Consider the following 125,782-nt stretch of genomic DNA (forward strand, 5'->3'; position numbering starts at 1 on the left):
AGGTGATCATAATGCCACGTTTCTCTGGTTCCTATACTTTTAAAAGTCTCATCGGTATTCACTTTGTTTGCCACAGCACCTGTATAAGGAGTCCAGCACGTTGTGCTTTGTTCAGTCATGTTATTTTACACCACGCTGTAATGTAGGCGCCAGAGTGTCTTTGACTCGGGAACATTTTTGGCATTTTCTTGAACTTTTATGATGTAATACATCATAGATAGATCTGTTTTTGCTATTGTGCTTCTCCAGTTTTCCATGGTTTAGTCAAGTCAAGAATTTTATCGTTTTAAAAAGTATTTACTATTTGGATGGATTACTCCCTTAAAATTTCAACAAATCCATCAGTCAGTTCGTTACACAGTGCTGACCTTGTGGACTCATGTTGTGAACTCATGTGTATCTGAAATGTCATGTGTACATTGGAGCTCTAAGAGTCTGTACATGACTCTCAGAGCTCCAATGTACACATGACATTTCAGATATGTGTCATTATTAGTGCTTTTGTACAGCAGTTTGCTATTTGTTTTGTATTCAGGTTGTTTTCTATTGTTCAAGCCTCTTAAAATGTCTTGCACTGTGGTCTTCATCCCAGAATGAAAATCATGTGCTTAGTCTGCTGAACTATTTACAAATGTCCAGTAATTTTTATTTGTCTAGTGCTTTTCAAAATACACATTGTTTTAAAGCAGCTTTACAGAATGAATCCATGAATCTCATGAAAACATGCAGGTCACAATTCACCTGCATCAAAATATTTGTTTATATATTTAATTAAAAAATATATATATTTTGCATACATTTTGCCTATTTTTAGGATCATTAAATTTGTTTTACATTGTGAAATTATTTTCATGACAAGAACAATTCCTCCCAAATTTTCATTATTGTAAGGCATCTGGATGTTTTACTTTGAGTTTTTTTTTTTTTTTTCATTAGTTCCAATGGTTAGGTTCTCATTACTGTAATACAGTATTTTTTATTTTTATTTTTATTTATTTTTTTACTAAATTACAGTAAAGAAAATACTGTAATGCAATGATTACATTTTATTTAAATCATCAAAAATTAAAGGCTGTCCAACAGATACAACCATTATGTTTGCATACTTTACCATTTAAATAATATTGCCTATCAATAAGATTTTTTGAGATTGTTTGCATTAAATTATGACAATGCAAAACATTTTAATTGTCCTAAAATTTTCTGTAAGAGAAATACTATGTCTAATTCCCTTAGATTGATTTTTGGTGAAATATGACCTGGACATGTTTATGGCAAATAATGGAAGATTCACCCAAATATTATGATAGCTTGAAAGATATCGATTTGTTGTTTGTCCTCATAACTCTTTTTTGCCTAATTTTTCTAGACTTCATTTTGTGTGACGTAGTTGGGCTTAAGCAGGAAATTGGTGATTCTTAATTTGTCCATGTCTTGCTGGGATGTCCTGATTTAGCCCCTTATTTTTAGTCAGTTTTAGTCACAGGCTATTTTAAACTCCTACTGAGTTCAGAGATAAAGGGTAGTCATACAAAGAAGCAAAGGTCACCACCATCAAGCCATAGCAAACTATGGGTTTTTATATAGCCTTTAACACTGATTTAGTATCACAGCAGGTACAACTGCATACCCGTTTAATGACATGGTCAGATAGTTTGAGAGTTAAACTGGTTTAATACTGGTCTAGCTATGCTGGTCACCAGCAAAGCTTAGCTGGTGATGCTGGTTGACCAAGGAAGTCTTGCTGGTTAAGTAAGTCAAGACGTCTTGTTGGAACACCAGAACACCGGTGCATCCCATACTGGTGACCAGCAACCGAAACACAACATATGCTGCTGACCAACTATGCTGTTTTTTTCAGCAGGGAAATGAACCGCATTGGAAAATATGTGTACTGGTCATGCTGATGGAATTGTTTCAGTGTCAGGTACAGCAGCATCCTGCAGCTGCTAGTGCCCACCATGAAACAGCTGTTTGTGTTCTTATCTTTTATATCATTTTTTCTTTCCTTGTTTGCACAGAGCCAATTATAAATGTGCTGTCAAGACTGGGGTTCAGAATAACAAACAAGGCGTGATGTTGTTTCAGTATTGTGTGGGGCTCATGAATGCGTTTCATCTGTCCCAGAGGAAAAGAATTGTGGAACGTTCCGGTCTCGCCCTGTACTGCATGCCAGCTCTTCAGTCCCTGGCTACTTCTGATTTTTTCACCACAAGAAGAACAGCCCCAGAGTGGGCTTGATTTACAGTAACAGTCCATCCGGTTTTGCATAAAAGTTTGCTCACAAAAGCCTCTAGTCCTCTAGTTGCCAGGGAGAAACAGCTTCTAGGGCTCAAAAATAAGGAGGACCTGTTGGCCTAAGGCCAGTGTGAGAGAGTTTTGGAATAGTTGACAGAGCTGTTGCTTGCCCTATTGGGCCTTTGCTACCTTGTCACTACACTTGTGTTCATTGATCAAATATATTTATAAATTTGATTATAGCTGTAAAATTTCCAGCTTTTATTGTAAATACCTGGTAAAAAAAAAACTTTACATGTTGTGAAAAGTGTTCATATTGGCAGAACAAGTAAAATGAACTACCAAGTATGGACCAGCAGAAGGAATCCTTCCTGTTGATCCCTGGCTTCAATGGAAACTGGAGAAGAATGGTAGTGTCAAATGTATCCACAATCATGCCCGAGCATTCTCCTTGTCTCAAAATTGTAGAGTGGATGCCTTCCCATCCAGGATCTGAGGCAAAAGTATTTTAGCTTCTCCAGTCCATGCTGGTTCATTTGTTTGACAGCACACATAGAGTAGCTAGAACATGATATTGTCAGAAGCTAGTAGCTCTTTTGTGGGTACAGAAAGCCGAAAAGGCTGATTGGCCACCTCACGATTGCTCCTCCTTTCAGATCTGCATCTTGACCACAAGCCTGGGGCTGGAGCCAAGCTTTTTTCTGAGCATTCACCCTGGTGGTGGTGTCATGGATGGGAAGCAAGGACAGCTGCATTGCCGTTTGACCTTTTTTCCAGGGCAAAGCGTCCTCATTAGTCTTTCCATCAGTGCTGTATATAATTAGACATTAGCTTTTAATTGTACATCTACAGGCAAGAAAGTAAAAACTTGTGCTAGTCTGAATAGATTGTGGTTTAATGTCAAGAATTCAAGTAATTTCCTGGGCTCTTCTTTTGTATCTCATATATATATCAGCCCCCTGTCTGGAGTTATGCAAGCTTTTCATAGGTCCTCTGACCCTATGTTCTTATTGGCAGTCCTGCAACACTATGCAAGCTTGAGAGCAGCACTTTTTTAAGTGTTCCAGACCTCTTGTCTTGTTTCCAAAAATCCAGTCGTTTGAGATCTTATTTTTTTCATTCTCCTTTTCTCTATCCCACCCTGTGAGCTGACTGAACACTTGCGTACAAGTGCATACTGTATCTATCCCAACAGGTCAACAGACATTGGAGCTCAAACCACAAAACATTTGCCCAACTCTACAGCCTAACCCAAACCCCAACCCTAACCTTCAGTGGAGTAAAAATGTAATTTTAGAGTAAAAACGGAACCTCTGAATCACACTCACCATTGTTTATGTGAATGCGATTACTTACTTGGTTTCGCCCAACGCGCTATCAAAAGTGCTAGTGGGATATGTGTTCGAGAGGGGATGGTGCTTGTCAGTAATTCTGCTGAACTGGGTCAATTTCAGTGTACATAAACTTTTAGAAGCAACATTGAAATGTATTCAAGTTGGTACAAGCTGTATTCTCAGTGATGGTGCAAGGGGCACTATAGTGGGTATTAGCATAAACTGTCTTCTTCTGTGGTCAGCTTTCTTTTGAAGGTGAACTACTGTCATCAAAAAGTAGCAATAGTTTGAAGACAATCTTACGGAATCAACGGCCATGCACACCACCTTCTATGATGTCGTCTTTCGCCTGCCTGAATAATAACATACCTGGAATAACAGCACATCACCCCCTTGAGTACTGAGGTTTGTATTCGCATTACTAGAACGGGGCTGCAAGTTTGCAATGCATTGCCCAAGCATTCATGTTTGCATTTGCATACTTTTGTAAAGTATGTTTCTTGCCTAACTATAGTAGAAGCCCTTGGTCCGATTAACATTCACGTCATCTCAGATACACACTTTTTCTCTCTTGTGATGCCCCTTTAAAGGGGTCTTGACATGAGGAATAAAATTTTGCTTGATATTTTGACTTTGTATTATAAATACATAGGCTACTGTATGTTTTAGAACTCAGAGTTTCCTCTCCAGTCCAAAAAGAGCATTTATTTTTTCCACTCTGCAAAAATGACTCATTTTGAAGTTGGCAACACTGTGATGTCACAGTAGTGTCATTTGCATAGTCCCTGCCTCCACAACATACGTAATTTTCACAGCCAGTGAGTTGACAGAGAGAGCGTCTGGGGTATTGCAGCACTGAAAGTGGTACTATTGTAACTGTAGTTTGCTTTAAACCAGCAAAAAGAGTAAAGTTAGGTCCCCAGACATTGTTGTGTTCCTAGTTGTGAAAAAACTGTATCACTGCATAGCATTCCTAACGACTCCAACGTTATGAATTAGTGGCTAATTCAAACGAAGTACCTGAACACAACGTGGGAATAAAGTTTGGATTCTTTGGATTCATGGATGTTCTTCTGAGAACCAAGGATTCAGGCTTTGCAAAGAAACTTGTATTGAAAGATGTAGCTGTGGCAACAATATTGGTGTGGCAGGGCGGAGGGCGGGGCCGGGCCGTGATTCTGCACACCCGGCCCCTAGGGCCAGGTGTGCAGAATCACGGCCCGGCCCCGCCCTCCGCCCTGCCACATTTGGATATGACAGCAATGCCGGCGAGTAACAAGTATAATTCTAATGTTTCAACTGCCTGTGTTTGTTGAATATGTAAGGAATTGTATAGTCAGCTGTTTTTATCGCAAAAAATAAACCATGATAATGACTCCGAAGGGGAGCGGATCATGCTTATTACATGGTTACTTCCTACCATAATATTGATTTGAGATTCAATTATTTAAATATGGCAGAACAACGCAGAGTGCAAAAAAAAAAAAAAAAAAAACAATGGTAAAATACAGTATATGGTAGTAAGACTGCCTGCTTTCTCATCTGTATTGTATTAGTCATGATGTCCAGCATCTTGGCCGAAATAGATGGGAGGTCCATTTTCCAGTATTTAAGCAGCAAATTTATCAAAGGAGACCCCTCCCAAGGTCGACCTCAAGGGAGATTCCCCAGCCAGTGAATTTTCTGACCCAGGAGACCAAACAGGGGAATTCCCAGGCCGACAGTCCCTTATAACACTCTTCCTACATCTTGTTACACATTTATTAACCCTTCACATTCGCAGCTTGTGTTCGACTATTTTTATTGTTTAAATAGCTTTATTTTATTACCATTATTTTCTATTGTTATTTCAGTCTAACAACTGTTGTAGTTTGATTGTGTGCTTGACGTAGATTGGGGCATACTGTATGTTCATATGTTAATATCAATGATGTTTGCATTTGGGTGCTTTTAGGGGATTTTGTAAATCGCTTGCAGTTTTCATTATTTCATTCTTGTAAAATACAGTTCCACACTTGTAATGGTGGGAGGGCATTTGCTTTTCAACGATGTTAACCAATCATGGCGTGTCTTAAAGGTGAAGTACACAGAAAACCGAGCGTTTCAGACAGAGGCACAAAGGCAGGGTAGAAAAAGGTTATGTAATACTACATTAAGACAAATAAATACAATTAAAAAATAAATATATATGCATGTCATGACCAGTGATTTTTCAATATTTATGTAAATGTATGTTATTTGCACAGTTCTCTCCTCTTTTTTTTTTTATTTTATGGTTTGCTCTTACAGTAACTGACACATAAGTTTTCTAGAAAGCCTAGAGGTCATCCTCAAATAATTACATGTCTGTCAGACTCACTTGTTCCACAAGAATAACTTTCCAAATCAGTTAATAACACTCCTGCCTTAGCAACAATGGCAGCGCTAGAAATGCGCCAAGATTCTAAGAAGTTGTGCCCTTCTACTCACTCACCGTACCTCTGCCTTCCTGTGATGAAGTCACATCATCCACGGTCTAACACACATACAGACTGACAATAAAGAACCAAAAGCATGCAGGAACAAGTCTCTATTAACATTAAATTCCTCATATAGCTCACAAAGAGCTTAATTTGTTTAGTAGAATTGCACTTGTTATTCAGAGCTGTTGGTGCAGGTGCTGTGGGCTTGTGGGTTTGTGAAACAGATACCCCGTGTTCTCCCCTCTCATTGTTTTGTTCAGAGCAAAGCAGATTTATTTAAATGGAGCAGTGAGAATGCCAGCAATGCAAACTGATCTTGACTCAGAGCTTCTCCTCTGCATGGGAACACATTGTGATAAAGGATCTAGTTTCACTCTCACCTCCTTTGTTCTATTTGGGGTCGCTCGGTTTTGGCTGAACTCAGAGTGTGTGATTTCTGATCATTTTTGTTCCGTCATGTATTGGATTTAGAAGTTTCTTCAGATTTTATCCCTTTATTGTGTCTTGTGTTGAAGACAAGAAATCAAAATTAGAGTTTTGTGGCTTTTAATCCATGTATTAGCTAACTTGAGGCCATATACTGTATAAGCAAGTGTAAAATAGCCAGCAGCCATATCACCCTGTAGCCTACTGAAGCTAAGCAGGGCTGAGCCTGGTCAGTACTTGGATGGGAGACCTCCTGGGAAAACTAAGGTTGCTGCTGGAAGAGGTATTAGGGAGTCCAGCAGTGCGGACTGTGTAGGTTCTAATGCCCCAGTATAGTGATGGGGACACTATACTGTAAAAAGGCACCGTCCTTCAGATGAGATGTTAAACCAAGGTCCTGACTCTCTGTGGTCATTAAAAATCCCAGGACACTTCTTGAAAAGAGTTGGGGTGTAACCCCTGGTGTCCTGGCCAAATTCCCCCATTGGCCCTTATCAATCATGGCTTCCTAATAATCTCCAACCATTAAATGGCTCTATCACTCAACTCTCTCCTCTCCACCAATAGCTGGTGTTGGTGAGCATACTGGTGCACTGTGGCTGCTGTCACATCATCCAGGTGGATGCTGTGCACTGGTGGTGGTTGAGGAGAGTCCCCTGATCACTGTGTAAAGTGCTTTGAGTGTAGTGTCAGAAAGGTGTTATATAAATGTAATGTTCATTAATAAAATAATTTTTAGCAGATACTCAAAAAAAGCGATTTCACAGGGCCTTTAAAATGGTGACCGCTGTAGTTGACAAGTCTCATTTTTAGATACGTTTTTCCAAAAAGAGCACTAACACAATGGCATGTTTAAGGGGTTATGGCCAGAGATAGCAGAGGGACATCAAAGCCCACATGTATGCCCTTTGCCCAGAACTGAATGCATGTGGGAGTTCCACAGAACTCGGTATCATTCCACAGTGGGTAGATTCCTCTTCCTGCACCTGCTGGTTGCTCCATCACTGTGATTGTGTCCTTTCAACAGTGTGGAGGATTCTGCTGCTGCGTTCCACTGTGGTTATGACTAAAGATGTGATAGATAGTGTTTTGGAAGAGCCATCTGTTTGCATTAGGGGTAAAAATATTTGCCCTGACAATGATACGATTATGATTCTTCACTAAATAATGCAATGCATAATAAAATCTGAAATATGTTCTCAATTTGATTCAATTAATTAGGTATTATTCATAATTGGGTTGTTGACATGATATTTCAAACAGTGAGAGCATTTTCATTTCAAGCAGTGACAAACTGTTTCTATTTCTTATATAATTATTATGCATGCACACATATTTTTTATATGTAGGGTACAATGGGCCTAAAGGCACCCCTAAGGAAATTTTGCATTTTTCTGGTCACAAAATGTATCAAGGTCAAAAAAATGTGTTTATTTTTATTGAATATTGATGGAGCAACATAATTTGTGTGAAAATAAATAATAACGGAAGGTTGTTTTGATTAAAATTAAGTTTTTTAAAAAAGGTGGTGAGGAAGCCTTTTACCCCACACTTGGGGTAAAAGGCCCCTAGGGGGTTTAGAGTGATATTGTGTAGATATAGGGGCAGTTGTTAGAGTGTAAAATTTGTCAACTAATGCAAATCATTTTGAGACAGCAAGATGCTTTTTTGAGTAACAAATTAAAAAAAAGTCAACCATTTCCTGTTAATTTCAAACACATTTGGTATTTTATTACATCTCAGGCATTCTATAAACAAACTAATCTTTATTATGATTGGATTAGTCAATGTGAGCCAACTTTGAACATTTTTCATTACAAAATCTATTCACCCCACTTTAAAAAAGCAATGAGTTTAATAGGGGCCTTTAACCCCTGCAACAGGGGGGCTTTTTACCCTAAATACCATCCTTTTTGGACAGTTATTGAATTTTTTTATTTAATTGCCTTAAACAAAACTGAAAATGATAAATAAGTATTTTGTCTCAAAGGATATGTGTTAATTTCAGGGATTTTCATTAGCTACATAAACCTCTCCATTCACTTTCATTGCATATTTTTTTCTTCAATACTATGAAAGTGAATGTGACTGAGGCTGTCATTATACCAACAACATGAGTACATAGTGACAATTATCTTTTTTGGGTGAACTATCCCTTTACTGTTCTCAAGAGGAAGGATTCAAAACACTTGTGCCTCTAAATCACCAATAACTTAGTTTTCACAATCTCAGAGCCATGGGTCAATATGGTCTTTCAAACTGCCACATCGACTCACAGCTGGTGAAATACAACAAAATAAAAACAAGAACGACATGTAAGACCCAAGTTAAACTCTTGGGCTATGTTTAGGCTCCATGAAACCAAACCAGTACAGAGTCATGTAAACACGGATAAACAAAGACCGTACACAGTCTTAAGCAATGCAGAGGTCATGTTGCATACATGCATGAGTGTATGTCTTGCTGTAAGGTGTGTTTTCATGGTGCATTTAGTGTCTCTTATGACATTTAGCAAGAGTACCTATAAATGAAGTATGTAGTGCTGAGTGTTGTTGTGGGAAGCTCTAGGATGATTTGTATCCTCTTTAAGTGTTTGTTGCATTGGATTCCTTCCATGTCTGTCCTTTCAGTACAGTGCATCAATCCACACCACTCTGTGGAGTTTCTCTGGTAAGGGAATTGGGCGGATATATTTCTGTTAGCTTTTAAATGTTGCGTAACTGAGTCTGTCCCTGAATAACTTTTTGTCAGGTGGACAAGTATATGCAGATATGATTTTTGTGACTCTAATGGCTCAACTATATCAAATTACACCACAGCATTGTTAAATTCTTGGTTCTGATTGGTTGACAGAAGTTCCAAGTTATTGATTTATGTTCTGTTGACCTGTTTCATGTGACATCACTGTATGACCGCGCTGCCATGTTTGTGACCAAAATTCCATATACCTTCAATGTGCTGCACTTTGTGGGATGCGACAAAAGCCTTCTTCATGAGTTAAAAGAAGCTCTTACATTCATACAGATGGGATCATCACAGACATTTTGTAATATTGTGATCAAATCAGACCAGAAAACAACACAAAAACATTTGTAACTTCTGAATGAGAGTTGTTTACGGTGATGTACCGGTGGGTGTGTACTCGCTGGTCATACATCAGACTCACCGCGTACGGAGATGAATCATGGTTAAAATACATTTAAATGTCAGCGAAAGTCCAATTTGGCAATATTTGTGCTGTCTTCAGACCTATATGAACTTTTCCAGGGACTTGCCATGGATCAAAAGCAATTTTTTATGTTTCTCTTGATATCGATTCATGTGTGTTTTTCCTTTCACCACCATTGTTTTCTCCTGCTGATGGTCACAAATATGGCAGCTGCGAGGAAAAAGTGACGTCACTGAGGTCAGTAACTTAACGGCTGTGAATTATTTCCAGTTTTGATGATAACATAAGAGGCCGTTCACACCGAATGTGTTTTTGTGTGTGTCTGCACTGTTTTTCAGTTGATTTTCTCTGTAAACACACGCTGGATGGACGTGGTTGACCGTTGTCTGCGGCTCACTGTTTTTTCAGCATCTTGTGAAGAAGTGCTTTTTTTGGGCTCTGTGTCAAGTAAAAATAACTTGAACTTTTAAAAATGTGCCTCGAGACACCTGCACTTTGTTTCAGTTGTGTCGCTGCGTTTAGCTTTTTTAGCTTCTTGCAAAGGAACGACACTTTTTTAGTGGCTATGTCAAGTTAAAAAGAACTTGAACTTTTTAAAAATTGGAGGCATTTCGAGACACCTACATTATGTTTAATTCATTGTGCTGTATCTAGCTTTTTTAGCACAAAGACACATTTGGTCTGAATGACCCTTTACAGTTCCCTAACTAGATTTCAGTTTTAGGTTTTAGGGATACAGCTTCAAGGGTTTTTAGCTACAAATAAGAGTGATAAGTTTAGTGCTGAGGTCACATGTTTTCAGGAGTGTAATCTGTCTTGGATTCTCTGAATGATTTAAAGTGCATTATTTGTCTGCCAAGGAACCCTGCATTTTATGATGAATGATCTTCAGAATCCATGCCATTTTCTTTACTGTTGCAAAAATGCAGTGATTTCACAATCTCTCTGACTGACAGGCACTGGAGACCATTGATCTTCTCTTTTCCAAATGGTAGTAATAAGAGAACGAAGCGAAAGCTCTCCGAGTATATACTCTAAAGGTGGGAATGGAGATTCCTCTGAGAAGAACACTCCATAGGAGGCCTTTGATTTGACCCTCACAGTCGCAGCGAGTCACTGTTGCCTGGACAGCACTGTGTAATATGCACCAACAACTTAATTGTGTGTGCTTAAGTTGCCATGGGCAGCGTGTTGCATTGTCCCTGCTCCTTTCTCACGCTCGGTGTCCTGGGAGGTTCTGTTGTAATGGGTTGGGTAGTCTGGGCACTGGGAACGATATCCCTTGCCACAGAAACGCACATTCTGAGCTCAAGAACAGTCAACCACTGATTTCTTCACCTTAGACGTCGTTTAATAAACTCTGAGCCTACACTCATTACACAGCTCTCTTAAATACTTGATTCTTATTTTTTTTATAATGATAATTTATCAGTTTTATAATGACCACTAAACTGCACAATTCACCATTGTCACAGGCAACCAATTTTCTTGCATACTTGTGATATTTTTATGTCTCTCAAATCAGCTTGTGGTCTCTTACAATAATAATAGTAAAAAAATAATAAAAAAAACACAATTCTAATCAATATTTCATGTACATGTATTTATTAGCAGTACAGAAAAGCTATTTTTGTAAGTCGCTCTGCATCAGACCATCTGAGAAATGCCTGAAATGTACCTAAGTGTAAATTATGCATTGTGTAAAGTTAGCCACGGCAAAGTGACCAACTGCTTCCTTGTATCATCGTTTTTCCTTGTTCTCTGCCCAAGCCTGTTTCTGGATTATTTGTGTCTTGCATTTATGACAGTTTTGTTTTCCATTAATGCTTCTTACAGTCAAGCACAAAATAGTGTGCTTTTGCAGTTGATGTCACACTGTCTGAGAGTGATTTTGCCACGTAGGTCAGTACAAGCAAACTACCTGCCTCATTTCCCAGTCCAATAAGACCGATTAGAAAGGCAATGATATTGAAAAACGTTGATCATAAAAGGAGGACTATGGTGAAATGAATGAACGTTAAATAAATTAATGTTGAGGTATGCTCTTCATGCTGATGAGGCCATCGTGAGTCGAATGAAAGATTGATTTATGGTGCGTTCATGTCATGTGGGAATTATGGTAATTACGAGATTCCTACTTGTAAAAAGCACTCACGTCTTCGTAGAACCAGTTGTAAACTTGGAATTTTATGAAAACTCTGACTTGAGAGTCGTGACGTCATTTAAAAAGAACCAATATGGCAGTGGCCTCAACAGTTGATACATCATTTTATAATGCCATTGATGCCTGGAGCATTTTTTTTGTTTTTAAACATTTTGCAAGAACATATAGAAGTGAATTACTGAAGTATTAAGCATTTTACTGTTATCAACAACAAAGCCATTTTGCCGTTATTAGTGTTGCAGTATAAAAAAATAACATAGCTCTGAGTAGAATCCGTAATTCTGACATGACGTAAACGCACCATAAAGCTTCTCTCAGTAAGAATTAACCATGTACTTTGACTTAATCAGTGGTGTACTGATTTTAATGAACTCAATCAACTGAAGTTAATCAGCTTTTAATTAAAGTCTAAACAAGCAATATACTGTAAAAGAAATTGCATTACATCAAAGACAAAGATTTCAGCTGATTGAGTGCCTGAATGCCCTTTCAGACCATAACTCCAAAACAGGTTGTTTTGAATTTGAAGAGGATCCGGCATTTTCAGAACAAATAAAAATACAAAAACAGCATGTTCTAATGGAGAACATTATCCGAGCAAACACGTTGTCACTCCATGTGATTGGCCCACGCAGTGTTTAAAGGTCATGTTAAACATGCTTGTGTGTCAGGGTTTCGTGACCCCTATATAGTACCTCAGGTTACTCATGTAAAGTTGTCTTTTGCCTTGTCTAACAGGTGATATGTTTCCTTCTCATGACTACTATGACATACTGACTGTGAACCTAACAAGAACATCTAAAATCAGAATTAATTAAGTTTACAGTAAACGTTTTATAGGTTCCAAATTAGGCTGCACAATTAATCAAAATAAAACAAAGATCACAATTAAATGTAATAAATAAGTAATATTCTAATTACAATAATATAATATTCAAGTTGACTGGTTTCCAAGAAATAATGATGAAAAGTGGGCTGAGACTTTATCACAAAACAAGTACACAGTGAGCAGATTCAATGTCAATGTGAAGAAGACAGTGTCTTTTTTCTCATTGTTTCACTGTTTTATTTATTTATTCATTTATTTATTTGTTTGTTTGTTTTCAGCTGAATTGAAAAAGGTCTGAGTTTGGTTCTCAAGAGTGAACACTTAAAGAGTAGCCTTTTTATTGGCAGTAGAGCATGGGCAAAAAAATTACCTAATTTTGGTCAATAGGAATCACTAGTTTTAATTATCATATCACAATTCTATTGTTCCAAATAATTGTAATATGACTTTTTGTCTAAATCGTACAGCCCTAGTTCTGAAAAATAAACGTCAAGAAAAACATCTTACAGTCTTATAGGCATTTGATTTTTATCAGTGTGCAACAGTACCACCCACATTTTCGCCAACGATTGATGGCTTCAACAGAAGCATACACCATCAATTAACAACCTCGCTGTTCATGGTACGTGTGTCTTTAAAGGTTTTTAATTTATCATTAAGCAACAATTTCCGCAGACTGATCTCACAGTTAAAACGGAAACAGCAGGTTGACTTTTCTTCAACTTAAATCAGCCTGTGCTTACCAAAATTCGAAACACTGCCCCAGTGGTCAAAGCGGTAAGTGTTGTTGGACGTATGGGCACATGTGCGCTCCATTTTCCTGGTGTAATGCCCAGTGTCAAAGTTGTGAAGCGAGTTGTTTTCAGATGTACAGGCTGCAATACAGTGAAGAGGAATGCTTATTTTATAAACCAAACCTCCAACCCAAACTAAACATCAGTGGGTAAAAATGCAACCGCCGAATTGCGCTCAACACTTATTATGCAAATGCGCTAACTTCCTGGTTTCAAGTTCAACGTGGTATCCAAACATGGTTCTCCCATGCTGCTGTGATGCACATATGGTCAAACCACAGGGAAATATGTCTGATGGGAGATGACGCTTGTCAGTGAGTCGGCATAATGTGGCCAATCCTAGGGTACCGGAAGTGTCGGAAACAACATGCCGACCTCCCGTTTGATCATGTTGAAAAATAAATGTTATTTTTTTTCCTTCCAGAACCCGACTGTTACACTCTGTATACAGTTATGAGTGGGATTTTGATCCAATGAGATTTCACAGTGGGTGGGGCTTAGTTGTTCTGTCGCTTGGTTAGGCCAAAAAAAAATCGATTTACAGAGAAGAGAGCTTTTATCACTTGTCACCTTATTGCATCATGCCTGGTTTAGACACAGTCTTATATTTATTCTGGTTATGCGGAACTTGTATTGCTTACATAAATGTTGACCTTTCACAAATAGCTTCCTTTTGAAAAACATGCGCATGGGTTGTTGTGTACATTTCAATGTGGGGTGTGTTTTCTTGAGGGTCTTTGTATCTATAGCCATGCTGACTTGGTGAGAGGCCACTATTGAGTGATCAGGTGGGGTAGCTGAGGGCTCTCCAACTGCTTTTATAATTATAATGCGTTTTGTGTTGGTTCCCGGCATACTGCCTTCCCACCCCTTTGTCTCAGTGAAAGCCTCCTGACAGAGTTCATATCCATTATCAGAATATCATAAGCCTCTCCTCAGCCCACACAAAGCAGAATGACATATCTCCACTATCTCAGTCATGCTGTGGAAGTCTTCATCTGTTGAAGTGCGAGAAATCGAGGAGTGGACGTGCTCATTCATGAACATTCAGTCGCTATGTTCACAATGGCCTAATTCAGCCAAGGACTCTGACTAAACAGTGTCAAACTAAATTAGTGACAGAAGTGTGAGGGAGAGAGAGAAGTACTGGTCACTAGAGCTGCTGATCCGTCACCAACTGCCTGGATCGTCTACCTCCCAGAGTTGACACTCTGAATAGCCCCAAGGGAGGTTGTAGTCACCCAGGGAACAGCAGAGTCTACGTGTGGAGAGGACGGGCTTGAGGAGGTGTTTGGGTGAATTGTTCGTTGTTGTGGGTAGCAGGCAGTGATTTGCGGTCACATCAGACCATGTGAAAGAAGCCTAAAAGGTTTAAACATAGAATAAAAGATGTTCTCTGTAAGTTTGCAAGAGCTGAAGGATTTTAGTGTGCAGCTAAGAATCAAATAATTTAACAAAAGAATAAAGATGTGATCAACTGTTGCTGTTTTGGATTGTAATAGTGTGGTTTTGGCTTTAATGGCTCAGTGTTTTTTTTTTTTTTTTTTGGTCTAGGTAGCCTAGATCTTGTAGCTCAAGTGGCAGGGCATAGCGACAGGAAGATCAGGGATTCGATTCCCAGGGAACGCATAGCTTAAATGCACTGGAAATTGCTTTATAATAAATTGTCTGCCAAATACATAATTGTAAATGTATCCTAAATTTCCTTCATGCCATTTTTAAGTTGATAGGTGTAAATAATCATAGTTGATGACAATGATAGTTATATCTGGTGAATATTCATCATGGTAGAAACTTGCTATTCAGTCCCTGACAGGTATTTCTAAATATTTGCTGGCCCTGAGTTGTATTTCCACATGCATACAGCAGAGGGCACCCTGCACTGTCAAAAAATTTGGCAAAAGTTGTACCTTTAGGGATACAACAACTTGTCACTGAGGCAGTACACCCACTGTACCATCTTTTCACCTTAAGGTATTAATATGTACCCTTTTGGGAAAGAAAAGGTAAAAATACATTCCAATTGACATATAAAGGGTACCGTAGGTGTACTTTTGAGGGTACTGCCTCATTGACAAGCTTCTGACAGTGTGTGATAAGAACTGTTTTTTTGTTTTTGTTTGTTTTTTTGCCAAACCTGATTAATGGTGCGTGAAATGGTAATCTTGACACTGAAACTGTATTAGCCCACCCGACATCATGATGCTGTTGTCTTTCCAACAAAGTTTGTCATAGACATTATTCAGCAGACCTTCTTGGATGTAAAGTCTTTTCATCATTTCTAGCAGTAATTTGGTATCTTTAAATAATTTGTCCTTTATGTACATTTTCCAAAATATGTTTCCCCTCATTCACTCATCCCAGTTTTGCTTTAAAGGGACATACTGTATCCTGAAAGACAGGATTTTACTTGCTTTTTTCAAGTGAGAGTTGGATCTGCAGTACTATGAACAGGGATGGGAGGGTTACTTTTGAAATATATTCCACTACAGATTACAGAATACATGCTGTAAAATGTCATTTGAAATGTATTCCGTTAGATTACTCAAGGTCAGTAATGTATTCCGTTAGATTACTCAAGGTCAGTAATGTATTCCGTTAGATTACTCAAGGTCAGTAACATATTCTAAATACTTTGGATTACTTCTTCAGCACTGGTAGATTTTTTTCACTTGTTTTGACTATAAAAATTCTGCCACTACAGTAAGACAAAATACACATGTTAAAAATACATTCGCTGAAAAACATAAATATCTTATGCAGTGTTGTTTCTAAAACAAGCTCAATCAAATTCATCTTGTTTTAAGGATTTTTTGATATTTTTACAGGAAAGCAATACAAAAAATATTATCAAGAATATGATTTTTGCTCTAATATCAAAGGTCTTACTAGAAAAAAAGAAATTATGATCCAACGTGAATTTTCTTGATAAAAAAATATGATCGTGCCTGGTAACATGTGCATGTAAAATGTCTAGAAATAGCATTTTAGCTTAGCATAAAGCTGACAATTTACACAAGGTTTATTTCTATTTCTTCTGCTCCAAACGTACTTCAAACTTACTTCTCTGTCTGCTCGTATGAATGTAACACATCATAAGAAAGTGTTTCACCGCTGTTCAAATGCATTTTGGATCGCATAATTTATATGTATAAATGTTTTCCATCTGAAAGGACTAAATATTAAATGAAACAAATGACAATAAAATGTAAAGTAATCTCTTCAGTAATCAAAATACTTTTTGAATGTAACTGTATTCTAATCACCAATTATTTAAATTGTAACTGTAGTGGAATACAGTTACTTATATTTTGTATTTTAAATACACATTCCCATTACTTGTATTTCGTTACTCCCCAACCCTGACTATGAAGAAATACTGTAACAGTCACAACTCAGAACTCTTAGTCCACCCAGATAGAATGTACATAGAATTATAGAATATAGTCTTACATAGTGACAATAGCTCAACCAATGGCATGAGTTTGGGGTGGTCGAATTGTTCCTCTGACCAGCTGCTGTTTGGTGATTCTAGTGGTGCAGGTGAATACACTTCACCTATAAGTCAACTTTTTATAATAGGATAAATAAGGGGAAATACTGCTTGACTTTTTTGTCATCTGACAGGTCTGTTATTGTTCCTCTGCTTTGATTTCTCTGCATTGTCCCTATATTACAGTTTCCACTCAGGGGTTCTGCCCTCAGGGGTTCAAACTCACCACGATATGTTTTCCCCCAGCTCTTATCTTCACTATCATAAACTCACATGATAACAGCAGGCCTTTGGAGAGCATGTGCACACTTGACCCCACTAAAGTAAGTAACAGCCAAGTGACATTCAGTTTCTCTTCACACTCAAAGTGTTTATACTATATGAAAGACATTACAGGTACTGTTGCTGGTCTAGGAGGTGTAAGATTAAAGCATTAGCAAAGACACTGGGTGTTTCCCAGATGTGCATTTCAACAAAATACTGACAAAAAAAGAAACAAATTACCTCATACTCTCCAACCCACAACACCCTTTTTAATCCGCCACAGCCTGGCTTGCACACCGATATTGTTACTGTCACACACTTCACTAACCTTAAACCAGGCCTCACCACATAATTAAATAATTTAAGATGTTTGTAGAGACAGGAGTAAAAGACCGCATGAAACTGCTTGATGAGTACAGTATTTTCAACATAGTCTCATGACAACTCGTAATAATTTGTACGAGATGAAATTCATGAGATATCATACGACTTGACTCGTATGAAAAGGTATGACTTTCATTCTCATAGAGACAAAACAATCAACAAACAGAATTACAAATTGATACAATTCAAACATCAAATTTGAGCTAACCTCCTATCCAAGACTTTATTTTAAGAAAGAAAATGTCAGTGGACAAATTTGGTTGCTCATTCCATTTGTATTTTTGCATTGTCTATAGCCTGTAATACGTTTCTCTTGTCTTGTTCCATGCCCCGATGTTTACTTTTTTCCATGGTACACAAACATTATTTTCCAATTAAAATCAGCTTTATGGTTAGGTTTCAATTTGAGTTGAACGATGTTGCATTGCAGCAGCTTGAGGCTGTCTACACTGGACACATCAAATTGAACATTCTGAACCCTTATTTGTCTTGTTCGCAGGAGTAGCGCCAGTGTGTGCAGCAAGGCACGACGCAACGGAGTGATTAAAATGGGAGTGATTTGCTTTTGTTACATTGCGCCGCGCTGCTCGCATCTGGTGTAGATAGGGTGTTAGGTGTTTAACTTAGGAAATATTATAATGACATCATTCTTTCATTTGTTTATTTTTATCCATGGGCGTAAAAGTCGAAAATTTTTGTATGAGCCATCTCGTACTTTTATTACGACTTGTCATGAGATTAGTTTGGTATTTCTGCTGTTTTTCAAGTTTGGATGGGACATATCGAATAGTTTGTTTGTTTCTTTTTTATATATATATATATATATATATATATATATATATATATATATATATATATATATAGCCAATACGCTATAGTTACATCACAGCCATGAAACAAGATTTGCTAATTGAGCATTTGATGAGAATCTTTGTAGTGCAACTTCAGTCATCATTTTAGTCTGTTTTCCCGAAAGAGAAAGACTGCAGATTTTAAATGCATAAATCTGTTAAAAGTTCATTTTGTCCACTTTTAGGCATACGTTAGCATGTAGATGGGTTCAAAGCTAAAAGATAAATTAAACAAAACGTCACAAAACTCCCAGTTTTGATTTAATGGGGTCTTTAAATGATTAAACATGTTGCCTGGCTTACCAGGTTGTTTTTACATAGTTTCACATAGTTAAATTGAGGACTCCTCATTGTAAGGAAATTTGAACCATTGGCATGGCTTGGCAGTCTGTCGCTCTGTCTCTATCTCTCTCTCTCTCTCTCTGTCTCCCTCCTTCCCCCCACCATCCTGTCTCTCTCTCTGGCCATGCCATGAGTCTTAGAGCTCTCCTAAATAGCAACAAGTAAGCCTGCGGCAGCAAAATGCTAGGGAAACTCTCCACAGGGCTCATGAATACAGAAGAAGAGAAAGAGAGGAAGAGAGGGAGTTATAGAGGGAGTGAAAGAAGATTGAAGCCATCACTTCCTCAGTACACTCACAATGTTGAGTGTTATATACTTCCTACGCAGCTTCTTTGAGGTAATGTTCCCTTAGCTTTTTTTCATACTTTTGATTTAGTTTGGACTTGTTAGCGGAGTTTGCACAGATTGTTGGAATAGATAAACATCAAACTGTCACCCTGTTTGTGGCATTCATTTCATTTTCTTGTAAGCTGCTCTTAATATGTTATCTTGTAACTTCACTTCTTGGAAAGAGGACAGTGTTTAGTTCAATGGAAAATATTTGAAACATTTGCTTCAAAGATGTATTGGTGTTGTAACACATGATATAGGTATGTTAGGCTCTGATGCATTTGCATCTATAAAATCATGTAGTCTATTTAGATTAAGGTGGCCCAATTTTGATTTTAGGTTCATAGGATAAAACACAGTAGTTTTTTATTTTCATGATAAATATCTTACAAGTTGCTATAATAGCATTTTTGTGTCTTCGGATTTCTTTCTTACAACCACATGTCTCTGATTAAATAAAGGACGCTTAGTTCACTGCCTGGACTGTCTCCCACCTTACACTCACTGAGTCAGTGAAGCCTCACCAGTGGAAATATTAGTGTTTGTGTGTGTGTACTCACAGTTGGTAAGCAGTAATGGCAGCTCCTATAGCGTCATCATGGATTTGGGGAGGTGCCTTTTAAAAAATGTTTTCAGTGGCACAACAAGGCAAGTAGTTTTTCAGCTTGTTCCAAGCCTAACTTTGAGAGAGTGAGAGAGACTTAAATAGCTCCCCATACGTTATATATTCCAGTGATTCGTGTTTCTGAATGCATCTATGGTATTAGAAAAATCATATGAAAATATACCATGACAGAGGGCTATATTGTGCCTTGATACTGCAATATAATATAATTCTGACTTTATATTTTGTAATTGAGACTTTATGTCTCAGATTCGCAACCTTATTTCTCGCTATTATGAGATATTAACTTAAAAATGCAAATTATGAGATTTAAAGACGCAAATGCAAGACGTAAAGTCACAATTGACTTGAGATATAAAGTGTTACTTCATCGTGGGATCAAGGCACCATAGAGATTACAATAACTGTAAAGTATTTTGACATGCAAGGTACACTTAAGGTCCCCTTTATACATTTCATTATATTAAATAACAAAAGTCAAGCAAAGTGGGATTTATTCTGACGAAAGATTGTGTAAGCACACCTTTTTTTTTTAAGTAATTTCATAAATGACTATAAGAACATCTAAGTTCCCTATACTCCGTAAACTATAAGTTACTTCTAAGAAAACATCAACTGTAGCATCATTTGTTTACAGATTGGTTTGATACTTTGTTATATAATACAAATCAAATCAAATTTATACATTTTGAGTGTGGCTTGCAGTGTGTCCAAATAATATTGGGGACCACTTTACACATTGTCCACTAAATACAAGTAATAGCATGAAAGCAAGCAAGGTCTACAAAATTCACTGTTATTATGGGATGTTGAAATGTGCCATGTAGATCTAACCACCTGACTCATGGATAGGACACTATATGTGAAGTTATGAAGAATGGGCATGTGCAGTTATTGCTCTGTTTAAGCACTCTGGAGTCTGGAGTGTGGCTTACTCAGCTTTTTCAACAGTGTCAACTGTGCAGTAAGGACCTCTTGTTGTGGGGCATTGTTCAGTAGCAATATGGCATGCACAGCATGAGCCAGATTATGATTGCAAATAAATGCATCCTCACAGCTCAGCTCTTTCCAGTGAGATTCTTTTGAATTCATATGCTGGCTTCTAACACTAGAGCTTAAGCAATTTATGCATGGAGTCATGTTGGATAACTGCTACTATCTGTACTTGCTGTGTTGGGTTGTTTGGAATTCTCTAACAAAAAGATAAATGTTTTGAAAATGCCATAGAGCCACAATATTCACACTTTTCAGGGGAGTAAACCTACAAGTGGTTCAGCTACTTATAATTCCATCAATTTTCTATAGCCGCTTACCATATGTAGGGTAACAGGGAGTGCTGGAGTCTATACCAGCTGGCTCAGGCCAAGCTACTTGTAGTTGTCTCTGCATATTAAGCTGTGAAAGGACAAAGTAACATCGAAAAAATTAAACACATCACGTTTAACTTGCCCATCGATTGGCTGTCTGTTAAACTTCATGCTATGAACACAAACAGCTGTGAACTTTTATATCCCTACAACCCCGGCTGAAACCAGAGCCGTGAAACAGCACTATTCAGCTACTCAATACATCAGATGTCTTACATTAATTAATTGAAGAAAACATTGAGGGAAGTGAGAGATTTATAAGTTTCATTAAACAAAACAAAACATTTAGTGAGTAATTTAGAGTCTTGTGGCAAGTGACAGGAAACTCAGATCAAGTTGGCTGCAGTTGAAAGCAGACGACATACTAAATTACAGTAAATTTGTTTTCCAGTAGCTTTCTGCTTTTAAATTCCATCGATTTTCTATAGCCGCTTATCATATGTAGGGTCACAGGGAGTGCTGGAGTCTATACCAGCTGCCTGCTACTTGTAGTTGTCTTTGCATATGAAGCTGTGAAAGGACAAAGTAACATCAAAAAAATTAAACACATCTCGTTGGAGCAAAGTTGGAAAACAGTTGGAAAAAAGTTTGCGAACCCTTGGATTTACCATGGATTTCTGCCTTAATTGGTAGTTAAATTTAATTACATTTAATTAAAAGTAGATAAACACTGTTTTCTTTAAAACAAACATAAACAATGATTCATTTTTATTTATTTATTTATTTATTTTTAACAAATCATTCAGTACAGTTTCCTGCAATCTGCTATAGATTGGCATAAGGACATGAAATTATGAAATCCATGACAGCATGAACTGATAGATAGTAGTCATGCAAGAGAGGGTCTGGAGCTAAAAACAAATTATTTATAGTATGTTATGTAAAGTTATAATGCTGTTAAAATGTCCTGCAATGAAACATTTCCAGTGTGTCCCTAAAGTCTCACTCAGAAAAAATTAGATAATAGATGTGGGTATATTTTGTAGTTCCCCAGAGCACAGACAGTGCCACAGCAGTTAGAAGTAGAGAACAAGAGAGATAACAGGACAGGAATGTAAATAAAGAAGACGCACAGTACAAGCTACCATGTGTTAAGTAGAGATACTATATAGCCCTTAAAGTCAAAACCCAGCCCTTTCTTCTAAAACTGCAAACCTACTGCTTAAACTACGTAAGTGTGTGTGAATGGGTCAGAAACAGGTAAATCTTCATAGATTATGGCTGTAGGACATATAATCTCTGGAAATGTAAACATTACCTCAATGGACCGCTCTCCTTTCAATGGGTTATACGGTCTTAAAGGAATTGTTCACCCAAAAATGAAAATTCTCTCGTCTTTTACTCCCCCTCATGCTATCTCAGATGTGTATGAATTTCTGTCTTCTGCTGAACACTAGTAAAGATTTTTAGAAGAATATCTCAGCTCTGTAGGTCAATACAATGCAAGTCAACAGAGTCTACAACTGTGAAACTTAAAAAGCACATAAAGGCAGCATAAAAGTAATCCATACGACTCCAGTGGTTTAATCCATGTCTTTAGAAGCGACATAAGTGTGGGTGAGAGAGAAACCAATATTTAAGTCCTTTTTTTTTACTATAAATTCTCCTCCTTTCCCAGTAGTCTGCGATATACACGAAGAATGTGAATGGCCAAAAACAAAAGAAGAAGGACTCTTAAAGGAATAGTTCACCCACAAATGAAAATTTGCTGATAGTTTACTCACACTCAGGCCATCCAAGATGTATCTGAGTTTCTTTCTTCATCAAAACAGAATTTAAAACTTTTAGGATTTCCTTTCAGGCCTCCTCCTCTAAACAATGCAAGTGAATGTCCTCCATTTTTTGATGGTCCAAAATGCATATTAAGGGTGCATCAAAATAATCCACACGACTCCAGTCGACAAATAAAGTTCTTCTGAATGCAAACGATTGATTATTTTGTGCAACAAAACAATACTTATCTACTTTTTAACTATAAATGTTCGCTTCAGTACATCTCTGTGATGCGCACTCATGAGAGGGATGACGTAAGCTCATTGGTAAGGTCACGCGTCACGTGGAGTCAGGAAGCGCATCATTGTTTACAAGAGAAACTTGTGCCGTTCACAAACCAAAACAGTCCAAAACAATTTAAAAACAATATAAAATAAAAATAGAAGTAATTTCCAAATAATAATAAAAAAAAAACAATGTAAACAATAACGCGCTTCCTGACTCCTCCTCCATGTGACGCGTGACCTTACCAGTGAGCTTACGTCATCCCTCTTGTGAGCGCACATCACAGAGATGTACGGCAGTGAACATTTGTAGTTAAAAAGTAGATAAGTATTGTTTTGTTTCTAAAAAGAATCAATCGTTTGCGTTCAGAAGAACTTTATTTGTCGACTGGAGTCGTGTGGATTATATTGATGCATCCTAAATATGCATTTTGGACCGTCAAAAAATAGAGGACATTCACTTGTATTGTTTAGAGGAGGAGGCCTGAAATGAAATCCTAAAAGTCTTAAATTCTGTTTTGATGAAGAAAGAAACTCAGATACATCTTGGATGGCCTGAGGGTGAGTAAATTATCAGCAAATTTTCATTTTTGGGTTTATTTTCATTTCCTTTAAGAGAGAAGCGTGATTAGGAGTGCTGTTTGAAAAAGTGGAGTTTTATAGTAAAAAAGCTTGGTCACACAGAGGTCATGATTTTTGGAGGGCTCTTAAAAGCAAATGGACATGTCTACTGCCTTTTGACATCATATAGTAGCTCAGGATTGTCACTAGTGAAGGGCTTGGGACTGTATGCGTTCTTGTAGTGCCATCAGCCAGTCTGCGCTTTATGATGACCTTCACCTGCGGCTTCAGAGTGATTAGTCACATGGCATTACCGGTTCAGGTAATTGGCTCATAAACTTCTGTGCTAGCACTGAATGCATAAGAGCAAAGATTACATACTTGCAGGGGGTCTTGTGCCAGTCAAGCAACTGCCATTGAGATAAATGGGGATGCTAACGGAATGTTTTTTTCCAGGTATTATAGACCTCCTTGCACTCAACCCTTTGCCCAAAGTCTGATGCATATGTCTCAAACATGAGGTACATCTGTAGACATTTGTGTCATCCAGTCATGGTAATATGGAAGTATTTTTGTGTTCATGGTTATCTGCCCCTGCCCTGCAAACCATATTTGGAGAAAATGGCTCCCTTGTGTCTTTGCCATTGTGTCTGTTTAGGTTATGTAACCATTTATAAAGAATAGAATATGGTTCTGTTTGGTAAACAGGCTGGTGTATCTGCAGATTAGAGCAGCCAAAAGGGCAAGAGGAGTATATAAGACCTTGCTCCTGTGCATTTTTGGATCTCACCGTTTCTGTCCTCAACACCCCCGAGTGAGCATTATCAGAGCACAGCCTTAAAGTCTTACTCTCTCAGCAGGGGAACATTGCGTAAGCTGCTCATCACCTCATCATTAGGGACAAGAAACCACTTGTTGTTTGGTCCACTGGTTCAACATGCCATGACCCTGTCTGGGATTCCTAATAGTTTGCAGAAATCACTAGGATGAGGGTGTATTTCGCGCTTCAGTGCGTCTTGAGGGATTTTAGATAATATGATAATACAGAAAGTAATAAACAGACTGGGTGATTATGCTCATTTGTCAGACTACAGTGAGAAAATTCAGATTTAAGGTAAATCAGATATTATGAAAGCACGGACTGAATCAGACAGGATACCACATGAACCAGCTTATGAATACTGAATTTCACTGATTGTCATAATACCATTATCAAAATGCTAGTGGTCAACCAGTTTGGGTTTTTCAATGGCTGCTGCAGATAACTAGAGAGTGGGATGGTCGATGACCAATATAAAGCAGATGTATGCTGTATGTGATATAGAGTAATACAATTAAAGCTGAAGTATGCAATTTCTGCAGTACTAGCACCACCGAACGAATTTGCAAAAATAAACAATGTTTTTAAAACAGCTTTCCGAATACACATCTCGTCTGCTGTCGTTTGAACCGTCAGATCAGAATCAGAATCAGCTTTATTGCCAAGTCTGCTTACACATACAAGGAATTTGTCTTGGTGACAGGAGCTTCCAGTGTACAACAATACAAAAACAATACAAAAACAGCAGCAAGACATAGATAATAATAAAAAATAAAAAATAGTTATACACATACGTACATACACACACAGACACACACATACATACATACACACATACACATACATAGTGCAATCTAATACAAATCTGTTATCTCAGATAGTCCTCAGATAGTTGGGGCGGGTCTAAGCAGGTCGCTCTAAACAAACACAGGAATTTTAAAGTGTCAGAGAGACAAAGCGATTACAGTTTTTGAGAAAAATAACCTCTGAATGACTAACTTCTAGTTGTCTCTGCATATAGAAGGAAATATTTTAACACTGAAAAAGTTATGTACTTCAGCTTTAAATTATATCACTGTCACAAGGTTCAATGAATGAGGAAGCGGTAGACGGTGATTCCAACTCAGGTATGTCACTCTTTATTCTCATAAATATAAACATGTTCGCAAAAGGCATAACGGTGAAGCTTCAAAGGCAAGTCAATTACGGCAATGGCCAACACACAGAATAGCTTCAGATGTCTCTCCCAGTTACACGTGCACACACACACAGCTTTGCGGCGTCTATGGCAAGCCAAATTCACTTTTTTTCATTCGCAGGATATGAACTGTTGATATCAACAATTCAGTTTTCATTAGTTAGAATTCTAATTCTTGATATCAAGAATGTAATTTTCATTAGTGGAAATGCAAATAGTTGATATCAATAATTACATTTCCACTAGTAAAAATGTGAATTCTTGATATCAAAAATGACATCATCACTCGCAGAAATCACATTCTTGATATCAAAAATGGGATTTCAACTAGTAAAAACCGTAATTCTTGATATCTATAATTGAATTTTCACTACTAAAGTTTCACACCGATATGTCATTCACTCTTATTCAAAATGCAATTATTGATATCAAAAATTTGTTTCTTACTAGTTGAAAGTCCAATTTCACATATCAACAATTCTTTTCTTACTAATAAAAAATATAATTTTTGATATCAAGAATGTAATGTCTACTAGTGGAAATAGTGATATCAACAACTGAATTCCAACTAATAAAAATGCTCATTTTTTATATTAGTAATTCAGTTTTCACTAGTGACAGTTTTAATTTCTGATATCTGTAATGTAATTGTTACTAGTAAGAAAGTCTTTTTAGATATCATTAATTACACTCCAAATTAATTATATCTGAAATCCATTTATAGATATCAAGAATTAACATTTTAACTAGTGAAAATTAATTTCTTGATATCAGGAATTTATATTTTTACTAGTAACAATGTAATTGTTGATATCAAAAATGATATTTTTACTAGTAAGAAGTATATTCTTGATATCAAGAATTATAATTTTAACTAGTGAAAATTTACCTTTGCATAGTTTTGGCGCCCTTTTAACTTTTAATCACATGTAGGATATGAATTATTGATATCAACAATTCAGTTTTCACTAGTTAAAATGCTAATTCTTAATATCAGGAATGTATTTTCTACTAGTGGAAATACCAATTGTTGATATCAATAATTACATTTCCACTAGTAAAAACGTGAATTATTGATATAAAAAATTACGTTATCACTCACGGAAATACATTCTTGATATCAAAAATGGAATTTCAACTAGTAAAAACTATAATTCTTGATATCTGTAACTGAATTCTTACATGTAAAAAGGAATTGTTACATGTTGAAATGTAATTTTTACTAGTTAAAATGGTCATTTCAGATATCATAAATTCCTTTTTGGATATGTGCATAATAATGAGGAGTGCTGAGTTCCTTACGTACCTTATGAATATTTAAAAAGAAAGGAATGGAACCTCGCAGGGGATACGCAAGTGTAAAAGAGAACTTTCTTCATCCCCACGATCCGTTTCCTCTGTCGTTTATAAACCACACTTTAATTTTTCATATCAACACCACAAGGTGTATATTATTTGTATATTTAATAACATTGTATGATTTTTTAATGTGTATCGAGATACGTCCATCTGCAGAGCCGCAGAGCCTCAGCAGTCTAAAGACCAATGCAGTGTTAGCGCCATCTATAGTTTGGAGCATAATTTCTTACATTTGTTTGCTTTTTAGATTTCAAATGTGCTGTTTTTACATCAATTTTGATTTGATTACTAAAACATTTAATGGTAGCCTTTTCAACACTTTTCAATAAGGTTCCATGTGTAAACATTAGTTAATACAGTAGGTTTCATGAATTAGCAAAGAAAATTTTTTTAACAGCATTTATTAATCTCTGTTAATGTTAATGGATAAAACATTGTTCTTTGTTAATTTATATTTTATGAACTAATGTTAACATTTACAACTTCTAATTTTAAAAGTATATTAGTAAGTGTTGAAATTAACATTAACCAAGATTAACAAATGCTGTTAATGTATTGCTCATTTTTTTTCAAGTTAACAAATGTTAACAACTGAAACTTTATTGTACGGTGTTACCCATTTGAATATATTAGGCCTATATGTGATCATTCGATTTCTTTCCTGTTCAAAGATTTCTTTAAAGTTACAAAGAGTACTTAAAAAAGACACAAAGAATGGGCATTTAATGTCATATGTATTTAATCAAATCAAATTCAAAATAAACACTCAATTACAAGCCTAACAAAACATGTACACTGCAAAATAAAATAAAAATCAATTACATAATTGATAAGAAATTTAAATAATAATAAATTAAACTAAAATAATTATTTAAACAACAAAAGCGTGAGTGATTCAAAACCGACAGTCGAACTGTTTCCAGAATAATATTCGTTATGAAATACATCTATACAGATCCAGTAGTTAGCAGATAAATACTTAGCTTAATAAAGTAATTGTTTACCAGAAATGCTAGATTTAATAAAACTTTACATAGACAACAACTTACCGTGCTCTCCGGCATGATTGTTCTGTCATTAGCTCCGCCTGTAACATCAGTCTGGAGATTGCGGGCCTGAAACTACTGTGACTTAAGGCCGATTTATACTTCTGCGTCAAGCAGAATGTGGCTCAGCAGATGTGTACTATTGTGTGTAATGTATCTGTGCTGTTGATAAATGTATGAAAATGTGTTCCATCACTTTGCATAAAATCATAGGCTAAATTAATGTTTGGGTATTAGGAGGAACAAGGACGAGTATCAAATCAAATCAAATCAAAAAATCAAATCACTTTATTGTCACACAGCCATATACACAAGTGCAATGGTGTGTGAAATTCTTGGGTGCAGTTCCGATCAACATAGCAGTCGTGACAGTGATGAGACATATACCAATTTACATATTAGTAGATATAAAGTAGATATTAGTAGATATAGAGTAGATATAAAAATCTAACAAACTTGTGTGCCTGTGTGTGTAAAGAAGCCGTAAAAATAATGGTTTTCACATTTTAATTTTTACTTAACCTTTGAGAAAATAAATTGGCTAAATCTTTTTTTTTATTATTATTATTATTTTATGCACTTTAGTTTAAAATGAAATGCTCTAATTTAACAGCCGGGGCCTCGTTTCCCAATACTGATTGATCTTAGTGGTTAAGAGAGTTTTCTACCAACAATTTTACAAATGTTCGTTATTTTTTACGTGCGTTTCACAAAACTGCGCTTAACATGAATGTGCGAGGACGCAGTTTAAGTGCTACTTAAGAGAGACGCTGTCCATGTGACAGTGCTGAAATGTGAACGTATAGTGCTGTTTGTCATTGCCACTTGTTTGTCAGTTGATATTTGTGCATTTCTTTAAGAACGTTTGTAATTTACCTCGCTGGGAATATTGAAAAATATTTTCTTAAATGTACAACTTAATTCACCACATAATAACTGCATTTTGTTTTGCAGAACGATATATTTCTTTTACACAATCACTGCTTCGTTCATCAGATGTGCATTTTAATATTTCGTTTTCAAATTTGAGACCCTGTGTACGGTCCTGCTACTGACAACAAGCATTAATTCAATATATCACGTTTATATGGATGATTTTCATGCACGGCAGCAACTTATTGACATTTTTCTATCTCTCTCTGACTGTAATTTTTACAGTTCTCTGCAACAATCATGCCACCACTCTGTTGTTACCAACTAGTCCACAAATAACTTTATTTGTTTACTTATTAATTTATCTGTTCGTCCAATATTGACTAACCATTTTCTGAATTTATTATTGTTATTATTGTTATTATTAGCCTTGTCAGTTGATAATAATAATAAAATAAAATGTATTTATACTGATATTAAATGAGCATATAGTGTAGCTATAGGTATTTAAATTGTATTAGGTGTAATTTCGAGATTGTCCTGCAGGTGTCTGCATAAGTCTGTGTCTTTACGATGCACTTAGCGCTGTACGATTACTCCAGAGCACTCCTTAATCTACGAGCATTTTCAAGTACTACTTAAATTACGATGCTTTTGGGAAAACGGGCCACAATATTGAGATGAATCTTAAGATGGATTCTACGATTTACTTAGGCTTACGATGCTTCTGGGAAACTAGACCCAGTAATGTTCTTTTCAATAATAACACAGTGCAGTCGAGTTTATCTGTCTAGTTGCGCCATCTTGTGGACTTAGGAAACAACATCAATTTAAATATTTGATGACTTGAAAATACTAATTTAATTCGAATTATTGGGGGGGGGTGTAGTGTGACCAGTAGTGTGTGTGTGTGTGTGTGTGTGTGTGTGTGTGTGTGTGTGTGTGTATATATAGCTTATATTTAAGATTTACACATTTCAATTTCATAACATAATAATTGTGTGATCTTTAGCTAATATTAATACAACTTAAATTTATTCAAGTTTTATTGATTTAATATTGTTTAAGATTGCTAACTATAATTTGATTAAATTTTGTTATGAAATTAAAATATGTAATTATAATACATATAATACTTTCCATAAAATAACTGAGAATTTCTATAATGTTTGTGCTTGGATTAAATGCAGTAATTTTGGTTGAAAGGGTGCGCCCGTTATTTTAAAAAAACATTTTTGCGCTGTCTTCTTGCACTTAATTACCATACAGTGACATACACAGACGTACAATATTAGCATTCAAGAAGATTCGTTTATGTTATTATGTGCTATTGTAACACCCATTCCTCCACGATTTTGGCTTAGCAGGTAAGAAGACTTTTTCCTTGGGCAGACAGCAGCAGATGTGGGAGGCGTTTTGCACAGAGAGTGATTTTTTTTGTTACTGGTTTCTCATGTCAGAAAAAGCATGAAGGAGCAATGTCAATTTTAAACGCTCATTTAAAACCATCCAACTATAGCTAAGACTAATTATTCGGAAAAAACGCATCACGACTGTAACTCCGTCGGCACACAGGACTGCACAACGACCCTTATTTATGAATAATGAGCATTATATTGCAGTTGGAATGAATAAAATTTACACCTGCTCCTTCTGTACTCCCTTAATCCCATTCGCCATTACATTTATTAAAACACCATGAAAACAAATGTATTACAAAATCAAACAATTTATTCAATATAAAAATAATATATTATAGAGACTAAACTCCCAGTCAGCATATGATGTGGCTTGCAATCTCTTACGCGTCATCCATTAGAGACAACACCTCGCATCAGCACCAGTTTTGTGCCTAGCAACAAGATTTTTCTGCGTATGGTATGTGTAGTTTACAGTGAGTGGTAGTTTGGGACAATATTTAATTAAAATTGAGCCAAATATGCAGAGTGGTGCAAACTGTTATTCTGGCTAAAAGGATTAAGGCAGTGGAAGACGGCGTGGGTTGGCCAATCAGATGAAAGGGGTGTTGCAGTGCCGCCCACATATGCAAATGTAATATTGTTTTTATTTTATTTTTTTTAACAATGGACAAAAAATTAAAATTTAATTGAATTCTCATTTTCCATTTCTGAAGCATAAAAAAAAAAAAATAAATAAAAAAAAAAAAAAAAAAAAAACTGTTTTTACCCACATGGAATATCTCCCTCAATTTTTTTACCTGCTACTGTTGGCTCCAAAAGTGGATACATGGAAAACCAGGTCTTATTAATATTCATAAAGTCATTACCATAGCTATTCTTACCTGTTAAAATTGTATTTCTAGATTTCGATAATAGTGTGTTTACTTGTTAAAATCACATTTAAGATATCAGTAATTCTATTTTCACTAGTTGCAAAGTCTATTTTAGATATCATGGCAATAAATATTACAAGTAGAACTCCCTTTACTGATATCAATAATTACATTGTTACTAGTAAAATGTTCATTCTTGATATCAACAGTTGAATTACAACAAGTGCAAATGGTAATTTTTGATATCAGTAATTTAATTTCAACATGTTACATTTGGTATTTCTGATATCTGGAAGTGGATTTCAGATATAATTAATTTGGAGTGTAATTAATGATATCTAAAAAGACTTTCTTACTAGTAACAATTACATTACAGATATCAGAAATTAAAATTGTCACTAGTGAAAACCGAATTACTAATATCAAAAATTAGCATTTTTATTAGTTGGAATTCAGTTGTTGATATCAAAAATGGGCATTTCCACTAGTAGACATTACATTCTTGATAATACAAATAGAATTTTTGATAGTAAGAAAAGAATTGTTGATATGTGAAATTGGAATTTCAACTAGTAAGAAACAAATTTTTGATATCAATAATTGCATTTTGAATAAGAGTGAATGACATATCGGTGTGAAACTTTACTAGTGAAAATTCAATTATAGATATCAAGAATTACGGTTTTTACTAGTTGAAATCCCATTTTTGATATCAAGAATGTGATTTCTACGAGTGATGACGTCATTTTCGATATCAAGAATTCACATTTTTACTAGTGGAAATGTAATTACTGATATCAACAATTGGCATTTGCACTAGTGAAAATTACATTCTTGATATCAAGAATTAGAACTAGTGAAAATTGAATTGTTGATGTCAATGATCCTGTTTCTCTCTCCCTCACTCTATGGACTGGGCACCTTTTATTTCCCCCATCTCTCACTGCGAACATAGAAACAGCAATTACCAGCAATTCATCTCAGGTGAAAACCCTTACTGCTTCCTCTCTCCCCAGATGAACACTCGACCACACCCTCGCCTCCACAATCACTTCATACAGTATGTACAAAATGCACTAAAATTAAACGTTTGGAACAAAATAAAAATAAAATATTACATAATATTTCTATCAGGTCTCAGAGAAACATGTTAAGTGCAACATGGTGTTAGGGAAACATTTTTTCAAAATGATTTTTTGTGTGGCTCGTTGTATGTATCAGAATCAGAATCAGAATCAGCTTTATTGCCAAGTATGCTTACATATACAAGGAATTTGTCTTGGTGACAGGAGCGTCCAGTGTACAACAATACAAAAACAATACAAAAACAGCAGCAAGACATAGATAATAGTAAAAAATAAAAAATAGTTATACACATACGTACATACACACACAGACACACACATACATACATACACACATACGTAGTGCAAATCTAATAAATCTGTTATGTACAGTGCAAATACAATCTGTTATATACATTGCAAAAAAAATGGTTTTCTCTCAGAGGAATGAAATGGCAGAAGAGGTTGGATGTGTTGGGGGAAACCAATAATCCTGTCAGCAGTCCGAACTGTCCTTTGTAGTCTTCTGATGTCTGATTTCGTAGCTGAACCAAACCAGACAGTTATTGAAGTGCAGAGGACAGACTCAGTGACTGCTGAGTAGAACTGTATCAGCAGCGCCTGTGGCAGGTTGAACTTCCTCAGCTGGTGAAGGAAGTACAACCTCTGCTGGGCCTTTTTCGCAATGGAGTCAATGTGTGTCTCCCACTTCAGGTCCTGTGAAATGGTAGTGCCCAGGAACCTGAATGACTCCACTGCTACCTCAGTGCTGTTTAGAATGGTGAAGGGGGTCAATGTTGGGGTGTTCCTCCTAAAGTCCACAATCATCTCCACTGTTTTGAGCATGTTCAGCTCCAGGTTGTTTTGACTGCACCAGACAGCCAGCTGTTCAACCTCTCTTCTATATGCAGACTCGTCGTCATCTCGGATGAGGCCGATGACGGTGGTATCGTCTGCAAACTTCAGGAGCTTGACAGAGGGGTCCTTGGAGATGCAGTCATTGGTGTAGAGGGAGAAGAGTAGTGGGGAGAGTACACATCCCTGGGGGGCACCAGTGCTGATTGTACAGGTGCTGGAAGTGAGTTTCCCCTGTCTCACAAGCTGCTGCCTGTCTGTCAGAAAGCTGGTAATCCACTGACAGATAGACATGGGAACAGAGAGTTGGTGTAATTTATTCTGGAGTATAGCTGGGATGATGGTGTTGAAAGCCAAACTGAAGTCCACAAAAATGATCCTTGCATATGTCCCTGGTCTGTCCAGATGTTGCAGGATATGATGCAATCCCATATTGACTGCATCATCCACAGACCTGTTTGCTCGATAAGCAAATTGAAGGGGATCTAGAAAGGGTCCAGTGATGTTCTTCAGGTGGGCCAACACCAGTCTCTCAAATGATTTCATGACCACAGACGTCAGGGCGACAGGTTTGTAGTCATTAAGTCCTGTGATTTTTGGTTTCTTTGGGACAGGAATGATGATTGAGCGTTTGAAGCAGCATAGAACGTCACACTGCTCCAGTGATCTATTGAAGATCTGTGTGAAGATTGGGGCCAGCTGGTTAGCACAGGATCGAAGACATGCTGTTGAGACGCCATCTGGGCCTGAAGATTTCCTCGTCTTTTTTTTCTGAAAGACCCGGCTCACATCTTCTTCACAGATCTTAAGAGCAGGTTGAGTAGCAGGAGGGGGGAGGAGGGGGGTTGCAGGAGGTGTTGGTGTTTGTGTGAAGTGAAGGTCAGAGTGGGTGTGGGTTGTGAGATTGGGCCTTTCAAATCTGCAGTAGAACACATTCAGGTCATCAGCCAGTTGTTGGTCCACCACAGGGTTGGGGGTAGGAGTCCTATAATTTGTGAGTTGTTTCATGCCACTCCACATTGATGCAGGGTCGTTTTCAGCTTCTCAGAGTATCTTATTTTAGCCACTCTGATTTCCTTGTTCAGTGTGTTCCTGGCCTGATTGTACAAGACTTTATCCCCACCCCTGTAAGCATCATCTTTGGCCTGACGAAGCTGCCTGAGCTCTGCTGTAAACCACGATTTGTCGTTGTTGAACTTTAAATAAGTCCTAGTAGGAATGCACATATCCTCACAGAAACTGATATATGATGTAATAGTATCTGTGAGCTCGTCCAGATTGGTGTCTGCAGCCTCAAAAACACTCCAATCCGTGCAATCGAAGCAGGCTTGTAGTTCCCGCTCTGCTTCATTGGTCAATCTCTTTACAGTCCTTACTACTGGCTTGGTTGATTTTAATTTCTGCCTGTAGGTTGGAAGAAGATGAACCAGACAGAGATCAGACAGTACCAAAGCTGCTCTAGAAACAGAGCGATATGCATCCTTTATTGTTGTGTAGCAATGATCCAGTATGTTCCTGTCTCTGGTGGGGCATGTAATGTGCTGTTTGTATTTGGGCAGTTCACGTGTGAGATTTGCTTTGTTAAAATTCCCAAGAATAATAATAACTGAGTCCAGATATTTTTGTTCTGTGTCTGTGATTTGATCAGCCAGCTGTTGCAGCGCTGTGTTCATACACGCGTTTGGCGCGATATACACACTCACCAGAATAAAGGAGGAAAACTCCCACGGTGAGTAGAATGGCTTAGAGTTAATAAAGAGGGCTTCCAAATTAGGACAGCACATCCTCTTTAACGTTGTTACATATGTACACCAACTTTCATTTATGTAAAAGCATGTTCCACCGCCTCTCATTTTCCCCGTTAACTCCACGATGCGATCCGCTCTGAACATCTGAAAGCCCGGCAGATGTAACGCACTGTCCGGAATGGCTTCACTCAGCCAGGTTTCTGTGAAGCACAAGGCAGCAGAGGTTGAAAAGTCCTTGTTTTTGCGGGTGAGGAGATGTAGTTTGTCCGTTTTGTTAAGAAGAGAGCGGAGATTTGCTAGATGAATACTCGACAGCGCTGTTCGAAAGCCGCGCCGATGGAGCCTGACCAACGTGCCTGCTCGTCTCCCTCGCCTGCTTCTCATAGCGCTTTTAAACAACACAGCCGCGCCTCCGACTAAAATGTCCAGCAAAACATCTGAATATTCCAAAACCTGGAAAAGGTTGTCTATTGTGTATCGTGGCAGTTTACTGGTGAAATCCAGTAAACTGAGTTGACACATGAGCTGAAAGTGTCAGAAGCACAGTAGAAGCACCACAAAATGATGTGGTTGCTTTAGCACTTGCATTTTCCATGCTTTTTGTGACACTAAAGGATTGTTTTAGGTTTAAGGTTTAGGGGTTAGGGAGGTAGGCATTCTTGATTTAAAACTTGAAAGAGCATTAACCTTAAAAATCTGTTTGGCAAATTCTTTAACCGAGTAACTGCCAGCATTAAAAGGATAGTTCACCTCATGATATCCCAGGTGTGTATGACCAGAGACTATTTAGTTTCAGGGAGATACACAGGGATTATTGGAGCAACAAGAAAGGTTCTGTTCAGGTGGATTTGAACCTTGCCCCCCTAAACTTGAGGCGAAACTTTTACCACTAAACCTATCAGTCATACTTCCTATTTACTTGCTCATACATGTTTTTATCCAATTTTATTCCCCCAGCCCCCCCAAACTGTCCCCACAGGTTTTTAAAACATAGCATGTGTCTATCACTATTAAATGCATTATTAGAATTCAAGTACATTTCACATATATGAGGATACATCCCTGTGTTTTATGAATGTCAGAATGAAAGCAGGGCTGAAAATGTTTGGGCCCGATTCCAGATCTTGGAATTGGAATGAGTGGGGAACATGCCTTATCTCTCTCTCCCTGTGTTTTCACTGGAATCTGTTGGACTTATCTCAACAGCTAGCGTTGACCTTCTCTGTCTTCTGAAAATTTACAATAGCACGGTACTCTGTATGCAAGTGCGATGCGTGAGACACTGGTCTGATTTATAGGGTTATTTTGTTGCATGTTTCTTGGCTGGAGGACTGCATACAATAGATAATTTAAGTCATGCTGAATTAGACAAGGTGCATGGCAATGAGAGTAGACTTTAAATCTACTTACTGGTATAACATCTCTGTTTTCAGTGCCGGCCCTAGCCTTTTGGGTGCCCTAAGCAAAAATGTGTGTGGGGACCCCCGTCAAATGTTCATATCACTTCTTAAGCAACTTGCTTAGTTTAGCACTTTCTGTTTTCTGTTGAATTTTCTTGAAGAGAACCTGGTATAAATGGTTGTGTGGTTGAAAAGATTAGAATGCTCTAGAGTGAAGATCTGAGCCATCGAGTGAAACCAAAGACTACAGTACAGATAACGGTTATAATACATTGCACATGGCACAAGCAGCCTCATACCTGCAGATATATGCACAGTATACATGATTGTATATTTGGACTGCACTTCAAAGCTAAATAGATATAATATCAGTACAATGCCCTGCTAGAAGTGCCTTTGATGCAGAGTCTACAATGGCTCAAAAGGGCCATTCTTGTCAAAATGTCCCCAAAGTAAGCTCAAAAATAATCTTCAGATTAAGCCAACAGTATTTATAAAGTGCTTGGGATGTGTGAAAATAGGTAGAAATAAAGGAGCACAGCTCAGCTGTGGGCCCAAGATTTTAATAAATGCAAATACAACCCTTGTTGTTTACAATAGTTTGCTTTTCTACATTAATACCAATTGTCTGATCTGAAGTCAGCTAATTTGGTCATAGTCAAGTTTTTTTTTTTTTTTTAAAGTGTCATTTTTAAACATACCATGTAGCTATAACAACACAGTAGCACAGTGTCACACACAATAGATAATGACTATATATACAAACAACAGACAATATACAAACAGTGGGCAAAGTATGCATAAAACAGCTAGTGCAACATCCTGTAACAGTGACAAAATTTTTCTAATTGGCACAGTGGGGAGTTGTGTGTGCACCTGCTCTAAATCACCACAACCGCTTACTATGCACAACAGTACAAATGAAGTCTCTGCCATACTTAGGATGCTAAAGCTCTTAAGTACATCCGCCAAGTTTTATTCACTGGCATTTTCTGTTCCATGATGGTGGAATGGATTTTTTTTCTCTCTGAATAACTGCAAAAATTCTTATCAAACGTGTACAGGAATAGTGTATAGGTTTGATACCCTCACATGTGTCTGATACATGAGAAGATGGAAGTGGATAGATGTGCCCTCACACATCAGACCTGAACTGTACATCTGCTTTATTCAGAAGAGTTCAGATTCTCTCTGATGAGAGCCAGTAAGGTGTGGTCTTAGATGACCTCATCATTTGTGGATAGGGTCACATTTGTGTCATAATAATAACCCTCATCTTGGATTTGATGGCCTTTATTTGACCTTAGCTATGTTAGGGCCCTCTGCATTCCTCCATCCTTGCGTTAAGGAATAAGAGAAGCCCTGCAGTGTAGTTTATACAAAATCCTCACATTTTCCTGTGGCTTAAATTTCATATGCAACGGATTTACACTACACTTTATTTTACATCATTCTGTGCTGCAATGTACAACAACAGCTTTATTGAAAATGTATGTGTAATTATCAAAACACTCTTTATCAGAGCCACGCTTAAAGTTTTCTTTAAGTATTTTGTCAACGGATTTGTGCTCCTTTCTCAACGTGATAGAAAATCTTGCTCAATAGCCCTCTGCATGTGGGTGTATCTCCTGACAGTGATTTCCTTGCTTGTGTGTGTTTAGCTATGCCTTTGGCTATGTTTGTGTGTGTGTGTGTTTTCCTCTTTGTGTTTGGCCTCCCTGATGGGATGAGCTCATACTCATGTTGAGAGAGCAGCACGATCTTCTGATTTCAGCACTTTGGTTGCTTGAGTAATCCTATCTACAGCCCCTCCCTCTGAATCTACACCTCCTATACTGAGTCTAACGCATCTTCCACTGCATCTAAGCCACCTCCCTCCGAATCTAAGCCACCTCCCTCTGAATCTACCCCACCTTCCTCTAAATCTAAACCACCTCCCGCTGAATCTAAGCCACCTCCTCCTGAATCTAAGCCACCTCCCTATGAATCTACCCCACCAACATCTACATCTAAACCACCTCCCACTGAATCTAAGCCACCTCCCTCTGAATCTACCCCAGCACCTTTTAAATCTAAACCATCTTCCATTGCATCTAAGCCATCTCCCCCAAATCTAAGCCACCTCCCTCTGAATCTACCCCAGCACCTTTTAAATCTAAACCATCTTCCATTGCATCTAAGCCATCTCCCCCCGAATCCAAGCCGCCTCCCTCTAAATCTAAACCATCTCCCGCTGAATATAAACCACCTCCCGCTGAATCTAAGCCACCTTCCTCTGAATCTACCCCACCTCCCTCTAAATCTAAGCCATCTCCCCCCGAATCCAAGCCGCCTCCCTCTAAATCTAAACCATCTCCCGCTGAATATAAACCACCTCCCGCTGAATCTAAGCCACCTTCCTCTGAATCTACCCCACCTCCCTCTAAATCTAAACCACCTCCCACTGAATCTAACCCACCTCACCCTGAATCTTAACCACCATCCACTGAATTTAAATGACATCCACCTGAACCTAAACCATCTCCTAATGAATCTAAAGGTGTGTCTCAGTCAGCTCTTTAGTTCTGTAGTCAGGGCACTGATCAGGGAGTCCTAAAAAATGCTCAATCGCAAAATTGTTCCAGTGCACTGAAACGTTCGCTCCCTAAAAAAATCCCACAATGCACTGTAAAAACCAGCTAGCATCGTTGATCGCTATGTTCCCTTACCGGATATGTCGTTATGTCTTCTGAAGTGTCTCAAGTCATTAGATGATGAGCACAAGTGTAAAACTATGAATATTTTCTTTTGAAAAGAGATGTTTGTAATGTCTTTCTTTCATAATTACCATGAAAGTTAAACAATCTTTTAAATATTTGAGTTGTTAAAAGGTTTAAAATACACTCCTATATATGTTTATTTCTTTATTTATGCCATTTATCTGTTATAATAACATTGTTCATTTTAATATCTTCAACGAAAATGAACGATAGTGACATTTTTACAGCAATGGTGCTAATTAATAACAGCTGCGCTTTAATGCAGGAGCTTGTTAAAGTGTCGCAGATAATTGAGTCATAAGTGTCCCAATGTTCAGTGGATGAACACCCTTGCCAGTGCCTGAATACTCAATCTAAGCCACCTCCCACTGAATCTAAAGCACCTTTCCTTGAATCTAAATCTCTTTCATCTGAATCTAACCTACCTCCGTCTGAATTTTAACGGCCTCCCCATGAATCTAAATGTGAGTTTAAATGTGGAATATGTTCATTAACATTATTATTCACTGCATGTGGTTATATGTTGCATGTGGTCATGTCCAACTTAGTTCATCACATGAAGGCTCAAAATGCAGAAGCAATACAGTGTTCGTACAATGAGTACTCAGTGTATCTCTCTCTCTCTCGCTCTCTCTCTCTTTTACAATGTTGTCCCAGTGAAAATGTTTTAAAGGAATAGTTCACTCAAAAATGAATATTCTGTCATCATTTATTCACCCTCATGTTGTTCTTCCTTTCATTACAAAAGAAGATGTTAGGCAGAATGTTGCACTTTCAATGCATCTTTATTTCCATACTCTGAAAGCGAATGGTGACTAAGGCTAACATTATGCCTAACATATACTTTTGTGCTCCATGATGACAGAATGTCCATTTTTGGGTGAACTGTTCCTTTAAGACAGCATTGTGTGTAGGTCTGTTAAGAGATGTAGAACAACAGGATCTGCCAAACATAAGCAGTGCCAGTGATATTAATAATACTTTTATAGTATATATCTAGAAGTATAGACCTAATAAACATTATGACAGGTTAACAGCAGGATACCATAATGGTGGTATTTTTTTAATAATTTGAAATTAAATATTTGTTGTAGTTTATGCATTATACAGTATGTAGCTATAATTCTTTAAAGCCTCTTCCACTATTGTTTACGGAAAAACCAGGTATGTACTGTGGTACTCATAACAGTAATGACACAGCCTTTTTGTCTTTTGAAAGGCTGTGTAAAAGAAGAGCCTACAGCAGATGGTGATGTAGTTTTGGATGCCATCTTTTTTTAGTCTCACAGGCACTGGAGGCATGAACAAACACCTGCCTTGCCCAGCAGTCCCTGTAATTCTCAACACTGTGCACTTACAAGAAGACTGTGTGCTTATATAGTGTTATATCCTTTGTAGCCTATGCTTTTTCATTGTGCACACTTACACGATATTACTATGTTTATTGATACTGTTGCCTGAGTACAACAGGTTAGTACATTCGTATGTACATTATACCACATTTTTATATATCAAACAATAAACATGTTTAAACGTAAGTGAAATATTTCTTCATTCCTTCTCTACTCTACACATCTGTTTAAAAAGTTTTTAAAGGTTAAAAAACTCCAATTACATTACTTTTTGCCACTCAAAAACATTGTTCTCATTACATCTGTGAGTTTCTTGGAGTGCATCATCATTACACATTTTAACACTCCACTTTAACACATTGTTTGCAATCTAGTTGGACTATACTATGGAATAATAATAAAGTTACAGGTACTCAATTGGATTGGAATTTGACTGGAGCACTTCAGGACATAAACTTTGTTGGTTTTAAGCCATTGTGGCTTTTGCTGTATGTTTCAGATATGTTTCTGTATAATTTACTGTAGGGATGATCTTCACAGACAACGTGATCTCATGAGAATTCAAATGTATTGCGTTGAAACTGCCCAAAAAGTGCTGTTTGTGGGGTTGAAACACCCCGTTTCCCACAGATTATTGGAGATTAGGGCTTCTTTAAATTTCCACCAGATCGTTGCCTCAGGACAAACACAGGATTTTACATAAATTGTGATATTTCACGGGTCACTGTCATTGTTATCGCGTATGCTCTATTAGACCCAATTGACTCGCAGCAGCTGTTGGTGGATATTAACTTTTTTTTAACTAAGAAATCATGCAAACTCTGATTGCAAATGGCTGTTTTTAATTTCCAAAGTGCTGTCACTGTGACAGATATGAGGTCAAATATGATCTAACGATGATTAAGACCACCAATATACGATATAACTGGAGGAACAGATCCCGTCTCCACCACCGCAGTGAATGGACTACTGTTTGTGAAAGGATAAGTGAATAAAAATAATGTCATGCTGCTAAAATGAAGTCTTTGAATTTATTTTGAATGCAGTACATAATATTGTTCAATCGAAAACAGCTGTTATTAAGTTTTCATATGGAATATGATCATATTGAAGTAAATATTATTTATTGTATGTGGGTAATTAATTAAAGCAGTATAGACACATATTGCATGTCTAGTGGTAGTTTTTGTTTTTATATATCACATTTCTTAGGCTTTAGAAGTGTGTTAAACATAAACCTGTTACATGTCCAACATTTTCACGCAGGCTCATTGAACCAAGTTTAAACTTGTTTTGCTGATATTTCAGAAAAGAACACATACTTTCTTCACTGTAAACCATAGATAACCCATTTATAATAACTTTTATTAACATTAAAAGACATTATTACATTCTATAAAGCTTAAAAAATTATTAAAACTGCAGCGCTGCCTATTTCCACCATTGAAATCTGCTGCTCGAAAGAACCCGGAAGCGCGGTTTCCTGCGGTGTGATGTCAGAGTAATTTCATCTATAGAAATGTACAAATGGTTACATGTACTGTTTGAATTTATTAATATTAAATTATTCATAGAATTAATCAGTTTATTACATTTAAATTATAATCAATGAGATTAGTTAAATGCCATCACATTTAACGCAGACATGCCATTTTAACTGTTTCATTCATTTCTGTGTTATTTCTGCTGCCTTATACAACGTTTTAAAGGATTACATCACTTAAACCAAGACTAAACTTTAAAATGTTAAAATGAATAAAAACCCTGTAATCGTTTAATCATTTATTAAGTATTTAATTTTATTTTTGTTTGCCATGGGACACAAAATGAGTTTTAAGAATATGAAAAAAATAAAATAAAAAGAATAAACAACAACAAAAAAAAAAACACCAAAAAAACAATATAAAAATTAATCCATACATTTGTTAGCTATAATCCAAATCTTCAGACTGCTTTCTGTGAAGAAAAGACCCAAATTCAAGCCTTTTATTCAACGATCTCTGTCTTTATCCGCCGCATCACTGTCCCGCCCGTCAAAACCATCAACCCGTTTCGTTTTCAAAATGAAAAAATAACCGCCTCAAAAAGCATTACGACCAGTGGTTTTACAGCAGTAATGTCGAATACTCATTGGATCTCAAGTGTCTTGTGACCGTTTGCGACATGCCGTATTCTGCGATGTATATGTTTGAGTGAGGTATCACAGCGCCGTTCTGGAGTGCGTCAGGAGAAAATTTACTGCGATTAATAATTAAAATTACACTCTTTACCTCACACAATAGTGATGGGAAGATCGGATCATTTTACTAACTTGAATCTTTGAGTCTCGTTCAGCAAAATGAACGAATCTTTATTCAAGTCATTTCGTTCATTTGAGCAGGATTAAATTAAAATGTTACATTTTCAATAGCCAAATCCCCCCAACACGTCTACTTACGCAAACTTTGATTATAGTCCCAAAAAGGAAAAAAATATAATGCAGCCAAGGACAAATTATGAGAAACAGAAAGATTAGTTCACCTCTGGATTCTGTATACGGCTGTCACGTGACAAAAGAACGAACGACTCGGACCAGAAGACTTGAGAGGTGAACTAATAATTTCTGTTTCCTGTGTGAGCAATGCATAGCGTATACGGCTGTCACGTGACAAAAGAACGAACGACTCAGACCAGAAGACTCGAGAGGTGAACTAATAATTTCTGTTTCCTGTGTGAGCAATGCATAGCGTATACGGCTGTCACGTGACAAAAGAACGAACGACTCAGACCAGAAGACTTGAGAGGTGAACTAATAATTTCTGTTTCCTGTGTGAGCAATGCATAGCGTATACGGCTGTCACGTGACAAAAGAACGAACGACTCGGACCAGAAGACTTGAGAGGTGAACTAATCATTTCTGTTTCCTGTACAACGCCTGTGCGGTTTTCACGTAACAAAGGAACAAATGCACATGCACCAACACAAAATGAATTACCCTCTGAGGCTACTTGTTCTTCTGAGTCACTTAAAAGATTCGTTCAAAATGAACGAATCGTTCATGAACGACCCATCACTATCACACAACGGTATTGTATGCCATCAGGGAGCACACTGGATGCAGCACATCACCCTTTGGACTACTTTTGTACTGAATTTTAACATTTTTCTGATTAAATTATTATGATTAAATTTATCTGTCTGTTACGTGTTTTATATGCTTAATAAATGTTTATGGTTAGGTTTAGGAGTAGCGGCTGTAAAATATATATAAATGAATATATTGTAACAAAAAATATTGCTACTGTACATTAATCGACTTTTTACATGTTTTTATATTGTTGAAATGTTGTTATGTTTAGAGGTTGGGTTAAGGGATGTAAAATATCTATAAAACAGTAAGTACAAATATATTTATAATCGATTCGTGTATTCAAATATATTGGTAATGTATTCGTCAATATTTTACGTTTCTAAAGCTGTAAATACCTAAAAATGTTTACGTTTTAGATGCTTTCAAACATCCATATTGTACGTTTTGTGTCTATTCAAATGTACAAACGTATGTTTAAATGTTACAAATATTTATGTACAGATAGCTACGTATATTAATGAGATCAGGCATTCACAGACCATTGAATATTCCTTCAAATCGTTCAGTTTCTGACATGCCTTCAGCTACCCCATCAGATCTTTTTTTTTTTATAGCAAAGGCTTTCTTTTTTGTGTGTATTACTGTTCTCTGAGTTGGACTGCATGTCCTTTAGCAGGGGCGCCTGCAGCTAGACGGCCGTACGCACTATGCATACCATGAGCGCTCCGACTGACCTGAGAAATATTTACTCTCAGACTATTTCATCAGTCATGAAATGTGTCCCGTATTTCTGTGGCTGTTTAAAAGAACTAGCAATGCCCAATTTGCGAATGAATAATTCTTTTGAGTCGGGTATTTTCAGTGAATTGGCCAAACAGGCTTGCAAAACGGTCTGAATCGATTCGTGATTCAGTACAATTTGTTCAGAGCTCTCTCACTGAATCATTTGGAGCGGGTTCTCACACAGTAAAACAGTATCGGGATATTTACGAATACAGAGAACAAACAGCGCTCTATACAGTGGAAATGTACCAACAATCAGCTGAAACAAAAGTCTGTCTTTTTGAGAGGTAACTTTGAGAAACTTCAGCTAGTGCTATGGCATGTGAACAAGGGGCTGTTCAAACTGAACGTGTTTTTGCATTCCCTCATGCTGTTTTTCAGTTGTTTTTCATATATACATTCGCTAGATAGATGTCTTTTGAAAAGTGTGTCTCGTTTCACTGTGTTTTTAGCATCTCTCATGGGAGCGCTTCATTTTTAGACCGTGTCAAGTTAAAAAGAATTTCTTCAACTGATAAAAACACGTCTTGAAATACCTTGGTTCTGCTCTATTCGTTGTGGTGTTTTGTTTTTTTTAGCACGAAAACAAATAAAACAAGTGCTTATCTCAAAGTCACCAGAATTGAACACTTTGGTGTTGTTTTTTGCACACACACACACACATACACACACACACACACACACACACACACACACACACACAAAAATCTCACGGGACAGCATGCCCCCGGACCCCCCAGATATAAGGTTTATTAGACAGATTTCTGTGTTAAGATTAAATCCTACAGGCGCCCTGTCCTTTAGAGCTGTCTTAGACATCTCCTTAGTTCCTATATAGGCCTACATGCATGCAGTGGTATTGTTTCACAAAACTTAACATGGATGTTCTTGAAATGTTGCTTGGTTTTTGTGTTAAATTGTTTCAAGGAAATGTAGTTGAGAAGCTATTTATTTATTCTTATTTCACAAGTTCACATGTTCACATGAATGAACAAATGAATAAAGGATGAACTTGCTCCTGAGTTTTTGTTTAGAGTACTATATTAATTGAAAACAAATACACTCCAGTCAGATTATTAGCCTATGTGACTTGAAGAAGAGAGTTGGTTTGTTCAGAGGTGATAAAGGTTTAATTATCAGTTTAGTCACTTTTTTCAGTGTAGTTGTGTGTGTATAGTCAGTATAGAAGAGTGACAAAAGTCCTTGTAGTTTCATGCAGTGAAAATAAAGTATGAGCCAAGTCCAACGGGTGTGAATGCTTTTTATAGGCATGACATCATGAGTCAAGTGTCAGTAGCAGCGCTGTCTGCACTGTCATATGTGCTTTTCTGGCTCTCTCTTCCAAATGTTTACCTCATGAATCTACTTAAACACACACACTTGAACACGCACCCAATCCCTCTTTCTCCTGCCCAGTCTGTGACGTAGCATTAAGACGTTAAGCCAGTTAGGGAACTCAACTGTAATCAATTAAAAAAACAAGCTCTGCTTTCTGAATGGGGGGTGAATGACATTGTGTTGTTGGCGGAGGTCACTCCACTTGCCAATGAGGGCAGGATTTACTTCTAACTTATCCTTTACCACTATGTGCTCAGTCACAGTTTTGACACTGATATTTTGCTAGCATGGCAAGTTTACAAAGAAACAAGTCAGGTGTGTCAGTGTTTCCCCTAGGATTATTTCAGCAGCGGTGCTGTTGTGCACGCCTCCACAAGCCCGCAACGCTGGACCGAAGAATAGATTAAAACAGCGGTGTCAAACTCAATTTCAGCCTGGGCCACATCACAGTTTATTTGTGCCCTCAAATGGCCCATTGAAAATGTGGCACCAGCACCTGCTTGGGTAGCACCCATGCAAATAATATTACATTATGTGCATTGAAATGCACATTTGACAGTAAAGCATTGATTTTGAGGTTGGGATGCAGATGAAAATTATGATATTAACATCAGTAACATCTGTGGATAAAAATGAACACCTAATTTTTATATGGCTAAATTGAAATATTCTTACAGTGGGACTAAGTTGGTTCTTCTTTACAGATTCCTTTCATCAGGCTCCTACTAATTAAACTTCAGCAATGTCTTGTAATTTCTGAAGGCAAACAAAACAAAACAACTACATTTTCCTACAATCAGAGAGCATTACAAGTGTACAGATTTTACACAGATGGAAAATTGATAGCTTGGTCCATAATTATGAAAATGCACTATAGTTCTTCCATAGTTCACCATAGTCTATGAATAACCGCACCTGCTCTGCCCTCGTGCTGCTATGATTAAACCGTGTTGATCATTGACCTGTGTAGCGCTGTTTCATTCTGCTTTTGAAGTGAGCAAAATGCTTTCCAAAACATACAGATGACAGGAAAAGGCTCATTTATATTCACGAGGAAAGCGCTAACTGATTGTTCAGTGAAACGTTGCGATCCCCTGCCATCCTACATTTCAGAAATGAGCTTGTGGGCCACTTAAAATTAAGCAAGTTTGACACGTGTTGTATGTGGTGACGTCACAGTGAGTAAGTGCATATATTTGTGTGTGTGTGTATGTGGTGGGGTCTCATTCGCAGTGTACAAAGTGCACAGCTGACTGGGGCTGGCAAGTGTTATGTTGCGTCAAGAATATTAAATGAACATGCGATGCACCTCATTGATCTCTTCCTGCATCACCTTTGTCTATTGATGGACTACACTCTTGAAATGGAATACATAGACTATCATTTAATTGCCAACAAAAGCCTTCATCAGCCAACTAACAAAGGACAATGCATCTATGTTCAAAGACATTAGTCATTAATCTTAACACTTAGTTTACTAATCTTAAACCATGACCTGCACTGCACATAAATAACAAATATTGGCATTCATGCTGGTTAGCCAGAGGGAAACTGGCCCCCACAGTGAGCCTGGTTTCTCCCAAGGTTATTTTTCTCCATTAACCAACATCTTATGGAGTTTTGTGTTCCTTGCCACAGTCGCCTTCAGCTTGCTCAAAGGGGTTCTAAATACAATTATTATTTAATTATTACATTTTTATACACAATTTACAATCATATTTAATCAAACTACACAATGATCACTCTAAGACTTTATAGATATTACAGTTTCATTTTTTGTAGAGCTGCTTTGAAACGATGTGTGTTGTGAAAAGTACATTACAAATAAAAATTACTTGACATGTGAAATCCCAACAGCGGTGCTTATAATTCAGCAGTGGCACAGCGCCGCTGCAAGATGCATATAGGGGAAATACTGTATATGTTTAGTAAGGTTATTTTAGTGAGGACATTGTACATTGGGAAGTTTCCATTTTTACATGAGAAAACAGCATTAAACGATGCTCCATTAAAATATATTGCTGGATATATTGTTCTAACACTAAGTGGTCTTACAAATTTATATCAGAATATAAAATATCTTGAAATAAACAGTTCATATTTATAGTTGTTTGGTTAATGTTAAGTTATACAGTGTATGGGTTTTCTACAGTATAATCCTGTGTATTGAGTTTTATTACCAAAAATACAATAATTATAGTCATTCACCTTGAAAATGCCTTTTTGCTTCTGTGGTACTTGCCTCTTTGATACCTGCCATTCTTTAAGCCATTCCTCTTAGTGTCTTCCCTCATTTAATGTGAAGGGATTGGAGTGGCTTGACCGGTCTGGATTAGCTAGAGATGTGCTGTGCCTTCTGACTCCACTATTCTTAAGTACAACCAAGTGGTTGACAAGGGGCATTTGTTTCTTCTTTCTCCCTCTAAGAACATTAAGTTGCTCCTATTAGAAGCCCAAAGATCTGGCCCAACTTTGGCATGTGTCTGCTTTCACAGTGTTCTCGCTAGATTGAAGAAATGGTTACTGGAGGACAGATAATTGAGTTATCCACCTTTTTCCTGACTTCTCCATGGGCGGCGCCATTGTGGCGAGAGACTTCCTCTCGGATGCTCCACACTTCTGCTTAGTTGTTGTTAACAGCTAGACTAACATTAATGGTGATTGCGAGCAGTGGAGGCTCTGGATGAATATGCACTGTTATAGGGTGTTATAGCAACTACAGGTGGCTTAAAAACTACTGTAAAATGAATGTCACAAAAATAAGCCCCCACAAAAGCTGCCAATGCTGAAACATTTCGAGTCAAACCAGATGTAATAAGCAGAGGTTGCATTAAACTAATTCTCTGTCACTTGCCTATTTTTTAAAACATTGACAGATAATTCCAAATGATGTCCGTCATTTTGGAAGATAACAAAGATGAAAAACATTTAAACCAAGCTCCTTGTTGTTTGTTTTATTAATCATCTTTACGAGAATCATATCTCATGTCGTGCTGTGAGTGTATGTGAATGAGGTAGAGACAGAGTTGCTGTCGGCAGAGTGCGTGAGAAGGCGGCAGAAATAATGCCATAAATAGGAAGATTTTTAAATGGAACCTATGATGACCATACACCCTCTTTTCACGGACTTGTCCTCTTTTTCGAACCTTGTTAAAGCATCCGGTCGGATTTCTAGATTCCCTAAATGTCCGGGATTTGGCTGTTTTCATATTGAAGTGCACAACAAGACACGCAGTGAAATCTAGCACATCATATTCGTGGATTCTCTCTCTCTCTCTTTCTGTGTGCTGTATGTCTGTGTCTCTCTTTCCCACACACACACACACATACAGGGTGCGTGCAGCAAGCGCTAGAGTCCAGTAACTTTACCATGCAAATGTGTTTGTGATTGTGTTCTCATCTATTCGGGATTGCCGTCGAAACCTATTGTCCATACGCAGACATTAGTGAGAAAGTAATTTACGTTAAGTAAACACAGACTGTTCCGTTTTTGACTGTTGTTAGTGATATTATAGTGCTTGATAATGGGAATAAGTTGTGAAGCGGAAGTCTGTAGCATCCGCATTGGAAGAACCCGCTAAGCATAATGGGTAATTTCGCTGCCTGTGAAAAAGGTGGATAAGGAGAAAGGATTGAATGGAAAATGTAGAATGTACTGGAAAAGATGATGGGTTGTGGAGGGCTGGTTGGCTGGTGCTCCTCTGAGGGGATTGATGGTATGGTTGCTCTGTGGATCCATGGAAACTACTTTAAGCTGGGTGACAGCACAAGTGTGTACCCTGCTGGAGGGCTCTGCATCTTTCCAAAGGCCCTTGACTGTTAGTAGAACTCTCTCAGTTTTCCATGACCTGATTTCTTATGTTATAGATACAGTATGTGATGCTTGTGATGTATTATATTAATTATAGAATGTGCTGAATGTTGTTTGCTGTCATTTAATTTTGATTAGCTGCTTTCATATTGTTGCCTGCTGTTTCTGCCAATATGATGTTAATGACTCACATTATTTTGTACTCTTATGTGTTTGTTTTGTCTGCATCTCTTCATCGGTTTTATTTGTACAGAGACTTAACAATTTTGTTTGTTGGAAACTAATAGATCAGATGCTCTATAAGCAGAGGCTCTCAAGGGCTTTCATTTAGATACATAATAGAGTTTATGACTGAGTGACACATTAGTTCCAGGTGCAGAGGGTATAGAATTTGAGATCTAACTGAATAATTATCATACCTCTGTGGTTAACCTCACAAATATATGTTCCTCTTTAGTATGTAATTGATTGCAGATCTGTAAATAAAAAATAACTCCAAAAATTGTTTGCCTCTTTTATTTAAAATTGCCCCACTGATGTAATTTATAAATCTACCTCTACCAGTAATGAAGGAAAATAGAGTGTCCTTTGTTAAGTGTTCACCCAAATAAAGAAAATTCTGTCATCATTTACTCACCCATATATTTTTCTAAACCTGTATGACTTTTTTTATGAGAAATAAAAGAGTTGTTAGGCAGAATTTTATCCTCAGTCCCTTCACTTTCATTACTACTTTTTTCCTATACACTGAAAGTGACTGGTGACCAAGGCTGGTTCTTTCTGCCTAACATCTCCTTTTGTGTTCCACCGAAGAAAGTCACAGAGGTTTAGAAAGACATGAAGGTGAGTAAATTATGATAACATTTTCAATTCATTCGAATTTTCATCAACTGTCCTTTTAAGAACAAGAAAATAATGCCTAATTCTCTTTCTCCTCATAGGCCCCTGCTATAGAGGACTCTGGGAAGGAGACAGGCTGTCTGGAAGATGGGGAATCCCAGCAGGAAGAGTGTGAAGAGCAACAGGACCATCAGGAATGGTGCGAGCCCATTCCTAAAGCAGCACAGGACACAGCAGAGGAATATTTTGACACGCACTCGTGGCACAGTGACACTTTCTTGGACCTCAGCAATGAAAATGAGGACTGCTGTAGGACACCGCTCAGCACTAAGACTGGATCTTGCTCTGGGGGTTGTCTGGACTTGCATTCTCCCTTTGTCAAAAAAAGAGGTCCCTCTGAATCAGAGAGGCATCACATTGTCTTTGACAGTCTCCATAGGACAGTGGATGGAGAGCAATCGCAAACACAGACTGGATGTAAGGAGAAAAGGAATGTGGGAATTGATGGTATTGGAATGTATGATGCTAAGGATGTACCTGAGTGTGAGGAGACTTTTAGTAATTTGCCAGCAGGACCTGTAGTTTGTCCTTCCTCACAGAATGATCTGTCCAATATAGAAACACCCTTGTTCGCATCAGGGGACTCTGTAGAATCACAAAAACTCTCTGAGCTAAATGCTGAAGACACATTATTGACATCAACAGACAGTGAATATAAGTTTCAGCTTGAAGACACCCCTGATGGAAAATCTCAATGCGATCAAATCATAAAAAATCGGAAAGAAACTCAACCAACAAATAAAGAGTCGCAAATTGTGAGCTCAAATGAGAAAGAATTACATTGTAATGATAAAGATACAAATGACTCTGAAATGCAGTTGATTTCCAATGCAACAGTTCTGGAAAATTCAGTCAGCAAACACAAGTTTAACACTCATAAGCATGAGCTGAGTTTAATTGTATCACGACTTTCTACTATAGACACGACTGTGTCTAAATCAATTGAGAAGCCTATTGAAGAGACAAAAGAGTCAATAGAGTGCAGCCAATCACAGGATTTATTAAAACCCAGCCAATCACAGGCCTCATTAGAGCACAGCCAATCCCAGGCCTCAGTCGAACACATTCACTCAAAGGCCTCAGTGGAACATAGTCAATCACAGGCCTTAATAGAACACAACCAATCACAGTGCTCAATAGAACAGAGACAATCACAGGCCTCAGAAGAACATAGTCAATCAGATGCCTCAATAGAACAAAGCCAAACACAGGCTTCAGTAGAACACAGTCATTTACTGTGCTCAAGAGAACACTGCCAATCACAGGCTTCAGCAGAACACAGCCAATCACAGGCTTCGGTAGAACACCGCCAATCACAGGCTTCAGTAGAACACTGTCAATTACTCTCCTCAAAAGAACACAATCAACCACAGGACTCAGTAGAACACAACCAATCACAGGCTTCAGCAGAACACAGTCAATCACTGTGCAAAATTGAGGACATTCCATCACAGGCTTCAGTTGAACACAGTCAATCACTGTGCTCAATAGAAACCAGTGAGTTACAGGCCTCAGAAGAACAAAGTCAATCACAGGTCTCTGTAGAATACAGCCAATCACAGGCTTCAGTAGAACACAGTCATTCACTGTGTTCAATAGAACACAGTCAATCACAGGCTTCAGCAGAGCACAGTCAATCACTGTGCTCAATAGAACTCAGTGAATCACAGGCCTCAGAACAACACAGTCAGTCACAGGCCTCAACAGAATACAGCCAAACACATGCTTCAGTAGGACACAGTCATTTACTGTGTTCAATAGTACAAATTCAGTCACAGGCTTCAGTAGAACACTGTCAATCACAGGCTTCAGTAGAACACAGCCAATCACAGGCCTCAGAAGAACACAGTCAATCACTGTGCTCAATAGAAAACAGCCAATCACAGGCTTCAGAAGGACACAGTCAATCACTGTGCTCAATAGAACACAGCCAATCACAGGCTTCAGAAGAACACAGTCAATCACTGTCCTCAATAGAACACAGCCAGTCTCAGGCTTCAATTGAACACAGTCAATCACTGTGCTTAAGAGAACACAGCCAATCACAGGCATCAGAGGAACACAGTCAATCACTGTGCTCAATAGAACACAGCCAATCACAGGCTTCAGAAGAACACAGTCAATCACTGTCCTCAATAGAACACAGCCAGTCTCAGGCTTCAATTGAACACAGTCAATCACTGTGCTTAAGAGAACACAGCCAATCACAGGCATCAGAGGAACACAGTCAGTCACTGTGCTCAACAGAACACAGCCAATCACAGGCCTCAGTAGAATACAGCCAATCACAGGCTTCGGTAGAACACAGCCAATCACAGTCTTCATTAGAACACAATCAATCACTGTGCTCAAAAGAACATAGTCAATTACTGTGTACATTTGAACACATTAAGTCACTCTGCTCAATAGAACACAGACAATTACTGTGCTCAATAGAACACAGCCAATCACAGGCCTCAAAAGAACACAGTCATTTACTGTGCTCAACAGAACACAGACAATTACAGGACTCAGAAGAACATAGTGAATTACTGTGCTCAATAGAACATAGGCAATCAAAGGCCTCAGAAGAACACATTCGATCACTCTGCTTAACAGAACACTGCCAATTACAAGCTTTAGAAGAACATAGTCGATCACTGTGCTCAATAGAACACAGCCAATCAGAGGCCTCAGAAGAAAACTGTCAATCAGTGTGCTCAAATCAACACTGTCAATCACAGGCCTCAGAAGAACACAGTCAATCACAGGCCTCAGAAGAACACAGCCAATCACTGTGCTCAATAGAACACAACCAAACAGAGACATCAGAAGAAAACAGTCAATCATTGTGCTCAAATCAACACTGTCAATCACAGGCCTCAGAGGAATACAGGCAATCACAGGCCTCAGAAGAACACAGTCAATCACTGTGCTCAATAGAATACAGCCAATCACAGACCTTAATAGAATACAGCCAGTCACCAGCCCCATTAGAACACAGGCAATCAGAGATTGTTTTTATGGAGGCAATTTCCGTAAACTCTCAGTGGAATGCTATGACTGAGTCAGACTCTGTTTTTATATCACACTCACTGGGTAGCAACATTTATGAAAATGAACAACTAAAACAGGACTGCAAGGACATTTCCACTGACTGTAAAGTCAACCAGTCCTTAAAAAGATCTGAAAATCTGTCATCAACACACAGTGACAAAGAACTTGATCTAGCCATAAAAAAGAACGACACTCTGTATTTCAAAAAGGACTTGAATGAAACCCCACCTGTTCTTACTGAGCATTATGCACCTGATAAAGGTTCCTCAAATGTGCCATATGTAACTTCTGCAGGAGTGTCAGATTCAGTGTATCAACATGTGATCAATGACCAAACCTCAGAACAGTCAGACTGCACTTATTTCAGCCTCCAAAATGGCTTAGTATTACAAATGGATACTGAAATAGATGAATACTCAATTAATAAATATCACATGGACAATCATGTTTTGCAAAACAGTGAGCAAACATATTTAGAAGACTATGAGTCTGAGGCAGATTTTCGCATAACCTATCAGTGCAGCCCTAATAGTAAAAATAATTACAACAAACAGGGTGAATTCATTGAAGCACAAGCTTGTGTTGCCACAAAAAATGCTGATAACAAAGAAGACATTGTTGATGTTTTAGAAGAAACAAATATCCTGCAACATGACATTTTTATAGAGTGTCCAAAAGAATGTATAATAGTTCCCTCAGTAGAGCAGTCAGTAATTTACTCTGATAGTTTGGGATGCATGGGAAATATAAAGCCTAAGACATTTTTGTGTCCTGACATAAAGACAGCAGCAGTTGATGGTTGTCCAAGAAGTCCTGTTGACAGTCCTGTTGAGTCTCTGGCCGATCTGTTTGAGATTTTTTCTGACAAATCTCCTGTCAGCCCAACAAACATTTGCTTGGAGCTCAGTGATGACCTGCATATTAACTGTAAACAAGTAGCACATTGCATTGTAGATGTTATGTCTGGCACATGTGAAGAGAATACACAAACCTCTAAACAGTTTCACCAACCCAGTGACCTGTTTAACAAACACACAAGGCAAAATGATTTGATTAAGTTTGAAACATTTGAGCCAGCCAGCATATCAAAGCTTAATGTTGATATTTTGCCTAATGGACAGTCTGATCCTTTCACAAACATACTATTTCCATTTGATCATTCCCAGCTGAACAGTAAAAATGAGGCTTTGGGGACAAAAGGAGAGAGAGAGTACAGCTCAGACACAAATAATAACATTAAGACCATTACTTTAGAAGAGTGTCCCTCAGGTGTAGGAAGCTCTTTACCTAGGTCTTTGATTAAACACAATATATTTACTAACATACCTAAATGTTTAGTTTCAGAAGGGGTTGATCACTTTAAAGAGAAGGACTGTTTTAGTGCACCTCCTGTTTTAAATGGCTCAGCTACCCCCTTTAAAGCACCTGAAATAAATATTGCAATGGACTGTAAAGATAATGTTGTAAAACCACCTGACCTGAGCGCATATATCAGCCACAGAGATGTTACACAAAAGCAGCTCAATGATTGCTGTGGTGGGAAGGAGTGCCAGTGCTTGTCTGCAGTGGAGGGAGAGCAGACAGCAGGAGGATTTCAGTTCAAGGACACAGACACCACCAGTCAGAGTAGCATTGCAGTGTTACAAACCTCAAGTCCGTCGCACACAGATGTCCATCATAACACCCATGGAATGGTTCATGCTGACTCTGCAAACTGTGAATTTTCACATGTTTTCTTTTTGCATGCGCACGTCCAAGAGGAAAGTATGTTACCACTGAGCAGTTCTAGGCTCAAGGTAGATGAAACTCATACATCAGAAAACACAGAGAGAAGGCTTGAAACCTCTTATAAAACAAGCTCTCCTGAAATCACTGACTCATTATGTGAACCATCTGATTGTAGAGATCCTCTTTATACACAGTCTTTGCAGCTGCACAACTCTGCAACAGAGAGCGCATTTGTTGCATGCTGTCGCATGTTGCCTATCACTAATTTAGAGGCCATTTTGGAGTCTGACCGTTCACTGGAGAGCTCATTCGTAATGGAGAATGGATTGGAGGAACAACAGACAGGAAGTCCATTACCAGATGGTGGATTCAATGAAGAGTGGAGCTCCTGTGATGACATTAAAAATGGCACTGTTCCTTGCGGTCCATGTGACAGTAACATTTCTGCCATATGCACAACTGCAAGGGAGATGAAAGCCAATGTAACCATAGTTCAAGCAAGTACTGTTATGAATCAACCAGATGTTGAGGAGACATTGACACCTCAATTAAATGGGGTTGATAACTGTGATGGCCACAGTGTGTCCAGTTTTGTGTCACAAGATCTCGATTCCAGTACCAACAGTGAGGAGACAGAGGACAGCACTCAATCACCCTCTAGCCTCCACTGTTCTGTGAGAAATAAGAGAAACCAGTCAGGGAAGGGCTCTATGTTTTCTGTGTTCTCTAGAATGCCCTCATTCCGCAAGACCAAACGAGAACATAAGGGCAATAACAAGGTAGATCCAGAAGTTAAGGACTCGACTGAGGTAGGAGACGAGCAGGAGGAGGTGAAGTATAATGAGTCACCCGCACATAACAAGGCCCACCCTTTTCTCTACAAGAGCTCGATGTCTCAGAGTACAGATCATCTTACAGACATTATAAAGTACGCTGACCACTCCAGTGATGATATTTTTGAACAGGCCTTCGCCCTGAATTTGCGTAATAGAGAGAAATACGCTCAATCCCAAAATTGTTATTACTCCAGTAACATCCAACAGAAGCACAAAGATGTTGACACACTGAATTTTACAGCTTCCCCAATGACAGAGGGATTACAGCAAAGGAAATGTAAGAGTTCTGACAACTTAAACTTACGCATGAAGCTCGCAATGGCTCATAGGTCCCTGTCCAACCTGTTTGAGTCCAGATCTCCTGAGAAGGAAAACCAGGAGCAGATCTTGCAGTCGGAGAAAGAGGTAGGGAAAACCAAGCAGTCCTGGAAGAAGATGAAACGTTCTAAGGAAGCAGAACTTTACAAAAGAACTCTATCTGTTCCTGAGACAATCTGTGACAAGTCCACACACCAGAGCCATTGCGACTGTGCCTACTGTGCACCTCAGAGCAGGTTCAGGCTTCACAGCTCACCTGGTTCCCAGCAGTTTTTGAGGAACATGTGCCATTCTGACCCACTGAGCTTGAAAACTGCTTACCAGTTAGAACATACACTTGAGAAAAAGTGTCTGGAAGGAGACGAGCTACCTAGTGCCATTTCCTCTGACTCTGACCAGGCCTCGGTAGACAGCTTTGAGGCTGTTCGCAATGTGTATGATAGGTCACAGTCTCCTGTACACCCCACTGTTCTTGCTCTGGCAAATCAGATGTCACCCACATGGGTGAAGTCTCTGAGCTTTTTTGAAGCCACTGATACTCCGTCAAGGCCCATGAGCCCCAAACCCAGTCCAGGGTTATGGACACACCGGAGAAGCTTCCGTTACCCCTCGCGATCTGTGACATCTTCTCTCTGCTCACTCGGCCAGGGAGTGAGTGTTGAGGGTCTCTCTGACCCACCTCAAAGACCGAAGTCTCTGAAACCAAGGACAGCACAACTTACCACAGCCCACTCCTTTGATTCTGAATACTTACTAGAGGACAGCAGTTCTGACAGCCAGTCTCAGACCAGCCTGACGTCAGGATCGCTAATCAACAAACCAGAGGTAAGTGGATAGTTGATATGAAATAGTTTGGGAAAATTGATGTGTTTTGACATGGTATACGCCATCTAAAGCTACTGTATTTTACATTTTGCTAATTCTGTTTTAATTACCATTAAATAAGCATACAACTTTAAATTGAGAGACTACTTGGAATATTTGTTCACTTAAAAATGTATTTGGACCATTTAAAATAAACTAGTTAAAGCAAAATGGTGATCAAAAATGGTACCAGTTACAAGACCAAAGATAGACATATATCCTTATACATTCATATACATTTTAACCTAAAATCGTGACGTTAATGAAGAAGTCCATAGACATGTTATGTGACAACTACCCATGTAAAATGACAGATATTATTTTATAGTATATTGTACTGTATAGATATAAGATATTTTATGGTATGTTTTCTGTCTGTGAATGTTACTCTTGTTTTCAAGAGCATTTATGCCATCCACATAACTGGGAAGATATTAAGACCATGGTGTTTTAAGTCATGAGATCTCAAGCGTGTCCTTTGAATATATTGGACAGGAGCCCTCTATGATTTTCTCACTTTCTATATTTACTGTAGCTTTATAGATTGTACCTAGTGGACATAGTGACATGGAGCTAGATTTAGCAAGAATGTCTTATTTTTTATTCTATGCATCTCAAAAATCCACTTTTTTCAACTATGACAAGCCTTGGAAAAACTCAAACTGTAGACGGATTCTTACTCCTTCTACAGTTTGAGTTTTCCCAAGGCTCGTCATAGTTGAAAAAAGTGGATTGTTGAGGTGCATAGAATAAAAAAATAAAAAAATACATTCTTGCTAAATCTAGCTCCATGTCACTATGTCCACTAGGCAATATAATGGTTGTTAAGTGTTCAAAAGTGCTAAAGATTTTTCAGGGAAATTTGTGCACTTTTCAGAAACAGTGACATCTGGTGGTGAATACCATGTTGACCATCTGTTTGGCTTAAACCTTTATCATGCTAATGTATACTTTTTAGAACAGAACATGACAAAAAAATCAACATTTGACAAACTTCATTCTTCAGTGCAACTTTCATTCAAAAGACATCTGTATAACCTCTCTAAGTCCATTTGCACTCTAAGCATGTACAGCACGGTGTTGAGCCAGCTGTTCAGTCATCAGAGAGAAGACAAGGACATGGATGTGTGCTTCGAGTGAAAAAAAGAGAGCAGTGTAAAAATGCACCCAGACCCACCTCAGACATCTACAGTTGGACAGGGCCTCTTCAGGGCATCAGAGAGGTGGCACTTGACCATGAGAGGAAGAGAAATTCCAGGAAAGAACATTGTCACTCATGCTCATATGAAACGTTGGCTGATGCAGAGAACCTCTTTAAAAAGAACCTTAGCGCACAGAGACGTTTGCGGCAGCTTAGAACCCCAACATCTGAGAAGCATGAAAAAGTAAGGAACTCATCGAAAAGGGACCAACCCCTGGCCATCAGCATCTCCTACTGCATCTTCTCTTGTCCTGCTCTGCATTCTTCCTGTTTTGCACTTCTGGACTCATTCATTTCAGACTCTGCTTGTAGTGTCTTTAGGATTTCCGACTTCTCTTCCATTTCTTGTGTTTTGCCTGATTTGTCGAAAGATTGGCTAAACACTTTCCCCTCAGATGTCTCTCAGAAATCTTAGAAGAGCACAGACTATTTAGAGTTTTTTAATCTGGTTAATAGAGGGACAAATAGTTAACACATGTGGGGCTTTTCACACAGGACACATTCTTGTGTACAGTCTGTGCTGTTTTTTTTTTTTTTTTTTTTTTATGTACACATGCAAAGAATCTTTGTTCTTGCTTGGTCTTGCTGCATTTTCAGAATCTCTGACCTTGAGTGCCACATTTATAAGACGCTGTGTCAACTTTTAGAACAATAGACCAATCAGATGAATCTGGTGATGGGATAAGCAACTTGAGTGTATTTAATGTGTACATTAGTAATTGGTGAATGGGAGTTAAAGGACTAAAATGAAAATGGTCATAATTTATTCACAGTCAGGTTATTCCAAACCTGTGTGACTTTCTTTCTTATGTGGAACACCAAAGGAGAAGTTAGGCAGAATGTTTAGGACTGACAGCTTTAAGTCACCATTCACTTTCATGTATTGAACAAAAAAATGCAATGAAAGCAAACTTTTTGTCTAACATCTTTTTTTGTGTTCCACGTAAAAAAGAAAGAAAGTCATTTGGGTTTGGAACAACATGAGGGTGAGTAAATTATTTTTCATTATTGGGTGAAATGTCCCTTCAATGCATCTATAAACACGTCTTCTGCTCAATTCCATTGCACTCTTTTTACCTGTTTTTATTCAAGAATGTGCCTTGTGTGAGGCCCCTTCAAAGTGTTTTTTATTTTAATTTTATTGTCAGTATGTTTAATTATGAACATATGTTGGGTCTGATTGCTGTTCTCATCCATAGGAGCGCACTAGACTCTCCCTTACATATCCTGAGCAGTTCCCCTCCATCCCTTTGAAAGACCACTTCTTCTCCCAGAGCACACCTGTAGGTCTGGACTGCTTGGGCTGGCCTCACCGTGTGTCGTTTTCAGGTCAGTAACAAAAGCTTTTTGAACCTGACATGCCCTGCACCACTGCATCACGAACTTTTGTTAATATGGGAACAAGTTTATTGTCTTCCTTAATCTTTGAGTTCCTTAAGTCCATGTGTACTTTAGTGTCCTGCAGGGGGCAATAGTTACTTTCATTCTTAAACCTTTGATAACCCCTGGTGAGTTATTTATAGGTTTGTTTGTGACATTTGGAGCCCGGAGACTTGAATTTATAGTCTTTCATTATCAAAGATTTTATTTATGTCTAGATGCCTGGACACAAATGTGAGGAGGCCTGTGCACAGCTGCAAACAAACAAGCAAACATCTGTGATGATATATTAAAAATGTCTTCAATAAATACTTCCACCTACAGGCATCTGAAATGTGTGATTTCCTAAGAAGAAGCTTTATTCATCCATGTGTGAACGTAACAGGAGCACAGAGTCTATCTTTGTGCATTAATGCATGGTGCTCAGGGACCCCTAGCACTGATCCTCTCTCTTTCTACCAACAATCCTGCTGAATATTTCTCACCCCACTCACTGGCGCCAGGCCTTCTCTCGCTCACTCGCGCTCTCTCTTAGGTAGACCTGGCATGGGTTTATATCCCCCCCCCCCAACAGACACTCACATACTCATACCTTTTAAAAGGAGACTTTCATTTATGAAAATTGAGTTCAATGTCTAAATAAAAGTGTAGTCTGATTTTTTTTTTTTAACCATTTAATAGGCTTTGGCTAACCTTGAGTTGCCTTTTTTCTACCTCGTTTTATAGTATTACATTACTATACCTGAATTTTTGCAAAATGAGTTTTTCGTGGCTTGTTGTACATATCACAACAGTGTTCAGGTAAAATAAACATTAGAGGTGCTACAACTAAAATTACTTTTGTTTAGTTTCACATAAATCATGAGTGGAATGGCGGATTATCAGTTCATAATAGGGTTGACAACTTTCTTCCAAGACAATACGGGACGCTTGAGCATTTTGTGCTCTTCAAAATTTTGAGCACTGTCCAGGGGTCCCCCACTGAGCACATTGCCGCTAAAATACGGGACAAATGGAACAGGTGGCAACCCTAATTCATAAACACTTACTCTTACACTTACGCTTATTAAAACACTTTTACCATAGTGCCTGACTTGTAAGGTGACACATTTTAACATTTGCATTACATAACCAACTACATTAACAACACCATCAGTTAGGTTTAGGTTTAAAGTTTAGGGTAGGAGGGTAGGTTTTATTGATTTAAAACCCAATAGAGCACTAATCTTAAAAACCTCATCTGTTTGGAAGAACATTTAACTGACTTTTAGTGCCACTGAGTGGATATTTCACCTCTGAACTGCTGTAATACTTGTAATTTTGCAAAAAAAAAAAAAAAAAAAAAGTCACCACAGTCACATAATTTTTATGAGATCAAACCTGGGCCAGCTATATGTTTGCATGTGCATTTTTCACTCTCTGATCTAAACTGAGGCCTCTGCAGATCTTGTTTACTTTTGTTGTTCTCTAAAATATTCCTCCCACTATTGATGTCTTGTTGTCATGACATGCTCTGTGCTTTTTGCTGGACCTCTGTAAATGCCTTGCATTATTTAATATGGATTCCTATGAGGAGAAAGACACAATTACCTCATTTTATCCCTTTCTGACATCATGCCCAATCTACAACCTTTCTGTACACCGCATGACAAGCCAGTACAGCATTCCTGGCCATTATGCTAATGTAGAACTTGAGTCTTACTTTGTATTTTTAGTGCAAGATCACTTCATCAGAGAAACTAACACTGATACATGCTGCTCTCCACAGAATCGAATCTTACTACACAAGCACAAGAGGCACACTGCCCTTTTGAGTTTACTTTATCAGAACCACCATATGAACTTGTGCTTTCAAACAGAGCCTGTATGGTTTGTGAAAGTATTGAAAAGACATTCAAACCTATTTGTTTCATTTGTGGCTGTTGGGTTAAGCAGAGTTTCTTCAACATGGAATTGTTGTAAGCATACTGTAGATTTTAAAAGACTGGGAGATTTGTGTAAATACTAATCATTATGTTATCCAATTATAGTCTGTTGGCTTTTATTATGCAATTGCATAATATTGAATTTTAAAGTGTGTGTGTGTGTGTGTGTGTGTGATCCAAACCATTGGTTGGTCAAATCTGTCATATACAAGAATGTGAGGAATGTTCCCCTGAGTTTTAATTTTGATCTGCATCCAGTTTCCAATGTTCTTACGTAAAATGTAATCACAGTTGCAAGGGTTAGAGCAAGTCAATATTCTTACATTTGAGTCTGATGAGAAAGGTCCGCAGACAAACCACATTCCTTTCTATTCATAGTTTTCAGAGATAATTATTATTTCTGTGGAAACTCTCTATTAGTATATAATAGAGAGCATGGTTTCATCAAACACTTTTGTTGTGATACAGTTTTTTTTTGGACCTGCCATTAGTGTGATCTTCTCTAATTTGGGGTTAAATTCTTAGAAGGTGTTTGCAACTCTCGACATCACTAGTGCTCTCTCCAGGCACCGTCTTTTGGTTTACTAACAGCTTGGCTTTAACAGTGGAGGAAGGGTAACTCAAGGGGGGACTGCAGGGGAAGAGAAAGGCGGTTTGTTTCAGTGCCAAGCCTAATGATTTACATTGAACCATGCAAGTCATATGAGTCCTCCTCCCCTTAGAGGACCCCAGTGATGCCAGCCTGTGACTGTATTTGTGTGTGCAAGAGAGAGAGAGAGAGACAGAGAGAGAGAGAGAGAGAGAGAGAGAGAGCTGATTGTGAGTCTGGGCGTCTATGTTAAGCTCTTAGAGACTGTGCAACCAAGAGTGAAAGTAAAAGAGTGGGAGAGCAAATGAGGAATGAGAGAGGAGGGCTGAGGGCTTGTTGCAGGCTCTACAAGCAGTCGAGAGCTCAGTGGATGACTCAAGCCTAGGGAAGCTCACACACATCGCGTTTGGACCTAACACCTGCCGAAGTGACGCCACCCTTCTCCCTGTCTGTGTGCGGCCACATGCGCACCCAGCACAGTGCCGGTGAGGTGGGCGTCCTTCTGGCAGGAGGAAGCTGCAGTGGTGGCGGCGGTAGCAGCGGTGGGGGGAGCTCGGAGCAGTCACCTGGCTCTGACTCAGATTGCAGCCCCGCTCTGGGACTGGCCGGAGGGGTTAGGGCAGTGAGAGGGGTCATGTCCCATTACTGGAGTCTGGAGAGCCTTCATTCTACCAATGGTAAGACTTTTCCTCCTTTGAACATAAGAAGTCAAGTTTGTCATTTGCTGGAAATGGAGTGATACTTTGAGCTTCCCTGCTTTGAAGACCAGCTTAGACCAGCAAGCTGGTAGCCAGCATAGTCTTGAAGATGAAGCTTATTAAGCTAGTTCAGAAGCCTGGTAAAGACACCAGAATTCCATATTGGGGACCAGCATCCAAAATACAACATATGCTGGTCTTTTCAGCAGGGCTGATGTGCATGGCAGTTGACACTCATAAAATGGGTGACATTGTCACTCTATGAGGTTTTTGTGATAGCTCTTGTTCATTGTATTGCAGTGTTTTGGTTTATGTGGTGGTACTGTCTTCAGCCCTTTATGGGCAAAAGGAGGTAGCTAAAAGAGCCACTGTCTCTATGCAAATGTAAACACATGCGTTCCTGCATTTAGCATGTCAAAGCAACAGGAGTTTACTTTCTGTATCAGACTAATAGGCTTCACATCTGTTTGCATGCCCCATGTATAATAGAAGCTGATTAAAAAACAAGATTAGTTTGAAAGCTGGCTAGTTTTGAGTCTGTTACTGGTGGTGATGTGGTAATCCAGATTAGAGATGATATTTTACAGTTGAATGAAGATGTGCCACTATATCTACTGTCTGCATCCTGCTTAGGTTATTGCATTACTGTCACGGATGTCATCTATTGATCTATGTTCCTGCTGGCTCGTAATTGGTTAAGTGGTAATTTTGTGGAAGGCTCTGTCAAGTTTGTGAATGTGTATTCTGGATATATAGATGGATGTCTTAAGAGCGAACGCTCTGAGCGATGTTCAGCAGCTACGCATATTCCATTAATGTACAACAAAATTAACATGCAATGAGCTTTTTTCAACACAAGGGAGCCTTAATGCTTGCATTAAACAATGTAGCCATGTCACGTCAGCTCTGCTGCACTGTCAGTCTTCATGCAGATTTTACTTACAGTATGTGAGCTATCAGACGGCAAAGCTCCTGAAAGCAGAATCTGTGTTAAAAATATTTCAGGGGGGAAACCAACACTGCCTGGTTTGCTTTTAAAACCCCCTTTTGCCTCATTGAAAAGAGCAGATATATTGATTAACGTAGGTTCTTCAGGTTTCCTCTCTAAGAATAGATCACCTCTCTTGTTCTGTGTTGGCACTACCAGTTTGATCATGTATCAGTGCCCATCTAGTAAATTTGTACAAAATGAGTGAGATGTTTTAGATGAGGTGCCAGTTTGAGCAGTATTTTGGTCTCATTATCTTCTCTCAGGGTTGGCATGGTGACAGACAAGCCAATGACCATCAGCCAAGGTAGCACTGATGTCAAAAACGATCATCGCTACCCACATCAGCTGCAATTTGGATGTTTTTCTCATTTTGTGCACAAAACGAAGGAAAATAAATGGTGCATTGGGAGCCGGGGGCAATAGCTACAGACATTTCAAACAGTGCTGTCACTTCACCACGGTCCACTGATCTCATTACAGCGCACATACACTGTCTGTAGCTGATCATAGTACAGTGGGGAAAAACAGAGGAACGACACGTGAGAAACACTCTGAACTGATATGTTTATATGTCTGAATATTAAAAATAATTAATGCCACAAAGGAGAGTTTGTTTACCCCCAACACCCAAGGGACTTCCTTGGCATCTCACAAAAGGACTGATCCTAGATGGACAGAGACTCCACAACTTAAACTCTCTCAGCCCTTTTCCACTGACACTGTGCTGGTGCTGGATCCCAGTCTGGAACTTTTCAATGCATTCTCAAATGATCTGGTCTCGAGGAACCAGTAATCTCAAGCTTTGAGTTCCACTTTTTAATTAGGAAAAAATTACTGAGTGCACCTTTAAAGTTTTCACCATTTTTTGTCACCTTTTTGAGTTGAATAGTTAATTTTAAACAGTCCTGTGCTGTGATGCATGAGTTTTGAAAAGTACAAATATTGCATGTGATTTCTCAGTTAAAATGGTCAGAAAAAAAGCATGCATAATAATTAAAAAAAGAATTGGCAAAAAGCTGTTTCAAATTGTTGTAGATAGCGAGTAGCGTAAATATGGGCAAATTGGGACACTTTTGGAAATTGTACTTTTCCATGTTACACCTTTACAGTATATAAGGCTTAGGATGTTTTCTACCATAGTAAAAAGTTAAAAAATTAAGAAGTACTAAATACTGGGAAGAAGAACCTTTAAAGACCCTTGTTTGACCAAATTCCACATTTTTGTCAGGCAATACTGGAAAATAAGACACTTGTGTTGTCAAAGTGGGACAGTTCATTTTTTAAACAAGCTAGACAGAGGCCTGTTCTTGAATATAGTTTTATTGTAAGAATTTATTTTGTTTGCAACTTACATATTTTAAAAATTGAAATAAATTAAATCAACTTAAATGAGCAAATTCTATTTGTTAATTCTACTTAAAATATACATTAGTATTAACAATTTGTAATGCTTTTAAAGAATAGTGAAAAACATTTTGTAAACGAAGGAAAAATCCCTCTAAAAAAGATAAACACAATTCAGTATTTGAATATATTATATTTTTTCTCGCAACAGTATAGGCTCAAAGATTAATATAAAACCTTAGAAAGTGTTCACATTCACATCACAAAGATGCAGTTGCTCAACTAAAACAAATCATAAAAAAAAAATAAAAAAAATATGCTATGTTCATTTGTATTTAATATCTTTCATGTGACATAAAGATTAGAATATGATCAAGAAAACACATAAATACACATTATGCACTATACTGCAATTTAACCATTATTATTGCTTAATAGTTAATAATAAACTCTCTTTATATGACTTAAAATACTGTCCCACTTTACCAGTATCACCCTGTCCCATTGCCAATACGGCTTTGGTAAAGTGGGACAGAGGAAAAATGATTCTATAAAAAATATACACAAATTCTTTGGAATCGCGTTTTACATTTTCTGATACACTTTTACATCATGAATAATTATATGTAACATTTAAGAACACTGAGTCAACTTTTACTGTTTTATTACCAATAAAGATTTACCTCAAACTTCTAAGTTAATTGTTTACTTCCCAAAACATTAGTTTAGTAATAACTTTTAACCAATTAAGGAAATACATATGGATGTAATGGGGATCAAGCTTAAAGGGATAGTTCACCCAAAAATTAAAATTTTCTCATCATTTACTCACCCTCATGCCATCCCAGATGTGTATGACTTTCTATCTTCAGCAAGACACAAATGAAGATTTTAAGAAGAATATCTTAGCTCTGTTTGTCCATACCATGCAAGTGAATGGGTGCCAAAATTAAGAAGCTCCTATCACATAAGAGCTCAGCATAAAAGTAATCCTGTAGTTAAATCAATGTCTTCAGAATCGATATGATAGGTGTGGGTGAGAAACAGATCACTTTCACATTCTTCTTCTAGTGTTTTTGGTGATTCACATTCTTCATGCATACTGCCACCTACTGGGCAGGGAGAAGAATTTCTAGCAAAAATGGATTTAAATATTGATTTGTTTCTCACCCACACCTATCATATCACTTCTGAAGACATTGATTTAACCACTGGAGTTATATGGATTACATTTATGATGCCTTTATGTGCTTTTTGGAGCGTCAACATTTTGGCACCCATTCACTTGAATTGTATAGACCTACAGAGCTGAAATATTCTTCTAAAAATCATATTTTGTGTTCTGAAGAAAGAAAGTCATACACATCTGGGATGAGTAAATGATGAGAGAATTTCCATTTTTTGGGTGAACTATCCCTTTAACTGTCCCACTTTACTCTTTGTCCCAAACAGTTTACCCATATTCACCCTATATCATGTCATACTGCAGGATATGTCAACTTCATGTATTTCATGTCAAGTACCTGGGCATCAATAGTAGCGCATTCATTAACTAAACTAAGAAACATAATACTCTCAGTTTGGGCTAGGTTGATTTATGTGTGCAGTGGTTATTTGTGTATATTATTTGTGAACTATACTCCACTGTACAAACATGATCTCATTGCATGTTCAGTATGTTCCATATGTGTCATAACCTTCTTGTTTCCCCTTCAGCAGGCTAATGCATGCACGTTGACACATTTGATGCCGCGAGGGGCTTTTTGTCTATTTAATCTGTCATGAGAGAGGCGGAGGTTGGGCTGGATTTTAAACGCTGCAGGTGTCAGATGCGGTGTAGAATAGGCCGCTTGCAGTGGAGACAGTCTCGCAGAATGTGTCACCACCTCCCACCAACATGTCATGCTTCTGCAAAGCCCCATCTCTTCTGCTTTCAGTATGTGTGTGAAATGCACCATCACTTGTCTCTGAACTAGAATTAGAAAGTCTCAGTTCTTCTCAAAATCTTTTTCATTAAAGTCTTGAGTTTCCATTCGGGAAGGAGAGCAGATGCGTAGTTGTTTGTCTTTTCGCTGGGGGGTATTTTGTCTGATCACGGCCACTGAGAGTGAAATTTAAGATGACATTTATTTGATGAATATAAAACAGAAATGTAATGTCTCTCTTTGGCGTAAGCCCCATCTGGCAGTCCGAAGAAGTTGTACTCGGAACCGTAATATCCTGCCAGAGATAGGAGGCAGGGGCGAGGAGCCTACCCACGTGCAGGACGGGACTCAACTGGTGGTGGTGGGGTGGTGGAGGTTGCCATGTTAGCACACTGAAACAGCAATGTGATAGATTGTGAGCAGACTTATAAAGCAATGGCTTACATGTGATTGGCTAGGAGTTACCTAGCTAATGGTACGATGATGTACAGCTGCTAGTCTTCCTGCTAGAACTATGCTGCGCTTACATTTCTGTTAACCTAAAATATACTGCATGTGCAGGTAACATCTAAATTAACTGATTTTAGTGAGAAATATTACATACAGTGACCAAACCAACCTAAAAATATGTATGGGTAAGTCATTTTAAGAGTTGAAATTGTTCATCTTGTTGCCTAATTCTCATACAATCCCCTATGATTGTTACTAATCAACACATAGAATGGTAAGGCATTCAATGTTTAATTTGATCAAATGCATTTCTCTCAATAAGCTATGCTTTTTGCTTTTCATGATCCAACAATTGTGCTGGTAATCCAGTTAACTTGAATACAGAACAACGGGGTCTGCAGCATGTTTAGATGTGCTACCCATAGGCATTATCACAACTGACAGCAATGAGACAGATGGTGTTTCATTCACACCTTTTTTAAACAAACCACAAGCATAGAGCACAGCTGCACCTAGCCTGCTTCAAGCAGCAGTTTAAAGCCTGAATACTCCTTCCTCCATTTACCTCAGTATCTTTTTCTGGTTTCTGGTATGCAGAAGAAAGGTGAAGAGATAGATAGTGTTAAACAAGACCTGGCGTGAGTGTTACATGGATATTCATATCAGGATGCCATCTCTACAGGTTTTCACCATATATTCATAAAAAGTAAAGGTTATTTAGTTGTTCTTTGCAGCATTTTATGTTCAGCAAGTAACCCTTATCAAGAACCAATTTTATAGGATTCTTGATGTATAGGATTCTTCAATGTCAATGTGCATGTGTTCTTGAGTTGGCTGTATGGTCCTTTGGACAAAAGTGCTTAACCCTGTAAAGCCTGACATATGAAAGTATTGTCAGAAAATTCACATTTTTTGACATTAAACTGTTTTTAGTACCATTAGACAAAATATAAAAAGAAATCATAAAAAAAAAAAAAAAAAAAATTTGCAGATGTTTTTTTTATGTAACATATCTGATACATTAGTCTTTAAAGGTCATTATCCTCCTGAGGCCCAGCAATTAATTTTTGTATTGGACATTTTTTATTTAAGTTTTTCTTAGCCCATACATGCTACAGTGGTAAATCTTGGGATATTATCAGAGGACTCCCTGAGTTTTTCAGAGATACCAAATGTTCGAGAGTTTGGCCATGACAGCTTCCTCTCCTTGGTCTGTAAATATGGATTGAAATGTATCACAGTTCAATTCACCACATCAGATAAAATATGAATAAAAGATATATTTTTTCAATAATTTTTTTTTATCATATGTGTTTTATGCACAAAACAATATATTGACATTTAAAAAACTCTTTATAATGACAAAGCAGACTGCATATATGAAAATACACAGAAATACAGTATTAGTTCACACTTTAAATATATATTATAAAAAGTATATGTCAGAATTTCAAAGCTCTGTGATTTTTTAAAATTTTTTTTATAGTGGGCATGAATGGAATGGAATGGTGATTGAGAGATACCTCAAAAGCCTATTGTATCATATTTGATACATATAATTTCAACATGCTTTTTCAGTAATAAAATTATATACACAATTTTAACCAAGCACAAGTTGCTTATATTCAGCAAATACTCATTTTAAAATATCATTAACAATATAATCATTACTGTCTCTTTTACTTTATTAAAATAAACTTTATTAAGTCATTTATCCCAACATAAGTCATTTTTTGCGGATGTCCACCACCATTTTAAATGGATCGATATATAAACATCAAAACCAATTTTTTCACAAATAACCACTAGATGGTGCCATAAACATGTGAAACTTACATACCATACGTTTGTTTTTGTTTTTTTGTTTTTTTTGCTTTTCAGCTTGAAATGAATGTGAGACAGGAGCTGTCAAAGTTGTGTATCATATTTGATACATACGGCATTATAGGGTTAATTAGTGGTGCTTGTGAAAGCAAGCATCGCTAATACTAAATTCAAGTATTACATTTTGACACAAATTATTCTACATAGTTTGTGCTATGGACATTAATAATACTAGGGATGTGCACAGTTACCGTTTTTACATTTAGTTAACCGCGAGGTTTCACAAACGGTTATTCTTTTTTTTCCGTTGGGACATGGGAATAAAGAATGTTTATTGCAATGAAATTTCCTCAAACACTACTCAGAATAGCAACAAATAAAGGGCACAGTGAGCTATAAGCCTAAATAGCACAATATATAGATCTTCAAATGATAAAATCTCACATTAATGTCAAACAAAAATAATCAAACTGTCATGCCTGGGCAGGTTCACATTTCTGTGAGGCAGCGAAGCCTCCTCGGGGTGCTTTGATTTTTAAATGGTTTAAATCAAATGTCATTCATTGAACTTGTCTAATTATTGTACATAAATATGCACATCAGAGCAAAAGGGAAAAACACTGTCTTACAGTTTATCAAGTGCTGAAACTTTGCTTGGTGAAAAACAACCTGGAACCATGTTTAATGGTGTAACAGTCACATGAAGTCCTCTTTGCAACCTGAAATTCTTCAGAATTTAGCACAATAAATGAATCAACGCAGGTGCTTTCAGATGCATTTATAAAAAGGTCTTTTTAACTTTACTTGATGTCTAAAAATGTGGCAATCCTGCATGAGACACTGAAAGAAAAAAACAGCGAGATTTAGCAAAATGTCAAAGATGTCCGTCTAGTGCGTGCTAACAGTATAGAAAAACAGTGTAGACACACACAAAAGCATGCCTAAACAGCCCCTAACTTGCCCTATATTTGAAAAACTGACCCAAACCTGGCTGGAAATCCAGACGATGAAGAACTCTACAACCCGACAAGTGATTTTGGTATTCGAATAGTGACGTGTTGAACGGTTAACCGAATGTGACTATCTGTGCACATTCCTAAATGATACCTCAAATCATGCAACTTGTTGAGGAGAGATGTGCTATTACTTTTGTAAACTATTGAACATCCCATAGACGGAAAGAGAACCAAGCACTGAAAATACACTGAAAAAAATGGTAACTCGCAATTGTTACCTCAAATATCTATTTCTACTGGATCTAACCTATAAAAATTACTTTTGTAGGAACTTCATAGCAACATAGGAACTTGTAACCACCCACAACACCCTTCGCTGTAAAAAGTGGTAACCTGCAATTGAGACTTTTAGAAGCTTTTTCTACTTGATCTAAGCCATAACATTAGTTTTGTTGGTGTAACATAGTGTCTTCAGGTTGATTCAGTGATGTGAAACAATATATTTGACTTGACTCAAACCAGTTAATTTAGATTTTACCACATGAAGCAAATTTTATAGTTATATAAAAAAAAATTTTTTTTTTTTTTTTTAGTGTAGCAATGTGGTGCCGAGTTTTGAATGAACAAACACCACTAACATTTTTGTCAGATAATATAGTTTTACATTATAGATCCTTCTGATCAATTTTCTGGGTTCTTTAAAGCATCCTTACATTGATGTTTTTCTAAAAATCTACAGAATGACAAATTCTTTATGGAACTTAAAAAAGTCTTCCTATGTCATCAGGCTGTAATTTTTCCCATCTGATTTATGTCATCACTATTACTATACTCAGAGTTTGTGTGCTGTATCCTCTCTAACTCAGTTGCTCACAGTAGCGCTCTGAGGTATTTTGCTCCATCTGTGGGTGAAATGGCACTGCAGTGTGACCATATAGTGCTAGTTACATCCATAGCGACAATGAACTGAGGTCTACACTGCCACAGTGTACCACTGTGCCAACCAGAGGAATTCTCACTATTGTGTGAATGCCTCAGCTTGGCTCTTAAACAGATTCCACTTTGTTAAACCAGACAGCTCAAATTCAGCCCCTTTATAGCTGAATACTATTTTATTATAGTGTTATACATTCTCGACAGAAGCTGCTATTTGTATTGTTATATGGTTTTGGAGAAGACACAGAAGTGTAAAATGATGTGAGTGATTGATGGGTGAGTGATCTCACTCGTAATCCTCAAAAAGATTTCTATGCAGTCAGGATGTCATGTTCCCACCCTAGTTCCATTTTTCATAGTCACTGGTTTGAAGCAGATATAATCACTGCTGTGAAATCCTTCTGGCATATTTCCATTTCCTGTGAGTTCATAGATAGATTCTGTGTACTCCTTCTTTTTTGGGTCATTTAATAAACTTTCTGTTTTCAGAGTTAGGAATAATCTGCTGTCTACAGATCACAGTTACAGACTTGTATGATTTTGACATGAATCCACCAGACAACTGTGTCAGAAAGGGTCAGAGTTAATGATGTGCTGCCTGAGCACTGGGTGAGAAGAAACATGAAGTAATAGTGCACATAAATGTGTACAACAGCAACATATTCTATAAAAAAATAAAATAAAACATGTTAAAGTGTTGTAAGCCACAAACCAAACCAAACAGCTATGAGATTAATCACATCATATCAAACTTAGATTCGAAGCAAAATCATATGAAATCATATGAAGTTAGTAGTGTCGCTACTTTTATTTAGTTACTCCCCAATACTGTTTTACATTTCTATGGTAACAGCAACGTCTTTGATTGGTGGAGTTCTTTTCAGGATTCATGGGTAGTAATCAAACTTGACTTTTTATGGATTGTCTAAATGCCTTCTACAGAAGTGTATATGACTGTTTTACAATCTCATAAATAAAAATAAAATGTAAAAAATAGTTAAAAATAAATTTCTTGGATTTTTACTTTTGGAACCCCTATACAAGGGGGTAAGAACAGAAATGGAGCCTTGATGTGTTGGTGCAAACCTTAAGAAATGGTCCTTACAACTCCACTTATAAAGTATGTGTGGTATGTGTATGGGAACAAGGAAGAACAGGGATCAAATAAGTAATTGATTAGATGACAGCCAACCATTACCTTACGTGGTACTTTGTTTTTCTACAAAAAAAATTAGAAGTTAGAAGAAGCCAGATTAAGATCCTTCATCCACCAAGTTCACCTCACCCCTCTGTTTACTGTCTGAGCAATACTCTACCCAGAATTCCTCACCTGTCGTCACTCTGTCGGGAGTGCATCAAAACATCCTGGTAGCTTAAGTGCATGCCACAGACCTTTTCAGCTTAAAGTTAGGAATATCATGCATCTTTAATTTGTCAGTAAACGGCATGTGCCTGTTTGTAGTAAGTACAGCTTATCAATCCCTCAAGCCTGCTCTCAGACCAATGGGCACCAACGGGACTCCCGGGCTGAGCTGTGCTTGGCACGGCCTGCACCTCTCTTGCCCTACCACGGTCCCTGTCTGCTGCTTCAACTGCTCAGGAAATTTGTTCTGAGCTCATCTGAGCTCCATTTCCAGCTACCATAGTTTGTTATACTGAATTAACTGTGAGCATGTGTATAGTGTCTGACACAACAATAAGAAAGACATGTTCTCTTAGAACACTGTTTATGGTGTAGAACTTGCATATAAAGTTCAGTACTTGTAAAATATAACCCATTAAACTGGTTATAGAGGTCTGTGTGAATTCAAACAATGATAAAATTTCTCCTGTCTTCACTCCTGTATAATCTTGAAGCAATAAGCCAGTTAAGGCAGTTACAGTGAGTTAAAGTAAATGGTGATGTTACCCCTTAAAAAATGACTTCCTGTAAAATCTCAGCCTTGAGCTGTGAATGAATTTCAGGATCATAACTTCAGATCTGACCCAAATATAAAAGTTGTGGACAAAACTGACATTACACAAAAATTAAACAAGTATCATAAAAAATGTATACAGTATATATACGTATATACAGTATATATATATTTTTTACTTATTCATGTATTAATTGTTGTGGAGAATTCAAATGTATTTTTACCAAATACAACATTAAGATTACATTTTCACAGTTTTTATCTCTTAAATGGGTCAAAAATGACCTGAACATCTCAGGAGGGTTAAATTGCTCATATCATCTTATCTTGAGTGTCAGGTCCACCGCAGACACTTATTTGTCCAATGACTTTGGTGTGGAGTGAATGTAATAGTCTTTGAGAGGATGTGCAGATTCCTCACAGGCCAGCTGTCTCTTCTCTGATACTCAGGGAATGTCAGACTGGTTTGAATGTTTTCCAGTGCATATCTTATCTGTGACTCACACACTATCTCTCTTTAGTCACAGGCTCTTAGGATAACTCTTCATTAAGAGTCTTTATCTACAGCAAACTGATTAGCTAACTTATTTTTTTTCTTAAATATAGCCACTGTCAGTCCAAACTTTAAACTATAACATTTATTGAAGTCCCAAAAATCACCCTTGCCTCATGTTTTTACCCAAAAATTCAAACAAATTTTATTTGATCATTTGAAGAGATCCTTTACAAAATGTACAGTACGCATGGCAATGTCTTGAAATTCTTTAAAATATATAAACTACTTTAAGAAAATGTATATGTGCTGTGGTGTGACGCTCTTATTTAGAGCTAAAACAACATTTTGCTAATAACTATATGCATGTTGTTTTTATGACCATATTAATTAAGAGACTACATGAAATGTTTGTACTCCTGAAAATGAATTGAACACACCACAGAACCATTTAAAATGAACCAGTGAAGACAAAAAGGTTATTAAAAAGAGTAAAAAAATAAATTAAAAGAAAGTGACAAAAGTGACCAATCACAGCACCTAAAATAAAGGTTGCACAATCCATTATAGACCATTTCAAGAATGTAAGCAAAAACAAAGGAATTATAGAACACACTTGGGCAGTTTTGGCAGCTATTTTTCTATGTAAAAAAGCTCCTATGTACTTGAATGGGGAAAGACCGAAATCTCGAAAACGTCAGCAGGTAGAGACCGGTCTCACGTGGAGAGGCACACTGTGTTTAAAGGCAGCGGTGATGAGGCTGTATTTTTTTAGTTGACCTTTGGCTGCCGTTGGGCATTCCAATTTCTTCCATTAATTTTAAAAGAAGTGGCCCGTCTCTGCTAAATAGTCACAGAACAGTGACGTCACCAGCGAATAGTCCTTGAAATGGTCTATACATTCATATAAATTGTTGAAATGTTGATTAAAATATGTTCATTGACACATTATGCATAACTACCTATATTCCATGGTACTGAATTAACATCATATTCATATAACAAGGTATTTACTTGGTACACCAAGGTGCCATGTTATTAGCATGGTTGCATGCTAAAAGAACATGATAATACCATGATAATGTTTTTGTATGTGATGGATGCAGGTGTATTGACTGCTTCAGGTCAATGCTCATTTAAAGACAAACAGACCTGACTCTGGTCTCACAGCGCATCTCACCCATCTGCTCCATTTGCCACACAATGGCCTGCACAGATTTGCCCATTGTGTGATGCACAAATATCAGCATATACATTTAAAAAAATGCATATTCAGTGCTTGCTTTGCTACTTTTTTGCTCTGTCTTTATTAATTAATGCTGTACAATAATTTCACACATTGGTCCACCTGTCCTTTTTGCTTTATTTTGCCATGAACCAATTGTGTATGTTTTGGATACACAGAAACTCCATTTACCATTATGGCCCTTGATAAATGTAAAGTCTACATGTGCAAATTGACTCTATGACCTGCCCCATTAGGCTCTGCAGCACTGATTCCAACATCATGTAGGTAGTTAGCTTTAAGGTGTATATGGCTTATCAAAGTTAATTTACATCTAAACAGTTGTTTTAAATACTCTACTAAGGGAGTTTGTATTTAATATGTATTCTGAGTACTCCCTTCTGAGTATGGAAGGGAGATTTTGAAACATGAAAACAAAAACACGATTAACCATTTAATTATTAAATAGTATCCACAAAATATGTGCCACTATTAAAAGTAAAATAAAATGATTTAATTTTCATTTTCACTATAACAATGCATCATCCCTGTAAAATTAAAAAATACAAATAAAATTTATGATTTGACATTTCATTTTCAGTACGATCTCGAGACAAGACTGCCAATTTTAAAATGAAAAGAGTAATGTGAATAAGAAATTGCAAATAATTTTTTACAAAGCTTTTTCTTAATATTCACGCAATAATAGTGGCAGAATTTGAATTCAAATGCAAAGTTCAGTTTTAATTTTATTTTTAATTGTATCTTTTATTTTTCGATTTCTATTATCATTTTCACGTTTCAACATGTAAATTCTATGTTAATGAGTGGGTGGTGCGCAAGAGAGGATACTGTAATACAGTGCTTCTCACACTAGGGGGCACAGAGAGGTTGCAAGGGAGATGTTCATTTTATGTGTCCTTCTGTGAAGCAGAGAATCCATGATACAGCGCTTTTTGGGCCTCAAGAGTTGTGATATCAGTTTTACATTTAAAAATACCAAGCAAGCATTACAGAAAAATGCAGTACTGATTTTTGTTTTGTCAGCCAGCTGAATAAATGAACATAGTGTTGGAATCACACTTGTAAATATGTGCACCATGATTGCAGCAGGCTTTATTTTGCAGGTGTTACATGTAAAATAAATACGTTAATTCAGTCTAATTGGATTGTTTCCCATCACAGCAAATTAAAACCCCAATATCCCCTCTATCATAGTATCAAAACAAGAGAAGGCATAAATGAGTGATTTGTTTTATTGGCATAAGAGCAAGCTTAATAAGTAATAAGCACTGTCTTTCCTAACACAGCAAAATGAAAATGAAATGATTGATCTGCTTGGATCTGGCATATGGCATAATCATAAGAGTTCCGCACTGACTGAGAGAGAGTCTCAAGCTCATGGAATGCATCTGATGAATTTATTTTCACCAAAGTCCAGGGACATTTCTAGGCGTAGGCGAACTAGGCAGTCGCCTAGGGCGCCACCAGCTGGGGGGACACCAAATCGCAAACCCACCCCCACCAGCCCACTTTGCCAGTCGGGAGTGCCAATGACATCGTCGGCTCGATAATGGGAAGTGGCAAGCGCAATTGTCTAGTTCATTTTCAATGAGAGGCATGCTGAAAGCGGCAAATTGCAGGCAGTTTTGCTAGCGGCAGGTAGGCAGCGCGAAAGTGGTGCTCGTACACCCAAAATCCTGCCACTTTCACGTGCACGGCTCTTCATGGCAGGCACCGGGAGAAATAAAAATATTTTATCTTTCTCTGAGCAGCTGCGGTAGCCACGTTGGTCTTAAATAATCACTTTAGACTTTATTCACAGCCAATCACACAGAATTGTACTGAGTACATAACAGACTGCTGAAAACATGGAAGAGGAATTTTTCTGAGTTATAGTCTCTGATCTCTTAAAAATCTCATAGAGAGATTAATTTAAAAAGCCATCGCTTGGGAGCTTGTGAGTGCGCGAGTTAGTTTGCCAGGTAAAATAAAGTGCAAATGAAATAAGCATGAAGTAAACAGAACTTAGTGGGTGTCATGAAGTCTAGTCATAAGCCATAAACAAAGTATTTTTCTCAATTCTATTGAAATTATAAATAACAACAAATAATAAATTATTGTATATTGTTAAATGATGTGTAAAATAATGCATCATGTTCTAGGAGCGTAGCGGTACGTAATTACATATGGAAATCGCTTCATTGCACACAAGGAGCTCTAAAATACGATTGCATACTATCAGCCACAGGTGTTGTATGATAAGTTCAGCTGAAACCAGGAGCGGGAGGGAGATGTGCCTTTTGAGCGCGAGGGATCAAATGTCCGTTTGAAGCGCGAGAGTGATCTCCTCTGACTGTGCCAGAAAAAATTTAAATTTACAGAGGATTAATGATAGTGCCATATTAATCTACTATATATAGGCTAATGCTGAATATTATGTATAATTATGCTATGCACTGTAAAAAATATTTATGTAATTGTAACGGTAAAAGACTGTAAAAATGCTACAGTAAAAAAGTAAATTGGTTAATGAGTAATTACCGTAAAATATACGTTAACATTTTTTAATATATTTAAAAAGACAATATTGTAGTTTTACGGTAAAATGTTGTAAAAATTACATTTTTTAGATGTAAAAAGTATGATTTTCTCATATAATTAACGGTAAAAATTTATATTATGTTTAACAAGAGAGTACATGTACTTTTTACTGTAAATTATTGTTAAAAGTATGGTAAAAAACTGTAATCGGGCGTTCCCAGAATTCCCTGCGTGACGCATTACATTTCATTATATTTTAAGGGAATAGTTATGTTTCTTCTTATTTTTAATATAATTTATGTACTTTAGGGTGTACTGTGCTATATTTGATGTAGTTTAGTTCATGTGTATTGCATAATTTTAACTGCAAAAGTGTTACCCTGATGGTGTAAAATGTTTGTGTGAATGACATCTCTACATGTTTATTGGTCATTGCTCCTGGAAGAGCCACTATTGGTGAATTTCATGTCATCATGTGTCATTTTGTAATTACTGCGGTGATTAACAATACAATATAAAGTGAAAAGCAGATTTTTACAGTTTCAGAAGGTTAATATATTAAGTTTATCATTTTATAACATAAACGACGGTACTGCACCGTAAAATATACCATAAAACAACAGTTTTAAACTGTAAAATGTACAGGTTGTTCTGTAAAGTTTTTTACATTTTTACTGTATTTTTAACATAATTATTCTTGCAACCACAGCTGCCAGTTGTTGTGTGGGGGAATACTGTATAATCCTAATGTCAAATGTCATGTCTGATTTGATTTCAAATCATTAATTATTTAACTGGATACGCATGCACTTCCATTAAATATGTATTTTTGAATATAATATTTCGAGACAATATTAGGGCTGGACGATGGGACGATGTAATCAGATATCGATTAGCAGTACGAGCCTATCTCGTGGAAAGAGTTTTCACTCTTTTTGCTCTGTTTCATTCATCTGAAAACTGTTTGCAAGGATAATGTCGTCTATGAGAATGCTGCAAATAATCCCTGATCATTTCAGGAGGTGCTGTGAGTTTAGTTTGCTTAATTTCCACAGAGCAGTTCGTGCTTAACATGTATTGTGAACGCAGCTCTGCAGGTTCAGTAATATATATCTTTCTATTAAAGAAACAGATGAAAGTGATTAAATCATAAAATAATACAAGACACGTTCAACTTGAACCTAAAATTGAGTTTTCTTTCCTTTAGGCAGCATTAACTGTATTAATTTATTAACGCAATACAAACACAAATTCGATAAGAATACACTTGGCAGCATTATTTTGGGAACACAAGGGAATTTAGGCTTATTTATTTTGATTATTATTGTCTTTACATTTATAATTGTCTTTAGTTCTTAATCTGTAGGCTATTAGTAATTTTCCACCTGTTGTCATTGACAGATACTTGCATGATGGCAAATGGAGCCGTTGGAGAGGGTAAATGTTTGGATTTGGGGAGATGGTTAAATATGATTTTTTGATCACTTGGTTATTTTAATGGCTTTTTTTGTTTAGTTTAAAGTGCTATTTGAATTTAGAATGTCTTTTGTTTATCTTTTCATGTTTCAATAAATTAATTACATTTTTAAATCAAAATCAATAAAGCTAAAATATTCACAGACCCTTGGCAAGGGGGTTGATGATGTAATCGGATATTGCGATATTTTTTACATATCGCCCAGCCCTAGACAATATTATTAACATTTTAATTTAAAATATTTTAAATGTATGTAATCAGTGACAGTGTGTATCTTACATAATCAATTTCTTTTCTTTTTTTTTTCAGTTAGCAGAATTACTAGCAAATATTTCCATTTGGTGTCACCGTTGGCCTGTGCATGGGCTGATTTTCAGTCCCAGTACTTCTCTGATGGATCATTTAGCACTTTTAAGAATTGTAGGCCTAGCTTAATTTTATGTATATATATATATAACCTTTAATTGCCATTTAAACCTGTGTGTGTCACCTTGTGTGTCTGTAACAAGGCCAAACATTCAATGGTATGTAAACTTTTGATCAGGGCCATTTGGGTGATTTCTGTTATCATTATGATTTAAAAAGGAGCCAAACAACTATGTGATAATAAATGGCTTCATATGATCACTATCCTTAAAAAAAGACATTTTTTTTTGCATGATTAGTCATATTTTCAAAATCAATGCCAAAATTTCACAATTTCTGCCAGGTTATGCAAACTTTTGAGCACAACTGTATATGCAATATCCTAACTCAATTTATTTTGTACATACACTTACCTTTTTTCAAATTACTTTTAAATTGAGAATCAAACTTTTTTTTAACTTAGAATAACAATCACAATTCTCACAAAATTTTCTCTGCTTCAATCTATGCAAAAATGCAATAATGCTGTAAATCAAATATATAAATTTAAAATGTCCTAAGTCCACAAGAGGGCACAAAGAATACATTATAAACCAAACAGCACCTTGTGATTATTGCAAAAAATAAAAATAAAAATAAATACAAAAAAATAAATAAATAAATCCTGTAAAAAAAAAATGCATAATAAATAAAAAATAAATATTTAAATATTACTAAAAAAAGTAAAAAACAAAACGAGCAGAAAAAAAGCTTCATTAACAGTTCTATATTAACTTGGTATTGCACTTGTAAGCAAATATGCAATAGAACACTGTTATTTTACAAAAGTAAAAAAAAAATGAACAATTTCAATTAAAACAATGAGGCCTTCAGTGTTTCTCTTGTAAAACTTGCTTCAAGCTTGTAAACGTCCTGGTTACTTTCGTAACCTCCGTTCCCTGTTGGAGGGAACAAGACGTGTTGATGTAGTGACACTAGGAGTCACTCTTGGGAGCCCTAAAAAACTCTGATCTTTGAAAAAAGGCCAATGGGAATCGGCGAGTGGAATTTGCATGCCACTCCCCCGGACATACGGGTATAAAAGGAGCTGGTATGCAACCACTCATTCAGGTTTTGTGCTGAGGAGCCGAGACAAGGTCCTGGCCATGTCAACGGGAAGTTCAGCGTTGTGGTAAGAGGGACACAACGTCTTGTTCCCTCCATCAGGGAACGGAGGTTACGAAAGTAACCAGGACGTTCCCTATCTGTCACTCACTCGACGTTGTGTCGATGTAGTGACACTAGGAGTCCCTATACAAAATGCCACAACTAGCTGAACTGTGTTACATGGACTGGTGGTGCGAGACGGGCAGACCGCTGTGTGCCTCATAGCCAGCGCACCAGGCCATCACATAACCTCCCCAACGCTCTTATAAGCATTGAACGGTCCTTCGGGAACAAGTCGACCACCCAAAAAATAGGGACAGGCTAGCCCAGTCGTGGCCTCTTTTCATCTCTTTTCTTCCCAAAAAGAGTGGAATTTGTTTACGGACTGGGGCCATAAGTGTCTACATCGGGGGGGTGTCACTCCCAAGGGGAAGACACAGCGGAGACCACACCCCGCCCTAGGGGGGTATTTTGAGTGGAAATACGTCACATGGTCTTATCGAGTCTTGTCGGAACTATGTCATGTGGAGAAGTCCCATGGTAGGTCCTACCCGAGAGGGGAGGAACTCTACAAACACGGTGACCGGGGGCAGAGGAATCACTGCCCAAGGAAGACGCAGTTTACCAACAGGGAAACGATTTAGTGGCAAAGGCGCTATGCTCAAGCGGTACACCCAGCCAGCTGTCCCGGAATACCTGCCAAAACACGGGACGAAACCGGCTCAACCCGGAGATTGTAGAACCTCGCAAAGGTGTTGGGTGTTGCCCAGCCCGCTGCTCTGCAGATGTCTGCTAGAGAGGCACCATTGTTAAGGGCCCAGGAGGCCGTCACACTCCTGGTAGAATAGGCTCATTGCCCTGCGGGGGGCGGCATGTGCTGGGCGTAATATGCCATCACGATGGCGTCGATGACCCAATGGGCGATCCTCTGTTTGGTAACAGTGCTTCCTTTCCGCTGTCCGCCAAAGTAGACAAAGAGCTGCTCGGAGTATCTAAAGCTCTGCATGCGATCCAAATAGATGTGTAAAGCACGCACCGGACACAGAAACGCCAAGGCTGGGTCTGCCTCCTCCTGGGGCAGTGCTTGCAGGTTCACCACCTGATCCCTAAATGGGGTCGTGGGAACCTTGGGCACATAGCCCGGTCGGGGTCTCAGGATCACGTGAAAGTAGCCCGGACCGAACTCCAGTCACTTTTCGCTGACAGAGAACGCCTGCAGTTCCCCTACCCTCTTGATGGAAGTGAGCGCAGTCAGGAGGGCAGTCTTCAGAGAGAGTACCTTTAGCTCAGCTGACTCCAACGGCTCAAAGGGAGCTCCCCATAGTCCCCGAAGGACTACAGAGAGATCCCATGAGGGAATGAGGTGTGGTCTTTGGGGGTTCATCCTCCTAGCACCTCTCAGGAACCTGATGATCAAGTCGTGCTTCCCCAAATACTTACCATCCACTGCATTGTGATGTGCCGAAATGGCGGCTACATACACCTTCAAGGTGGAGGGGGACAGCCACCCCTCCAAGCCCTCCTGCAGGAAGGAAAGCACCGATCTGACTGCGCATCTCTGGGGGTCTTTGCATCGGGAAGAACACCACTTAGCGAACAGACGCCACTTCAAGGCATACAGGCACCTTGTAGAGAGAGCCCTAGCCTGAGTGATTGTGTCTACCACTGCGGGTGGTTGGCCACTTAGGTCTTCCACGTCCCATCCAGAGGCCAGACATGGAGGTTCCAGAGGTCTGGTCACGGGTGCCAGATGGTGCCACATCCCTGAGAAAGAGGGGGGGGGGGCTGTCACGAGGAGTGTGAGGTCCGAGAACCACATCTGGGTGGGCTAGTAGGGTGCTACCAGGACGACCTGCTCCTCGTCCTCCCTGGCCTTGCACAGGGTCTGTGCAAGTAGGCTCACTGGGGGAAACGCATATTTGCGTAGACCTGGGGGCCAGCTCTGTGCCAGCGCGTCTATACCGAGGGGTGCCTCGGTCAGGGCGTACCAAAGCGGGCAGTGGGAGGATTCCCGGGAAGCAAACAGGTTTACCTGTGCTCAACTGAAGTGACTCCAAATCAGTTGGACCACCCGGGGGAGGAGTCTCCACTCTCCCCTGAGCATAACCTGTCATGACAGCGCGTCCGCTGCGGTGTTGTGGTCGCCCGGGATGTGAGTGGCTCGCAGCGACTTGAGGTGCTGCTGACTCCAGAGGAGGAGACGGCAGACGAGTTGTGACATGCAACACGAGCGTAAGCCACCTTGGTGGTTGATGTATGCCACCATCGCCGTGTTGTCTGTCCGAACCAACACATGCTTGCCCTGGATCAATGGCCGAAGCCTCCGCAGGGCAAGCAGTACTGCCAACAACTCGAGGTAGTTGATGTGACAATGTAGCTGTGGACCAGTCCAGGAGCCGGCGGCTGCGTGCCTGTTGCATACGGCGCCCCAGCTCGCCTTGGAGGCGTCCGTTGTAACAACGATGCGCCTGGAGACCTGCTCTAGGGGAACCCCTACCCGTAGAAATGTTAGGTCGTTCCAAGGGCTGAAGAGGCGGCGACAGATCGGCGTGACGACCACGCGATGTGTCCCGCAGCACCATGCCCATCTTGGGGCTCGAGTCTGAAGCCAGTGCTGAAGTGGTCTCATATGCATCAACCCGAGCGGTGTGGCCACCGCTGAGGATGCCATATGCCCCAGGAGCCTCTGAAAGAGTTTCAGTGGAACCGCTGTCCCCAAATCGCCCCCAGTGCTAACCAGCACGGCCTCATACCCGTAGGTAGAAGGACTGAGGCGGGGAGCCCCTGGGGTGGCTTGCTTTCTTACAAATACAAGCCGCGACCGCAACGTTGCCATGGCCATGTTCTTGCAATGAGGACAAGACCCATCCACGAACGATGTCTCCACGTGGGCAGCGCCCAGACACGTAAGACAGCGATCGTGGCCGTCAGAAGTGGAGAGATAACGACCGCAACCAGAAATAACACACAACAGGTGCAGAGGGGGCGAAGCCGCTGAAATGCGGCATAAAATCCAGCAGATGAGGTGAATGAACTCATGGATGAATTCAGCTTCAATGAATCGGCTGCGAAGAGAAAATCTGAATGAGTGGTTGCATACCAGCTCTTTTTATACCTGAATGTCCGGGGGAGTGGCATGCAAATTCCACTCGCCAATTCCCATTGGCCTTTTTTAAAAGATCAGAGGTGTTTAGGGCTCCCAAGAGTGACCCCTAGTGTCACTACATCAACACAATGTCGAGTGAGTGACAGATAGGGAAGGAATTATTCAAGAGCCAGTAATTAAATGGAGAACAGAGTAAACAGTGCTTTAAGTTTTTTAGCAACAGTGGCAATTCAATATTTCAAAAATTATAATATAAAACATTAAAAAAGGTAATTTAATGCAAAACGAAACTACTTAAATATTTGACACTCTTTACTGTGTGATTATTAGATCTACATTAATGCTGATTTGTTGCAGTAAGAATGCCTGAATGCCTATAACAGACAGCATGCAGCTTATATACATTTATACATTGCACAAATCTAACATTTTGAAGAATTTGCCCCATCTGCTTATACATTAACAGCAGTGTTTACATTAATATCACCTAAAGAGGGGTATTTTGATTAAAAACAGTGCAGAGTCTCGTGCAGGTGTGCTGCATTCCTCACAAGACACAAGTGCACGGGCAGGCACACGCATGTGAGCATTTGAAAGAAGCTGGCTGTGATCTTGATAATGCCGGTATTTTTGTAGCATCGGTGGCTATTAAAATATTGAACTGAACAGAGATAGTGGGCAAATTCCAATCACAAGTGATCATCCCTTTGCCCTACTCACTACAAAAGACAAAGCTCTTAATGTGGGCTCTCTAAAGAGAGCATGGCATTACAGTTTGAATGTACCCTTCACTAAATGTCTTGTAAAAGGGCACTTTGTGAAAAATAAACTTTCTTACTTTTGTTTGGAATGACTTTGAGTGGCATCCCCTTCCCGAAGTGCCCTTCAAAGGCGCAATATGTCACTCTTCTATTTAATTGTGGGTGCACCCTGCAGTTTGTAAAGCACTGTGCTGGACAAACATCTTTGTTGCATTTTAGTTTATTCAGCGTCTCGTGCAGAAGCGCTGTGATTTGTAGATGCCATATAAAGTTTATCAACATTTAAAAACACGTCTTGAATTGAATTTCAAATTGAAATGTGACTGCCTTACAAATGCATGCCACTGGAAATGTTAATATACATTGCAGAATCGTTGTCGTTTAGAAATGAGATCACGTGGGTATCTGAATCGAGATTGCGATCCTTTAACGATTAATCGTGTAGCTCTACGTTATTCTATCTGTGTCTTATTGTGTATTTCTGTATATTTTATCTCTACTTTATTTCTATTAAGAATGTCTTGTTTGTCATATTACTTGTGCTCTGGAAGCTGTCACCAAGACAAATTCCTTGTGCGTCCTTGGCAATAAAGCTCATTCTGATTCTGAGTTCATCCAAGTTCGAAACTTCATTTTTTCGTTATTACATCCATATTTAGCCTATATCAGTAAGCACCCCAATTGAAACGAGACCGCTGACTTTGGTGAAAATAAATTCATCAGATGCATTCCATGAGCTTGAGACTCTCTCTCAGTCAGTGCGGAACGCTTATGATTATGCCATATGCCAGATCCAAGCAGATCAAACATTTCATTTTCATTTTGCTGTGTTAGGAAAGACAGTGCTTATTACTTATTAAGCTTGCTTTTATGCCAATAAAACAAATCACTGTATGCCTTCTCTCGTTTTGATACTATGAGAGAGGGGATATTGGGGTTTTAATTTGCTGTGATGGGAAACAATCCAATTAGACTGAATTAACGTATTTATTTTACCTGTAACATTTGCAAAATAAAGCCTGCTGCAAGCATGGTGCACATATTTACAAGTGTGATTCCAACGCTATGTTCATTTATTCAGCTGGCTGACGAAACAAAAATCAGTACTGCATTTTTCTGTAATGCTTGCTTGGTATTTTTAAATGTGAACTTGATATCACAACTCTTGAGGCCCAAAAAGCGCTGTATCATGGATTCTCTGCTTCACAGAAGGACACATAAAATGAACACCTCCCTTGCAACCTCTCTGTGCCCCCTAGTGTGAGAAGCACTGTATTACAGTATCCTCTCTTGCGCACCACCCACTCATTAACATAGAATTTACATGTTGAAACGTGAAAATGATAATAGAAATCGAAAAATAAAAGATACAATTAAAAATAAAATTAAAACTGAACTTTACATTTGTATTCAAATTCTGCCACTATTATTGCGTGAATATTAAGAAAAAGCTTTGTAAACAAATTCATTTTAAAATTGGCAGTCTTGTCTCGAGATTGTGGTGAAAATGAAATGTCAAATCATAATTTTTTTTTTAATTTGAAAGGGATGATGCATTGTTATAGTGAAAATTAAAATGAAAATAAAATCATTTTAATTTGACACTTTTTAATAATGAAATGATTAATCAGGTTTTCATTTTTATCATTTTATTAATTGATTTAAAATTGGCAGAATCTGTCTCCCATATCTGAGGGGTAATAAAAAAATTACAAAGTAGCAATTAAGATAAAATTCAAAAATGCAATATGAAGATTAAATCAAGGCTGAACCTTTGATTTCAATTTCATTCTACATCATTTAATTAGCCACACTGTTTTTGTTTTTAAAGATAAAATAGAAATCATTCAGACACACAGTACAGATCTGATCTGTTTTATGCTGTATGATGTTCAAAGTAAATGTAGGATACTGTTAAAACATAGAGTCAGTCATGTGAAAAAGAGTTGATGACATTTTCTAGAGGGCCTTTTGGGCATATAGATCGGCATTGATCCTTGTGTCACTCAAAGCCTGATTCTAAACCAACTTTTTAAAGTCTATTACACTGACTTCATCTGCTTTGAGAACTCTGCTGCCCTCTGTCTTTTTTATGACATCTCAAACAGACATGGTGGTGCATTGATCCAACTATTTTAGAAAGAGTGTGTGATGAATATAAAATAGAATCTGTATTTATTGCCATAGGCTGTTGCTGGTGACATTTGTTTCCATGGCGATAATGCAACATCGGCAAGTTAAGTTGTAGATTCAGTGCCCATAGAATCCTCCTTGGGTTGTATCTTGCTCAAGGGTACAATGGTAATAGCTCAAGAATCACCCACTGCAGGGTTTAAACGTTCAACCTTTTAGTTAACAAGGCTACACCACCCACCAAATATATCTGGTAATTTTCAAAGTTATGCAGGGCCTGTGTCTTAATTATATCAAATGTATTCATTTTTAAAGGCTTCTCAAAGCCCTTAATCCCAGTGTGGACAAAGGAGGTACTTGTGAGCACAATTTTGAACCATAATATGACAAACCCTATGGTCTTCACAGACACACAAGTGAAGGCCACAAGACTGCAAGTCCAGTCAAGTGTAGCATTTGGGACAAGGCCATAATGTACACAGCATGGCTGATTTGATTTTAAAAGCAAATTAGTCTTCTCAATTCAGGTGCTAGCGGACAAACTTTTGTCTTACTAAAAGTTTCTACATAAACGTTAATATATAATGTCCTTATAGGAACATCCTTCTCAGCATTTTTTTTAAAGAAGCAAGCGAACACAAAACATTCTTTCTTGCTCAGCTATGAGATAGCTCATTGAATAGCACAGACTTGCTCCCTTTAAAAATTTGACAATATGAAAACCACTGAACCAAAAAAATTCCAATATGTGTATTACAAAATGCCAAAGTGAATTTCCCAGGTGAAGTGACCTCACACTCTTTATCTTCTGTCAAACTTTAACGTTTGGTTTTTCAGTGTATTGTACTACTGTAACCCTGCTTGCGATTGTACTTCTGGATTTTTACGACCGGTGTAATAGAAGTTAGTGTCATTTTAGAACTCTGTGCCTTAATCTGTGCACGTGGATTAGGCTGAGTGGAAGCTTCGCTTGCATGGCTCAGAGGTGGATTTGTGCGGTCAGGCAAATTTATCTGTGGATGTGGACTTATAAGGAAGCAGGTCAGTGCACATTCACAGTCCTGCCTGTTTGATCAGATCCTTAAATTACCCTCAGCTGATCATGAATCGTATATATATATGTGTGTGTGTGTGTGTGTGTGTGTGCTCATGCATGGGGTCCTAACATAGTAAACTAGATATAACATGCACGAGTTAACACACTTAGGTGCAAGACTGTTGTCACTGTACTTTTCAGGGTTTGTGCTTGTTATACACTCTGAAGCAGTATTGGCATCGGTTAGTAATAAGAAATACTCATGGTCTCACCAAGCTACAAAAACTACAAACTCAAAAGTCACCTCATGAATAATTTCTCCATCAAATACCTGCTTCAAGCAAAATCCCCAAAACAAAGACTCGGAAACAAAAACAAAGCCCCACCCTAGTCCTGCTTTCAGTCAAAGGAAACATAACAGTCACTGGAGCACATAAACTGAGTTGGGGATGCAGTCCTAGACAGGATTGTTTGGGTTACCCCACTGTGACCGTCTGACCTGGAGCTGTGAGTGAACTATTTTTGATATCAGCCCATGTGGCCCTGGAAATGCTTACCCTGTCGAGTGCACTAGTCAACATGTGCTGCTGTGTTGCTCTACGCTTTGGGCCACAAACTGAACGATGAGGGTGATTTGTCTGTCTTTCTAATCAATCCTCAGGCTTTCACAATTAACCTACATAGAACAGGATTACCAGATACTTTTTCACACATTTTCACACAGACAGTTCATGTTGTAATGAGAGCAATTCACTGTTTGAAATGCAATTTTTCATTGCCATTTGTCAGGTAGATTTTCCCAAAAAGTGTAATGTGGGGGAAATTCACTAAGCACCGTATTATGCAGATCAGGCAACTGCAGAAACATGCTTACAAAATCTGTACTGAATGCAATTTGCATGGCGGGTTACTAGTTCTGATCGCTGTATAGAGGATGAAGCAGACCACCACAATCTGACACGCTCTGCCAGGACTGTACAGCATCACTCCACTACTGTTATTCTGAATCAGCTTTTTAACATGTCCTGAATCAGCTTTTTAACATGTCGAAAGTGTGCGTGACTATACCGCACATGGGGATATATGACAGGTTATAAAGCTGTTCTCTATCATTTGATTATTATTTGATGAATTACTACTATCATGATCGATAGAAAATGTACACAAGCATCTTTTTAAAATAAAATTCTGTCTACTGGCTGCTTTCCTTGGCCGGTAATAGTAATGTTAATTGCGCCAGACAAGTAGCACAGCATTTTGTGAATGTAACACAACCTTTTATGAGCCTAATTTACAAAGAAAGGAGGTGTGTTTGCACAGAAAGGAATGACAGTGACTTCAATTAAATACTCAAGATTAAATGCTCAAGATTTCATTGATTGCTGATTGTGTCTGTTTAAACTAGATTGCGGGTGGTTAGAGAATTAGAAGCAGGTTTTTTTTTCTGAAATAATAAGCGCAAAAGTGGCACAGCTGTTTAGTGAATTCACCCGTTGCTCTATGGTACTATAAAAAACATTGGCACCACCAATGGTGTGAGTTTGGGGCAGGACTCTCTTTTTGTCTGACCAATGCAAAATGGGGTGAGCGTTTGGGAAGTCTATTTGAAAACAGTAATTTTTTTTTTCTTTGCAATTCTGATTGATGCTGCTTGTGCCACTGAAATTTCATACTGCGGCATTAAATTCTGAAGTAAACCTCCTTTGCTGCAGTTTCTGCAAATAACTAAATAGTTCGTTAACAAATTAATTACAGCAGCGAACCCGATGCTGTTTAAGATGCTGTTCTCATTTACCTCTCTTTCATGAACAGTCCCCTCATCCATTGCTAGAACAATGGGTCAGTCAGGGGTGTAAATATCAGGCTAACTCCATTTTCTCCCATCCATTCATTATGAATGAGAAAGGAAGCGAGATGCTTGTGTCGGCCAGCTCTGCTGTTCCTCACTGGTTTACTGCACACTAATAAATAATGGCAGTCCTGTTTGTGTAGACGCCAGCTAGCTATGGCAGCAGAGAGTCTTTCCAGTGCTTTAATAACACCAAACGCATTGTGTGGCTGGACCACCCATTGAAAGGGCCCATTAATGCACCGCTGTGGAGCCAATACACACAGAGTTTTACTGGAGCGAGTGTAAGCATTTTGGCAGCACTGTGTATATTGTCAAAAATGTGGAAGTTATGGAAAAGTTAGCTGCTTCAAGCTTGCTATAGTTCAATTGAATTTCTGAGCTAACAATCTTAAAACAGGTGGTTTGTAAAAAAAATAAATAAAAATAATTAATGCTGGTCATGTACTGTATGTAGTTATGGTGAAAAGTGTTATGGTCACTCTCTTAAGTGAATTTTAGATAAACAGAAATGAGAAATTAATCACTTACCATTGAGCCTCAGAGCAGTTCCTTTTTTATTATTAATATCATCATACCAGACAGATAGAATAAAGCTGTCACACAGTGCATGTGTTGAAACCAAGGGGTCAAGATTTGGCTGTTTATCATGGGACAGATAACTCCTGCTGGTAGATGCTGTAACTACACCATTCTGGGGGCAAAAAACATTCTACTACATTGATGGCCATTTAAAAGTTACCGTGAATTCTGATGAAATTTGTAGGGCTGGGAAATTTAACACTTTTGTTTGTGTGATTAATATTTTTTGTTTAATGCATTAAAAAATTAACGCAATTAATGCAGTATCTGTTTTTGTTTTTACTTCCTGAAACTTAACGCTAGGCGAAAGGTGTCCCAAGTTGTTGCAGGCAGGCTAGTCAGCATTACAGGCATGGATTAGGGTGGGGGTGGGCTAAGGGCATCTGCTGCCTGCCAGGAATAAACCCAGGGGCATTTGTACAATGGGTGAAACTTCACTAATGTTTTTCCCCACTTTCTGTGGTTAAAATTGGCATATAAACATTTTTAGGAGGTACACGCTTGGCTCAACTGCACATCCTAACATCTTAACTGATTGTCTGGAGCAGTGCAAGTTATTAATAACGCGCAACACATGTCCCAGGCATAATAAACACAGGAGCAGATTTACTGTACGGAGAATGGAGACTTCACCCGCAAGCAGTTAACCAGGCTTGCGAGAGATATGGGTAAGCATTGCATCACCCAAAAACTCTTACTGTCATCTGAAGCAGTTCCAAAAACGAAATCGTGAGAGTGAGACTAAGCGTGTGCGCAATAGAGACTGAAGGACCTGGTTGTTTAGCAATCTGCAGCCAGGTATACTGAACGGCATCCAGAAATAAAAAATAGTTTTGAGATTTTAAACTTCAAAAAATTTTACTTCAGCATTCAATATGTTTTATATCTTTATGTATAGTGTCTAATAATGAATTGGCAATGTACACTTACATTATGTTTCTCTTGCCAATAAAGTCTGAAATGAATTGAATCTGCCCATTTGATCCTATTATTAAAAAAAAATTCACTGAATAAAAAAACTGAGCATTTTAACTTGTACATATTTAAATAATTCCAATAAATGATGACTGTAATGGGTAATGGATGGGCAAGGAGGAGGTGGAACCAGCAGAACCGTCAACATAACTTTAATTACATAAATGAAGTTAAACAAACATAAACTCACACACATACACACACACACAGCATCCTTCCTCCTTCCCGGTTTTCGGCACCAGTGTAACAAGTAAAGGATGGGTAAGGAGGAGGCGGGAACCGGCAGAACAGTCAACATAAATTTAATTACATAAATGAACTTATTAATTACATAAATGAAGTTAAACAAACATAAACTCACACACACACACACACACACAGCGGCAGCCTGTGTCTCTCTCTCTTTCTCTCGAACTGGCGACCCCTGCTCGTCTTTATCCCCCTCCCGACTGATTAGGTTACTCAGTGCCCTCCTCCTCGTCATACTCCTCCACCACTCAATTCAGGCCAGGGGAAACCTCCAGCATGACGTACTCCCCTCCCCTCCCCTCCACGGCTCCTCCCCTGGCGGACAGCAGCGGCAAGGACTCCACGACAGTGCATCCTTCCTCCTTCCCGGTTTTCGGCACCAGTGTAACAAGTAAAGGATGGGTAAGGAGGAGGCGGGAACCGGCAGAACAGTCAACATAAATTTAATTACATAAATGAACTTAAACAAACATAAACACACACACACAGCAGCCACGTGTGTCTCTCTCTCTCGAACTGCTGCCCCCGGCTCGTCTTTATCCCCCTCACGGATGATTAGGTGACTCAGCGCCGGCCGTGCACTCTCACGGCCCGGCCACGCCATCCTCCTCATCACAATGAGTAACCAATTTCTTGCAAGTTCTTTGAGACAAAGAATAAAGTAAATACATTTATGATGATTTTTTAATGTTTGATGTAATGTATCATATAACGTAATTCAATCGCACAGAAAACTGTAATTCTATTTTGTCATTTTTTTGCAAACAACATATAGGCTAAAAGCGGGATTTCGCTACACAACTTTCATGCTGATTTTAGCCACCATTTTCAGTTAGGCCAAGTTGGTGCTAGTCAGCTCCAGAGTCTGAAAAAATTGCATATGGTATCATGGTACTGACTCCGATATCTTACCCTCAGACTATGATTCCATCTAGTTGGAGGATATCAAACATCTTTGATATTTTTGAGATGACTATCCACGACTACAGGGGAAATCTTGTTGTGTATGATGCTCCACGACTTAAATCTGAAGTCATACAGTGAGCAGTCAACGAAAATGGCAAACACATAATCAAGTGAAATTTTACCTTTAATGAAACTCACCTCGCATTGCCATCAATAGAGGCTAGACTGCCCATGTCTCTCCACCCAAGACTGCACCCAAATGTGCTTTGAACATTTTTTAGTAACTCAGAGTAGCAGCAACAACAGTAGTTCCTGTATCAATGTTTGTTTACATCTGTCATGGGCATGTGTTTCTGCATGAGTTTGTGATCAGATCGGATGGACTTGACAGTCAGGTAGTGTGTGATGCCCAATTTTGATCTGTGGCGATTTTCAAAGTTGGTAAGTGTATGATGCCTATTAAAATTTTAAAAAGTCTTGCAGTGATTCCAGCCTTAAATCAAAAATATTTCATTATATTATAGTTGATGTTTTGCCATTGACTATTTAAAAAATTGGAGAGCTCCTAAAAGCATTAAATGGACTTACTGTATATTTTTAACATCTACTGTCTTTCACATCACAGCTTAGGTCTGTGCGCATTCTTATGGTAACATCAGCCAATCAGCTTTGTCATGATGTCATTTTTCTGCATTTCCAGTGTGATTAGTCACATGGCATTTGTAGCTTAGGCAATTGGCTAAAAAATTTTTTTCTTTTAAATGTGTAGAACTGAGTGCCCATGAACAAAGATTTCAGATTTCAAATCGCATACTTCCAGGGAATCATGCGGCAGCCAAGCAGCTGCCACTGAGGTGAACAGGAATACTATCGGATAGCTTTCTCCGGGTATTATAGATGTCTTTGGTTAAAACAGGCGAGCTTTTCTGTTGCTTTTTTTTTTTCAACATCTGTAACGTCAGTCTTTTGAATGGAATGTGACTGAAACAGTTCAGTCCTTGCTTCAAGCCGTTCAACAAAATCAGACAAATCAAACTTGACTAAAAAGCACTTTTAAAGGGACCTCCAGTTAGAAACAGGATTCTAGGTCAGATGTTTACAGTATGTGTTGCTGCATGAACACCTGAATGTCAAATCGTGTGGCACAGGTTTGTCAGTTTAATTGTATCAGTGTTTCATGATCCCTTGATCCACAGCATCAAGTTGAGATGCATGAGATGCTGCTAATAAAATATTCCAGCCGCTAATTAGTGGGTTAATCCTCTTATCAACTGTGGCCGTACAAGTGGAGGTCATTAAATTTCCTGACTAGGAAGAATGGTTGCATAACGTAAGGCTCCCTGTGGTAAACATTTTAATCTTGTCCTCTGAACACCATGAGCTCAGTTGTATGTTAAATCTGGATCCTTGACGTAAAGTAGAGTTAACAATATTTTGATAAATATGATTAAAATGATTTACACTCTCCGTCATCAGTGGCCTAGAGCCATTTTATTTTATAGAGCAGGTCGTCCCCTCATGGGAACCGCTGTGTTGAAATCACATGACTATTCCAATACAGCTCACCTTATCTCAGTAATCTATTATCAGAGAATTTTGCTTGTGGAATAAATTAATCATGGGTGACCAATATGTCTGCAAATAGGGTATTTCTACAATGGTGTTGGTAACAAAACACACACACACACACACACAAAAAAACACATATATTTGCTTTTGTGTTATACCGCATTCATGCCCATACTGTATGTGTCCAAGACCACTGTCATATTGGTCATCGACACCTAAACAGAAATTACTTAGTGCACATTTAAATAAATAAATCTTATATAAATGTTCACAAATATGGTGTTTTAATGCAAAATAAGCCATTTATCTCTCTGACTGCTGATCAGTTGCTCTGTGATCAGAATCGAGTATGTCTACAGATTATGCCTTGTTTTAGCCTTGTTTTAGCGTAATCTGTGATTGAGACACCAGTCCCTAAATGCAGCAGGATTGAGACTGTGTTGTGATTTACTTTACAGCATTGGTAATTACTGATGGACCGCAGGATAAATCTGGCCTTGCTGATGATGTAGGGAGTGAAGATGAGCTGTACAATGAGTTTCGTAGCTCCTCCAACCGTTTTGGACACCCAGGAGGAGGAGGAGAGCAGCTGGCCATAAATGAGGTAGGTACATGACCCACACGTAAGGGTGTCCAGCTTCAAAGGTTGCTAATGAGCACCCTTTGTGGCCACTATACACCCTCGATGCGACCTGTTGTAAAGGCTGCACTGTGGTAGACTTTACCGCAAACTACCACCAAACAGTGTACACAGCATTTGGTCACCAAAGTGTTGAGGATTTGTAGAAGCACAGAAAGAGCTGAGGGCATCTGGTGTTTTATCTGGTGTTTAGGAATATCCTACATCTTCTTTATTACTTAACGGTGACTGGACAGGCCAAGTTGGAGAATACCAAATAGGTATTGATTTGTAAACGTAGGCTGATGCATGAACTTATGTTTGTGACATCACAACATGGAGATTTCTAAATTGTTGTCATTTAGATGCCATTAGATGATGAGCTTTATGACTGGGGAGAGAGATTTTGTGGCAGTGGAGTATGAGTGTTTACAAGTATGTTGGCGTATGTTTGCATAGTACATTGAACTCTATTTCAAATGAGCAAGAAAATAGTATTTCATTATCTGTTTTCTTCAAATATACCATAGCTGTGAGAGGATATTTTGCTCTGGGTTCAGTCAGTATAATTGAAGTCTAGTACTCATCTCTTTGTCTCCTGAGGCCTGATCTGAATGACCTAGTGCTGCTCATCTTCAACATGATGGGAGATGAATCCATGTTGTTGGAAGATGCTATTATCTAGAAAGATTTTTGAATTCTTTGGCTAGAGAATATGCAGAGTGTCAGAGTATGATTTATGGCTGTTTGGCATTGTTGTAGAATGCCACTCAGTAAATGCATTCAGCATTTCAGAGAGAAACAGCAGAAAAATCTAATCAAGCTCAGGCCTCTGGGAACTCCGTGTGCACTGAACTGCACACAAGCTCTGTGCTGATGCTGTCGTTGTTTTTAGCTCTTCTGCCCTGAAAAGGAATTCGGCTAACAAGAGACAGACTGATGGGGCCACAGCAGGACAGATCAAGTGTCATTGTTCTGCCGGAATATACGGCTCAGGGCCCAGTTTCAAGAAACCCCTTAAGTTAAGAAAACCCTTAGTTGCAATTGTAAGTGCATTGTCACTAATGGTTTCATAACTTAAGAGGTTTCTTGCAACTAGCTGCAGATTATAGTGGCACTTGCCACGGCACAATTACTATTACTAATGCTCATGCTTAGGGTTAGTAATTTGAAATAACCTCTAACTCCACTTAGCCCTACCATTTGTGGTATGGACATGATATCTCAGAACTTGTTGAGTAGAGATGTGCTGTTACATGTCAAAGTGATTGGAATTATTACAATGTTCCCCAGGCAAATGATAAAATGGGAAAATATCCCATATACTTACGTTAATGGAGGGACCTGGGCCAAATCTGGAGACTAGAATATTTTAGAGGCTTGGGTTGGGCTTTTTGACTTGGGCCAGTAAGCAACCACCCAGAACACTCTATTAGCCACCTAGAATTGTCCTAGCAACCACTCAAAACACCCTATCAACTTCCTATTAATTCCTTAGCATCCACCCAGAACACCCAAAGTCTGTCTAGCAAGTCAGTCCACTGGCGGCCATCTTTGGAATGTTCCTGGGAAGCTATTTCCAGTCATGACAGTGCAACTCCTGTCTACCTGAATAGGGGAACACCAAAACCTCAAAAACTGTTTGCCAAGCTTATGTTTAAACAACATATTTCAAATCAGCAGTAAAATCAAACAACACTGGTATCGTAAATTGTGCTTCAATGGCAAGCGGAATGGGAAGAATGTGACAAAAACTAATTATTTTAAATTAATCCTGTGGTTGGCAAAAGAATCGCTCATTCTTTTAAATCTAGACATGATCAAGTGGTACACACAATGTGTCGCATAGGTCATACTAGACTGGCACATGGGTTTTTATTGAAGGGTGAGGAATCACCAAAATGTCATCATTGTAATATTACTCTGACTGTGAAACATTTTCTTTTGAACTGCTCTGCCTTTAATGTAATTAGGCAACGTTTCTTTTCAGATAATATTTTGAAGGATTTGTTGAGTACAGGGCCACCTGGAAAACTTTTAGAATTTTTAACACAAATATAGTTAAAGAATCACATATATATATATATATATATATATATATATATATATATATATATATATATATATATATATGTTTTTCTTTATTTTATTTTTTAATGTTTTTATCTTTTTGATGAATTTATTGATTTTTTTTATTATAACTTGTACTTGCCATGATATAGCCCTTGATGCTGATATGGCAATAAATACCAAAAACAACAACAACCACAGATTACACTGAAAAACTCAATTGTACCGGCTTGTTTTGCTAATGCGCATGTGCATTCTCGAGATGATTGACAGGCGATGTCTGTATCTAAAAGGTGATTGGCTCTTTTACCTGTAAGGAGGGACTTCCTTTCTACACCCATTGACCATTGGGAGCGAGCTCCTTGGTTGGGCATTCCAATCTCTCCCATTCATTGTTATAGAAGTGGCCCACCTCTGCTAAATAGTCCCTGGAATACCTTAGCAGTGCCTTTGCAAACACCCAAAGCACCCTAGTAATCACACCTAACACACTAGCAACCACATATTAATGCCCAGCATCTACATAGAACACCCTAGCAACTGCATAGCAATGCAATAAAAAACCCTCATAATCAACGCCCTTGCATCCACCCTGAACACCCTAGCAACCTCATTGTAATGGGATAAAAACACTCAGAACACACTAGCAACCAAATATAAATGCCCCACCATCCACCCAGAACACCCTAGCAATCACATACTGTAGCAATGTGAAATATGCCACTCAGACCCTAGCAACCGCATAGCAATGCAATTAAAAACCACTCAGAACACAATAGCAACCACAAAGCAGTGCCTTTGCAACCACCCAAAACACCCTAGCTACTTCATAGCAACACCCTGGCAACTACCCACTACATAGCATTGTGATGGCAACTCTTGCACAGGCAAGCACCACTAACATTTTCTTCAGAAAATTAAAAAATCTAATTTAAGTGTGTTATTGTGATGAGAGAGAAGGGTGTCTTTCAGTGTTGGAGAAAGTAAGGGCTTGTGTCAGAGGACACAGCTGCTAACTTGAAAGGAAGTATCGTGCTGTGTGACAGTGTGACATTGGGGATGGAGCTCTGAGACCACAAGAGAACGAGCGAGAGAGAGAGAGAGAGAAGACAGCAGGTTATGGGAATCATAGGCCTGCACTAATTCCATTAGCCATGCACAAATTGATGCACAGGGAAGAGACGTGTGGGAATGACTGCATTAATCCTACCTTGCCAACATTGGCCTGGGTCAGGAAATTAAAGCTCAAGAGCTGTTTGGCACATTACACAGCCTTTAATTAATATCTCAAGCAGCATTAGCATCTACCTGGAGGAGACAGACAGGGATATGCTTGCTTTTTGGCAGAAAGTGTGTGTGACGGCTAGTCAGCGCAGCCAGTGAGTGCCTAGAATCATGTCTGGATGGAGAGGATGTATTGTGCTGCATTCTCTCTCCTCTCTCCCTCCCCCCACTGGCGCCTCCCTCCTGCTGCTACTAAGGCCGGCCTCCGCTACTCTGGTATCCTAGATACACTCCACAGCACTGCCATCTGATTGGCTAAAAAGGATAAGAGGAAAAAAAAACAGGAGGAAAAACAGAAGTCAATTCAGGCAGATGGATGGATGGTTTTTGCCAGTGCCTCTAAGAACAGATGCAGCAACCATTTGTGGTCCTCAGGTTTTTGTTTTTCCTTTTCATATGTGAGGGTAAAAAGAGAAAGGCTTTCATGTGCGTTAATCAGATCCAAGGTAATTAACACGGCCGTGTATTTAAGCAGACGAGGAGGAGAACGAGTGAGAGGCAGCAAAAGGGAGGACAGAACGAGAAGAAAGCGAGAGCATCACTGAAGACAAGGAGGAAGGATCAGAGCAAGAGAGAAAAAAACATAAAAGGAGAAGAATAGATGGAGGCAGAGAGACACGTCCACCCCTGCTCCTGACATCAGCAGTGTACGTGGAGAGAATCAAGGCGAGCGACGGAAGAGGAGGAGGAGAGCACACGTGTGAGAGAAAGAGAGAAAGAGTGAGAAGTGAAGGGAAAAGGAAGTGAGCAGGTAATTGTGGACGTGGAGGTTTCCCCCTCCGGACGCACTTCTCAGAGAATACCAGGCAGATCTGGAAGTGAAACCGTGTGCTGTCGAGTGTTTGTACGCAGACCTCTAGTCGAGGAGGGTTTTGGCGCCATGGCTCGCGGAGGCCAGCGAACGGAGTCTCGGCAGGGCCTGACTCACTTCCTGTTGCGCTGTAACCTCAGCTCAGAGGCCCAGAAGGTGGTGGTGTTCGTCATCATGATGCTGCTGGTCATCATCAACGTAGTGCTGATGTTCCTGCTGGCTTTCCAGTAGGGCGCAGCCGCAGTGAAGAGGACAAGGGTAGGGGAGGGGTGGAGAGGAACACGAGGAGGAGTTGGAGAGAAAGTTGGTCCCTCTTACTCGTGGATGGGTTTTCAGAGTGCAGACATCACAGTGCAGGTAACAGGAATGGGTGTGACTGTAGATGTGTTGTTGTGTGTGAGGTTGGCAGCGTTCAAGCAGAAGTAATATGCTGAGACGGCACAGTTTTAATTATTTACCTGCCTGTCAAAGGGTGGTAATGCTGTAAATGACTATCGAGTGGTTTGTGGGGGAGGTTGGGGTCAGGCTTTTATTTCAAGTTATCTGAGGGCATATTAAGACATTGTGTCTGGTTCTGTGAGTTAAAACGTGTTGTTTTGATGTTTCTGTGTGGAAACCTTTGAATGGTAATGCTTGTTTTTTTGTATAAATCTCAGCATGGGTTTGATGTTGGTGCACCTGTCAACAGATTTATTCTGAGTAGCGAGAACATTACATGTTTTGATGGCTTGTATTGTCTGGATTTGTTTTATAGCAGACTCTGCAGGAATACATGTGCACTTGCCCAGATGGATTTTCAGAATCATATGTCATTCCATGTCATCCCAGCCATTAAAGCTGTGCTTTATAGCAGGACTCTGCAGATTACATTGGTGAGGTGGACACGACTATGAGGGGTTTCCAGCAAGGATGTAACCACATTCTCGGGATTGAGGAGACCAAATGCAGTCATGTTGGTATAAAATGAGGTGTTTCAAGCAAGGATGTAACAACATACTCTGGATTGGTGAGACCAAATGTAGTCATGTTAGAAATCATTTAGAAACATATATTGGTTTGCGGTGCTTACAGCCCTGGATTCTAGCTAGGTAGAGCATTATTATAGTGTTTTGGTGTTAAATACGTCACACATGTGTTGACCATGTACTCACTGAAGTTTAAGTGTCCAGTATAAGAAGGATATGTGGATGTCAACCTACGAACTGCATGGCTCATTTGTCAATGGCAGCACTGTGTATTTAATGCAGTGGCAGCTACATTTGTATTCCAGAAGAGCCAGACTAGTTTTACAAACACAAAACCCCTTATTCTTTCTCGATTAGCATATTTTCATTAGTTTTGGTTTTATGTTTGTACTATAAATGCTAAGACTATCTTCAGTAGCGTCTTTTAACAAACCAAGAGGCTGTAACTCACAGGCCGTGAAGAGGAGGCACATGGGAACGTATGTGGGTGTGTCGCTAGGCAACAGGGTTCATAGGCACAGCTGTGGTGATGAGAATGCAGGGCTCTGGATTCAGGGGGTGTGAAAAATTAGCCTTCTAGTCCATCACTGCATGTAAAAGTGTGGACAGAGAATTGTGTGTTATTATTCTGTGTAGACGATGGTTTATTATTGCATCATAGATCATGTTTAGCTGCGCAGTTGAGATGTTTCGATGGAGACTATTAAGCTTGCCAGGATTTCACTTAATTTTCTCTATAGCCAAGCTAAACAATGTGGCAGTCCATTACACTGCTTTTTGTTTTCTTTGCCAAATCAGTAGTTGCCAGCAAAAAGCAGAACTTCAAAATGACTACTCAAGGAAAATCCAGACAAAGAAAAGGCTTAATTTGGCAACGCTTCCTTCAGTGATACAATGCAGTTTGGTTTTGGTTAAGTGGATGGAAAATAGGGTTGTAAATCATTACATGATAACTGTGCCACTGAAATGCTTATGTCATATCAACCTCTATTATTATACTGTATATTACAATACAATAATACAAAATTTATTAAATAATATATTGAAGTAACATCCCCTTATTTAAGTGTTGATATAAGAGCAAAAAAAGCAGAACAGAACAAAGTGTATCACTTCTGCAGCTCCGCTGTGAGTGCAAGTTGGAATGCGCAGCCCACTGTTAATGCAGTGTGGATCAGTTTGTGTTTCGAGCTACACTGTCTGTGCTGCACTATCAGTCGATTGTGCATGTAAACAGATCTGCTGTCCAGTGGGTCACGCTGCACAGTTGGGTCCCACTTTTGGAGTGTTTGACTTCCCATAGAGCTAAAAACAAAATAAGAAGGGTTGTGTGACAATGAAGAAAGATTACTGTAAGAAGATGCGATTGACTTGGACATTTCAAAAATAAAAAAGTAAATACAATTATTTATGAACATTAATTTTTTTTCTCTTGGTCTTGTCATTTATAAGCCTATGTTAAATGATTAGTTCACCCAAAAATGAAAATTCTCTCATTATTCACTAACCCTGATGCCATCCCAGATGTGTATATACTTTCTTTCTTCAGCAGAAAACAAATTAAGATTTTTAGAAACATTTTGAGGCTCTGTATGTCCTTATAATGTAAGTAAACGGGTGCCATCAGGCTGCTGGTTACTTGATGGTCCAAAAGGCATATTTAGGCAGCATAAAAGTAATCCACACAACGCATCAGTGATGTAAGCGCAATGGCGCGTTCACACGAGAAGTCGGAAGCACGCGCTTTGTGTGCAACAGAGGAACGAATGTCAGGCGGAGAGTTAGTTCATTTCAAACAGCAATACAGCACTGGCTGGAAGCAGCGATGTAAAATTTAAAACATTTTAATTATCAATTTGTTTCTTACACCAACCTATCGATTTGCTTCAGAAGACATTAATTGATTGACTGGAGTCATTGTGTTCTGCTGAAGAAAGACAGTCATACACATCTGGGGTGGCATCAGGATAAGTGAATAATGAAAGAATTTTCATTTTTGGGTGGACTATTCCTTTAACTCTTCCTCATGTCAGTGGTTGCACACATGCCTAAGGTTGTGACCCCTGTCATATAGGGGAGACATGGCCATCAAACAAACCATCAAAATCATCACAACCATCAAAACAAAATCTATGCCTCTCATTAAATCTAGGGCTAAACTACAGCTGTTACAAGAGTTTTTAGCAGAATTTAAAAAGTAAAAGAGTTACTTTGCACAAAACTGTTTATTAAACAACAAAAATGGAAAATGCACAAATGGTGTAATGGACAAAAATATTTTTAAAAAATTTGGCCAACAAATGTTGTAATTCATAAATTGTTTACATTTATGATATTTAAAAAACGTGACAACCTGATCTGATAAAAATGTGACAACATACCCTGATCTGAAGAAGCTCTGGTCTACCTATTTTTGTACAGTGTATTGAGCAGGTGTAATAAATTCAATGTACCAGTTAATATGTCAAATAAAGAAATAAAACTTTCAAATAAAACCTTTAATTACTTATGCTATGTTGCCTAATCATACAAATTTCTATGCAGACTTCTGTTAATTTGATCAGTTACAGTAGGGAATGTTTCATCATTCATTTTGCATTCATTTATGGATGTTTTAATAGCTGATCAGTGATGGCAGCGTGTGTGCGGAGGCTCTATGGGACCACGTCACCATGGACGATCAGGAGCTGGGCTTCAAGGCTGGGGATGTCATAGAAGTAGTGGACGCCACAAACAAGGAGTGGTGGTGGGGCCGAGTGCTGGACAGCGAGGGCTGGTTCCCCGCCAGCTTCGTTCGGGTAAAAGAGAACAGACTTCCCACTCTTAATAAAAAGAAGATTAGATTACAGTCAGATTACATCATCATTATTACATTATGCTACCTTGAGGGGTCGTTGTTACACCCATGTTCTTTTTGCATGTACCTCAGAAAGAAAGCAACTGCACAATGAATATATGTGAATGTGTGCCATTATAAATAATAAGTAATAAGATACTGATTTGGCATATAATCGACATAGGATTTACTTCATGTCCTGCTCAGTTTTAAAGTTCAATATGATAAATTTTTATGTACTGCACTAAACTAATATCCCTGCTATTGGTAGTTACGGGTGAACCAGGATGAGCCCATGGAGGAGTACTTAGCCCATCTGGATGGGGACTCAGAGGGGGTGGTGCAAGCATGGGCGCTCCCCTAGGACCTGGTCTGCCTTGCAAGGAGCAGATGAGGGCCAACGTCATCAATGAGATCATGAGCACAGAGAGGGATTACATCAAACACCTGAAGGACATCTGTGAGGTCAGTTCCTCTCTCAATTTACCAAATGACATCGATTAGTTCTACCTCAGTATGTTGATCATGTTACATCATATTACCGTGTCTATAGAGTCACTCACCACTCTGTTTACAAGCTGAGAGAATGACCTGATTCACAGCACATGGGCTACATCAAAATAATGAGCGTTTCTTAGAGATGTTTGTATTAGAACAGATCGACTTGTTACATGGGATATGTAAGGGCACTTACACGCTAGAGTTTACACTGCATCTGAATGCTGCAAATCCATTGATTTGCATCTGAATGCTTTGAATTGAATTGATTTCAATGGGGATGGCGTGTCACAAAGGTGTATGGAAAAAAAACAGTAGTTTGCTAAGGTGATGCTCTGTCATGCAACCAAAAATGTTGAATATTTCACGTACTGTACTGTACTCATGTAGACATCCATTGACCGACGAGAGCTTCAGACAGACAAGTTGTGATCATTCACTTGATTTTTAAACTGACTCTATTCTTATCACACCATCAAAATGCATCTTACACATTCCTATCTGTCAAACACTCCTTCAGAGCTTTCTCTAGTATGAAACTCTAGTCTTTTGGTGCTTGTAGCATGCTGGGTTTGACATATTTTTCATGACATCCAGGGCTACATAAAACAGTGTCGGAAAAGGACAGACATGTTTACCGAGGAGCAACTGCGTACAATATTTGGCAACATTGATGAGCTCTACCGATTCCAAAAGAAGTTCCTGAAAGCATTGGAGAAGAAATTTAACAAAGACCATCCTCACCTCAGCGAGATTGGCTCATGCTTCTTAGAGCATGTAAGCTGACTTTAAAGCATCAGTCACTTCCTGATTCGAAAGTTGCTGAGGATTCTTACTTGGTTAAATTAATTTCCCCCTTTTCCCATCCAGCAAACAAACTTCCAGATCTACTCAGAGTATTGCAACAACCACCCCAATGCCTGCGTGCAGCTCTCCAAACTGATGAAGATTAAGAAGTATGTGTTCTTCTTTGAGGCCTGTCGCTTGCTCCAGAAGATGATTGACATTTCGCTAGATGGATTCCTGCTTACTCCTGTTCAGAAGATCTGCAAGTACCCTCTACAGCTAGCTGAACTGCTGAAGTATACCAACCCACAGCACAGGTACTGACTCTTTTTGTTTTTAGGCCCTGTTTACTGTTTACACCTGGTATTAACATCCATCTCGAATGATTCGATCATAAGTGGACTGGCAAGTCAGATAGCTTTCACACCTAATGGTAACGTGCGTCTCAAATACGTCTTTTCTGGTCAGTTGTGACTGGTTTTACAGGGGAGGGTTTAAACCCTTGTTTTTAGTGTAATGGTTAATTGACTGATGAGGAGGCTATCTTTTTCTATTGTCTGGGATGGATTTGTGTTTAAAAATGTAATGAGATCACATGCATTTCTTACTGCCTCTGATCACTAAACGTTTGGACCCTGTTCACACTAGGATGTTTATAGCCGATGTAAACAGGGACTTCAATATCCAGTAGATCTACAACAGCTTGTCCAGATGCAATGCAGTTAATATCCATGAAGGTCCGTGCTCAATGAGGACCATTCTCTGACAAATGAAATTTCATATGGTTTGCATTTCAGAGATTTTAAGGATGTGGAGGCTGCCTTAAATGCAATGAAGAATGTGGCCAGATTGATCAATGAGAGAAAGAGGCGTCTGGAGAACATTGACAAAATCGCTCAGTGGCAGAGCTCCATAGAGGACTGGGAGGTAATGTACAGGCCCCATTATGGGTAGAGTTTACACTGAATACATCCAGATCTGGCTGGTCTTATATCTTTCCCCTCATTAGGGTGAAGACATCTTGAGCAGGAGCTCCGACCTGATTTACTCTGGAGACCTGACCAAGATCTCCCAGCCACAAGCCAAAGGCCAGCAGCGAATGTTCTTCCTCTTTGACCACCAGTTGGTTTTCTGTAAAAAGGTCAGTGTTAGTCAATCCATCACTTTAAACTTAATTTTGGCATATCAGTGTTACTTGGAGAGCATTGTTTCTATTATATCTGAGAGCTGGTGTTGTGACCATGTAATTGTGCAGCCAATATTAATATTAATTACTAATCATACAGTATTTTACATCTTATTTATACTGAAGGTGTTCATATATGTTGTTTTGCTGTCTGATTGGCACCACAGGATCTGCTTCGGAGGGATATCCTGTACTACAAGGGACGGTTAGACATGGATCAGATGCAAGTGGTGGATGTAGAGGATGGGAAGGATAAGGACTTTAACGTGAGTGTGAAGAATGCCTTGAAACTGTGTTCTGCTGGTGGAGAGGAGGTCCATCTTCTATGTGCCAAGAAACCCGAGCAGAAGCAGCGCTGGCTGCGAGCCTTTGCAGATGAACGGGAACAGGTTCAGCATGACCTCGAAACAGGTAATTATCATTCTACTCTAGTTAGACTCTTGGAATAGCATTATTTCCTCCCATCAATCTTTGAATTGTTTGGATTACTTTCAAAAGTTTTGGTAACACTTTATAATAATTCTAATTAAAGACATTAACAAACAATAATTCACAGCTTTTTGGAATATTTGACTCTGTTTGGTCATTAACAATATTTTTGTATAATGACCGTTAAACTTTATAATTGATTGTTGTCCCAGGCAACAATTTTCTACTGTACATAAAGTAGCTGTGCTAGTTTCTTAGCAGAAGCTTAATGCTAGTCTGCATGCTAAAAAAAATAATTTCTACTCAATATTTAATGTCAGTTTATTTGGTAGGGAGCCATGTAATAAATGGGGTAAGTCAGCCAGTAATTATTCCATAATAAGCTTTTTCAGGGTGATACAAGATCCTAATCTCTCTGTCTGGGTTTATTTTGTGATACTGACTGACTGACTGTCCATCATCCTTTACCTATTACTTGATATAATGGATAAAAGATTAGCTAATGTATATTCCAACAGTTTGAAATATCATGAAACTTTGATTCATATATATAGATATACTGTATATATATTCATAATTAGTAATGGATTTCTGTTAGTGTATGGAAGTTATTATAAAGTGTCAACCATTTTTTAACATTCATTAAGAATGATAGGTGCTTATAAATGTTGGTTTCTTCTTCAAACCAGGTTTTATGATCACAGAGGTCCAAAAGAAGCAGGCCATGTTGAATGCATCTAAAAGTCACCCAACAGGGAAGCCCAAAGGTGACTTTCAGCTGAGTTTGACACATTTGTATTTCTCATAATCACTGAAATTCTATACTATTATATGTTTAGGGAAAAAACAGACACACTTTGTAGATAATAGTAGTGTTGGGTTCGAGTCCGAGTCGAGTCCGAGTCCAAAAGGGGCCGAGTCGGACTCAAGACTGAGTCCATAACAGGCTGAGTCCGAGTCAAGTCCGAATTAATCTGTTCAAGAATCTGAATTAAAATTGTATCTGTAAAGTCAACATCAATATTTTAAGCTTATTTTAACCTTCACAACTAAGAAAAACTATTTGTCAATATAAATGCAAAAAACAAATGATTAGTATCCAGCTGAACAAATTTCAAAGTGGTTTCAGAATGAAAGCATATGCTTTAGGTATATGAAGACAAAACTGTCCTTCAAACACTTCTTATTGCGTTCTGTTGACTTTTTCAATTATTTGTTGATTTTTCCCCTCCACTCAAACATAGACTAAAGAAAGTGAAAGCTGCGTTAGTCTATACAACCAGAGTTATTATTTCAAATTTTAATTTAGTTTTTATTTCTACATAATTTTCAATTTGTCCATTCAAATTAGTTTAGTTTTATTTAAAATTATGGGTGAAATACATTTAATGTAATTAATTACATACATTTAATGTGTTTAATACATTTAATAAATGGTAATATTAAAACATTTAATAATGCCCATAAAATTAAATACAACAACATCAATTAAAAACAGAAAAGATCAGATACCATTCATTGATTTATATACCTTACAAACTTCTTTGTGTTAAATATTTTAAAAAGTGTGTTTATTATATATTTATTTCAAATGCAACTTGGTTTGATTTTATGCTATATAATGCAAAGACATTCATACATTTTTTAAAGTGTGGCTTAAGTGTCCAAATACTTTTTGGGGGCACTGTATGGTTCTAGTAAGTGTATTTTGATAAGCATTTTTCAGTTGGTCAGTATTGAGCCCGAGTCACGAGTCCAATTTTATTGGACTTGGACTTGTCAAGGACTCGGATGCATTTTTACTCGGACTTGACTAGGACTTGACTCGGACTCGAGCCTTTCAAACATGGGATTTTTTTTTGAGTCCGGCCAAGTCCATGGCATTTGTGATACAATGAAAAACAAACAAGCAAAAAAATTACGTAACATAGGGTGACCATATGTCTTTTGCCCAGACGTCCTCTTTTTCAGACTTGAAAAAAGTGTGCAGCCGGGATTTCAAAACTGCCTCTAAATGTCCGGGATTTGGCTTTGTCTTCATATTGACGTGCTCTCTACAGTTAGTATTATCATACATTGTGTATTTGATACTGCACACCAGTTTTCACATGTATATGTCCTTACATGTGATTATTCTGGAGCAGCAGTGCGCACTCTTTCAAAGTACTTTTTTAACTCTCTCGCCCGCGCTGTATGTGTGTGCGGGAAAGAGATCGCCACACTGTGCTCTACCACTCTCGTCCAGAAACATCAATATCGTAAGTACACTTTTAAAAGTACATTACCCAACTCTGCAAATGATTAAATAGAACATGTTTTATCAGACTCACGCTTACTACACAAAGTCATTTCTAACTGAAAACGTTGACTATATTGAGACAAAATCATATTTAATACATATCAGGGACATTTAAACTAATATGATGTATGAAATAGACCATGATGGAAATTGTACAACTCAGTCTGTTACATATTTGTAGCGCAACCTCTGTGTGTTTCCTGTAAAGCTGGCACTTGTGTTTCAATGGCAAAAAAGTCAGAAAATACAATAAAGAACACAAGTGAGGGGAGAAGTCTATATTCACCTATTATACAAACTAAATACTGTATAATGTGAAAAGAAACGTCAGAACGTTAAGAACGTTGATCTTAACTTTAGGGAAGTAGGCTACACCTGGACACACAGCAGGAGGACTGAAATGTGTGACGTGTAGTACTGTAGTATATACAATATATTGTTCAGAATGAACACAAATTATTTGGATAGTTTCAGGTTGTCAAACACTGTGCAACATGTCCACAGATAATGTGATGGATTGTACCTGTGGTTACTTTGCAAGGACACCTGTGTGAACTTTCATACAACCCCAATTCCAAAAAGTTGGGTCAGTAAGGAAAATGCTAACTAAAAAAAAAAGAGGAGTGATTTTTACATTTGAAAGCTCTACAACACATTATTTGATGTTTTACCTTGTGAAATGTTTTTCGAAAATATACACATTTCAAATCAGATGACTGCAACACGCTCCAAAAAAGTTGAGACAGTCAAGTGTTTACTACTGTGTAACATCACCATTTCTTCTAATAACACTTATTAATTGTTTGGGCACTGAAGACACAAGTTTGTTAAGTTTAGCAAGCAGAATTTCCCCCATTGATATGTTATGCAGATCTTTAGCTGTGCAATTGTACAGGGCCTTTGTTGCCGTATTTTGCACTTCATAATGTTTCACACATTCTCAATTGGAGACAGGTCAGGACTGCAGGCGGGCCAATCTAGCACCCGCACTCTCTGCTTACACAGCCATGCACTTGTAATTTGGGCAGTATGTGGTTTGAAGTTATCCTGCTGGAAAATGCAGGGACGTCCCTGGAAAAGACAGCGTCTGGTTGGCAGTATATGTTGCTCCAAAATATGTACATATCTTTCTGCATTAATGGTGCCCTCACAGATGTGCAAGTTACCCATGCCATTGGCACTGACGCTGATAACAGCTTGGATGTTCCTTTTCATTTGACCATTTTGAACACAGCTGTTTTTTTCCAAAAAAACTATTTGAAATGTGGACTTGTCGGACCACCAAACATGATTCCACTGTTCTACTTTCCATCTCAGATGAGACTGAGCCCAGAGAAGTTGACAACACTTCTGGCCAGTGTTGATGTAGGGCTTCTGCTTTGCATAGTAAAGCCTTAACTTGCATCTGAGGATGCAGGGGGGAGTGGTGTTGACTGACAAAGGTTTACCAAAGTATTCCCGAGCCCATGTCATGATATCTGTTACAGGTGAATGGTGGTTTTTAAGACAATGACTTCTGTGAGATCGAGTTCACGCACATTCAGAAGTGGTTTTCCAGCAGGACAACGGGGAACCACAAAATATGGCAATGAAGGCGAAACCTGCATAATAGATAAATGGGGGAAAATACCACTTGCTAAACTTAAACTTGTGTCTTCAGTGCCCAAACTCTTAATAAGTGTCATAATAAATGGTGATGTAACACAGTGGTAAACACATGACTGTCCCAACTTTTTTTGGAGTGTGTTGCAATCATCTGATTTGTAAAGTGTATATAAAAAAAACAATTAATTCACAAGGTAAAACATCAAATAATGTGTTGTCGTACTGCTTTCAATAAAGCATAGGGTGAATATAATTTTCCATACTGTCCCAAATTCTTTGGAATTGGGGTTGTACATCCAGTAAGTTCTGAGAAAAGCATCTAGCATCAGATGTTTGCACTATGCAGATGCCACTTCGTTTGATATTTTGAATACAATGCAGTGACATTCTGACATTTTTAAGTGTGATTTGGGGGGGCATGTTACTGTAAGTCTACATCTTTATTCTACACCTTGTTATCTAATCAGTGAAATCTCTCCAAAAAAAATAAAAAATAAAAAATAAGTGGGAGAAGATATGAGAGAGAGAATGTTAAAAGAAAAACAGGTGCCTGTTTTTGGGGTTTTGACCTCTTGTTTATCTCTTCCACCCTGCAGCTGTGACCAGGCCCTACTATGACTTCCTGCTGCGTCAGAAGCACCCCACACTTCCCACCTCCCTGCCCCAGCAGCAGGTAATCATGTTGGCTGAACCCAAACGCAAGACTTCCAATTTCTGGCACAACATCGGACGTTTGACACCGTTCAAAAAATGAGGGACTCCATAAACTTGAGGTTGTGCCTGAACTTTCTATCCCAGTGTAACATTTTTATTTTTGTCCAATTGTGAAAGCACTTTATGGGTTGGTTACAATCACAGCATCACTCTCAAACATTGTTGAACACTGTGGGAGGGCATTCCTGCTATGTTATTTACAAATGACAGCTACGACTGCTCAACCGCTCCAGCTGCAACTCCACTTTCAGCACTATCTCAACTACTGCTGCATCATATGGACATGCTTCAACTGCTTCACTGAAAGAGCCCTGCTTGAACAGAGGACTTCTTTATATGTTGGTTAATTTATTTTCAGATTTTCAGTGTAAGCCAGCTATCCACAGTGCCCAACTACTAGCTTTTGTATGTAATTTGATACTTTTGTGTGGCCCATGATGATGTTTAAAGTTAAAGAGGGTTCCGCACAATATACAAGTAGACTGTGTTGAGATTTATTATTGTATTAACTTCCTCAAGGCTGTTACAAGTCCGTTGATATCATGTCGGTCTGTGTATGCATCTTATCCGAACTTTCTCCTCATAAAGCCTCTCTAAATTACACTCATACAAAGTCCCACTGGTACTCACTGTTTCAAATGAGTGTTTCATGTATGTGCTCATTTGTTTCTGCTGCCTATCATCTCCTGTGTAATGAACTTCTCTTTGAAGTGCCATTCGAGACGTAACCCAGATATTGTGATGGGGGTTGCATGAATTTGCTGTGAAACTCGACTAGGACATTTTCAACCCAAATAAAATTCTCAATATTCTGTCATTCTGATAGATAATTGTACAATTACATTTTATGGTTGGCATTTGTGTCAAATATGTATGATTATCTTTGACCACAGAACAAATTATGTTAATAAAAAGCATTTGTAAATGTTATAATACTGGCATTATACTGAATGTTATTTGATGTTAAAATATTTTATGTGCAGAGACAACTATAAGTCATTTTAGGTTGATTTTCCAAGACAGAGGAGTGTTTAAAAAAAAAAAAAAAAAGAACGAAAAAAAGCTGTTTGATAATGGCCATTATTTTTCGCAATTCCATTTGGGGTCACAGCATACAGTAGTAGCCATTTTTTGTTTACGTTTCATCTTCACAGAATGAAAATACTGCCACCCAGTGGTTCAGATTCATGTCAGCGAATGAAGTTTCACAATTACTATAGTCTTTTCACAATCAGCATCAAGTGTGCAAGTGTCAAGTGTCTTTGATGGAAAATAATACATAATCCTAAAAAAAAAAAAAAAATAATAATAATAATAATAATTAAAAAAAAAAAAAAATTAAACACAATGACCAGCAACTTGCTTGTTTGTATATTTATTTAAGCACCAAAGAACATTATAGCAAAATCAATTCGTTTAGCTGTAATAATAATAATAATAATAATAATAATTAAAAAAAATACATTGGCACATAAATCAGAGTAGTTGGCAATCTCAGACTGTTTATATAAGGCTACTATGAAACCCCTACTATGAGTGGCAGAGGAGGCTTTCACACAATAAGACATGGCAGTGTAGAAGACTTTTTATTGCTTTGTACTACATTAAATGCATAACACCCTCTGACCACATCTGGAGTGTTACTGTAGTCAAACTGATATCTAGAGTGTTTTTTTGCACTTTAGCTGAAACTCACTGATGTTAATTGAGCAGCTCCAAGTAGGTAATCGGCACTTTGCCTTTATGATTCCCCCTCTGCCCCATCAACCAATCAGAATCCATGCCTGGCACACTGCTCACTGTGATCACCTGACAATGAAAGATACGCACAAACATACACATTAAGACCAATAATAACTGACCAACCATTCTCATTCGACTTGGTTTCGTTGAGTGAACACAGGTCTCTGTTTCATGACAATCTTAAAAAGCATGATTAAAGCTCACCTCATCAGCAAGTAAAGAGAGCTCACTGCTGCTGTCGGCATCATAGTCATACAGCACACGGGCCTTTCGTGTGCCAGAAGTGCTGCGGAGCTCATTGAGTGCGGGTGAGGCCTCACTGGGGGGAGGAGTGTGCAACGAGGTGGCCACAGGTACAGTGGGAACTGAGATACTGGCAGAGGAGCTCCCGGCTGGCTGATTGTTATTAGAGCTGAATGTGGAAGGGAAGCTGGAGGAAACGAGGGATCGGTTACTAACAGTCTTCTACACTGGTGGGGTTAAATATAACAACCAAATTTAAATATCCTACTCGGTAAGGAGAAAAAAAAAAAATCTTACATTGCAATTTGACTGGAAGAACAGATGTGTTTCCATTGTGGATGCATTTAGATACATTTAGGAATTAGTGTAAAATTACAAATTGATGTTACAAATATCTGCATAAACATATACAAAATTCAAAGCCAACCTTCCCAGCTGTTTCTGCAGACTGACCATGTACTGATAACACTGTGCATAGTAAGTGGCTTGAGCGTCCACAAAATCGTTCAGACATCGCAAGTGATGAGCCTAATTAGACAACGAAGAGCATGGGCATCATAACACATACATACATATAATTACACACAATTATATTTCATCATTCTTGAATCCAATTGGTCATTCGGGAGTCAAATGAGCATAAAACTGTGTACCTGTAATTGCCTGTAAAATATTTTTGCTAGTTTCTTGTATCACTCCACTGACCTTTTCTTCTGACATAATTTCAAATCAAATTAACATTTCATGTCCATTTATTTATTTGGCAAGTAGCTGTATATATATATATGGGAACATACATGAGTGCTGCTGATGCCCTCAAGTAGAAGCCTGGTGATCTCAGCTTGCCGGTCAAACTCACTCTGTGCTATCGTCAGTTCTGTCTCTGCCTAGGGAAAAACACAAACATAAAAATTACTATGACTGACATGCACACCTTTCACCATCAAAGCCTCAGAATAATATGGATGAATTGCCTGTGCAGCAGTAAATGTGATATTGGTAGGTGTATACATTAACAACTTTGTAGCTCCCTCCTGTGGTCACAAGTTTTATCTGTATGTAAAAACAGTGGTTTCTCACTCTTCAGACCATACAGGAAAATTACTACATGACTGAGATGCACGCCTATCACTAATTTTATATAGCCACATTTCCTGAGCTGCTGTCTGTACAACAAAGTAAATGCAACAGTTGGTGCAGATGGGAATGTAAACAACTCTATAGCTCCCCATGGTGGACTTATGTATGATTTGCATGTAATAAAGTGGTTCCTTGTTTCTCAATACATCTTGCAGGGTGTACTAAATTATCAAAGTAGCTTTTTAAAGATGTGTTTTCCTCTACATGGTCAGGTGAGGGAGGAAAAACATACCTGCTTGACTTCCTCAGCCCACAGCTGGCAAGCATTCAGAGACAATGACAAACTCATCAGGTAAAGGACAAAGACTACACCCATATCAAACAAACTGATAACTACTCACAAACAATTCTAAACTTTCATAACTGTCTGGATCAGTTATACAAGAGGAGGGTAATGATGTCACAAGTTATGCACAAACACATTCACTGAAGTAGCATAAGAGGAAGCTGTTTACTTTTTAAAATAAATTATGGTAACACAATAGTTAACATGAATTAACTTGGTGAATGTTTTTTAAACATCAAAAGCTGTATAAGTTAACATTACATAATGCATGTAATGAACAATAATAAATCTGTAAATTAACATTATTCATAAAATGTTGCAAAAAATAGTTCACTGTTAGTTCATGACAACAAATGCATTAACTAATTTTCACAAATAGAATATTGTTGTAAAGTTCTACCAAAGAACACATATGAAGCACACAAAAAAAAAATGATTGAAACATCTACTGTCATAGCAAGAGTGAGCACAAGATAAAACATGCAAAACACTGAAATATGAGCCAAACGGTCTAACCAGAAAGGTTTGGACTTACCAAATTTACTTGGGTATTACATTTTGCATTCTACATTATTCTATACTATTTCTTAAATGCATTTTAATGCACATTTTAAATAATAAAATTGCCAATCAGTGTGATTATATACAGTGTGTATACACCGATCAGCCACAACATTAAAACCACCTGCCTAATATTGTGTAGGTCCCCCTCATGCTGCCAAAACAACGCCAACCCGCATCTCAGAATAGCATTCTGAAATTATATTCTTCTCACCACAATTGTACAGAGTGGTTATCTGAGTTACCGTAGACTTTGTCAGTTCGAACCAATCTGGCCATTCTCTGTTGACCTCTCTCATCAACAAGCTGTTTCTGCCCGCAGAACTGCCGCTCACTGGATGGTTTTTGTTTTTGGCACCATTCTGAGTAAATTCTAGAGACTGTTGTGTGTGAATATCCCAGGAGATCAGCAGTTACAGAAATACTCAAACCAGCCCGTCTGGCACCAACAATCATCCATGCGATTATCTGATCAGCCAATCCTGTGGCAGCAGTGCAGTGCATAAAATCATGCAGATATGGGTCAGGAGCATCAGTTAATATTCACATCAACCATCAGAATGGGGAAAAATGTGCTCTCAGTGATTTGGACCGTGGCATGTTTGTTGGTGCCAGATGGGCTGGTTTGAGTATTTCTGTAACTGCTGATCTCCTGGGATTTTCACACACACACAACAGTTTCTAGAATTTACTCAGAATGGTGGCAAAAACAAAAAACATCCAGAGATCGGCAGTTCTGTGGATGGAAATGCCTTGATGATATATATAAATTTACTGTCTAAATTAACTATTTTCTTTATTATATACTACTTTCTATATATTTTATTTAAAACCATACTGTGAGTTTAATGTACCATGCCGTGACATCACATAAGAGACTATGTAGACACAGATAGTGAGTAGCACTTTATTTTAAAGTACTGTTCTATATTTACTTACTATATAATTACAACAACTACAGTAATAATTACTGTAGGTACTAAACCTAAACCTAACCCCAATCCTAATCCATATTAAGTACATGTAATTACCTAATATATTACTTAGTACTTTCTTGGGTAAGTACACTGCAAGTATACTGAAAGTAAATGTATTGTAAAATAAAGTGCAACCGATAGCGATTCATATTCTGCAAGAGGACAGCAAAAAATAAATAAAAAATAAAAATAGACACCAAACTCAATAACTGCATTCTGCTGCCCCCCATAAAGTTACAGAAATTAAATTATATAGTGTCAAGGATATGTCACAAATTAAGATATTTATCAACTATAATATTTTTGAGGGTATGAATGAACACAAAAACACATGTGGAATAAACAGCTTTTTATGTTCCTTTACTTTGGCCAGAAATACAAGCATGTGCTTTAAAAAGTTTTTAACCATGATCTATCCAGAGAATGATTTTCAGCATCTCTACAAAGATAGCAGATTTGTTATGGGCAAGAGAGGGCAGATGTTTCATTAGACACAGCAGACAAACCTTTAGCCACCTGACATGCAAGAAGCTGAGCATGTAAGAAAAGTGAGCCACATACTCCTCTCCCAGCGGAGGGGTTGAATTCAGCTCCTTCAGATGGAGGCAGGCAAGCAGACAGAGAGAGATATAATGAGTGAGAACTGGGGAAAATAAGAGAGGTTAGAGATCCACAGACAGTGAGCACAGAAGCATAAGGAAAGTACAGTCATTAGCAAAGAGACCAGTTGCAATGAAAGAATCATGAGCATCACCTGTATTAATTACACTGTGCTATGAGTATAAGGTGGCCGGCAGCCTGCTTGGGAAAAGATGACTGGACATCTTGTACTATTTGAATTTCTCTTTTCTAAAATTCATATCTCATATGAACAGACTAAAAACAATGTATGGTTAAACTAGAAATTCCACAGAAGAAAAAAACTGCTAATCATTCAATTCTCTGAGTATGAGTGTGTGTGTGATACTAACTGCAGAGCGAGCATCAGCCACTCTAGCCTTCTTCAGTCTGTTTTTGGCAGAATCCAGATCCAGACGCTTATTCTGAAGCAGTTTTCGCTCTTTCTGTAAAGAAATGCCAGATTCTTGATGTCAGCTATGGACAGTAAAGGTATAATGATGCTACATGATTTATAAAGGAATGAAATGTGCACTAGCACGGCGATGCTTACTGCTATGGTTTTAAAATCGCCCTCGATGAAGTTCCTAAAGGGAGTGAGAAAATTGATAGCAGAGCTCTGGATGAATTCTTTCTCTGCACTGCCTAACAGCTTCTCAGTTTCGCCACATTTAATGAGAGCACTCCCTGCAACACATCAGCGAATGAGAGGACATGTTTGACATTGCATTCAGCTCAACAAAGACACCTGTCAGCTCGAAACTGCAATAGATGGGTTTTACTGAATATGTGGGGCTAACATTGAGTATTTAAAGAGAGAATTTACAACAAAATTAAAAATTCCCTCACCCTCAGGTTGTACCAAACCCGTATGACTTCCTTTCTTCTGTGAAACACAAAAGGAGATGTTGATCAGAATGTTAACCTCAGACACCATTCACTTTCATTGCATCTTGTTTTATACAATGACAGTGAATGGTGCCTGAGGCTTACATCCTGCCTGCTTTTGTGTCCCACAGAAGAGTAAGGCATACGGGTTTGGAACAACATGAGGGTGACTAAATGATGACAGAACATACATTTTTGTGTATACCTTTGAGTTTGTTCTCACACAAAATAAACACAAAATGGCAACTATTAAAACTGCATCCACTGTGATTTGGACAACACGAAATATGTAAACGTACCGTACGCTGTTCCAGGTCCAAACTCGTGCCCCGAGTCGATCATGCACTCCCCCAGCAACTCGTGGTTGTTGGCACGTGTTGGGACTTTTTTGTCCAGCATCTCGTAAAGGAACTCCTCCATCCTGACATCTACCCAGTACCACATCACACAAATTCAGTTAAGACCAGCGAGAGTCAGATGAGACCACATGCATCCCCTTAAGCAAGGCCTATCAACCACACGCACACATTATTGCAGCTAAATATCAAACATATCTTACCAAGATTAACTGTGGATACTTGTGATTGTCATTAGCATTTCCCATTATGTTGTCATCAAATACAGCCATTACAGTGTGATATTTGTCTAGAAATTGACTTAGCCATAGGGACTAAACTCTACACCTTTGTTATTTTAAGAAAAAACTAAGATCACAAATACAAGGTTTCCAGGCTACAGAGGTAAAAATACTCATTATTAAAACTGGGACACTAATCCCTGACAGGTTGCCAACCATTGCAAGTACCCTAACACACTTCTCGTGCATTAGCTCTGGTTTACTGCAGTAGCAGTGCTGACTAACCAAACTGTCATTCTGACTTGATGAGTTCACTTGCTCTGTACTGACAAAACAATAAATACGTTTTTTATTGATTGATTTATTTTATGGTGACAAGCTGTATGGTTGACACGCAGTCCTGTTTGAACACCTGTATTTCTTCTTACTAGGGTTTGGCTGCAGCACAACTTCTGTCTGTTTCATGATCCTCTCTGTCCATTGTTTGGTGGATTCTGCCCGGCCCAAGAGAGTTTCCAGGTGGGCATCTAGCTCAGTCCTCTCCACCTGCCCAAACTTCTCCTCTGTGAACTACAACATACAATCAAAACAGTTACTGAACAATATTTGGTGTCAAACCCAACAGTGACACAACTGTGACACTTTACATTTGACTTGTTGCAGTTTGGTGATTCAAAACCTGCTGAGCTGCCTACTCAGACAGCATTTTACAGTCAAATGCTCCCTAAATTGGACTTTATAGTTAACACTTGACTTAGTACACATAACGTGAGACTTGTAACTATCATAAAATGTGCTATAAACAGCCAGTAGTCGACATATCTAGCATATGATAGTCATTATAGCGTTTACTACATGCTTCAAACAACTTAACCATGTCCACAAATACGAACTTCACAAAAACATGGTAGATTAAACGACCTGTCTTTTGTGCTTTAGAGACATTTAAATGCATTACCTGTACAGCTCGGCTGAGGAAAGTGCCTGCATCTGCTGCCAGTCGTCTAACGTTAAACTCCATGTCTGTGATTATGAAAACACCGTTGTTTAAAAGCCACTACAGTTAGCAAACGCAGATTAGCCTGCTATAGCCTCTCTCCTCCCGGCCAAAACACTTAATAATAAAGCTCGCTTTTCCGTGATAAGCGTGTTGTCCATGTAAAAGTCGAGACTGGGAGGATAATGAAAAAAAAAAAAAGGAAATCTAAAGCTGTCGTTTTTGCTATCTGGTGTGGTTATTGTGGTGTATCTGTCAGCATTGTAGCTGCTAACGCGGAGCAGCAGCTGTTGTTGGGAGTGTGAAGAACGGTCAACGGCCTGTGAGTCAATCCACTTGTCAACTGACTACAAAGACAGCCGTTTTGGGCATCATAGAATTAGGGTTTGGGTTTGAGATTTTGGGCCAAAGCAAAGAGTCTGCTATGAGAGGATGAAAGCAAATAAATAAATAAAACTTCAGTGAGATCAGGGGTGTATTCCAGAAAGCAGGTTATGCAACATACCTGGGCAAATTTACGGATAAATTAACGGATAACTTCAGCTTTCGGTTCCAAAAACGGAGGTAACTTTCAGGGTATGTTAGTAGCCATAGCAGCTTACTCTCTGAATGTTCCTGAGTTAGTTTATTTCAGGTAGATGTTAGTATGTTTCAGAGGCTGTCAGCGCATGCGCGCCCTTTTAATAGCGGCACAGTGGGCGAGAAAGTTCAGATTACGCACAATATTATACTTTTAAAGCAATATTACGGTAAACTGCAATCTTTCCCTCACAAATCTTCTTTACTCCTGCATTTCCAGTCTCACACCGCAGATTTGCATTCAAAAGTGAACAAACTGTGTACATTGTGCTTTACCTTTTAATGGGAAGGTTTTAATACTGTAATATTTTTTTTAACGAACAACACATTAGAAAGTCCCCCACACCCTTCACTGTAAAGACAGTGCTTTATTTATTTATATTTAGCCCTTCTAATAAATTTGTATTCTATAAATTTCATAAAATAAAATTATTATAGCACCCACATTCTATTTACAGTTCCTTCAGTCAATGAATATTAAAGTTATTTATAAAATGACGTTCCATAGTATCAATATGTAGGTAATGTCTGCCAATTAAAAGCTTAAGCAATTAATCACTCGTTATTCTTCTTCACTAACTAGATAATATGTCATAATTTCACATACCACAGATTAGAGATTTTATTTCTTATCACTTTAATTAATGTAGGCTACGGTATATATAAATGCACACATTTCCAAACTTGTACATTATTCTTATTATCTGAAAATATAAATGAGACATGCTGTCATTTAGAGTCGCCCACAGTGCCCTCATTTTAGTCAAGTGATTCAATGAAAAGATGTATCTTTCTGATGCTCAGCCTCACCTACTCCATCAGAAACTGTACATGGTCCATCTCTAAACTACATTTTTGTTCTGCATTTTACAGCTTCCTATTAACAAGGAAGAGATGAGTTACTTTTCCCTAATGCTGAGATCATGAACATTTATAATGTATAGTCAGACACATGATCTTCAATTAAAACAACATAATTTCATTCCGTACCAAGTTGGTGGAGGCAGATGGACCCTACTGTACATGACAACACAACAAGACAAGTTTTAATGCCACATCAAATAAGAAAAGAACACAATGGACATGTAACTCCTATCACTGTCCACCTCTGTTACAGCAGATCTTCATCTTATAATGCACATAAATAATCATGTGTGGCCTACTAAAAAACATTACATTAAATCAATGGAAAATGATGACAACTGTGGGAGATCCTACAACTGAAAGAGGGTCTATTACTACAATAAGACCATCAGCAGTTGTGGGAAATTAAAGGTGATATGATTAAGTAATAGAATATGAATGTTAATAATTATAATGATGTTCAGTCCAAACAAATAACGTAACGGTCGACCTATTAAACATTAATGTAGTTGAGAGAGGTCTAATATTAATGTTGAATCAAACTTTTATATGTACGGTAGAACACGGAAGCTCTGAACCGCACGGTGGAGAAAAAAAAATAGTGTCTCAGTTCCTTCGTCCGAAAACGAACGCCATATCAAACATATGTAACCTGATTTTGTCTTGATTAAGGTTTGCAAACCCTTAAATAAATAATAAATGTATTATTCAGCTATATATCAACAGAGAAAGCATTGAAAGCATAAGATTACGTTTACTGATAGTGACACCTGGTGGCCAAGGTTGATACCGCATGCATTTTTTTGAAGAGAAAATGTTTTTGAAGAGAGAAAAACAAAATTTTGAAGAGATTTTTTTTTTTTTTTCCATTGCATGAATTTTTAAATTAATAAAATTATAAAGTTCTACTACGGAAGCTCTGAACCGCACGGTGGGGAAAAAAAAAAAATTGTCTAAAAAAAAAAAAAAAATTCTCAAACTTTTTTTTTCTCTCTTCCAAAAATTTTTTTTCCCCTCTTCAAAATATTTCTTTTTTCTCTCTTCAAAAAGAAGAGAGAAAAAAAAACGTTTTTGAAGAGAGAGAAAAAAATTAAGACTTAGGCTCAGGAAGGACCTGAGACACAAATTTTTTTTTTTCACTCTTTTTTTTTTTCCCCACCGTGCTGTTCAGAGCTTCTGTAATAGAACTTTATAGTTTTATTAATTTAAAAATTCATGCAATGATTCAGTATAATTTCTGTCAAGTAAACTCTCAGTCCTAAACCAATGTAGCTCCTATTGCTTTTACAAGTGAAGATGAAATAATGCTTGTATGCAGTCATTAAAACTTCATGTTCTGCTTCACTGAAATATGCCACGCATTTCTTCTTAAAGTCTGTTTCCATGGTGACTCGTGGATTCGGTGATCTGCTGAGAATGCCTTTCTGAGTTCACCGTGAACGCGCACAAACTCTGAGTTTCAAACTCTTGGTTGAATGAACTAACCTCGCGCAGGTGTTCTGGAACCAACATTCCCAGAGTAAGCAAGGAATGGGTTAATCAACCGAGAGTTCAGGGTATATGTGACGGTAAGTTAACCCTGCTTTCTGGAATACACCCCTGTACCACTTAATACAACAACAACAACAACAACAACAACAGAAAAGGATGGGGAAAACAACTTGTGTTCTTAGTTAAACAGTTGTTTAATACCAAAATGTATGTCATTTTCAGCATGCTGTGCTGTGATTTAACAGAACAAGGGTTTCAAGTTCTAACCTTACATTGTTTTGAGCTAAAACTTTCATGAATTGTCTTATCAAATCACAACAGCCATGGAAGATGATCTGTAGGCAAAAATCAAGAGAATATGTATGATTTCATATTCATATTCGTCCACGTGTTTGCTTTGCAAAGTTTATGCATGTTGGAGGCTAACTACTTTCTTTGCAAGATCAAGCAAAATGTTGTATCGCAGGGTCTTGCTCTTCCATGAACTTGGGATTTCTTCAAATCCAATCTGAGAAAATAATAGTCACAGTATTAGATATTGTGAGCCATTAGGAATTGTGCACAGTCATTCCACCATGTATGACACGCCCATCTGATGAATGACTGGAATGGATTGCATGGAGAAAGATAAGTGTTATGAGATAACAGCATAAACAAAAAGAGTTTGACACTGATGTACACACAGACTACTTTGAAGTATGCATAGAACAGATTTGATAATTTTTGTATAATGCAGTACCTGAGCCCCAATGCAGGCCCCAATGAAGGAGCTCCTGCTACAGGTGCATCCCCCACAGCTCATGGTGTCCCGGATAGCCTGCTCGTAGCCACTAGCTGTCAGAACCCCATGCCACGCTGCCTGGATCGCACCGGGCAAACCTAATCGACATGATATAACTGCTGAGGTACCAGTGGACAACAACAGATCTCAAAAATAATAACAGCACTGCAATGTTTCACATCAGCGAAACAGACATGAGCCTATAATGTGTGGGTCAGATCAAAGAACTAAAAGAATAGGGAATAACGCTCACTGAAGACATTAGCTGAAGCACTAACCTCAGGTGTTTGGGATCACAGAAGGAATGAGCTCTTTGGGTTTCTTGCTCAGATTTTCCTTTACTTGGTGAATGTGCCCTAAATTAGAAAATGCATAGTACAAAAATAGGATAATGTCCTTATTTTTCTAGACATTGTGATTTATGCATAGTTCGACATGAATACCAGACAAAGATTATCCAGAACTAGAGTCAGGGGTGATAAAATCTCATTACTCATAATATTCACAACAATTTCAAGTAGATTATACCAACTACAGCTTTGTCCAGCTCCTGAGGGTTTTTTCTATTCGGGTCACTGAGCTGTTTCAGCACTGCATCCGTTGCTTTAGGATCAGGACCATTCAGGATGAAATGCTCCAAGAACCTAAAAAAAAGAGCAACTTTTAGTAGCTGAATTTCCCTTATAGAGCGACACATTTTGATAAGCAGATTTCAGTCCAACCACCATTTATTCACACAAACATTTCAAATTGCCACCAACGTGTATAATATTGAAAACCAAATAAAATGGCCTAGTTTCAGATGCAAACAATATGCTGAGAAGCTGTCGAGCTGCATGTGTACAGAATATGTATATACATATTTCTTGTTGTTAATCAGACACCGCTTACCTAGCAGCAGCAAGAGTTACTGCCACACACATGTCGTTGTTCTGAGTGACACGGATGGCCTCCTCAACCCTCTCCAACATCTCTGGCTTTCCAGCATAACATGCTACAACGGGAGCCAGCTTTGCAATGCCATCAATTTGATTATCAGTTTCACAACCTGGACAGAAACACAATACTTGGTTATTGCGGATTCACTCTCTCAGTCCCCTCTAAATTACATAAAATGACAAAAATAAATAAATAAATAAATAATAATATTAAGATCATTCTGAAAAATGCTATGGTCAAATCTCAAAACATATTCAAAAAGGTTTTAAAACTAATTAGTACTCATTAACAAACGGCTATGTGACAAAAATGGATACACATAATGGTTAGGACTGGGAGGATGGTTTAGGAGAGAGTAATCTCACTTAGTCTTTCTCTGCAATAGAAGTGACCATGTCTCAAAGGACAGTACCTGTCTCTGCCTTGCCAGCATCCACATTTTTAATAAAGATCTTAAGGCTTGCATGTCTCCAGGGCCCCTCAATGGGTAGTTGAGGCCTGGGAGCTTGGGAAAAAAATTGTCATGAATAATTCAGAAAAAACACATTGGAAAATAAAACAAAGAAAACCCACCATCTGCCCAGTGCTAACAGGCAAAGTGACAGACATATGTGCAGGTTTGGTTTAAATGTCCATTGAATTGTTATTGTTATTATTATTATTATTATTAACATTTTAATTGTAAAGGTTGTCTTCATTTCATGTCTTGAAATATACAGTATACTGTGAAGTGTAAACAATGAAAACCTTGCAGAAAAGCTGATTATTTTTATTTTTTTTACTGTTTGAACTGATTTGCTGGTCTAACATCTTGGTCAGGTTGGTGTAAGCTGTGTTTTTTTTTTTGTTTTTTTTTGCAGGGAATGTAAACAAAAATTAAAACTTCTTGCTCTAATGGATTTAGTCTACCTCTTTTGTCTCTGTAAGGATCATTGACTGGTGTGTCATACTCAGATCCAGGTCCAAAAAACGTGTAGGTGCGCTGCTTCAAATCTTCAACATTTAGACCTGTTCAAACAAACAACTGAATGATCACTGCTCCAATGCTTTAAAAGGATAGTTCACACCAAAAATGAAAATGCTCTCATCATTTACTCACCCTCATGCCATCCCAGATGTGTATAACTTCTTTCTTCTGCAGAACACAAAGAGTTTTAGAAGAATATCTCAGCTCTGTTGGTCCTCACAATGCAAGTGAATGGGTACCAAAATTTGAAGCTCCAAAAAGCACATAAAGATATATGACTCCAGTAGTTAAAGCCATATCTTCCAAAACAGTAAAATAAGTGTGGGTGAGATCAATAGTTAAGTCCTTTTTTACCATCAATCTCCACTTTCACTTTTACATTATTCTTCTTTTGTTTTTGGCAATTCACATTCTTCGTGCATATCGCCATTTATTGGGCAGGGAGGAGAATTTATAGTAAAAAAAAAAAAAGGACTTGGGCCTAAATATCAATCTGTTTCTCACCACACTTTTATCACTTCTGATCATATCACTTCTGAAGACATTGATTTAACTACTGGAGTCGCATGGATTACTTTTATGCTGTGTTTATGTGCTTTTTGGAGCTTCAAAATTTTGATATCCATGCACTTGCATTGTGAGGATCAACAGAGCAGAGATATTCTTCTAAAAATCCTTGTTTGTGATAAGCAGAAGAAAGAAAGTCATACACATCTGGGATGGCATGAGGTGAGCAAATGATGAGAGAATTTTCATTTTTGGGTGTACTATCCCTTTAACTACATTCTGGTGAAATAATGGATGCATGAGACATCATCACATTCAGTCCAAATGACTAATGTCACTAACATTACATTAAGTTGCCAACCTCCACACTCAGACAGGGACTCCAGAAGCACAAATGCTTGATCTCCATAGCAGCTCTGATGTCCAGTGTTCCTCCTGTAGAATGGGTTGGCAGACTCTGTACGGAATTCTGGCTGAGGAGTTTCAGAGAGTAACACACTCAGTTTCTGCAGGTCATAGACCCAGTGGAGTGGTTGCGCTGCATTAAAGAAAACACATGAAGAAACCTCATTATATAATGACCACACATTTTATTTTTAATTAGTTGTAACAGTAATGACACTACCAATGTGTGACTCTCCACAAAATAAATATGCATTATACATTTACATGCTATACATGTTCATTCATATTTCTCAGTGCTTATGTAAATACACAGTAACATGAATTTTTAAATCTGCAATGTACTGTGAGATCAATAATAAATTGTGACAAGCCCAGTGTCGTATCTTTTGTTTCCTACTCTAGTTGTAACTAATGCAAACCTGCAGCATCGGCAACAGCTGAGCCAATGATTGCTCCAATTGCCCTGTCAGCCAGGGCAAGGGCCATCTGTGAGAGTAAGATAACAACATGTCTTCAACGCAAAAGAAATAATAAATCCAACAACAACAACTGCACGTGCACCCCTTAGCTTAGAAAATATAAACAATGCGGTGTCATTTGTAATTTTCAACGCCGTGCATAGCTGAAACTTTTACTAATAGTTAATAGTGATAAAAACAAAAGTGTTTTCTCACCTTAAATGCCAATATCCTTCAGACGGAGTCTAGTTTACAAAGTTACACAATGACAGATTACGAGCAAGCGCTTATATTATGGAACTTGATTTTCCTCGCTGCTGATTGGACAAAAGGAAGCACCTGATAATACGACGCGACTCTGCGCATGTACTGTTATATGTTTTATTTATAATGCGTAGATAATGTACAGCTCTGGAAACAAAAAATTAAGCGACCACTGCAAAATTACCAGTTTTTCTGGATTTACTATTTATAGGTATGTGTTTGTGTTTTTATTTTTATTTTTTTATTATTATTATTCCAAATTCCAAATAAAAATATTGTCATCACCAGATCATCACCGATCCTCCACCTGGTCATCTAATGGTTAGACAGAGACCTGGAGAGGCCTTGAAGCCACAGTGTCTCACACCCACTGTGAAATGTGGTGGAGGATCGGTGATGATCTGGGGTGCTTCAGCAAGGCTGGAATTAAAGGTGCTAAGCACCCTCAAACGAAACTTAGAGCACGCTCAATTGCAGACCAGGGCAAACTACTGCCCGCAGGTCAATATATCATGAACTTTTTTTTATTAGATCTTTCATTTATCTGGCTTTTGGACCTATCGCACCACAAGCTTTTAATATGCTCAGGGTTGCCAGATAACATATGCAACACCCTAATCAGAGATTTATACTTGCACAAAATGGAAATATTTCGCCTTATGTCATACTTAATTTATGCAATCTGGAAACCATACATACGAGTGAACATGCTTTCTCTCCGCAAAAAACAAACAAACAACAACTGAGTGCTCAGTAGTGCAC

The 125,782-nt window shown here is 38.2% G+C and overlaps 1 protein-coding gene and 1 pseudogene across 1 annotated transcript; one reads left to right on the forward strand and one right to left on the reverse strand.

Annotated features, from left to right (window-relative positions):
* The first annotated feature begins 18,915 nt into the window (after positions 1 to 18,915).
* Positions 18,916 to 110,668, forward strand: arhgef4 (Rho guanine nucleotide exchange factor (GEF) 4). Its single transcript, XM_051696932.1, is given in 15 exon segments — positions 18,916 to 19,087; positions 50,341 to 57,042; positions 58,146 to 58,466; positions 59,482 to 59,611; positions 94,092 to 94,237; positions 102,004 to 102,180; positions 102,490 to 102,561; positions 102,564 to 102,683; positions 103,314 to 103,493; positions 103,587 to 103,819; positions 104,300 to 104,429; positions 104,512 to 104,643; positions 104,856 to 105,099; positions 105,807 to 105,884; positions 109,618 to 110,668. Coding segments are annotated over 15 exon segments (8,862 nt in total). The 5' UTR covers positions 18,916 to 19,048; the 3' UTR covers positions 109,776 to 110,668.
* Positions 110,669 to 111,094: 426 nt separating this feature from the next.
* LOC127440396 (endophilin-B1-like) lies at positions 111,095 to 121,578 on the reverse strand (annotated as a pseudogene).
* Between the last annotated feature and the right edge of the window lie 4,204 nt (positions 121,579 to 125,782).

The sequence above is a fragment of the Myxocyprinus asiaticus genome, chromosome 5 (assembly GCF_019703515.2).
Source record: "Myxocyprinus asiaticus isolate MX2 ecotype Aquarium Trade chromosome 5, UBuf_Myxa_2, whole genome shotgun sequence".
NCBI lineage: Eukaryota > Metazoa > Chordata > Actinopteri > Cypriniformes > Catostomidae > Myxocyprinus > Myxocyprinus asiaticus.